General features: G+C 39.9%; 5 protein-coding genes across 7 annotated transcripts in view; 3 read left to right on the forward strand and 2 right to left on the reverse strand.

The window, feature by feature from the left end:
* myt1b (myelin transcription factor 1b) overlaps positions 1 to 18,645 on the forward strand; it is a 25,080-nt gene extending 6,435 nt beyond the window's left edge. Inside the window, exons 5-21 of the mRNA XM_073470379.1 lie at positions 505 to 1,686; positions 3,968 to 4,102; positions 4,576 to 4,666; positions 4,855 to 4,971; positions 7,521 to 7,780; positions 8,880 to 9,052; positions 10,930 to 11,187; positions 12,124 to 12,275; positions 12,888 to 12,950; positions 13,340 to 13,408; positions 13,899 to 13,961; positions 14,255 to 14,335; positions 14,970 to 15,191; positions 16,468 to 16,559; positions 16,940 to 17,043; positions 18,233 to 18,376; positions 18,502 to 18,645. Of these exons, the coding sequence (XP_073326480.1) occupies positions 505 to 1,686; positions 3,968 to 4,102; positions 4,576 to 4,666; positions 4,855 to 4,971; positions 7,521 to 7,780; positions 8,880 to 9,052; positions 10,930 to 11,187; positions 12,124 to 12,275; positions 12,888 to 12,950; positions 13,340 to 13,408; positions 13,899 to 13,961; positions 14,255 to 14,335; positions 14,970 to 15,191; positions 16,468 to 16,559; positions 16,940 to 17,043; positions 18,233 to 18,376; positions 18,502 to 18,645 (3,350 nt within the window). The remainder of the gene's footprint in view (positions 1 to 504; positions 1,687 to 3,967; positions 4,103 to 4,575; positions 4,667 to 4,854; positions 4,972 to 7,520; positions 7,781 to 8,879; positions 9,053 to 10,929; positions 11,188 to 12,123; positions 12,276 to 12,887; positions 12,951 to 13,339; positions 13,409 to 13,898; positions 13,962 to 14,254; positions 14,336 to 14,969; positions 15,192 to 16,467; positions 16,560 to 16,939; positions 17,044 to 18,232; positions 18,377 to 18,501) is intronic.
* A 12,261-nt stretch (positions 18,646 to 30,906) lies between these two features.
* Positions 30,907 to 42,858, forward strand: pcmtd2b (protein-L-isoaspartate (D-aspartate) O-methyltransferase domain containing 2b). Of its 2 annotated transcripts, none has more exons than XM_073470305.1 (7): positions 30,907 to 31,040; positions 32,633 to 32,793; positions 32,944 to 33,094; positions 36,653 to 36,755; positions 36,837 to 37,008; positions 39,367 to 39,490; positions 40,107 to 42,858. In XM_073470305.1, exons 2-7 carry the CDS (start codon positions 32,638 to 32,640, stop codon positions 40,655 to 40,657), a joined length of 1,257 nt encoding a protein of 418 aa, XP_073326406.1. In that variant the 5' UTR covers positions 30,907 to 31,040; positions 32,633 to 32,637; the 3' UTR covers positions 40,658 to 42,858. The 2 variants fall into 2 exon arrangements, with proteins under 2 accessions (XP_073326406.1, XP_073326405.1); XM_073470304.1 differs by lacking the exon at positions 30,907 to 31,040 and adding an exon at positions 31,524 to 31,705.
* A 2,949-nt stretch (positions 42,859 to 45,807) lies between these two features.
* kif3b (kinesin family member 3B) lies at positions 45,808 to 65,038 on the reverse strand. 2 transcript variants are annotated; one of them, XM_073470692.1, is made up of 9 exons: positions 64,984 to 65,038; positions 62,615 to 64,122; positions 62,198 to 62,299; positions 58,380 to 58,502; positions 57,781 to 57,899; positions 56,761 to 56,877; positions 50,452 to 50,557; positions 48,702 to 48,913; positions 45,808 to 48,483 (listed from the first exon to the last, which is right to left on the reverse strand). In XM_073470692.1, exons 2-9 carry the CDS (start codon positions 64,016 to 64,018, stop codon positions 48,378 to 48,380), a joined length of 2,289 nt encoding a protein of 762 aa, XP_073326793.1. In that variant the 5' UTR covers positions 64,019 to 64,122; positions 64,984 to 65,038; the 3' UTR covers positions 45,808 to 48,377. The 2 variants fall into 2 exon arrangements, with proteins under 2 accessions (XP_073326793.1, XP_073326794.1); XM_073470693.1 differs by lacking the exon at positions 64,984 to 65,038 and adding an exon at positions 64,284 to 64,578.
* Positions 65,039 to 66,201: 1,163 nt separating this feature from the next.
* Positions 66,202 to 71,135, reverse strand: pofut1 (protein O-fucosyltransferase 1). The gene is made up of 7 exons (XM_073471122.1): positions 70,922 to 71,135; positions 70,253 to 70,374; positions 69,654 to 69,836; positions 69,190 to 69,302; positions 67,929 to 68,121; positions 66,773 to 67,015; positions 66,202 to 66,494 (listed from the first exon to the last, which is right to left on the reverse strand). The coding sequence occupies exons 1-7, from the start codon at positions 71,055 to 71,057 to the stop codon at positions 66,300 to 66,302; spliced, it is 1,185 nt and encodes a 394-aa protein (XP_073327223.1). The 5' UTR covers positions 71,058 to 71,135; the 3' UTR covers positions 66,202 to 66,299.
* Positions 71,136 to 102,111: 30,976 nt separating this feature from the next.
* plagl2 (pleiomorphic adenoma gene-like 2) overlaps positions 102,112 to 144,179 on the forward strand; it is a 59,352-nt gene continuing 17,284 nt past the window's right edge. The window contains exon 1 of the mRNA XM_073470770.1: positions 102,112 to 102,351. The gene's annotated coding sequence lies outside the window, so the exon portion shown is untranslated. The remainder of the gene's footprint in view (positions 102,352 to 144,179) is intronic.

The following is a 144,179-nucleotide window of genomic DNA, read 5'->3' on the forward strand; positions in this document are numbered from 1 at the left end:
ATTCAATGATTTATTGATGAAAGGGGTACTCCAGTGATTCCATTAATATGAGGAACTCAAGATTTAAAAAACGAATCGTCAAAATGGAAGCAGTGGGGTCCAATATATCCTGATTTTAAGTTTCTTGTATTGTTCAAGCTGCATTCTACATTTCCCATAATGTAACTCAATAGCAATAGCATACCCAAATGGTTGCTAGATGTGATGGAAAACAAGTGGTCTAAATTAATTGATGAGTAGGACACAGAAAAACAAGTTACAAAAAGTCTCTACACTGGTTTCTGATGTTGTCATGCCTCCTTACAACCACAAGGAGCATCAGCACAAGCTGCCTTCCATCTACAGACTGGTGTTTTTATTTCATTGTGAGGTCACAGTGAATGACACAGCAAGCAGGAAAATGATGCCAGTGATGATAAAGATATTGCTGACAACAGCTTTAGCTCAGTGCATGACTCACGTTTTCCTGTCACAGCTCTGACCTCTTCATCTCTGTTTCCACAGAGGAGGAGTGTGTGATCATTGAGCCTGAGCTCGGAGCAGCGCCACCTGCAGATGAGTGCCAGTCTCCCTCTCAGAGCACCGAAGAGGTGGCTAACTCTCTCCTCCACCTCGGCCGAGTCTCCAACAACAGTGCTCCAACTGTGGCCACTCAGCAGCCTGTTGCTATGGAGACTGAGGAGGCTGTCATGCTGGCAGCTGAACAGGGCGAAGAAGTAAAGAGTGAGCAGGAGGGGGATATGAATGAGGGGGAAGAGGAGGAGGTGGCACACAGAGTTCAAGTTTTGGAAGAGTCATCTGTTCTGCAGATGGAGGTAACTGAAGTGGAGTTGGAGGAAGAGCAAGGAGAGTGCCCAGACAGAAGCAACCACATAAGCCAGGAGAACCAGCCAGATCTGACCGAAGATGTCCACCATGAGCAGATCAAAGATGATGAGGAGGAGGAAGAAGAGGAAGAGATGAAAGCGCCAGCACAGCAGGGCAATCCAGCAGCACAAGAGGAGGATGAGGAGAAAGTTGAGGAAGACCACAAGGAGGTGTACCACATTCTGCCCATTTCTGATGTGCCAACTGCCATCCGCACCATCACCAGCACTGCAGCAGCTCAGGGAACACATACTGAGGCTCAAGACAACAGAGCCAGTCCTCTGGAGGACTACAAATCCCACAGAGCCAGTCCCCCTGGAAACTACAACACCAACAGAGCCAGTCCACTTGACAAATATGACTCTCATAAGCATAGCCCGCTTCAAAACTACAAGGCCAGTCCTCCTTTGAGCTATAGCTCCCACAGGGCAAGTCCACTCGAGGACTACTTACCCAACATCAGAGGTGAGAACTATAAAATCCACAAAGCCTCATCTTCAGCCTCACCCGACATTATCGAGGTGCAGTCAGATAAATCAGAGGAGAAAGAATTTGATGACATGGACGGGGACGACGAGCACGATGACGAAGACAGCTTGTCACAGCGTTCCACTGTGACAGACGAGTCAGAGATGTTTGACATAACACGAGGGAACCTGGGCCTGCTGGAGCAAGCCATCGCCTTGAAGGCAGAGCAGGTGAAGCCAGCCGGGCCCAGTGCACTGCTTTGCGCCCCAGATATCCACCACCAGCGATACTTCACAATGGATGACAGGCCCAAACACCTGGACGTTATCCGCAAGAGCTACTTTGGCAAAGGTAGGGCAGAGGGAGGAAACTAAGAGGGGAAGGCAGAGCTCCAACATGTACTTAGACGTGAAAGTTGCTTGAGGTAGACAATACATCAGGAACATTTAGTCCACTTCATTTATTTATTTTGTTAAAGCTTCATTAGCATCACATGGTTGTGCTGCTACAAGCAGGGGTATCATTTTGATGGTGAATTCAAGGATGCGCCACCATCTGAGGGGCTTTTCCATACATGTGTGCTCACTCGGCTTGATTTGGTTTGACTCGAGACGTCAGCCCAGCACAGCAGGGATTTGCATTTCATGAAAACTGGGCTACCTCCTTGAAGGTGTGTCTTTAACTAATAACGTACTTGTCTTTACTGGTGGGGTCAAAGGAGTGGCTGTAAATTCTCTTTCTCCCCACAGCACTATCAAAGAATAGCTCGTCAAAGCTCCACTAATTAGGCTAAAAACATGTTTTATTTTTTTAGATCCCTCACAATAAAAGTCTTCCATAATTAAGTTATTTAAAAGCTTTCATTATGAAGCAGCAAACTACGAACCAGCACACTGAAGAGAAACTAAACACACACAGAGCCTCTCTCGCAACACAGGCTTGTTTGAGGGAGAGAAGGGGGGTGGGTTGGCGGTGGTTTGAGATGTCGCTGCAGCCCACTTGGAGGCAGGGCGGGCATGTTTTGGCCCCACTCCGGAGAAGGTCCATTTTGGGTGCAGTTTGCTTGATGTTTTCACGGTGCAGTAAAACTGGTAATGGAAAAGCAAATGAGCGCAGCACAGTTTACCTCAGCACAGCCAGATGTGTCAGTGGAAGAGTCCCATGATACGTGATATTCACCTGATCATGGAACAGTTCAGTTATTAGCACTAGCTACAATAAAGGTGACAATGTGTTGACTGTGATGGATTACCTATCTCAAGGAAGTTTCACATTTTTGAAAGTTAATTGTTGTACCATAATGACATGAATGAAAAGCAATGACTCGCTCAAAAGTACATAAGAACAGTAAGTGAGAAATCTGTCCAAAGGTGTATTGTAAGTAGTGAGGGGTGGACTCCATTTGTAATCAACCACCTAAATGGTAATTTCCACAGAAATAATTGGGCCGTACATGTGATCACACATAGATTAGTGTACAGAAAGTTATGTTCTAAACCAGCACAAGGTGTCGTGTGCTCAACTTAAGGTAGGAAGCAGAGCGCACAAATAAACACAGTGTACCAATTAAACAGCGATGAGTCACAGAGCACTGTGTAGATCCTCCCTTCTCCACTGTAATGTTGATGAAGTGGTTCCAGCTGAATAGACTTCCTTGAAGAGCTGAGAGGAAGTGCTTGAAGAGAGAGCGACAAAGGACAACAGTGAGGGCGAGAACACAAGAGAGATGACAACATGTCCAAGGGACAGAGGAGAGAAAGAGGAAGAGCGCAGGTTGTTCCACACTCACTGCTGGAGTGTTTACATGCTGCATGTGTTCAGGCCTTGTATTTGACAGTTGGCACGCTGCCCACTTATCATGCTCCTCATAGTATAGCAGTAGTGTGATTACATGCCTGGTAGTGCTGCCCTCTCCTTGGCCTCAGCTTCTTCCTGCAGTGACATCCCTGTTCTGCTAAACATTAATTAGGAGATGCGTGTCTCGTTAACATTCAATTTGCAGGCCAATAGAGCATCACACCATCCTCTTGCTCCTTTTTCCTCTCTCCAGTGCCACCGATAGTGTCTGGCCTACCTCCAATAGCAGTAGGGAGAAGTCATTAATTATGTGTAAATTATAGTGGCATGATTTCTTCCTGATGTGTTTTCAGGTGTTGTTTTGTCCAAGATCTGAAAAAGATCCTTGAAAATGTCAGACAAGTGTAGCAAGGGAGTTGAAAATCGTCAAAGCGTACAGGATAAGTAGGTCGACTTTGTTTGTGTTAACATTGAAAAAAGCGTCAGTATTTTATGTTTGAGTTTGATAGTATTTCATCCTTGAAAGCATTCACAGAAACACACAAATCACATTTAGACTAATGCTTAAAACACATTTAAAGAGATACATAAGACATGAGGAGCAGATACAGATGGTGTTGCTTTTATACAGTTGTCTGAAATATGTCTAGATTTCATGCTCAGCCAAGCAGACTGTCTGATGGCATTAACCACTTGCTTTTGTCCTCCTTATTCATCCCACCTTCTCCTCTCTTTTCTCTCTTCCTTCTCTCCATCCCTCTCATCACTCTGTTTCTCCTCTCCTCATCCTCTTCTCCTACTATCACTATCTACTCTGCTGTTCTTCTCTATCCAGAAAGCAGTAGGCCTGAGAAGAGGGAGATCAAGTGTCCCACCCCCGGGTGTGATGGGACAGGTCACGTGACCGGTCTTTACCCCCATCACCGTAGCCTGTCAGGCTGTCCGCACAAGGACAGGATCCCCCCGGAGAGTGAGTGTTCTTCAGCTGCTTAGAAGATGGAAATACGCACTGTACAAAAATTATAAATTATAAGGAGGGGTTGGGGGAGGGTTTTGTATTTTTATTCATTTATTATTATTATTATTTTTTGCTGATGGTAGGGAAGACAAATATGTTTGGGTGAGCTAATGTTTTAGTTTTGATGGAAAGTCAGACATCCAACCGCAAGCATATATAACACCTGGTGACTGATTTAAATCAGGTTTTTTGTTTGAATCTGGGGATGGACCAAAAATAGACAATCGCTTTGTATAAAAGGAAATATAAGATTCAACCTGCCTTCCTGCCCCATTTAGTTTCATACAACGTGTTTTGAATTGTTGCAATCAGACTGTGGATTTTTCTGACTGAGATTGTGTGTGTGTGTGTGTGTGTGTGTGTGTGTGTGTGTGTGTGTGTGTGTGTGTGCGTGTGTGTGTGCGTATACTCTGTCTTCTCTCCAGTTCTAGCCATGCATGAGAATGTGTTGAAGTGTCCAACTCCTGGCTGCACCGGTCAGGGCCATGTTAACAGTAACCGTAACACCCACCGCAGGTATTCATAAATATATTCTAGCACAGTATCTGTGTACATCTGTATTTGTGTTTGAACACCTGTGTTTCTGCAGGTGACAGTGTTATGCACAGGTTGTGTATTTCTGTTTATGTATTTGCAGATTTACATTGTCAGCAACATGCTCTCCATTTGATATTCATCTTCTTCCTCTTCCTTCATCCCCCCAGTCTTTCTGGATGCCCCATTGCTGCTGCAGAGAAGCTGTCCAAGGGCCATGATAAGCCACTTCTCTCTCAGCCAGGCAGTGAGCTCCTCAAAGGATGTCCCAATGACAGAGTGTTGAGGTTGGTAATTAAAAAGTCTTCAATCATATACTTACAACATTTCAAATTGTTCTTTTACAATTTTACCTTATTACATTTGATAAGTATGGAGCCCCAATCGTGACAAAAGACAGTAAAAGGTTGCCAGACAGGTAAAAAAATATTGGTTTTATATTCATAATAGAGTGTAAAAATAAATATAAAGCCTTATACTTTCCTTTTAACCTCATGTCCAAGAAGAGTAAGACTTATTCAAATTTCATTTACCTCAAACAAACCTCTTTCAGTGGTTACTTGCTGTTTGCATGCACTGTATGTTTATCTCCATAAGATTATCTTCCATCACCTGTGTTAGTTGCTGGAATATTCGGCTGAAGTGAGAAAGTTTAAGGTAATGACCTCTGTGTCAGTTTCAGTCAGCAACACCCAAGGCTAAATCAGACAGTTAGGGAGAAACTTTGATTGGTGCTATCGGTACAGTAGAAGGTCTTTCTTTTTTACGAGCACTTCTTTTCTCTGCAGCAAGATGGGTATTGGAAATAAGTCTTGGACTGACCTGTTGTATCCTAGACATTTTTTGGATGTGTATAATTAATCTTCTTTCTCATAATGTCAAAATTGTGTCAGCCAACTAACAGTGTTAGCATTTCCAGCTGAAAAGCTTTGGCTACTATCACAAGAGTTCATACAGTGATGTACAGCAGTATGCAGTATATGGATGATTAACATTACCCATACTGCTGTAGTTATATGTTAAAGTTAGCTTCAGCTGGCTCATATATACATGTTAGCTATCTAACCACAGAGTCCTTTCATAGTCTGATGTTATATATACATTCTCCTATTCTCCCTGGACATACATTGACACATCCATCTCGTTATAATATAAGCTTGATGAAAATGGCAAATGTTTGGTGGGGTATCAATAAATCATTTTGGATGTTGTATTGAATGCAAAGGACAGTGTTTCTCTTTTTTCACTAGTCGATTGGAGGTTATATGAAAAGTATAAAGCTTTTAAATTTCTTCACTTTTAATTATTTAATAAATTGTGATAATACTCAATATATTCAGTTTTATTTTCACCTTATGTGATAAGACTTTAATACCATTTGTTGGTTTTCGGGCTCCATAGATACGATGGTGAATGACATGGCAGACTGGGCAAAATGAATGTTTAATCCACATGAAAGCTGTCTCCTCCAATCAGAGCCCAACACAGCTCAGTCCTTCTCAAGATTAGCTAGTTTACACCTGGGTCACACAGAAACCACAGAGACAATCCCAACCTTGGTTATTGTGCTTCTGACGAGGGGTAAAGCTAGCCTTTGAATGGCTCAATATAGCAAGAAAGTCTTGAAGCATTCCGTCTAGCTGTTCAATCATTACTGTCCTCTCAAACACTGATATTTCCTTATCTCCATTCATCTCTCCAACTGGTCAGGCACCATGATCATGGCCAGAAGAATGATAATTAACACAAGCCAGACACTGGATGTTATGCTAAGTCCGCGCTCTTCCTCACTGGCATTTTAATTAATAATGCGGCTGATAAGCTAATTATGCAAGTTGTAGGGGCATTGCGAGGGGATAGGAAAAATAATTGCTTTCCATGAAGAAAACCTCATCAGTGGTCGGACAAAGCATCAAGGATTAAAACATGGCTTGCTTTGTTTTGCCTTCTCAGATTGTTATTAAAATGCACTTGGTTGTCTGGTATGTATGGGGCTGAATAATTACTTATGCTATCCATGTTCTAACAGAATCCATGTTGAATAAATAAAAAGGAAGAAATCCCCTGTGATCAGTGGTAGAAAGTTTTTTACTGTCATAAAAATCCTCCTCCAGATGGGAGCTTGTATTTTTGGTGTGCAACTGTGTGAAGGCCACCCTGACAGCAGTGTGACTACAGGCCAGGTCATGTAGCTTATTAATGAGCGTATGGTTAGAGACCAGAGACTGTGACATGGGCTTCAGTGAAAAAGATGAGGGTGACTGCACTCCCCCTGCCTCTCTCCCCTACCCCCACCCTGCTTCCCTCTTTCACCACTCCCCCTTCTTTCTTTGCCACTCTTTTCTCCTCCTCCTCTCGTCTTTCTGTCTTCCCCCGCCCCTCTGCCTCTCCCTGGTCTATCAGTGGATTTACGCCAACAGGTCTAACAAAAGCCCAGGCTCTCCAGGAAAACGAGAGGGCTTAAAGCTCATAAATTCCATGCTGTACAACATGCAAATGTGCCCTCTGCTGATAAGAGAGCTTTTAATCCTGCTGCACTCCTGCTAAGTACACTGTTGCCCCTATCTTTACTCTCTCTATGTCACTCTACCTCCCTCTCTTTTTCTTGTTCTCTTATTCTCTTTTTTCTCTTTTTTCTCTTTTTTCTCTTCTCTCTATTTGTTTTTTTATGTTTATTGTGTGACTCTTTATTGTGTCAATCCTCTTTTATACACCATCTCTCCCTGCCTGTTCTATTCCATTCTACTTCCTGCGTTATTTCTTCTTAATCCCAAAGTGCCCCCCTCTTTACCCCCCCAACCAGCCCCACCCTGACGTCCTCTCATTCTCCTCATAGGCCCATGTGCTTTGTGAAGCAGCTGGAGGTGCCTCAGTATGGCAGCTACAGGCCCAACATGGCACCAACCACGCCTCGCGCCAACCTGGCCAGGGAACTGGAGAAGTACTCCAAGGTGTCCTTCGATTATGCAAGCTTCGATGCTCAAGTGTTCGGGAAGCGCATGCTTGCTCCAAAGATGCCCACCAGCGAAACCTCACCCAAAGCCTTCAAAAGTAAGAGAGGCACACTGGTTTCTTTTGTGTGGATCTGGTTGAGACGTGATGTTTGTTGTTTTATTAAAAAAACAGTTCAACATTTTAGAAAAAATACCAAGTTGGTAACACTTTTTAACAACGATCACTAATAAATGGAATATTAATAGTTAATCAATTATTTATGAACAATGAATGTTTTATAAACCAATTATCATTTTTTTTATTGTTTATTGTAAACTATAAACATTATTTGGATGCCGATTATAAAGTTGCAAGTGATGTTTATCAACCTTTACAACTGCTAAATGGTTTATAAAGAATTTCAGTGTTTGTTAACAGTCAAATAGTAATGGTTAATGAACTTTTCATTTACCATGTATTAATGATGGTTATTATAAAATGTTACCATAAAGTTAGATCAGAGGATTGATACCACTCTGCTATCAGTCCATTAAATATGAAGCTACAGCCAGGAGACAGTTAACATATATTGTTTGTATAATTTGTACAAATAGAGAAATCTGTGCTAAAACCAAAGTGTAAAAAGAACAAGTTGTGGTTTTACGGGCTAGCACTTGGTTGATTTAGCTTAGCATGCCTCTGTCCAAAGGTAACTCAATCTCACTAACATTATCTCTGAAGCTCACTAATTATCTTGTTTGTGTAATTTGTACAAAAACCAGAGTAAAAAAACAATAAGTTGTGGTTTTACAGGGAGTTATGTGCCAGGCTAAGCGACAGTGTCTTCCTGGCCAAAACATAGCACCTTACCTCTCATAAAACCAAGCTAAACTAATTTTGACAGTGTGGTTTTTGAACAGATGAAACAAAGGATAAAACAAGTAAATCTGTGAACTGTAGAGGTGCTGCTAGATTTTCTTAACTTTCGACAGAGCCAGGCTACCTGTTTCAACCTGCTTCCAGTCTTTGTATTAAACCAAACTCATCAGCTCGTGGCTCTTGCTTTATATTGTATGATATATTATTATATTATATTGCTTTGTATAAAAAAGAAAATAAGCATATTTTCTTAAAATTTGCATCTATGTTTTTTGTATTGTATTATATTGTACAATATATCTTTCTCGTCTGTATCCTCCAGTCTGTTGTATCCTATTTTTATAATCACCTGGCCTAAAGTTGACATTTTGTCCTCCTACAGCTAAGTCATCATCACCCAGCCTCAGTCTCCACGCTTATGGGAAGAGCTCCTCCTTGGCCTATGACTACTCCCATGATGCTGAGGCCGCTCACATGGCTGCCACTGCCATCCTGAACCTGTCTACGCGCTGCTGGGAGAAACCTGAAAACCTCAGCACCAAACCCCAAAACAAAGTAAACACACCACAATCATCCATTTCTATGTTTCTTCATGTTAATTAACACGTATCCAGGACTGTAAATAGAGACCGACAATATGGGAATAAATACCCCCTCAAACAGTTCTTAGGTGCTCAAAAATAACTTACAAATATGGAATGAATTGTTTGTGTATGAGTGATGTCATTATTGTATTTATTGTAGCAGTTGGAGAAGGAGATTATTAGCTGATTGTAGTGCAGATTGAAACATTGCAGGCCACAGCAGGTAGGATGAGAGGGGAAGGCAGTGGGTGTGCCTCTCCTCTCCTCTTCTCATTTTTTTGTCCCCCCATAAACTGCATGAATATATCATCAGGAGACATTGGCTTACAGCAACAGGATGCTGTTGAGATGCAGTTGCATCACCTTTCTCATCCTCTTTCATCCTTTCATCCCTCCATCCCACACACTTTTCATGTTGTTATTGAATTTGGCTGACTGCCAGTTCCCTGGATTACTTTTCCACCAGGTAGCCTTTTTTCATTATCTGCCGGACGGATCTCCCACTCTCTTTCTCCACCCCCGCCACACTTTCTTTCATTTTCTTTTCACATCTCTTTTTACCCTCTTTTATCTTCCTCTCTTCCTCCCTATGCAAGTCTAACTGATTCCCATTCTGTCTCTGTCTATACCTCTCTGTCTCTCACTCACTTCCTCTTTCCCCTCTCTGTGCACAGGAGGTGTAATTGGAGCACCACTTTCCCCCATATTGTGATTTTTAAAAGCCTGTTTGCCTCACAGAGGAGAGAAAGTGACTGCTTCATCATTTTTCGATTTCCTGACATGGTTTTAGGAAGATAAAAAGTGAAGATTAATGTCTCTGGCAGCACAGAAGAGCAAGGTGTTGTTCAGCAAGGCACCGATTCAAGAGCAGGCCATAGCTGTGCAGAATTATAGTGCAGATCAACCAGGGACTGATCTGGAATCAGAGTTGGAGGCAGTTGAAATCCAATATTGAAACACTGGAACACTGAGCTCATCAACCAGGTTCTGGGAACTGTTCCCACTTTTTTTCTCCTCTTCTCCTAACCCTTTGATTTTTCTGGCCCTTGACCAGCTGATATGAGCGCCATTTTAGATGAATGCTGAAAACATGGCTCATCTCGCCCTTCTGTTTCTGTTCACCTGCCAGCACTATAATAGAGCATGAGAGATGAACCATGCTGGTCTTGCTGTTGGCAAGTGTTTGCAGAGTACATAAGTTATCATTACTAGCATGCTAAAGCAATGAAGGTGGTGTTCTCCCAAAAGGTGTATGATTGTATAAATGTTTAGTACAAGCTCCAGGGAACATTTACAAGCAGGTAAAGGTTTAAGGGTGGAAACAGGAAGAAATCAAATTCTTCACCACATTAAAGTTGAGTATAGTTTAGTCAAAATTCCTCCCTGAATGTGATTGTGGGTTATATAAAGTTATGATTTGGGAAAATGCAAGTACGTAATGTATTTGTAGCACAGCAACTAAATCTGCTCAAGAAGGTAATTAAGTGAATCACAATCATCATCATAAGGACTGCCTCTCACATGTAAGTACACCAGAGGAGACTGCAGTAGTCATTTATATTATATTGCGTTAGTGAGCTTTGTGTCTCTATTAATTTTCTCCAAGTCACCAACTGTGTGTAGAGCTCCGAAGTATTAGATACAGTAAATCAAGTGATAAATGCTTTCTTATATGAATAAATAGTGAAATATATAAAGAGAACATATACAACAAAACAAAACTGATAAAATATTGGTTCATGTGTATGTTTCACTTTATGTATTTGGGTGATTAATCTATTTCAAGCAACTTTTGAGCAAAGATTGGATTGTATGATAAGCAGATGATATCTGATGTTTTCTCTCCAGGAAATGGACATTGAGGTGGATGAGAACGGCACCCTGGACCTGAGTATGAAGAAGCCCATTAAACGAGAGGGCAGTCTATCCGGCACCAGCCCTGGAGTTCGCTCCCCAGACCCTTCCTCCTCATCTTCTTCCTCGCTTCATCACAGTGGAAGCAGCGGGATGACATCACCAAACTTACACACCTACAAGCAGGAGGAGTGGGAGGGACCTCTGGATTACACCAAACCCAACCGCCAAAGGGAGGAGGAAATGGATGAGGTCAGTACATTCAGACGAACAAGTTTCAAACATGTAGTGCTTCCTGTGATATTAGTCACAGAGGAAGTATTGCAACATAAATAACAACAGAAATAACAAAATTCCCCTTGAGGCTTTAAACAGATACACACACTTGTTTACATCATTTTGTCTTTCTCTAATCGCCTTGCCATATTTCCTGTCCCCTTGTCCTCTTTCTATTATTCATTCATTTCACTGAAATGCGAGAGTTACTGTACAGTTAAAACATTGCACTGTGTAAAAGAGGTGGTGTGTCAGGTGCATTGCACCATCCTGACTTTGGCATATGCTAATTTGTACTCCTTTGAACTTTTTCAAAAGAAATATAAAGGGCTTTGAGTGTAAATTTTTTATGAGGACACTCTGCATCACTTGTCTATAAAAGAATAAAAAGGGATCAGAGTAGAGACTTGTGTGCACATGGTGGTTTGCAAAGTTCCTTTGCTTGTATACAAACACATAAACCATCGCAAGAAATCATGAATGATCTAAAAAAGTCATTATTAGTTAAAGGTCCAGTGTGTAGGATTTAGTGACAGCTAGCGGTGAGGTGGCAGATTACAACCAACTAAACACCCCTTGTCTCCCCTCGTCTATAATGGCTGCTGCAACACGCAAAATGTCCTCTCTAGATCAGTGTTTTACTTGTCCATTCTGGGCTACTGTAGAAACATGGTGGTACAACATGGTGGACTCCTTGAAAGAGGAACCACAACCTCTGTAGATATAAAGGGCTGATTCTCAGGTAAAAAAAAAAAATGCAATGCTTTGCAGTTTCAGTTGTTTGTCCGTTGTTGCGTGTGTGTGTATTTCAGGCCTGTGTTTGTAAAAGGAATAACAACAGAGTGAAAAAAAACTGAATTTCTCTGTAAAAGGAGGTCAATAAAGTACGTCTGCTTCTTCTTGGTTTTACAGATGGAGCACACAGGCCAGTCGTTCATCTCATCTGACCCAGAGGACTGTGACATGCAGGACTGTCTAGAGGAAAGGAAGTACCCAGGGGAGGTTACAACCCCAAGCTTCAAGGTCAAGTTCCAGCCCAAGGATAGCAAGAAAGAGTTGCTTTCGTAAGTAACATGACAAAGACTCTATAGCCACACTCGTGGCTCTGTGAGGCTGTTGTGCTTTGAGCTAAATGCTAACATGCTTACAGTGACCATGCTAACGTGTTGATGTTAAGTAGGTATAATGTTTGCTGACCATCTTAATTTGGTTAATTAGTTTTGTTAGCATGGTAACTGTGTTTTCTAATTAGCACTATAAACAAAAAACAAATATTTTTTTGGCCTAATGATGGTGCTTGATCAAAAATAAAGGGCTCAGCAATGCTACTACAATTGATCCTGAGAACATGAATGTCAGCATCAAACTTAATGCTAGTTGTGTTGGTATTTCCTACAAATGTCAACCTCACCTTGACACTACAGGATAAGTCACAGTATGAAAATCATCAGAATTCATCCTCTGGGGACCATTAAGTCTCTACACAATTCCATGGCAATCCATGAGATATTTCAGTCTGGACCAATCATCCATATGCACACCATTAGCAAGCCTAAAAACAAGGCTTGAAAATAACTTGTAGAAGAATGTTCTGATTCAATCCTCCTGTCTCCTGTCTAACTCTGCATCTGTCTGTCTGTCTGTCTTTTCTCCTCTATGCACCACACCCTCTCTAGCTGCCCTACACCTGGCTGTGATGGCAGTGGTCACATCACTGGAAATTATGCGTCCCATCGCAGGTATGCACCATTGCTTGACATACTTGGGCGATAGAGTATGCTAGAAACTCTTATATGAAATGTTAGCTCTATTTAGACTGAAAGAGTTCAAAGTGGACACCCCACAACTAATTCCAATATTTTATTTGATCCTGACATACCAGAGGCAATAATGTAGCATGAGCCTAGGAAGCAAAGACAGTCATTGACTTTGATATGCATCAGTAATTTACCTCTTGCCGTCTGTCCTCTTCTTCTTAAATGACCTTGGTATGCCTTGCATTCTTGATTTCCCTTCACTCATGTCTTTCTCCTCTCTCCTTTCAATCCCCCTCACACTCGCTTTCCTCGCCCCCTGTTTCTTCCTTCTCTTCTTCTGCCTTTCCTTCACTCTTTCTTCTCTCTCTCAGTCTGTCTGGGTGTCCTCTCGCTGATAAGAGCCTTCGGTCCCTCATGGCGGCCCACACCCCTGAACTCAAGTATGTCTGCTCTGCACCTTCACTGCCTTTTCACTGCCACTTCAGTGCACTGTTACTGACACTGTCCAGCACCACAATGCTTCATTTTGCTGAAGTGAGCTTGTCTTTTGTTGCTGGCTGCTGCCTGTGCTGCTGCTACATCAGTCATGGTGTTTTTTTCTGCATCTGGCTTGGACTATGCTTGCTTTCACTTCAACCAGTTCAATGGAAATGTGAACTGAAAATGTAATTATATTGTAAACATAGTTCTTTACTAGAAATTAAGCTTTTCACGACCCACCGTAGACAAGAATGGCAATTTAAATGGCAAAGAGCTTGAGTGAATTGAAACCAAACAACACTCACAAGAATGAATATGAACATGAGCAATGTCAATGACTGACTTTATTTCATCTGCATAATGGCATTGAAGACACACCTCTACCTCTACAATGTTATGTTTTCTTCTAACCTTGTATTAAATGTTCAACATTATTCTGCACTTTCCCAGATGCCCCACTCCAGGATGTGACGGCTCAGGTCACATCACAGGAAACTACGCCTCCCACAGAAGGTGACAAACAAAAACACAGATTCACTCACCAAAACACATCCACACAGTCAGCCAGAGAGGCCTAGTGACAGTTCATGGTAGAATTAGTCAGGGATCACATACACATTTCCACACCTTTCCATTATCCTATTTACGGCCATACTAGGCGTTTTGAGTTGATTTGGTGTGTAATTTGGTTGAACAACCTCTGTGAAATTATTCTTCCTTATATTGTTCTCTCCCTTTATCAAGCAATCACTTTACCAGACCTTTTTTCAACCCTATGTTATCAACTCCATACTTTCTGTTTTCAGTCTCTCTGGGTGCCCGCGTGCCAAGAAAAGTGGAATTAAAACTCCTACCAAGGACAACCAGGAGGACTCCGAGCTTTTAAAGTTCGTACCGCTCAGAAAGCCATAATGTCTGCTTTTAGTGAGACTGATGGTAAAAGTAAAATGCAATAAAAAAAGCAGAGAGAGAGAGAGAGAGAGAGAGAGAGAGAGAGCGAGAGAGAGGAAAGTCACTGTGAATCATATGCAAAGGTAGTGACCTGCCCCCATAATTGAATCAAACAGTCAGGCCCTTACTGATGGGAAAATACACTGCAGATACTGATTCTGAATGTAGTTCATGGTAGAGTATCATAGAGTAGATTGTCCATACAGAAGAATTACATGGGCTTCATTTGCATTTGCGCACAAAACAGTTACTTTAAGAACATGTTGATAACAGCATGTGTTAAATCTTAATAGCTCTTGCATCAGTAATATTATTCATACATAAATAAAATGTCAACACAGAAAACAAATTTGGCCCAGTAGAGAAAGTATATAACTTAAATCTTTATTCTAATATTCTCAACTTTCTCTACAGTTTATATTTTTGGATCCTCCTCGTCTAACCCTTGTGCCCTCTCTCTTTATTTCTTTCCCTGCTGCCTGCCTTCAACACTACTTCTTCCCCCTCTCCTGCTGCACAACTCTCCTCTTGTCTTTGTCTTGTTTCCCTCTTTTCCTTTGCTCCCTGCAGATGCCCTGTGCCGGGCTGTGACAGCCTGGGTCACATTAGTGGGAAGTACGCTACACACCGTAGTGCCTACGGGTGTCCGCTGGCGGCACGCAGACAGAAAGAGGGTCTTCTTAATGGCACACCCTTCAACTGGAAGGCCTTCAAGACAGAGGGGCCTACTTGTCCCACCCCGGGTTGTGACGGCTCCGGACACGCAAACGGAAGCTTCCTCACACACCGCAGGTAAACTGCATGCAGACAGTATTTTCTTCATTTCAACTAAATAAGAATGAAAAAATGGTTGTGTGAATTTAGACTTGGTTTGACAGAGGAACAGGACTTTGCATGAACACGTTCAATTTTAAGAAATGGTTCAACATTTTCTTATTCCCCTTCTTGATGAGAATATCAATACGACCCTCGTGGTTTATATAATTATGGAGCTAAAGCCAGGCGATGGTTACCACAGCTTTTAGGGCCCAGACAAACTAAACCGACATCAAAGAACTATCAGCGACGAAAGCCGACTTTTGCGTCGCCCCATGTCTCCTGTGTCTCGGCCTAAAAGCTGCACTTAAACTCTCCACAAAGACTACAGCTGATGGCCAACTGTGAGTGGAAAGACCTCTTCATACCAACAGGTGGTGGTTGTCTGTATTCATCATTCAAAAACAGAAACTGGAAGACTGCTATGATCAAGCAGCATTTTTTGACCCCACTCTTACCATTTCTAATCAAGGATGTTTCAGATAAAAAGTTACAAATGTCACTGGCAAAGAGGGGGAGGTAAAGAATAAGGAGAAATGGCACTAAATGGGTGAAATCATGGATACTACAGCAACAGGCTCAAGGGACTTTCCCTTTATTTTTCTGTTTAACTTTTAACAGAAATGTATAAACAAATGTGGTTTTATGCTGCAAGGGTCCAGGCACTGGTCCGTCCGTGAAAATATCTTGAAGTTAATTGTTTAGGGTTTTTTAATGGATTTTTGGTTAAATGCCTGAAATAAGGTTTAAGACATATCCACGGTTTGTTCTACGACATAAAATACATCAGTTAATATCTCGTGTTTTAATTACAAAGCTCTTCCGTGTGTTAAAAACAGTTAGCGGTTGCTAACAAGTGTCTAAATGAGACTACAGAGGTTGTCGGGGACATTAAACGTCCTCACAGCGAACACAGAGACTCATCTACCACTAGTCCGTCTTTACAGGCCACTTTAGTTACACACTATTCTAACTCTGACTCTACAACTTGTACATTGATCAGTTTATAGAAAACCTGGATAGTATTTGTGTAGTAAGACGCTTAGTGGTGGTGACGTTTAAGTCATGTGACCGTGATGTCGTCTGTTTATAGCCTTTTTTAGCTTTTTACTTATGCTTCAAAAATCATAAAAGTGGCCTTCATTTGTGGAGATTAGCAGGGCGATGCTAACTTCCGGATTAGCCTAAAAAAATACTTTAATACTCCTAAGAACAGTACAGTGACTCCCCTCTGTGTCACTTGTGTCTCTAGCCTCTCAGGATGCCCTAGAGCCTTGTACGCCAAGAAGAAGGCAAAGTTCTCCACAGAGGACTACCTGAGCACCAAGTTCAGAGCCAGTGATGGTAAGATAAAAAACAAATCTATAGATCAATTTGTGTTTAGGCATGTGTATACACAGGTGTGTGAGTGTGAATAGTGAGGGCATTTTAAAGTGTTTCGACAAAAAAAAAATCTCAAATGTAAAACATAAATGTGAACTTACATGTGACCAATCAATACAGGAACAAATCGTTTTGCTTTAGTAGTGAATGTTGAGTCAGGTATGGAATCATGTCCAGGTCCTTGAAGGTTTGGGATTCAGAATATGCCCACAACTCAGTACAACATCATTTGAATAAAAATAGTAAATATAGATATAAAATGGAAAATGCGTAAAGGGCCACTGACCCATTGACCTACCAGACACTGTTTTCAATTCTAATGTATCTGGCTTCTCCTTTAGTTTTGGACAACGATGAGGACATCAAGCAGCTCAATAAAGAGATTAACGACCTCAACGATTCCAACAATGAAATGGAGGCTGACATGGTCAACCTGCAGACTCAGGTGTGTGTTTTTTCTATTTTTGTTTTATGTTAACCTATAACCTGTCCACTGTATTTTTCAGCAAATGTTACTCAAACTGGAGCTCAGGCTTTGATACACACACTTATAATAACACTACTAAGTGTGATCAATTCATTTTTGGTTTGGGTCATTTCACAGACGTTCTTGACAATAGGAACTAGAGACACACCTTGCAATGGGATTGCACCAGCCGCAACGCTTGTCAACATGTTGACGTTCCAACTTGTGCAGTCAGTACTACATTATTACATGAGAGGGTACTCGCGTGAGTTTGACCGCAGTTTCAGTTGCCCCAAACAGACGGAATACCCTACCGTACATTAGCCGCAAGATAGATAGCGACAACTGGTCAAATAGGAGAGACGTACAGTACATTATAGTGGATTTCAAACGTCTGCAGCTCCTTAGGCAGACAGGGTGAGAAGCAAGAGTGAAGATAAATCAACATTTTATCCTAAAATATTTAAAAAACAAACTCTATGCTCTGCTTGATTCAGGGTGTTTATTCCTCCAGAATCTCCAGGCTCTGCCCACAGCTGTCCACTCCAGAGCTTGCCGGGCCCAGCAGCTGTCCGCTGGTTAGCGCTAACAGGATCGCTCGTTAATTGACAACACCGGTGTCTGTACCTTTGCTCCGGTCTGTTAGTCCAATTAACTGCACAGCAAGCCATAATATTTTTATGATATTTGCATTAGACAATATCCAAAAGGCATCAACACCACAAACACAGCTGAGAGGTGAAGATCAGTGACTGGAATTAGCTGAGGTGAAGCTGAGCAGACAGCTCGTGGCTAGCCAAGGTTAAGTTGGTTGGACCAGACCCATCTTCAAACTCGTCCTTCATTTGAGCTCATCTGCATACCTGTAAAGTTCTGGGATTTATCTTGCATGGTTGTGACTCTATTGTGCTGACAAAAATCTCTTCACAAGACAGATAGACATTTAAACACCTGGCAAGGTACTCATAACTGCTTCTGTGGTAGTTTGTGCTTCAGTAGGTGTCTCAAACATTACCAGTTGAGGCTGGCGGGTATTAAAAATAGTATCACCAGACTTACTGTAATCTCTTTAAATATTAATTTGTAGATACAGATTAACATTTACAACAGTTACAACATCCGGCCTACAGTGGTACCATTATAGAAATGCTGTTGCTATGTATTGCAGATCTCATCCATGGAAAAGAACCTGAAGAGCATTGAGCACGAGAACAAGATGATCGAGGAGCAAAACGAGGCTCTGTTCATGGAGCTGTCGGGTCTTAGCCGTGCTCTGATCCGCAGCCTGGCTAATATTCGCCTGCCACACATGGTGAGCTGTTGTCTACATACACACACCTGCTCACACACACCTTTTTGATTGATTTCATGCATTTGTTTTGAGGTGAATCTTTCCTTGCTCTTCTCAGCTGAAATTGGTTGTTGTTTGCACCACAGCAGGAGCCAATCACCGAGCAGAACTTCGACAGCTACGTAAGCACCCTGACTGACATGTACACCAACAAGGACTGCTTCCAAACCCCTGAGAACAAGGCTCTGTTGGAGAGCATCAACAAAGCTGTGAAGGGCATCAAAGTCTGAGGCTCAGCACGCACACACAAACACACGGACACACGCACACACACACACACACACACACACATGCACACACGAGTGCACGCAAACTGTCCTGAAGCACAGGAGCGTGAAGGAGGTGGAGATGAAGGAGAGATGTTGAAATACTCTACAATATATTGAAATATGATTCAAAAACAAAAAGGGAATTCAGGTTATTTAAATAAATGGCAACTTAAAAAAAATCAACCCAGGGAGCACTCTGTTAGAAGAAAAGTGACGTGGACCAAAATCTTCCCCATGCTGGGATTAGGAGGAGGAAAAGATCCTTCAGCCAGAATGGATGGAAAAGAAGACTACTGTTCGAAGAAACTGTATCTGGGGGTTTAATATGCTGTATGTTTACCTGTTGTCTCTTTTGTGTCCTGCACTGAAGAGGGTTTCACTGTTGCACGGATGATCAGATTTTTGCACTTCACATAGACTGAAATGTGGAGGGACACGAACACGACTGCTTACAGGGTGTAGGCAACATGAAGAGGACACAGATGAGTTGGACGTGAAGACTCTCAGACTCTGCCGTCCTGTAGCATGCACTGTGGCGAGCGTGTGCGTTCACCGGCTCCAGAAGCTTTCTGATTAATGACAACACACACACCGGCAATATGAAGCATGCACTAAACTGAATTTGTGTTTGCTTTATTACTGCAGCAAAGATGTCAACAGTGCAATGTTGACTCAGTTTAGTGAGAGGAAAAAAAATCTTCAAGCAAGGTCATGAGACAGATCCAGGAACAGTGTAGGGTGTTTATTTTTTGGGACAGCTGATATCATGATTTGAAAGCAGCAGATAAATCCTTTTGTTCCTTTTTTAAAAACTGAATTGATAATAGTGATAGTGTGCACACATTTCAGATTCAGTTAGTCATATCAATAGTATTTATCAACATAGGAACTGCACTTCATTGCCATGAATAGTTTTGTGGTACAATAATTATTGTCATATATGAATTATTTAAACCTGTGAACTTTTAAATTGTAACTTATTGCCATTTATGTTATTGAGGTTTATTTATTTGGAGCAATCTATTTATTAAGTTTGTTTTGTAACACACAAAAAATGCATCTTTAGTGATTTTCATGGTCAAAGCGATGTCTTGTGTCAATATTTTAAGAATTTAAGAGATAACTGACAAGGCATATTTTGTTTTGAGGACTTTTTAAAAATCTTTTTTAAGTGCAGATGTTTTATAACTGACAAAAAACATTTGATAATTTTGCAAAAAAAGTTATTTTTTGGGTTCTTTTTTCTCCTTTTATGTTGATGTTCTTTTTGTTGCCGCTACATTCAGAAACTCACTGCTGAGAAAAAAGAAAGTATGTATTTATTATTTATTTAATATGAAAGAAATTGACTGATATGGCTGTATATTTATTTTGTTATTTATGTGCGTGATGTGACAGTTGAGTCTGAGTAGTCTTAAAGCTAATATTTAAATAAAGAAACAAAATCAATACAAATACTGTTTGATTACTTAGGCTCATAAATAGACATACCAGCAGCTGATTGTAAAGACAAAAAAAAAAACAACCCAACAAAAGCAATCACTGTTCTGTTGCTATCTGGTCTGGTGTGTGTTTGCTTTTGTCAGGTAAAAGAAAACCAAGAAAAGTTGTAAAAAAACAAAAATAACATAGAGTTAAAAAATGTTACCTCTCCCAAGCGCTTTGTAGCGGCCAGCACTGGCTCACCCAAAACCTCTGTAATGTACCATAGATGATTAAGTAATGCTTTTGACCTTTTTTCTTATTTATTATTTTCATCAGTACAATGGTACATATACAGTATAGAGCATGTACAATGGTACATATACAGTATAGAGCTCTATTCCAGCTGTGGGGTTTAGGCTGGATGTATGGGTCTAAACACACACACACACACACACACACACACACACACACACACACACACACACACACACACACACACACACACACACACACAGTGACATATCCAAAACTTGAGGATACTGTAGGATGGCTTCCTTTGACAAACTTCTATCAGATAAACATACACACCCTTGTAGCCTTATTCTAGATTAAAATTTTTTGATGCACAAAGTGCCACTAAAAAAAAATGAACTCACTTTCTTTCCTGATTCTTCGCATTTCTGCAATGTAACAGTGTCTGGTCCTGGGAAGACCACGGCATCAAGAGAGTGGTGATTGTTTCAGATGCCTTTATTTCTCTGCCAAGATGGCCATTAGTACGCTATATATACATTCTGTATAAATAGATTTTAAAGATGCTATATATATGAATATAAACATACATATATTTTTCCAGTGTAATTGTTGACTTGCTCTTCATCTCTTGTATTACCTTATCAAAGGATGACTAGTTGTCTAGAAGAGATGTGAAGGGCGTTATCAATAGAAGGCAGTTACACCTTATTTAATACCACTAAGACCTGTTGAACTGTGGCTTTAAACATACAATTCAGTCAAGCTGAAGGCAAAGTAGGCATTGATGATACAGGACAATATTTTGGAAGAGTTTTCATGGGTTTCCTTTTTTTCCTTTCCTTTATTTGTCTGTCCTTGATCCAGAAATGTCAAAAACATCTACTGTGTGTTGTAATACTGAACCTGAGAAATGACTGTCAATTTGAAACTAGATTGTTGGCTCTTTGTTCCTAAGTGTCATGTGAGTTCATGTATAGAAAAAAAGATGATGCCTCTGAATAATGTTCTGCACATAGTGTTTGGCAACATTGTGCAGTTACTCTATTGTTAATGGTAAGGCCTGCTCGCTGTGGGCCCATTCTCTCTAATGTTGAAGCAAGCAAGTAGGAGACGTTAGAGTAACCTGCCTCTGAGTGATCTGTTTCAGCTACTGTGGTGTATTATACCCTTGTGTAACTCTGATGTCAAAGGCATGTTGTAAATGTGCTTTTAGCCAATGTAGAATGAAACTCCTTTGTGCACTTTCTGAATAATCGTTGAAAATGCCAGCATTGAGTATCGACTTGTAAGAACCCCAATAGATCACAAGCAATAGCAAGAATACACCGCCAATGGAGGGCGCATTACAGTACAAAGCATTGTCACACCTGTTTGTTGCTGTTCACATGGAAAACATGTTGCATGGTTATGTCAGATAGAGACATCTCTTTGATTCAGGGGGTTCAGCCCGTGCTGTTCAAAATGTATAAAAAGGCAGCAGTACTTTCTATTCCAAACAAAAACCAAAAGAGATTGACAGGAAGCAGAGTTTGGTTCTCAGGTGACCGAGGAGAGCTGCTAAAGCAGAACAGAGCAATGCCATAGGTCAGCCAGTCAGCTGAGGCTAGAGGCGATAGCAGCGGCTGGATCAAGGCCTCATGTGAAATGAGATGAGTGTGTGGGAGTGGGAAATTGATTTGCCAGGCTACACAGTCTCCCCCTTGTTTTAGGAGGAGGCGTTTGTTGCATAAATATGTGTCCATCACTCAAAAGAATGTCAAAGCTTTTTATGACTTTTAAACCCCCCCTCACCCCTCTTCTTCATGTCTTGTGTAACCTTTCCTCAGGAAAGACAGTTCTGATGCATTTGGTTAACAAAGTAGCATATTCTTCCTCTCTTGAAATGCACGAGAATACTACCCAAGAGTGTTAAGACTGTGAATATTCTCCCAACTTATTTGATATGGCATGACCCCTTTTAAACTGCTTGATGAAACTGTCTACTGAAGTATGTAAATGAATAACACTGAGGCCATGAAAGCATAGCATTTTCAAAAAATGTCAGCTGAGAAAGAAAATACAGCCTACGGTTGGTTCTGTGCCCACGCACTGTATGTTTTCTAATTTACATGAAAGTACTGAGTGATGGAGTTTTATTATTCTAAATAGCAAAGGAAATTAAAAAATACTGGTCAGGGTCCAGTTTCCTAAGCACCTGGAATGAAAATGAATTTAACAGGATAATACTTTCAGGGAAACCAGCCCAGACCAAAATCCAGCTGTGTGTTTAAGAGGGGGGAGGCACACCTTTGCATCCTGATTTCATTTTAGCTACAAACGTATGCTTGTCAAGAGCAGAATGGTCACACTTGAACGCACACATAGACTAATAAGAAAGAAATGTCTAGTTAAGTGGAACTTTTCATCAAGCTAAGCAGAACCAAAAGCCTCCCCTTCTCCCCCTCCTCCCAACTGTAGTTACAAGCTGTGTGGTCTTATCATGTGTGCCTTTCTCACTCCACTCATTTCAATATATGGTATGTTTACACTTGGCAAACCTGGTTCAAATACTGTTGAAAATATTAGGTCTGGATCTCTTAACCAATACTTTTGGAGATTACTATGTGTAAGAAAAAATTAATAAATGTGTCTTTTACATGCAGGTAGAGGCCATTTTGTGAGAGAGATACAAAACAAGAAGCTTTTGTTAGGCGAAAGAAACTGTGATCTCATTCCGTCGATTCAGGTACCAAACTGCATGGTCAGTTTCTGTGAAGGAATCTGAAGAACAACATCATTCACATCATCTCTAGATAATGCGTCAGTGTGCAGGGCATTATTTTGAAACACGTGGAAGTCTCTGTACATATTTGTATTAAGAAGAAACAGTGTTATTGTTGTTGTATTGAAACAAGTTGAAAATGGTTTTAAAAAAAGTTTGTGACAAAGAAAAAAAAATCCACAGCCAAGGGTTGTCCTGCTAGCACATTTTTACAGAGATAAGCTATTTTTACTGGTGATTTTCTAGGCATTGATATTGATATCCTTTTAAGAAAGTACAAAACTTCCAAAATTACAAGCACTTCCACAACGATAGATTGTATGGTCATTTTTGTTACTTTTGTAGATGTGGTCATTCCTTTGCTACCGCACCATTTTGTAAAGTGGGACAGGCCTTGGCTGTGTGTCCTCGGGGTCTCATGTTTGTTTTTGTTTTTTGTTTGGGAAGTAAAACACTGTAGATGGGCCCCATTTGTGACTGTGTGTTTGTGTACTTGTGTACATGTTCCCCTGTTCCTGTGTCAGTGTTAACCAGAGAAGTGATGTCAGTTATTGTGGGGGTATGAACCATTTTAAATGTTCTCTATGAAAAACACAAATAAAGAATTGTAGACAAGTTTGACTATGAATCTGTGCTCTCTCTCTCTCTCTCTCTGTGTGTGTGTGTGTGTGTGTGTGTGTCTTATTTTATAAAAAAATAGGGTGCCCACTCACAATGCAGAACCCCATAAGCTACATCATTAAATGTTAGGGTGAGGACTTGCTTTAAGGTGAGGGTAAGGGTTAGGCAAGTAGAGGCTATTGTTAGGGTTAGGGTAAGGATGTGGATGATGTAGAAAGGATGTGCGTGCGTATGTGTGTGTGTGTGTGTGTGTGTGTGTGTGTGTGTTAATTTACCTGAGGACCAAATTGAGTTTTATATCTCTAGAGTGAGGATGTTTTTGCAAATTGAGGACACTAGGGCCTGTCCACACTTTGGGATGGGTCTGAGGTATAACACTTGGTTAAGGTCAGAATTGGATTAAGGCAGTGATGGAATGTACTGTAAGTACATGTACTATACTTAAGAACAATTTTAAGGTAATCGTATTTCTACTTTATGATTACTTTAGATACTAGTTACTTTGCAGATAACATGCTGCATCAGAGCCAAAGTAGCACTTTTTCTAAATTAATTTATTTTATCAGCAATCAGAAAAATGCTGATACTTGGTCAACCCATAGTATGCAGTGTATACATACATGTAAATATATGAGTCATTTTACTTTTACTTTTGATACTTAAAGGAGAAAAATAAAAATTCTGTCATTATCTTCTCACCCTCATGCTGTTAGAAAGTCAGGTGAAGTTTCATAGTTTAATTTTTAGGGCTTCACAGCAAAACAGCAGTTCAGCATTCTCCTTCCAGATACTTTACTCAAGTACTATTTGTATGATAGACTTTCACTTTTACCAAAGTTATATTTTAACACCATATTTTTACGTTTACTCAAGTATGATTTTAGGGTACTTTTTAAATTACTGGTTTAGAGGTGGGGTTAGATTAAGGGGCAAGGGAGTACATCATGTCATGAAGGTCTTCACAAATGTAGAAAGACGAATGTGGGTGTAATTGACTGTTGCACTGCAATAGCACCAGTGCTTGTGAATAAGTAAAGTGAATGTTTCATTGATTTCAAGAAAGCTTTCGACTCTATTTGGCATGAAGGGCTCTATTACAGGCTTCTACACTGTGGTATGGGGGCAAAATGTATGATCTGGTTTAATCAATGTATTTGGAAAATATGTGTGCTGTTAAAATTGGAGACAAACAAACTGAATTCTTCACCCAGAGAAGAGGTGTACGCCAGGGTTGCAATTTAAGTCCGACTTTATTTAAAGGTGCAGTTGGTAAGTCTTATAAAAGTAGCTTTTTGTCATATTTGCTAAAACTGTCACTATGTAAAGACAGGATTACATGAAACTAGTAATCTGTAAAAAACAGGCTCATTTAGCCCCACCTACTGCTCCTACTGCAATTTGCCAGAATCCACCGCGACCGAACAAAAAGAACCAATCAGAGCCAGGATGGTGTCTGATGGAGTGTCTGACAGCTGTCAATCACTGCTCACGCACACACTGCGGACAGCCCCCTCCCCCTTCCTCCTCAGCTCATGCTAGCGCTCGGTCAAGCTCATATCTCTGAGAGCGGCTTCAGGAGCTTAGCGAAAGTAACGGCACAGCAACAACCATCAGCGAGGAAAAAACTACCGATACCTCCGTTACCAACGACAGCATACACGGCAAAGACGAGTAAAAAGAGGAAGCCAGAGCCGGAGCCACTACTCCGTAGTGCATGTGATGTTACTGTGATGTTGCAGTCGGGCTAACGTTAGCTTGTTTCCGATGCTAGGGCTAACGTTACTGGTTGGCGTTGTTTTATTAGAAAGTAGCAGGAAATATCTTTATGAAGTGACCTGGCAGTCTTATCGGTTTTGGTTTTGTCCTCATAATTATGTTAACGTTTCTGTGCTCTCACAGATAAATGTTGTCATACGTGGTTTACTGGCCATTTAGCAATATTCACGACAGTTTCAGTTATAAAAAAAACATCGAAGTAACTTACTGAAATCAGTGTGTGCTGGGTTTTTACTGAATACATATTGCTGTAGATTACTTTTCATGTCGACATGATTTATTTCTGCTTGTTTGTTGGCCAGCAATGTTGACTATTCACAACAGTAATGTCTAACGTCGCGGTCAGCCTCCTGGGGAGGGACTTTGGAGGCAGCCAGGGCAGGAGTGCAGTGGAGAGGGAGGGGGAGGTATCTGAAAGTTGTACTTGTTCAAATTTAATGCTAAGTCCTCTCTCTCCTCAATGTTACCGACTGCACCTTTAATGTGTATATAAATGAACTTGCTGGTGAGTTGGATCAATGTGCTGCTCCTGGCCTCTCCCTCCTAGATAGAGAGGTGAAGTCTCTGTTTTATGCTGATGACCTTGTTCTATTGTCTCCTACTGAACAAGGACTACAGCAACAGCTGGACATAGTAGAAAAGTACTGTCAGAACTGGGCCCTGGCAGTAAATATGAAGAAAACTAACGTCATGATTTTTCAAAAACGCCCCAGATGTCAGGAGAACAAACACCAATTTACCATAAATAATCATATCATTGAACATAGCATGAGTTATACCTACCTTGGTAAAACCATTACAGCATCAGGGAGTTTCAACATGGCAGTGAATGCACTAAAAGAAAAAGCTTGAAGAGCCCTACATGCAATTAAGAGAAAATTTTCAAATTCCAGTCAAAATCTGGCTTCAAATATTTGATAGTGTCATCCAGCCCATTGCACTGTACGGTAGTGAAGTCTGGGGTCCACTCAGTCATCAGAGCTATACCCGCTGGGACAAACATCCAACAGAGTCTTTACATGCAGAATTCTGCAGACACATTTTACACGTACACAGAAACACACCAACAAATGCATGTAGAGCAGAATTAGGCAGATACCCACTGATAATTAACATTCAACAGAGAACGCTCAACTTTTTTAACCACCTGAAATCCAGCCAGAGACACCCTCCACTCCAAAGCCCTCCAAACTCAAGAGCTGAGCCCAGAAAAGAGTCCCCTATGTCAGTTGGTACTGAGGCTAACTGCCCCCTCTCAGACACAGTCTGACCAGCCTCACAACAACACTGCTCTCCAAACACCAATCAGAGTAAAGCAAATTATAACACAATGTAAAGAAACCTACCTGGAACATTGGAAAGAAGAAACTAAAAGCCAAAGTAGATCAGAATGTTATCTAGCCCTAAAAAGAGATTATGAATTAGCAGAATATCTCTCTACTGTCAGAGATAGAAAGCAGAGACAGATTCTCACCAAGTACAGGCTCAGTGACCAGAAAATGACAATCCAAACAGGAAGACACAAACAATCATGGCAACCAAAAGACAACAGAACATGTGGTCACTGCTCTACAGGTGAGGTTGAGACAGAGATGCACTTTCTCCTACAATGTAAAGCATTCAATGAAACCAGGAACATTTATTTTAATAAGTTTAATTCGGTAATCTCAGATTTCAAAGAGCTGAACGACGTATCAAAATTAAAAATACTCCTGGGAGAGGGAGACAGGGCATATCTGCTGCCCAATATGTGTCAACATGCCACAACCTGAGGGACGGTGAATGACCGACACACACACACACACACACACACACACACACACACACACACACACTGTATATACTGTATATATAATTAATGTAAATCAATCTTGGTGTTGTGTTTGTGTTGTTATGTGTTGTGTTCTGTCCGAATGTTTGGACAAGTTGTGTTTTGATGCTTTGGCAAAATTGTTGTTAAACTTTCATGCCAATAAAGCCCCTTTGAATTGAATTGAATTGAATGTATATTATGTACATTGACACAGAATGTGCATGGCCAAGCAGTCATATAACACATGCTTCCTTACTTACTGGTGAACAAAATGGGGGACTTACATATAGTTTTTATGCTGAACACCACTGACATCTGGTGGCCTATATGGTGAACCAACATGTTGTGAAGACCCACTAATAATGATTCTTTTCTTTATGTTTATGTTTTTCTCAGTTGCTTTGGCACAATCCTCAAATGATAATCTTTATTCTCAGAACATTGTGTGAAATTCTTAAATCCGAAGTTCATTTTCTCACAAAATTGTGTGCATTTCCTGTTATGTACAAATATCTGCCACTGACCCAGCAATGCATTCATGTATTCTCATTTAATCAAAATGAATTACATTGATTTTCATTGTGTAATTCACATACAAAATATTAAAGCCAACGTATTTGTTGTTTGATTGGTAACATGTTCATCTTTAAATTTCAGTGCAACTTGATTGCATGTTGTCTAATTTAGTTTACAGGGGCAACTCCTCTGCTATTGTTACTCAAACACAAACAGAGTGTCTAGTTTTAAGTAGCTCTCACATTCAAAAAACAGGTAACATCATCAACAGAGTGTGAAGAAACAACAGTTTGACGTTCTGTCAAAGACATTTATGTACTGTGTTACAGAGATGTCTACTGAAATTAGCATGCTAACCCGGGCCCGTCCTTTCTCCTAATACCACTTTGTAGCTCAAGAGGTGATAGTCTGATAGCCCTGTAGTTTCAGCTGGGAGAGATGTAGGCAAGCGGCAAGTTGTGTTACTTAGACTAATAATTAAACTAAATAATCTTACAAATAAAAAAGAAAGGAAATATTTTGACACCTATTTTCCTTACAGAAAAGTACAACCGTATACCATCTGAATTCAAGTTTCTCTCTTTTACTGAACTAAGGAAAGCTTAATCACCTCATCGTAAAACACACTTCATTCAAACTGGACATAAACTAAATTAAACTCACCAGAACAGTGTTGGTTTGCCTATCAACAATCACCTCTGGTTTGGTCCAAATAAATCCTCAGTTCACAGAGTAAATTGTGAAAATAATCCGGCTCTACATGCCATTTTCTCCTGCTGCTGATGCCTGATTCTCTCTCTTCTGCGTCGCTACATGACTGTCTTGTCTTCTCCTCAGTCCTTTTCAGTCTAAGTCTGGTGTCCAACCAGGTGTCACTGGGAGGTTGCTGAGCCTGGTTGAGCTGTGCTCCATTGCCTGTGGTGACTCAGAGCCACTTAGCACCTTGGCTATCTGAGCTACCTGCTAATGGCAGCTAGTTTCTACAGCCAGAAATAGCTACAAAGAATAGTGGGCAGCAGTAAGCACCTACCTTCGAATTCTGGCCATTTCTTACAAATTATCCTTTTAAACTGTTGAGAAAAACTGCAACAAAGGCAGAAGCCCATGCTGTCTACTGTGACCTTTTACCATGGGGCTCCTGCTGAATAAATTCAACCAGCACACAGGCTGGAGTTTCTTTTACAATGCTACAACCAAGGTGCTATCCCAGAGACATTAGACAATAAACCACAAGTCATTATTTTTGAATGTATCCAAGACAATGGTGTGTTCCCAAACACAGTTTTGTATGAAGTTTTGGGTTGAGAGCATTGATCACTGTTGTTGCCAAGCATCCTTACAAATGATCCACTTTAACATATGATTTGTGACTGTTTGTACGGTTTGTCACAGATGGACGTGGTTGGGATATGTCAGTTTTAAAGTTGTTTGGAATCCACAGACAGTACACGGTGTCACAGTGTATGGACAAGCAATTAAGCCACCAGGCCAGGACATTTCAGGAATTGATATCATCAGCTTTACTTGTGCTGTTAGCTGGTGGGCTTCTTAGTTAAGATATCAGCCAACAAAGTTTCTTTAAGTTTTATTAAAAATTTGATTGGGAGTTTGCACCACTAAAGCGCAAACCAACTAACATGATGGAAGCCTTATGCTGGATTCTGCTTTGTCTTGTCATCTTGAGGCCCTGTTTTCAAGAGGGGCCCGAATCAAAATGTTACTCAAAGATCTCCATCATTTCAATTTTGAATTTGCATTTAAAAAAGTAAAGATTTTAGAGACAGTGCAAGCAGCACACAAGGTCAATAGGGGCTAAGGATCTCAGGGTTACCTGGCCCTGACCTTAGTAGTGAGTGTTGATAGACACTATCATCACAATGTTGTGTAGAAATACATGTAAATCTGATGTAAGGAATGCTTGTTAAAGTAAATTACTGATAAAGTGAATGCACATGTATGTACAGTATATACTGTACACTATGGGTCTACAGATTATCAGATCCGATATTCACTGTTTTTTTGATTTTTGCAATCAGTGTTTTTTTTTTATTCGATCACAACTTTTTAAAAGAACTGCTTTTTTAAAAATCTGCTACTTTTGCTCTAATGCAGCATGTAATCTGCAAATTAACTAGGTACTAAAGTGATCAAATAAATGTACTGGAGCAAAAAGTACAATCTTGAGTGAAAGTTTAAAGTAGGCTAGCAGAAAATACAAGTACCTCAAAATTATACTTAAATATTTGAGTTAATGTACTTAGTTACATTCCATCACTGTCTAAATCCACTCTCCTTTACGGATACCTTTATTTAGGCTACATAACACATTTCATGCTGAGGGTAAGTACAGGATAGTCATTGACAAAGAAATGGAGATGGCATCACCTTGTTTAATGCTTACAATGCAAATCATTGACATAGGGTCTATCTAGAAACAATATTTCATTTGTTGTTTTCACTGTGAACATTTGAACTTATCGTGGACAGATATGAGAGACTGTAAATGGACACACTGAATCTATTTGATGTGATGTTCAATTTTGTATTCGGAGGGTTGAATAGTAATATCAACGAGCTATAGGCTATAATTCAGCCCAGGTCATTCCTCCATTTACTGTTGAACTCAGTTTGGTGCTGAGTATGTGAGGAAGAAATAAACTGCAAAGACTTTCAGTATTTTAGAAGAAGAAGGCCCAATTTTGAGCATAAGAGGACTCACAATGAATGAACTCTGGACTCCTCTGACTTGTACAGAGTTGCTCTGTATTTTTTGTGTTTTTGTATTACAGTTGTTATGTCTATGTATGTAAGGTTTTTAGGGGTTTTGTTAAGGTGCTGCTAAACCTATTGTAGCCTACACACCTGCAAAATGTCTATTGGTGGGATGTCTAAATTCGAATCTGATCCGAATCTTACTGCTGTCTAGTATGAGATTAACCTGTAACCCCAGGAGCAGTAATCCGGCGCCCTGCACAGGCCCTAATCCCGGTCTCACTGCTCTGAGTGGAGCACGTACGTTCCACCGCCGTCCTCTGGCACTTGTTTTGCGTACATTACGTGTGACGTCAGAGCGTCAGCTGGCCGAATGTTTACATCCAGCAGTGGTGTGTTTCTGAGTGGCTCCCAACAACAAAGGGCTGAACACACGGAAAACGCCAAGGCAGAGAACAGCAGTGGGCATTTAACAAGGTAGATGAGAGCAGCTCCAGCGGGGCTCAACATGGAGGCGCAGGGCCGCCGCTGCGGGTCGGACAGCAGCAGCCGTTAGCTGTTGTCAGCCTGCTCTCGATCTTTCTTCTCTCCCAGCGAAGACGAGAATGCGGTTATTTGTGTATTGACCTTGCCACCGCATGGCAGTGTGTTACATATGTTACATGTACTTAAGTTGTGTGTGCTGGGTTACTGCTCGACCCAGAGAGTGCGAATTGTAGTTTATCCGAAACTGGATCAGCTCAGTGGCGCAAATAGCAACGCAACAACGTGCAGGCAGTATGCGGTGAAATGAGAGCTACTGCGTGACTTCTGAGTCTGCCCAAAAGCGACGTAAATGAAATGTATAGACGGGATGGCAACGTGATTGAGTCGGAGAATGAATTGCGGGGACCAAATGGCAGTGGAGTGTACTGTAGCCTACTAAACCACTTAGTGTGGTAGTGAGTGGGTCAGAGCGCCCTCTCGTGGTCATCTGCCCGCACACCGTATGGAAGCAGTTCATGATCATATTCAAAGGGGCAACATCTCATTCTGGATTCTCTTTCCCGAAAAGTACATTTTGAAGCAACTACTGCTGTCTGTCCTGCGTCTTTGTTCCAACGTCCTCTTCAGCTCAGCTCAAGTGGCATCAGAGGCAGGAGGTGCAGTCATGTTCAGATCCTCATGCTCCTTTGTTCTTTCATAGCCTCAGGACTATAACCAGCATTTGGCAGCCAGTTACCCTGTGATCTCTGGTCCTTTGGCATTTTCCTCTGGTGTTGTTTTTAACACCAGCCTGAACCACAGCAGCAGCAGCAGCAGCAGCAGCATTCACACCTACAGCTGTATTCTGCTGCCAAGAGCTTCCATTAGGTCTCTACATTTGGCGGGGTTAGCTTATTTTGTCAAAGAGATAAGTGGCAGATCATTTTCAATTAGTAACCACAACTTTTTACTGCTAAATCAGATGCATATTAAACAGGTTGTGTGTGAGACTATATGTTGTCTATATGACATGCGTGTTGTTTTTCCTGGTTTTAAAGGCTGCATTACAGTAAAGTGATGTCATTTTCTGAACTCACTAGACTGTTCTACCTCTAATTCTTGTCTTTAGCCACTTAGTCAGTATAACCACATTACTCGTAGCTGTTGATCAAAAATCTCATTGTGTTAATTTTTGTGAAAGTAACAATGTTGTGATATTGAAATATTTGTCAAAAATATTGTGATATTTAAATATCTCGCCCAGTCCTAGCATTAATGAAGTGCTTTTGAGGAGATTTCAGAATATCAAGATATATATTGTGTATTACAATATAGCCCAAATATATTGCAATATTTAAGGCCATATTGCCCAGCTCTAGTAGGAGTTGATCCAAGTTGTGCACATTTGAAGTTATTACAAAAATACAGACTTTAAAAAATCATAAGTTTATTTCTCTATGAATATAATATATTATTTATGAAATTGGGCAATTGGGCTGTAACTTATGATTGTTTCTACTAATGAATAACCTGCTGATTTCTCAATTAATCAATTTATCGTTTGGCTTCCTGTAGAATTGACTACCTGTTCTTTTCGCCTTCAGTCAGGATGGGTGGAGCTGTGAGTGCCGGTGAGGACAATGATGACTTGATTGACAACCTGAAGGAGGCTTACTACATCCGCTCAGATCTGGTGGAGCGGGCTTTTCGAGCTATAGACCGGGCTGACTATTACCTGGATGAATACCGGGATAATGCTTACAAGGTAAAAACGGGCTCCAAAGAAATTTACGGTTGTCTTGGAGTAAAATGCTGATGGATGAAAAGGTTATTTTTTGTTAATAATCATGTTTGATAGGCTGAAAGATTTTTGGGTGGAAGAAAAGCTGGTTAACAATACTCTTGTTGTTTTTAGGACTTGGCATGGCGGCATGGAAACATCCATCTGTCTGCTCCGTGCATCTACTCGGAGGTGATGGAGGCTTTGGATCTCCACCCTGGCCTCTCCTTCCTAAACCTTGGCAGCGGCACTGGCTACCTCAGCACCATGGTCGGCCTCATATTGGGTACATGGCTCACTTTATCTGTATTGTATCTCAGAGTAAATATATAGCAGCATGAAGGCCCTCAGCAGGCCAGTGTAGTTCTCACAACTGCTCTGCTAGACCATTACAGTGAAAAACACATTTACAAAATATCATGACAATAATCAAGCACAGATGTCAGACCTTTTTGTTTGTTTTTCTGTTCATCTGGTTGCTTTATCATGATTCATCGAGTGCAACTCTTCTTTTAGTGCGTATTCATACAGCTATGGTTACAGACTCTCTCGGCCTCCCTACACCAGTATTATAAGTGTAATTTTCTTGCTCAAATGAGACAAAACACACATTGATCAAAGTCAAAGATGAATTTGACTGAATACATTTTGAATAAACTTTCTATAGATATCTGGATAAATTGGTTCATAAATTCACCATAGTATTATGGAGGGAAAATCTTATATCTTGACAGCCCTAGATGCTTTATGTTTTTATTTTATTAATTTTTCCAAGATACGATTACAAGTATTCCACTGTTTGTCATAGCTTCCACAGACAGAGCAGCAATCAACATAGGCCAGTTGTAATATACCGTATTACCGTTAATTGAGCAAAACTTGCAAACTAGTTCAGGCCGTCAATTCAAGTTCACCACCCACACTGCTGTCCACATAGCATAAGCTCCACCTCCACCCTGGCATCCACCTGTAGACTCTTTGCCCTGTTCAGACCTGGTATCAACATCCGTCCTGACTGATCTGATCACAAGAGGACAAGTACAGGTGTGAACATATCCAAGACACATAGAGGACATGTTGAGGTCTGATCACTCAGAGAACATTTGGATGTGATCAGAGAACGTGACCACATTCTTTTAGCAGTGTGTACACACGATACCTGGGCTACATTGAAGGACTGCCTCCTTAACTAAAAACTTTCTGTGAAAGAAAAAGAACAAGAACAAGAAGACGCAACAACTGTTTGAACTGATCCAACCACTGAATTAGTAACCATTATATCCCCACACTCCCTTAGCAAATTGCATTATTTTGACACCTGCTGTATGAGGAGAAACTTCAAAAACTTTGAAACAGCTATGACAAAATGCAAATCATTGAAACAGTCTTGTAAATTTGGCATTAATACAAAACATGAAGTGGTTTCCTTCCTTGTAAAAAAGTGTCTTTGTATGTATAGCGGCAATTCACAGCAAAAATCATCTCATGACACTTTCCAAATTGAGCAGGTCTAGACCATACTCCTTGATTAACAGACCCAACATTTCCCCCATGAGCAAGTGCCTGGCAACAGTGGTGAGAACAAACTCACAGAAACCTAGCAGAGCAGAACCAGACTCAGTGGTGGGTAGCCATAATAATAATCATAATAATAATGGTGGTAATGATCGTAAGACTCCTGTGTCTAAAGTATGTCTTACCTGCCAACAATTAGCAGCTGTTTGAACACACTGTTTCCACTGAGTTCACCATTTACAAAGAGGACAACACTTTATTGACGCTAAACATGTCAAAATTCACTAGTGCAGTGCTCTTTCAAAATGTACCTGCTCAGAGCAGACTGATTCCTGCTAGCAGCTTTCTCAAGGAGCAAAATCCAAACTACTTAACACTCTGCACTTCCTTGGGTCATCAGCAGCAAACCTGCCAAGTGTGAAATAGATCAGATGAATAGTTGTTGAGATATGCAAAGGACACACAGACAGAGAGATTCCTTGCTTTATAGTTAGACACAGTAAACAGTAACTTCCCAGAGTCCCCATAAAAACATGATGAACGTTGTAAAACCCTGTCTCTGGCAAATTCTTAACTATTTGGGCCTTTTGGTAAATTCGGCAAATGTTAAACATAAAGTTATATCTGTCTTTGTGTAAAAAATATTGTGTCTGTTTGTCCCAGCGATGTATGTAATTATGTGCATATAGAGCAGGTCTGAAGCGAGTAGGCTGTGAGTCTACCTTCCCCCAAGGGAAGTTAATATGCTCTCCTCTCCCTGCTGTCCTGATTGGTGTTTTCTTGGGGGAGTGATAAGGTCAGAAATAATCAAGACACCAAATATCGATGCTGTACATATTCTGCATTCACATCAGCCGTTATACTGTACAATGACATTTCGAGTAATTATGCCCATGATTAATTTTTGTATAGAAATTTCAAAGGCAGAGGAAATAGCTATGAAACAAGAGCAAATTAGGAGTCCTGATCAGAACTGGTCTAACCATCCGTCCTGAGTGATCTGGTCAGTGGATGGCTCTTAGCCCATCAGTTCACACCTGACATCAACACATGTCTCAAAATGCATCTCGAGTGACCACTTGTGATTGGATACGAGTAATCATAGACACAAGTTTTTTTACACAAAGGAAGAAAGAACTTTAAAGAATGTGCAACGTTTGTTGATTTTACAAGAAGGCCCAAATAATTAAGAATTTGTCAGAGACAGCGTTTCACAAACTTTTTATGGTGTCTGGGGACTTTCTCCATTGGTGATAAAGTAGTAGCCTGTACTGGTTTGTGATTATTTGTTCAATTTGACATGTTTAGCATCAGTGTAATGTCTTTCATAAATTTTGTGTAAATGGTGAAATCAGTCTGGGGATGCTGTGGTTACTAGTTCAATGGTTAGTTGAACAGTTGTGTTCACAAACATCTGCTGCTAACGTTGACAAGTCAAAGAGGGTGTCAGTTGAGTAGGCGGTACGTTAGGGTGGCCCAGGACACGTGTGCACACACTGCTAAAAGGATGTGGTCACATACGGCCAGACCACTTCTGAATGTGGTCTGAGTGATCAGATCTCAAATATGTCCTCAATTTATCTAGGCGGCATTTACACACTGCTTCACAATGGAAAGCAATCATTATGAAATATTAAACAGGCAGGATAGCAAGAATAAACAAAGTAGAATTTAAAAAACAACAAAAGCAAGGGAAAATAATTGAGTCCTCACATTTTTAAACAATTTGTTTAAATTAGATGAGCCAACAATGAGAGGCTAACTATGCCAAAGTTTAAGCTCATTAAGCTGCGTTTCCACTGAAGTAAGACGCCAACAGTTCAGATTTCCACCATTTTAGGTGGAGTTTTGGGAACATCCAGTGGACACACATTAATGGCCCCACTGACTTTAAGTTGCTGTATGGACACAACAATTCTCAAATGTACTCAGGTGCCCGATAGGTAATAACTAACATTGGAGTGCTAACTTTTTTTTTTTAGTTGTGACCACAAGAGCAGTTAATTACTCTACACTTTTTAAAGGTAAAATATGTCTGAAATATCAATTTCTTCATTGGGAAAACCTTGGATGCACAGACTCCTAAGTAAAAATGGTGTGTAACGACACAGGTCACATTAAAAGAAAGGTTATTAAGGAGTTTTACTGAATTTCTGATGGGTCTTCATTAATACAGAGTAAGTCACGGTAGTAGACAAGATCATAATAACACACAACACTGTCTGAGTTTGTTGTTGAGCCTAACATCCACATGGCACTACAAACAGCCCTTTGTGATTGAAATCTGGTTCATTTAAACGTGTGAACTGTGGTGTGTGTACTGTTCCAGGACCATTTGGAGTGAATCATGGAATTGAGTTACATGCCGATGTGATTGAATATGCCTACCAGAAGCTTGACTCCTTCATCAAAACCAGCGACAGCTTTGACAAGTAGGTGTCCAAATGTGTCAGTGACGATGTTCTGTTTCACTCTTGTGTACATTGTTCTCCTTTGCTCCTGTCTCTCTTCAGATTTGAGTTCTGTGAGCCATCCTTTGTTGTGGGTAACTGTCTAGAGATTCCCCCAGAGAGCCGTCAGTATGACAGGGTGTACTGTGGGGCCGGGGTGCAGAAGGAACACGAGGATTACATGAAGAACCTGCTTAAGGTGGGGGGCATCCTTGTGATGCCCCTGGAGGAAAAGGTTGGTGTTTTGCCCACAAAACTCAGGATAGTTCAAATCTGCACACACTCCTTCCTTTTTTTCGAGGCAGCTGTCTTTGCCTCTTTCTTTTCTTCAAGCGTTTTTCATCGCTTGGCCTATTTGGTAGTAGGAGCCTCACTGGGGGTGCCTGAATTGGTAGCGTTCCCTGTTCTGCCATTGCCGGTGTAGGTACAAGAACGGGAGGATCCTGCTCTCTGTGTGATCGTCGAGCAGACAGGACCGCCTCTTAATGGATTTCTCTGTCCTGATTGGATAAAGAGGGCAGGGATACCAGAAAATGTCTTTTCTCTTTCACTGCATGAGCAGCAGGAGGAGAGACATGGGTTGGTGACCAAACATCCTGTAACAGGGATGACTGTTGGAATATAGAGCTATTTAACACTTATTTTAATAAAAACGTATCACTTACAGCAGCTGTCATTTCTAGGCAGTTTGTAAACACTGAACTTATGGTTTATAATGCACTGTGATGTAGTAGTATGTAGCTATATGTTTATACATGTATTTGTCCCCAACTATAACTCCACCTGTGGGCAGATAAATCAAAAATATAACCCCAGAACTTTTGTTTTTGCTCCCAAGTAAAAGACCTGAGACTTTTCCTGCTCACACAAATGAATTATTCCTCTCAAATTCTGAGCACCCCTTCCTTTGGGCAGTTAATCCATCCACCTGACTGGTGTGGCATATTGAGATGCTGATTAAACAGCACGATTATTGCACAAGTGTGCCTTGGACTGGTCACAAAAAAAAAGACCACTCTAATATGTGCTGTTTTATCACATAGCACAATGTCACAGATATTGCAAGTTTTGAGGGAGTGTGCAGTTGGCATGCTGAGTGCAGGAATGTCCACCAGAGCTGTTGCCCATGAATTAAATTTTTATTTCACTACCATTAGTTGTTTCTGAGAATTTGGCAGTACATCCAACTGCCTCAAATCTGCAGTCCACGTGTAACCACGTAAGCCAAGGACCTCAACATCCGGCTTCTTCACCTGCATGATCATCTGAGACCAGCCATCAGGACAGTTGATGCAACAGCTGGTTTGCAAAACCAAAGAATTCTGCACAAACTGCCAGCAAGTGTCTTAGGGAAGCTTGTCGTTTTCACCAGGCTCCTGACCTGTATGCAGTTTGTCATTGTCACCACTTTAGAGAAGTGTTCTCTTCATGGATAAATTCCGGTTTTCACTGTACCGAGAAGATGGCGGACAGCATGTAGTACTGTCATGTGGGTGAGTGGTTTGTTAATGTCAGTATTATGAACCGAGTGCCCCATGATGGTGGTGGGGTTATGATATTGGCAGGCACAAGCTACTGACAAAAAAACACAAGTGCATTTTATGGATGGCAGTTGAGTCATGAGAGACCATGACAAGATCCTGAGGCCCATTGTTGTGCTCTTCATCTACCACCATCTACTTTCCATTCCAACACTGGAAACTGAATACATCGCAGTTCTTCATGGCCTGCATACTCACCAGACACGTCAGCCATTTAGCATGTTTGGGATGCTCTGGATTAATGTGTACAACTGGGTGAGAAAAATGCACATTTCAGGCCTAGTCCACAGGTATTTTAAAGCTGGGTTTAAAAACAAAAACTATCTCCGTCCAGACGAGTGTTATAGTACATTTCAGAAATTAATTCCTGTAAATACTAACACACCAGAAAACGCATGTCACATGTCCATCAGGGACACTGGGCATGTGCGTGTCAGTGTAAACAGGAAGCAGATTGTAAACTCTGTGGTTGTTTGGTTGGTTACAGAAAATACTACAACAATTATTACTTTTACTTACTCTTAGTAGAAAAAGCTATGTTTTAAGAAACAGCTGCATATGTGTGCACAGGTTCTTAGAGTGGTCTTTTATTGTGACCAGTCCAAGGCACACCTGTGCACTATAATCAGGCTGTGTAATCAGCATCTTAATATGCCACACCTGTCAGGTGGAAGGATTATCTCCACAAAGAAGTGGTAACAAATTTGTGCTCAAAATTTGGGGGAGGGTTAAAATAAAGTGTGACTGCACATTCTTTTATATACTCTAATCTTATTGTACATATTTATTCATGTGTGACTGTGGTTATTACTGAGTGTCTGAAAATGTTAGTATCTTGTTAGCTCTATGAAGTTTCTATTTTTTGTGCTAAATTGGTATATTATAGCCCATTAACACACATTGTACAAACTTGTTGGACATTTTGGACTATAAATAGACAATAGCTTGTTGAAGTAACTGAATTAAATCAGCTAAGAAAACTATACTATACTACACACACAAAGTACAAGGAAAAAATGACTTGTGATTTCATCCTGCTGTATTTTCTGCAGTTGACCAAGATTACCCGTACAGGGCTGAACAGCTGGGAGACCAAAAAGATCATCTCTGTGTCCTTTGCTCCTCTCATGCTCCCTAAACACAGCACAAATGGCAAACCCAAGACTGTCCCACTACGTGAGTCTCATTTTGACCTTTGTTTCAAGTCTAAAATACAGTCACTGACTGTATAAAATAGTGGACAGAGCCACTGTGATGCCAACCACAGATTTCTGAAGAGCCAGAATGAAGTACAAAATGGGCAGTACTGGCCATTTCCATGTTGGCAGTACCCGACTCTGCCTAACTCCTGACTGATGTGAGCCTAGTTAGTTTGTTACATAAGCCCCCCTAGCTAGAAGTCACCAAGCTAGTTAAGGCTAACAAGCTATCTGTTCGAACATAAAGAAAAGTGAATTTTGCCTCACAGAATTCACATGAGTTTAGCCATATTATTTGTATGATATTTGCATTAAACAATGTCCAAAAGAGACAGCTCGTGGCTAGCTGTCACACAAAGCGGCCACACCCCTAATTATGTATAACTTAAAGCATTAATATAATTTAAAAGTGTGAGTTATATAAACTGGTACTTCGGCATTGGCTTCATTTTTCAGCCCTGGAACTACAACTAAATATGAATATTGATCCATATAGTATGTATTTAAATCTTTACTTTTGTAGTCTTTTCCCTCTTTGTTCTTCTTACTGCCTTTCTTTCTATCCTGTTTTTTAATGGTTCTCAATTTTGCAGCAAAGTATGAGGTACGGACATTACAGGAACTGGCTCGCATCTGCATCCGCCACACCCTCAGAGTGACCACAGATGGAGCAGACAGCCAATCACGCGGCCGAGGTTCCTCATTCAGTGTTGGCAGGGGTCTGGCAGTGGCTGGGCTCCATAAGTACGGCCCTCGCTTTAAACGCCGACGCGTCCACCGGCGCCACTGCAATGCCCTGGTCCTGGCCACTCGTCAGGTGGTGGCCAGCAGCGGTATTGGCCCTGCCCCTCTGGACAGCAATAATAACCAGGGAGGAAGAGCAGAGGACGAGGAGGAGGTAGGAGAGAGGGATATGAGGCGGCATATGAGAGGGAGCAGGAGGCCGGGGAGAGGAGCCGGAGGAGTGGTGGAAGAGGAGGAGACAGTGGAGGAGGAGGACGAAGAGGAGGAGCAGGAGGAGGAGAAGGAGACGGGGGAGCTGCTCCGACCACAGCCGGCGGTGAACGTCCTCAGAGAGAGGATACTGGGCCTGCCACTGCCCGAGCCTCTGAAGATGTACCTGCTGTACTACAGAGAGAAGTGAGCCTGCTGAAGCCACAGCCAGGTCCTGAGTCAGATCCGAGAGCTGACAGCAACAACCCACCCCACCACCAAATGTCCAAGGCGGGACAACATGCCACCTACCTTTGTGACCCCCAGCTCCACCATGGGTCTCTTTCTCTCTCTCATCCTCTCCATCATCCATTCTCTTTCCCAATCCCTCTTTTTGCCCTGCCTGCCAATGTTCTGTACTTGATTCATTTCCTGACAGTGTAAAGAGCCAGTTCAATTTGTCCAGTGGGGTGGGGGAAAGCAAGCAATTCACGTCAATGTTTCAGACAACCAAACAGTCACTGATGTAAACTCTGTGTCTCCTTTTGAGGTGCAAAGAAATGGATGTTGGTACTTAATACATACACAGTCTGTCAAACTAACATGCTAATCAAGCATTGTCTAACAACAGCCTAACAGTCCACAGTGTCCTAAGAATCCACTGCTTGTTGAGGGCAACTTAGTGGTGCTGAGGAAGAGAAGCATCATTGTTTGGTCTACAGTGGCAACAAAGCTTCCCACACTGTAGCATCGAGCAGGGAGCGCAGCTCACCCAGAGACCAGAAGGTATAGGCTTTCACAGCTCTTTTCTGTCCAATAATTACAGTTGTGGCCAAAGTTACAACTTATACATTGATTGTATAAGTCATGTGAAAGCTGGCTTGTCCTCATACAGTAGTATGCACTATCATCTAATGGGATGGTGTAGCTTTAGAGGGAGACATAGAGTTGGGCCAAAGCTCACCTTTTGTGAGTGAAGAAAATGATTTGAGGGTTAGATTTTCTTTTTCACAATATCATATCCATAACCTCATCATGGGTACAGCCAGTGACCAAGATGGATGGCAGTTGTGATTATATCCACTGATTTCCAAATAAAAGAGGAGCTTGAGCCTTGAGGCTCTCTTGAGCCCTTAGTCCATATGATCATTTAACTAAATCATCTGCTTTTCCAAGGTCAACGGTTTACCATTATTTGAAATATTTAAAGAGAATAGTTGATATAATAGGAGGTTGATGTTTCCCTTTTGTCTATGCATATGTTTCACTATATGAGTAAAAGTCTGTCTTTGTCTCCTGACTTTGTCACAGGGACGTGAAATGGACATGAATCCTTACATGTGTATCCAAGGGGCAGTCTTGCTGTTTTTTCTACATACCATAATATTCTCTTCACCAGAAGAGAAAGACCATAAAAGATCACACACTGACTGATATTCCAATTTACATAAATAAGCCAGCATGATAAAAACACATACCCAATGTTTTTGATGATTGACAGTGTGCAGGATTTCTCTAACCGTTTTTTGTTCCTGATTTTTGAATTTGATGAGACTTGAAGTGGTGTGTACATATGAAATTGTATGTTTTGTTTTGTGAATCATAAAAAACATGAAGCTACTTTGATAAGTAGAACAAGAATCTTTGATCACAGGTTTCTGTTTGCAGTTTCTTGTTGGATAGGGCATTATTCCTTTGTACTTTATGCTTTTGTACCAAACTTTCTGCTCCCTTCTGTGCCATACTTAAGTTGCATGGACTCAATTCTCGAGAGGAAACAGCAGATCAGCAGCAAGTCACTCGTCTGAAGAATAAAGCTCACAATTCCTTGAATTATTTTAATTTTTAAAACTACTCTATTAGCACTGACATGAAAAGTGTGTTTGTTTAAATAAATCTGTTTTTATCATGTAAAGCTTTAGATTTCTCCCGTTTGAAGAAGAATGAAGAATAAATGTGATGGATAGCAGTGTTGATTTGATCACTATTAGTTAATTTGATAAATTTTGGATGTGATTACAATAATAGCAGAAATTTCAATATTTGCAGCTTTATACAACACTAAACGGGATGACCCTGTCCTAAAGCAGCTCCTCATCAGGCCAGGAGCCTCATGTCCCTTTTGATTTCTGCTGAGTGTAATGTCATGCTTCACTGTTTGACCATTCTACCATTTCTACTGCTGCATCTGCCTTTAAGTACTGTATGTACACCATTCCTTGATTCAACATGACTATAATTCATGTTTGGTTGTTGTTCAATTGTGATTCTCTGCTGAATGTATATGATCATGATGGGTTTTTTTGGTACTTAACATTAAGTTTTGGTGGGAATGACTTGCTTGTTGTTTCTAAGATTGAGCTGTATTATTGACTGCTGTTAATAAAGTCCATCATACAAAAGAAAATACAATTACATATGAAATAATTTGATTAGTTTGGTATTAGTGCCTGATGGTGGAAGAAGAACTCAGATCAGGGTTTGACCTCCCATAAAGGAGGGGTCTGAGCTCCCATGAAAGCAAGAAAATCGTACATCTGTGGGGCTGGTTTTCCAAAAGACCTACACTGTGAGGCCTGATGCTGCTGAAGGTGGGACCACCACACACTTGGACAGTTCAGAAGAGAAACAGGATGTGGCAGTGGCTGCTACATAATGAAGTTTCCCTCTCACAAAACCCGTTAGGCTATTGTGTATTAATTTATCTCTACCTCTAACATTAGTTATTTCAAAGACCCCCCACAAAGCTCAGAACATAAATTTAACCCAGGTTAAAGCCAAATATGAGGAGGAGAGTGGCTTAGATAGCCTTCACCAGAGCCCAATTGATTGTATTTGAGAGATACAGTAGAGTCCAAAACTCTGTGACCACTGGTCAAGATACTTGTATTTTGCATTTGTATAAAATGTAATACCATTTTTTCATCACAAGTGATAATATCAGGTTAATAGTTTGTGTAAAAAATTGAATCTGAAAAAAAAGTCATGAATTTTCAGAATATCTTGTATTTTGTACGTCTCGTCCCTTTAGCTTTAATGACAGCATGCACTCGAGCAGGCATGGACTCCACAAGTTAGTGTAAAACCTGCTGACTCACCTTATCCCAGCATGATTTGACAGTTTTCCACAAAGCTTCTTGTGATGTCACAGCGTGCTTGGCTTTCTCAGTCTTCAAGTGCCCCCATAAATGGATAATGGGGTTGAGGTCAGGGGACTGTGGAGGACAGTCCATGACACTGAGGACTCCTTGGTCTTCTTTGGTCTTCAGTAGTTGTGTCAAAGCTTTGAGGTGTGTTCAGGCTCATTATCCTGCTGCAGTATGAATCCTTCTCCACAAAGATCAAACCAGAGGGTGGAGCATGTCTCTGAAGAATGGAGTGGTGCTTCTCCTGGGTCAGGGTGGAGTCAGTTCTGAGGTATCATTCTCTCTCCTGTTCGTCTCCTTACATATACCCTTCTGTTACTGACACTAATCTATCACTGTGATTCATCAGTAAATGGACTTTTTCCATCATCCACTGTGAAATTCTGGCATTTCTTAGCCCACCTCAAGTGTTTGTCCTTGTTTCCATCCTGAGAAGTGGTTCAGAAACTGCTGCTCATCCTCTGAGACACTACAAGACAGCCTTCTTCTGACAGGGCTGACTGGAGTCTTTGTTGTTTATTTAGTAAATTCTGTATCTGTGATGAAGTTGCTTCTATATCTCTCAGTGAACTAAGCTTGATGTATTGATGTCCTGAAGGTGTGCTCACTTTGGCTCTGCCTGATCGTGCTTTGGATACATCTGATCCAGTTTCTGTAAAGTGTTTTAAAGTTACATTCACTGCCCCATCAGAAACCTTTAGCCTAGCCATGATTTGACAATGACAAAGCCACTGTTTGCTTAGAATGACAATTTGACTTCTGACACCTTTGCTTAGTTCTGGTGCTATGTTTCTCACTATCACAATGCTACTTGGTAAGTAATGATCTGCTGGAAGCCATTTCGTATAACAGGTGAACCCTGGCTGCAAGTGACTAAGCTTCTGAGTGATCCGAATCCAACTGAGGAAAAAAATCTGACCTTTTGTACAAAGGAGCTTCGTTTGTAAAAGCACAAATCTGTTGCTGCCCGAGAGAGACTGTAAATTTTGAATAAATCTTAAAGTTTTGTGAAGTCTCTGAGATTAAAAAAGATCGTTATGGGGCTGACCTGGAGGAGGAGGATGAGTCTACCCTTCTGCAGCTATGAGCAGAGGGCCATAGACATCAACAAGCTCTCAGAGACAGTTTGGAGGTATGCATTTACATTTTGCTCAGAAAGTCATCAGAAACTGAACTACATCAATAAAACATAATCACAAAGAAAAATTCCACCATCCACATGTCACAGCTGTTTCTGTTAACTTCCTGGAAGTAAACCACCTGAAAATAGTAAACCCTGGGAACCTTTCTGCACACAGCTAAGTACAACTATTTTTTCGACACATCATCAACAACATCATTGAATTGTCTTTAATAATCAAAAGAAACTAAACAAGTAAAAGACATAACCAGCCAGACAAAAGTGCACCACCATGATCGTCATTTGGCTATAAAAAAAATACCAGCACGTAAAAGTTGGTCACAGAAGTCTTCGATATGGAGTTTGGATCCAGTAATGTATGTATGGGATACAGATGCAAAGGTATTAGATTAAATTAAGACATTCACATTTTGCTTACCAAATTCCTATGAATGATGGATATTCACACAACCAAACCAATTATGCAGCAGGTACACAGCATCGCAATGTTAGTAACAGAAATGAGGCTTTTTTCTAAAGATTATATTTATGTTTACGAGGTTAAAAGTACAGTGACTGTGTCAATACTCAACTGTGACTTGAATCAATCTCTGGTTTCTTTCTATAAGCAGTCTAAACACTTCTCCAACTTCTCTCTCATTTTCCAAGTGGAGAATTTGACGACAGAAGAATTTAAAAGTATGAACACAAAAACAATTCTGTGCCTTGCTGAATACAAAAGAAGACACATAGTACACGTATAATGCAAGAAAATAAAATAAAATTTCAACATTAAATTAGAAAGTTCAAAAAAATAAAACAATGGTCTATTTTAAATAAAAAATGGAATAAAAATGTATATCTACATCTGTATATAAAAATGAAAGATTAAAATAAGTTAGATTGGTTTCAGTATATGGAAATCCATTTTTTCATATATCTGCAAAAGTGACCGAGGATTGCCTATCAACAAGTCAATAATCATTGTTACATATCCAAATACATAAGGTATGCAGGCATGGGTCAAACAGCAAGGACTTTCAACTTTTAGCAAATGAGATGGCCTTGACGGTTCTATAATCAACAGCACACAAGTATTTGACAGGATTTAATTAGCCATTTGAGCCAGGTCTGCTGAAATGTCACAGTGGGTTGTAAAATCCTACACAGTAGCAGCAACTGGACAGCACACCCCTCACAGTTTAACACTGTTGTGTGGGGACCAGAGAGCAGCAGAGAAAGGCTGAACCATAGAGGTTAAAACTGCATATTATTCATCTGGATGCATGCAAATGAAATGAGTTGCGTATTAGGATCCATTCAATTCTATGTGTTTTGTGAAACCACCATGGTACTGATACCCTGGGGTTTTATTCAGTATTCTATTAGACCAATCAGTTCTTTCAAAGGACCGCTCAACCCAATACCAAGGTAGATGAGGTCAAATAAAAGAAAGGGGATACATCGCTCTCAGCTTGCCTTGCCTTCCTGTGGGGGTGGTGGGTGTATGCTATGTCCAAATGCTCTGCTCCTCCATATCATGAGTGCACCCCATTCTAATAGGAATGTCTACTTAACACTTATTCCCTGCTGCTGGAATGAATGATTACATAAAGTAATGAAAAAACAGTGTACAAAAGTGTGTATGTGCGCAACATCAAATGAAGGAGCAGAGATAAAGGACGCAGGTTAAGGCACCTTGGAACCCTGATGAACCTCAGGTACCCTGAAGTGATCCAGGGTGTGGTTAGCATTTATCTCCTGTTCGGATGTCTGGTGGCCAACTGCAATATCATGCAACCTAGAATAGTCCATGGCGGGTGTTTGTGTTTATGTGTTAAGCTCTCTCCCATTGTTCCCCACCTTCATCTCCCCATATGCCCCAGAAAGAACAGCGTCTACTGATTACAGCAACTTGTGACAGATGCCAAGACTGTAGTGTGCTTTACTTTCTGGCCTGTGCATTTACAATCATACACAGTTTAAGGAATAGTTCCACATTTTGGGAAAAAATCAGCTGACTGTACACTAAATGTGAAGCCAGAGCCAACAGGTTATTAGTGTAGCTTAGTATGAAGACAGAGGCAGTTATCCCGGTTCAGTACAGTAACACTATTGATCCTGTTTGTTGAACTCGTACACAGAAATCTGAAGCCATGTTGTGGTTTTTTGCGGTGGTTGCATAATGACTTGTAGATGGCTAATGACAAGTTCACACTACAGGATTTCAGCCCTGATCTTGCTGTTGCATGGTTTTGGAGATCGTTGACAAGAAACCCCAGATCAGAGGCAGATCGGCACACGCTTCTGTGAACAATGATCAGTATGTGTGAACAGTCTAAAGACAATCTAGTAGGCTAAATGTCTGGTTGAATCGTAGACGGGTCACAGAGCCAGGAACAAGCTACAGCCAATGAGAGCAGACACTAGTCTCTCTCCGCTGCTGTCATCAGCAGTAGCTTTCTGATGCTCTACTCTCTCTCTGTCATACATCTAGTTGATTGGAGCCAGCACAATGATAGTCCATAATTTCTCAGAATATATACACAAAAGCTGTTCAGTTTTTGTAACCGTGTCATCCTGCTGAACCACAATACAAGCAGGCAGTTTCACATTTTCAGTGCAAAAATAATGCTGCCCGCGCATCATAATCCATCTTCTTACTCATTCTTTTCTTTTGTTCCTTTTTTCTGCTGCAAATCAGTGCACAAATAACTTGGCCTGCCTGGTGTCAGGTCTTGTGTGTGTGATCTTGTGGTGTGTGACCCCATGTCGCTGACCAGTCATGTAGTATAAATACCACAACTGTGAGACACCCATTTACAACACAGAAAGTTGTGTAATTTGGGCATAAGATACACTCAATGCCTCTAGCTTTGTACTAGCAATGCCACATGAGGGAGGTATTGATCTTTTCATCCAACAGCAAATAAGATTATTTCCCAAAATGTTTAAGTATTCATATGAGACATTAAACAACACATGTACAAACGACTTATAGCTCCATTCAAACATCAGAAGTCCAACAATTAAAAAAACATGAACTAAAAAAAGCTCAATATTCTGACAGTGACATACAGACACACAGATATCCAGCTTTACATACAACACACTTACACACACGGTGACAAGTACAGCAGAGCTGCCAAGTCCATGTGTCTTTACATCAACCCATCCCCCACTCCCAAGGTCCACATTTACAGTAAGAGAGGACTATAACACAGAACACAGATTTAGGAAGCTAGGAAGAAGAAGTGCATTGAAGATACTGCAGTCCAACAATGGGGTGTGGGAAGGGGGTTCTAAGCCCGCCTTCATTTTTTTCTGTACATTAAGAACATTGTGACATGTATATAAGACATCAGTGGCATTTAGCCAAGTGTAGGGAAGGATAACAGCAGAACAGAGTGATGTGAGGCTTCATACGTGGCTGCTGTTCTGGTGTTGTATTGACTCACTCTCAGGATGAGTTAATAGTTATGTGGATATAGTTACAACCTGCAAAGCAGCAGTAGTCTTAAAGTTTCTCTATGGTTTGCAGAATGCAAGATTCTGACATCTTGACAAAAACAAATAAGACAAATGAAACCCATTCTCTCAAAGTTGAGTCCCAAAGTGGCAAGGTGCACAGGAGTGGTTGGTGGTGATATTAGTGGTAGAAGCTGTCACTTAGGCACCAGGCCGCGGGACTGTGGGTAAAGTGGGGATCCAGGACTGGAGGGGCTGAATGAGGAGGTTGGGGTACTCGACTTCTTGCCCGTTTTTGGTCGACTGAGAAAGCAATGACACAGGGTTAAACAGATTGTGGCAATCACAGCAAAAAGGTTATGAGCCTACACATTTTGAGGATTTATTGTAATTTTCTATGAATTCCTTTGCTTCCTGACCAACTGCAAATAATACCAATACAAGCCCGACCACAGAGTTTGCCACAAAATGAATACATGTGCCATCTCAATAGCAATAGGAGAGATACAGGTTTGCCTTACCCAGACTTTGGTTTCTTGAGGCTGTCGCTGGTGCTGGCAGGTGGGGTTGGTCCCAAGCTGCTGCGAAAGCCTGAAGCATCTACCTGGATGTCATCCTCATCCCTCAGAGCATCTTCCAGAGCTGCTGCCACCTTTGGGGCGATAACTGGCTCCTGATACTCTTTGGTGGTCCGAGCTGGCAGGTCCATGTCCAGCATCATGATGTTTTCAGCCTGGGGAAACACAACAGAAGCACACTCATTTAAGAGTCAGTCCAGGTACATTTTATGACCCATCAATGAAGGTTATCATATACCGCAAAAAGGCTCAAGACTCACATTTGAAAATATGTATATTGCCTTTAAGAATTTAAAAATCTTGCATGTTGATATTGGCACAATTGGGAAAATGTTTTGTGCTTGATGCATGTGCATCAAGCAGAGCAGTATGAAAGACAACACAGAGAACGATTTAGAGTGACTTGCAAATAATAGTGCTGACACTGAGTCTTTCTGATCTGATTTAAGGGAAAAATCAGCTTTGCCTGCTGTGTGAGAGCCTGATCATATGTGGTATTAAAACATCCATCTGGGGGGAACCAATCACAAGTGGACAGCTGAGCTCGTCAGTTCACATGTGGCATACGCAAGCTGGAATGACCACTTGTGATCAGATCTCACTTCCCTGCTCTATTTGCAAATAAACACATACATCACAATGGACGTGATGTTTTTTTCCACAAAGAAAGAAAGAACTGAATGTTTAACATTTAGCTAATTCACAAGAGGGCCCGAATAGTTGAGAATTTGAGAAAGCATCACACCTTTTAGAACAGCGGGGCCAACAGTTGGCCCCCCAAAAGATTCAATTTGGCCCACCAGATGTTTCTAGCCAATTATATAAATTTTTTTTAAATATAACAATGTCTATGATTTTATATTTTTTTAAGTAATAATGCTCTTCAAATATGCAGTTTCCCTTATTATTAATACATTTTTATAATCTCAGTAAGGGTTTGAGAAGGAAGTCAGTCAATTCAGAGAACTTGGGATCCTAGTTCCATTTTGCATCATTACAATACAATACAATACAATACAACACAACACAACACAACACAACACAACACAACAGGTGCTTGCTTTTGGCCAATGATCCACCATTAAGTTTCAGTTTTGGACCCCCTAAGGGAAAAAATTTGGGCACCACTGGTTTTTGACAAAGTAGTAGCCTATATTAGTTTAGTGTATTTGTAAAATGTGACATGTTTAGCATAAATTAAAGTGTAAATTGAGTGTAAATGGTGAAATCAATGTAAACAGTGTGTTCAAACAGCTGCTAAATGTTGGCAGGTAAGACTTTAGCACTTTAGACACAAGCAGACAGGCTGGTACAGCCATGCTGCCACAAACTGACACTTTTTACAGGGAAACAAACAACTTCATGTTTTAGTGCTGAATTAACAAGAAGGAACCGATGATTTAGAATTTGTCGTCGCTGTTTCTAAAGGTTCATCAAGTTTCTCCTCACTCCACAACTCTTAAAACTTTCTGATTTGTTAAGGGAGTCTGGAGATATTGTGGTTACTAGTTTATTGGTTGGATCAGTTGAAACAGTGTGTTCACAAATATCTGCTGCTAACATTAGCAGGTTAAGAGAGCCCAAACATGTCAGTGAAAGAGGGTGGTGTGTTTTATGTGCAGAGACCGGTCAGCTGGAGGTTTATGTGTGAACACATTTATCAGTGTAGAAGGGGAGGGGGACAAGAGCTTACTTTATATCTCATGTCTGGCCTCATCATCATGGCCACGTGAGCATGGTGACTGAGAGGCCTCCTGTACCCAACCGCTGAGAAAGGCCTGGTCATCATCTGATGGTCACTAGAGCAGACACACAGAGAGTCAGAATTTGACACATTTCTGACAGCGTTATACAATAAAGCAGTGAACTCTTCTGTCATTATAAAGGAAACTAGAATTACAGTATCATGGTTGTATGCCTTGGCACACCAGTCAAGTTGCTGTTCCAGACTTGTGGTGTTAAATAATGACCAGAACATTTTTTGCAGAATATTAAGATGTCATAGTGCATTTAACCTCTGACCTTTTGGATATCAAATGTGATAATTTAATTTCCTATCTCATTAGACATTTGTATGTCAAATCTTATCGGAATTATCGTATTTATTCTTGAGTTATGGCAAAAAATGTGTTTTGTGAGGTTACAGTGAACTTGACCTCAACCAAAAACTAATCAGTTCATCCTTCAGTCATGGTGGACATTTGTACCAAATTTGAAGAAATTCCCTCAATGTATTTCTGAGATATCACGTTCACAAGAATGAGGCGCCATGAGGTCACACTGACCTTGACCTTTGGCCACCAAATTCTAATCAGTTCATCCTTGAGTCACAAGGAACAGAGGCATAAAAACTCTTAACACTGTGTTGAGTATTTCACAAATGCTGCTACAATCTGTAAATGCTGCATTATGTGGAAATGCAACCGCTGCTCCAAAACTGAGCCCATCCATAAAAATAAACAAAGATTTCAAGGTAGTCTGATCTGAGTGAGTAAGGATCCCCTTAGACAGTGAATTATTTGATTTGGGACTGAATACATCAAAAACCATGTATGGGCATGTTCACAAGATCACAAATTAGGGATGCATCAATCTGACTTTTTGTCCCTTGACACAGATTCTGGAACTGACATTCAGGCTATTGGTCTAAACCTTTTGGAGTTTGTACGAAGATGACACAACTATGTCTAATGTAGGGCTGGGCGATATGGCAAAAAATATAATCCCGTTTTTTTCCCCCCATATTGATCAATATCGATATTTGTCACAATATATCGTTAGATCATGCTGCCAGATTGAAGACAATATTGACTGAAGTCTGAAGAAACCAGAGGGTTAATTATTTGAACTTTAGAAAAGTTTATTTACAAAAAAATAGTAATGTAAACATTTAACCGTGCAAGAGGTAGAAATCTGAGTAAAAAGTTACTTAATGTAAACATTTAACTGTGCAAACATCTGCCTTAAGAAAACAACAGAAGTTAGCTTGCCTTGTAACTTTAAGTACCTTAAGCAGGGCGGCAAACATCTTAAATGTTTATACAACCTAGACAAAAAAAGTGGATCACGACAGTCCTGGCATATTTAAGTACGACTGTAAAATAAAGTAATATTGATCATGCAGTGTTTCCCACACATTCATTTATTTGTGGCGGTCCGCCACAATATCTACATTGGCTGCCACTTATTGATTTTCTATTTTTGGAGCTGAGCTTCCCATTCTCATTTACTCAAGACAGCGCACCTGTCAGTGAATAGCATGATGTTATATACTCCGATACAGTGGATGGCGGTGTGGTTTTTAATCCACCGGTAAAACCAACGAAGCAGAGGAGGAGCATTTAACCATGGACCTATTACTACTGTACACAGTCCTCGAGGCAGAGCCCCATTCATTCCTATGAAAGCTGCTCAGTGGCGCATGAAGCCAAAAGCGCTCGACTTCTGGCCGGGGCTCTTCAAATAGCTTCGGCATTGTGCGGCCCATAGAGCGTGCACAGAGACTTCTGCAAAGAAACGGCTGGCCTCATTCACAAGACCAAGCCCCCAGGAAGAGCACCAGGCCTTGAAGCCAGTTTTCGTAGTGGCCAGACTGTGCAATTACATCGTCGCGTGATGCACTCGGGCCCAAAAAGACTTTTTTCCATAAGCTAACCTTGTGAAAGAAGCATCTGTAAAACGGTGGATAATTGTTTTTGAGCCTCACGACCCTCGCGAAATGACTCGTTTTACTGACAGAATTTGAGCCATTCGGTCCAATAAAATTTGGAAAGTCTACAAGAGCCGCTTGATTAAATTATTTTATCCCCATTCAAGTTAGCCGAGTGCTAAACCGGAAGTTAGCAGGTTCGGTCCCTGGCTGCAGTCGCATTTATTTTTGCCAAGTGATAGACTGTTGGATCTTTCCATAGAGTAAAAATGTACAAGGTTGATCACTGAAATCAACATAAATTTGATCGATTCGGGGAGGCTGTAGCTCAGGAGGTAGAACGGGTCGTCCAGTAATCGTAAGGTCACTGGTTCAAATCCCCCGCTCCCCCAGCTGCATGTCAAAGTGTAGCTTGAGCAAGATACTGAACCCCAAATTGCTCCTGATGAGCAGGAATGGGTGAATGTGACAAGTGTTGTGAAGCGCTTTGAGTTGTAAATGCGAGCCCATTTATCGCAAGATCAGTTCGAGATCACCCAGCCCTACTGTAAGGTAACAACTTAACGCACCCAGGTGGTTTATTTCACAAAATGGTTTATAACACAGAACCATCTAGAAAGGTGCCAATAGAACCTGTTAGGAAAGGGGCAGGCACTTTCAAAAGTACTTGAGAGGTGATTGGACGAAACAACTGTCAATCACAGACTAACTTCTACCAATCAGATCAACAGGGGAGAGAACTACCACCAGTGGTGCCAGTTGGTAAATCAGAGTGAATACAGCCTACAATGCTGTTCTTTGCTCTTCTTTCAACATCAGATTCTCTTTTATATCTTTTGTGATATTACTGACGTTAAGGCAGCAGCTACGATAACCTCTTAAGAAGCTGCCATTATTACATAACATAACATAACATAACATAACATAAATAACAGTCGCTTCTTGCACTAGTTGCCACATCTAAACCACGCCCGTAGTTTCTAGTAGTTCCTCTTAGGACTCTGATTGGTTCAACCCCTATGTGTACATGGAGCATGGCAAGATGGATTGATCTCTAAAATCCAGCTGTTGCCCAAGATAAGAAACATGTAGCTGATACCAAATGCCAATTTATAACCATAGATGAGGATGCTCAAATATAAACATCTATATAATTTTCTATTTATCATTACATCAAAATTGTCCTGCTAAATAGGGATGCATGACATATACGTGACCAATAATTTCATTAGCCAGATATGGGGAAATTTCTATTGTCAGCTATTTATTGGAATCAGCAGAACTCAAGCTGATAAATAGAATTGATTATACAAAGCCAAATTGCTTTCACTGACTCAACAATTGCACTATCCACACTTAAATTGCAGAAGCTGGCAGTATGCACCTTAACGTTGGTTTGCAACTGCCAACAAAGATAGATAAGAAGAAGTACAACACGTTGTTGTTGCGCTCATGCTGTGTGACCCCTGGGTATAGCCTCTTAGATGGTTTTTCCCGGCACCAAATTGGGCGGTGGTGGTAGGTGAATCACCGCGTGAATCAGGCAAATTTTAACCGAACACATAGCTGCTATAGCCTATATTAATTTCAATGTCGATCTTACCGCTTCATGTGCTCCTCCAAATCAACACTACTTGCCACATGAGGATCATGATGGCTAAACAGTTGGTTGATTTTTTTGTATTTGGAAACCTGAGCCTCTAATGCCTGCTTCCTTTTCTCTCTAAGCTTTACAGCTACTCCTTTACTTTTTCACATTTTCATGTAATTTAACCTCGCAAAATATAAATGGGTAAAAAATAGGTTGTAACTCAAAGCCAACCGTAATAGTAAAGTACAACCACCGCGTTGGATAACTGCGGTCACTGCATGTTAAAAACTGTGATGAAGACATGGAATAATTATAGTGTTAGTTTTTGCCGACATTGACCATTCGAAATGGTGACAGCCTGGAAATTGGTGCAGGCGGCCGCCTCCAAAATTAATATGCAGGAAAGACCCTGTCTTAGTGTAGACCAGAGAGCCAAATTTGTTTTCTCTGGTGTGGATTTTTTTTACTGTTTCAGAGGAAGACAACATGATTGCAATTTGCAATGCATGTTCTGTTAGGTTTCTCAAAAGAGGGAAAAAGTCTACTGGTTTTAACACAACAAATCTTATTAGACCTGTGGAATAATAAATCATCCATCTTTGATCATTACATCTGTATATTTTGAACCCTCAGGAGTGAATAACTGCAGGTTAGGAATTTCTTTAATAAATACAAAAATGTGAAATTATTGGTTATCTTTGCAGTATCTGCCATGAGAAGCAGGTAATATTGGTTATCGGTATTGGTGGAAAAAAGTTCATATCGGGCATCCCTATCGCTATACAATGTAGTTCCCCCATTGTGTTTATTTGAGTTCTAGTTGCTATGAAGATAATTGTAATGTCAATCCTCATTTTCTGACCATCTCCTTTATCAAGCTTTGTTAAAAGTGTAAAACAATTTTGTTCTGTTATAAGAAAAACTGCATGCAGTGAACCTTTAGTAATGTTAGCTAACGGTGAATGTCAATGTCAACACGTATGGTTTCATCTTAAAACTCATGTTTTGTCCTGTGTTGTTGTTATTTGTGACTCTGACGAAAACAACACAACTACTTGTTATTATAGGGGGAAAAGTTGTCTGTTAGGGGTAGGTGATGTGTTACTTTGCAATTCTAATCACATTAAACTTGTCTGTAACACAGTAGTGTAAGGCTTTATTATTCCTCAATTCAATAATCACACTGCAGTAACTTAATGAATCACAATATGATTAAACAAAGGAAGGGAGCAGAAGTGAAGACTGACCACGGAGCCATGTAAAGTGGACGAGAAATGCTACAAAATCCTGATCCAACACATCAGATCAGGGCATCTCCACAAAATATTGAATGTAATGGCCATGGATTTTTCGCAAGAAAGTCAAAGAGTGGGGAAAGAAGTCGGCAAACGTGTTTAAATATGATTTGAAAATCTTTTATGTGACTTAGGCAGAAATGTTCATAGAAGAGGCAATGTTTTAAAGTTTTATTCATCAGTAATGGTTGTTTAACAATGAACACAGCAAGTTTCAAGATCCCACGTTACTTATGTCTTGTTCCGTTTTGATTGAGAGACCCCTAGCGGCAGATTTAATGTGCTAATTTATAGTCCGACCGATTTAGTGGCCAAATAATATCATCAGATATTGGCCTATTACAAATAGGTATCAGTATATATGTTATACACTGAGGTATGAGGTTTGTTTGAGAATTTAAAATGCAGTAAAGATGCTTGGGGTGAATTTTAGGGATGCACCGATGCATCGGCCGACCATCGGCATCGGCCGATGTTCGGCTAGTTAACTGCCATCGGCCATCGGCAAAAAAAGATTACATTCACCGATGGCAGTGGCCGATGTTTATGTTGATTTAAATGTCGCATGAACGCTGTGCTCGGGAGGAACCTTTCTATTTTCCTTTTTTTGGGGGGGGAACATAACTATGCCCACAAGAGGGCGCCAGCGCCACACTTTTCTTAGTCAGGTAAAAGAAGATGGCGACCGTGTGGGAATATTACACTGTGTCGGAGGACGATCCCCGTCATGCTGTTTGCAATGCGTGTAAAACTAATATTTCAAGAGGTGGGACCGACAGAAAGTCGTTTAACACATCAAATTTAATTGGACATTTGAAAAGCCGGCACGCAGCGGTGTACAACGAGTATCTGCAAGCTGACCACAAACGGAAAAATGAAGCTGCCAAGAAAGCGAAAACAGCCACCGCCGGCAAGACTCAGACTTTAATTGACACGGCCTTTGAGAGAGTAAAAGAACTGGCTCCAGACAGCGCTAGAGCAAAACAAATAACAAAGAAGGAAAGAAAAAACATCGGCATCGGCCATCGGCCATGTCGTTATTTTAAACATCGGCATCGGCATCGGCCCAGAATTTCACAATCGGTGCATCCCTAGTGAATTTATAATCTTTAAATCCTAAGTGAACTTTAACTTAATTGTCTTAAATGACACCATTGCACTGAAACAGTAAAGTTATACTGTAAAATTTTCTGCCTCCGTATCATATATTTGTCATAACTGATTACTGCATTTGAATAAGCATTGCAAATAATGTGTCTTTATCAACTGATATATAGATAGCTCCCTAATATCAGTATCTGCCTCATCCCTGAAAATTGAGTATTGGTCAGGCTCTCATTTAATCAATTATACAAGCTCTTCATTCTCATTTTAAAAACTAACACTAACATGCATGCTCAAGATGGAGCCCTTCTAGCCAGCTGAAGAATCTACCAAAAAGTCTGTTACTAGTATACTGTGACTTACTCTTCTATACGTGTGATGGGCTTCATTTTCCAGTATTCATCCTCCTCATCAAAGTAAGCTCTGTTGACTATTTTGTTCTTCTCCTCTAAGGGAATGAAGTTCTCAATGATAAGGTGCCTGAAAGTCAGAAAGAAAAACAACTCAGACAGAGGCAGTAACAGACATCAATGCAGAGAAAAACATACCAGTTCAGTCTTGTGACTCTCGTCCTGCTGTGTGTTATATTTAAGAGTAATTTGGCTGAACAGAGTCAGCAAGATTCTAACAATTCAACAGTACAAACTGGAAAGCATTTTCTCCTTTTTATGAATTATTTGAGCCTGTATTGGCATCTTTTACTTAATTTCATTGTGTGAGGTTGGGTTGGGCAATATGGCCTTGAAATAATAACCATATATTATAGATATCATAGATACCATAGATATCATTAGGCTATATCAGGATACACAATATTTATCTCAATATTTTAAAATCTGCTCAAAAGCACTTCATAAATGCTAGGACTTGATGACAAAATCAAATACCACAATATATTTTGACCAAATACTGCAATATTGATATTGTGACAATATTGTAGGGATGACTACTGGTACTTTCACAAAATACTAACACAATGGCATTTCTGATCAATGATCATCAGTAATGGAGATATAATGAGTAAGTGGCTAAAGACAAGTATTAGAACAGTCTGGTAAGTTCAGAAAGAATGACATCGCTTTAGTGAAATGCCAGTGAAAAGGAAAAAACAAACAAACAAAACAACAGGAAAAGACAACACTCACGTCATATCACCATGTAACCATATCCATAATCTAACACCATATATAGTCTCATATCTTGATTACAATATAATATATGTTGCTCAGCTCTAGAATTAGGGTTTATGTCTGAAATCAAATGCAGTTAGTTTCTTTACAGCATATGGTCCCTGCTCTGCTAGGGCAGATGGTGGTCATAATAGATACAATATTGATCAATGTCTTCCTGACAGGCCAACAGTATGATATTCAGGCTCCATACTTGAGTTTGAGATCCCTGGTGAGCTCGTTCTGGGTCTGTTCCAGGTCCTGCCGCTCATTGATGTGCGCCTCCTGGATGTCCTGGATTTCTGCCTTCACTGCCTGCAGTTTGGCAAACAGCTAGAGGACAGAGAAGGAGAGAGAAAACCAGGGTTACCATGATGACAGAAAATATTCAACCTTGAATTTGGCTTAGACACCTGCCTGTTATGAGGAATAATGAACTATCCAAGAAGACAAACAAAGCCAGTAGTGTTTTCTTACATGATTTGAAATGGTACCTGACCTACTTGCAAGGCATTTTATTACCAGATACATAGACCTCATAAGTACTGAACATCAGACTTTCAAAAGCAAATCGTTTTGCTGTACCTATGATTTCACAAATGATCAAACATGTACACTAAAAGTGTATTTTTATTTACTCAGAATGTATTCATTGATTACAGCAGCAAGGCCTGGAAAAGCATGCAGAAAACCATGTCTTGTGTCAGTGTAGATGGAGGACAGGAGAACTTTCCCACTGGCATTATTGGACGTGGCAAGTCAAACCAGGAGCAGGGCTACATCACTTAAATCACCCACTGGTGTGGCCACTACCTTTTTCAGTTTCTTGGTTTTAATGTCCACCTCCTGCTGCAGAGAGCTGTAGGTCTCCTTGAGCTCCAGAGTCTCTTCATCGTGGCTTTCCACTTGCTGCTGCATCTCCCGCTCTCGCCGTTTCTTGAAACACAGACACAGAGGCATACATTCATAAATTTAAACAGCAGTCACTAGGACCACACAAAAGTCACTAATTGAAAATGAGATGCACAATTTTTAACATTCACTCAGATAAGGGATAGTGTACAGCACAATGGCCATCCTCAAAAAATAATGCCCTACTAGGAGACAACAAAGACCATAATGTAAGTGGAGGACAGTGGGGAATATGCAATAATATGCTAATGTGTTGATAATGAACATAATGACTCTGGATACACAAGGGATCTAAAATTGCAATTAACAAGAATACAAATGCTTGGATAGTTGCTGGCACTCTCCACTAGCAGTTGATAAAACGATGACTGGGGGTTACTATCGAAGGCTCCACAATACATTGATCAATGTTCATGAAAACAGGGCCAGCTCAGGAAAAGAGGAAAACATGTCTCGAAACTACGCCATCTAGAGCACTCATTGTATAAGGAACAAACAGTTTTTATCTTAGATCTAAGAAATGTGTCTCAAACAGGAAAATTGTGTCTTGTCTTGTAGTCTACACACAAAACCAGCAGTGTCTAAAAAAATTCTACATCTACATTCAAAACTAATCTGTAATATTCTGTTAACCAAATACTTTCTGTAATCGTTAACAAACTTTAGTCAATGATGGAAAAATCTGAAGACTAAGCATAATTTTGACAGATTATAACCCTGAGAATGAGCTACTGTAGGTGTACCACATGCATACCACCTGTAGTAGACCCTCTTGCTATCCTGGTGCTGACGGGCGTTGAGGAGCTATGGACTCTTGGAGCGCATCAATGGACACTGTGATTCACAGATGGGTGCAGCCGCACATCTGGTGCAGACCAAGCGAATGCTGCAAGCTTTCCTCTAGTGATAGACTATTATCAGCAGGAATGATTATTGGATCTAATATTCAGCAATTTTCCAATTATCTTTATTTTTTTGTCTGATAAAATTAATGAATTTCAAGATGAGCTACTTTGGCTCTGATGCAGCTTTGTCACCACTATGCGAGCTCAGAGTCTTGCTCACAACACGTTGTGGATAAAAGCCCATCAACACTGAATAATCTCAATCTGCAAAGTAACTAGTAACTAAAGTTATCAAATAATTGTTGTACAACATTTGCCTGAGAAAATATAGTTGCGTGGAAGTATAAAGTAGCATAAAATTAAATTGTACTTTAGTATTTTACGAAATTAGTTACATTTCATATTCTCAATTTTTTTGCAACAGCAAAATGCTGATGTCCGTGACTAAGTGAGTGACTAAGTGGGTGACGAAGTGAGTGACGAAGGTCAACAGTAATTACATCACCGGGGGGTGTTTCCCTATCAGCTGGTGCCCTCCCTCCCCACACACAGAAGTTCGCTGACAGTGAAAAGAAGAAGAGTGACCAATGTGTTGTTGGAAGAAATGAGAAGGAGGTGGATAATGATGCTTTTTATTATTATTAAACCTTAATTTAGAGGCATGCTATGTAGGATTTGTTGGTTGCTGTTTATTAAAACACTATTAGAAGTTGGCACCAACTCCCCACCTCAACAAGGGAGACAGAAGGCCTTTTCACAGAGATTCCACACTATCGCCACAATGAAGGCTCGCATTCACGCCGCCTTTGTTTGTTCACACTGAACCGAGCAGTGCTCCAGTGTGTCATTTCATACAACATACTGGCATTGCGGAGCCAAAAGAGGTGTGATGGTACACATAATGTCGTTGAGATCTGTGTGTTTTTTTTTGTGTTTCCCCTGGTTTCACCGGTTTAATCTGAACATGTTTCCGACAACTGTTTATAATCATATGGATGCTGTGTTAATGTGCTGTGATTTGCGATCCTGACCCTCCATTCATTGTGGAAAGTGACAAAAGATATGTTTTTCGCTCTAAACGACATCACATAACCACCATCAGTAAATAGCGGACCCTGTCTGGCTCTCACTCATGGGGAAGGATGCTGTTTTTTGGGGGAAAGTTCACTGAAGTCTCGGTCAGGAGGGCTGACTGTCGCAGTGATTTATTTTCTACATAAGTTGCCCAAGACAGTAACTGCAACAGCACAATAGTGGAAGGGGACAAAGACATGTTGAGTTTTTTTGCTCTAAATTGTATCACATAATCACCACCATTCAACTGAGGGAGCCGCCTGGCTCTGCTGCCGGGGACAGACTGTTTTTTGGGAGAGTAGGACAGACAGGGTGACAGACACTTTTCCACGTATAAATGCAATATTCTTTCTCCTCATATTAGTTGCCAAATACACGACCTGCTACCACATTACTGTTGTTTGGTCCTGTAACATTGCTTTGTGGGTTGAAGTGTGGGACATTTCTCTTTTATTTGATGAGGGAAAAAAGAGAAAGATCTGTTTAGCTGTCAATGATAACCGCCATCAGACCGACACACTCCTGTCCGGCACTGCCGACTTTTCCATTCACACAGACGTCGTCTCGTCTCTGTTACCACCTCCACTGGCAGATGAGAGGCTTAACTTTCACACAGACAGCGAGGGGGATTATCAACACTTGTCATAATCAAAATGTAATGTTCAAATAGAAATTAGAGGTTAAATCAATACAATTAAGAAGCTGATTATTTTACTACACAACTAGGAATAATCAGGTCATACATAAACTTGAAAAAGACAAATGTAATATATATATATATATATTATATAAATAAAGTCAAATTTTAAATGCAAAAGCTGAAAAGGAAATGCTCAAACTGAAAACATTTGTAAAGATAAAATTGTAAATGTTAATGGAAATAAGACATGGGAAACATGAAATGTGTAACTCAGAATGGGGAATATTTAAGCTTAAATGGAAATGTGTTAAATAAGGGGAAATAATCAGTAGACCTCAGCATTATACATATTTTTTTAGGCTACAGCTGTCTGAATGAGAAAAATATATAGGCCTAAAAAGAAGAGTTACTGTGAGCTGACAAATGCTTTTTTTCCCCACATATGAGCATGTCACATCCAGGAATTCATATCATAAACTCACTTCACACCTTGACCAGACATGGTCCAGCCATACACTAGGCTTTGACCTAGTCTTGTTTAATTTTTACTACAAATCTTTTTCAGTTCCAAATATTGGGTATTGCTCTCATTTAGAACTAATAATCGGTATTGGTAGAGCATATACCTCCGTCAAAGCCCAACAGTCCCTTTATCGCATTAAATTGTACTCACTTATAGATACCAGCCACCTAATTCTTTCATCAAGATCCATGCATTATTCCCTGAGAAATTGACGAAAATGTTAAAAAAAACCAACCAATAACACATTGTTAAAGAAAGTGAGAAAGAATTCCTGGATCCATTCCTTTATCCACACCAAAAGTTAATGTGGCCCAAGACCTACATCCTAGTTTGGTGGTAATCTGTTCAGTAGTTTTGTGTAATCCTGCTGATAAACCAACCAACCAACACACATAGGTGAAAACACAACCTCCTTGGTGGAGGTAATAATTCAAATGACAGGTTATAATATATCATGGCAGAATGTTTATGACCCTGTCCGTCAAAATGACAGACAATAAGAAAGGCTGACACAACCTCTGGACCAGGGGTTACTGTCATATTCTCCGAAAACACCCATCAATGAAAATAGAGACTGCTCCTGACAAGATGAAAAAACTTATTAAGAGTATGGTTCATTTTTTTATGTTTGGTCTACCTGTTCAGCGATTTCCTGCCTCTTCTGCTCCAGCATTCTCTGTTGTTCATTGGTGTGATCTACAATATTCTTCCCCCCTACTAGGAGTTTACTCTCCATTGCCTGGATGGAGAAGAAAGAAAGGATCAAACCACTTCAAGTCACATGGAGGAGAAAATCAGTTGCATTTGACTCAAAAACATTTTACCAGCTGGGTTGCACGAACATTGAAAGAATTTAACCACAACAATACAGTCTATTGACTGATGACAAAATCTACTGGCTTGTGTGTGCAGTTAAAGGCAGAGAAATCATGTGTTGGATCCAATCAAACAAAATGCGATATTTGAGTCTATACTATACCTTTTCTTCAAATTGGATGAATAAGGTATATACTGGATGTACAGAAGGACACCCAGTCTGGCAAAGTCTGCTTACCTTCACTTTGGCTGCAAGCATCTCTCCGGCCTCCCTCTCCCTCTTCAAATCTTCCATTTTCCTCTCTTTCTCTTTAAGCAGCCGAACTTTCTCCTCCGCCACCAGACTGTGATCCTCCATGATAGCCTTTCTCTCTCTCTCCAACTTCTCCTGCTGCTCCCGCCAGTAATCCCCTTTGTCATCCCCATCTTCATCATCGTCCTCTGTCTCTCCTTCCAGATCTTCACCATCGCTTCCTTCCCCAGCCCTCCTCCTCCTCTGCTGCCTCCTTTTCTTCTTTCCTGAACGCTTCTGCAGCTGTGCCTTCAGCCTGGCAATCTCCTCCTGAAACTCCCTGAGCAGGGCATCCTTGGGGTCCTCGTTGATACGTGGTTTATTCTTGATGTTCTTAGCCCTGTTGGAGTAGCGCAGCGTTGTCAAGGTCTCCTCCACATTGTAGGATGCTGGTCCAATGTTGGCAACCATGACAGTGCGGGCATTGCCTCCCAGAGAGTCCTGCAGCAGACGTGTGAGTTTTGAATCTCTGTAGGGGATGTGGCTGCTCCTCCCATCCACCAGAGCTGATATGACATTCCCCAGAGCAGAAAGCGACAGATTGATCTTTGTAGCTTCTTTAAGCCTCTCCCCCTGAGCACCAGTCTTGGTCTGTCTTTCACTCCCGGCTAAATCTACCAAGTTCAGTTTGCCAACTCTGATATGGTTCTCCCCATCCAAACCCAACTCACTGCACTCCACGGTGATGAGAAAGATGGCGTGGGAACGGGAGCTGTGTTCATTCATGTTAGTAGCACCCACTGAACGATTCTGGTTGCCCACATTCATGACATGTTCGATCTCTCGCACACTCTTGGTTACAAAAGATGAAAGGTCTTTAACATACACACCTGTGTCAGGCCTCTCCCTGAGCTCGAGACGACGCGACTGGTCTTTAGAGAGCAAGTCTTTGATCTCCTCTTGGTAAATTTCTAGATATGATGCTCTCACCAGGTACTGCTGATTCTGGGACCGCGAAATGTGAGTGAAGATATGCTCAAACGAGTTAGGGATCACTCCTCTCCTGTCTGGATCATTTCTCACCCCCTCCATAGTATATGTTTTCCCTGTACCCGTCTGCCCATATGCAAAAATGGTCCCATTGAACCCAAGTAGAACTGAATCCACTAGGGGCCTAAAGGTTTCATCATACAGATCTATTTGTTTGGAGTTCCAGTCATAGACTGAATCAAAAGTGAAGACTTTGGGAAGTTCACTGGCTGAAGCCTCCCTGGGGTTCCTTACAATAATTTGGCCCAATTTGACATCGACAGATACCACCCTTTCAAACTTGGCTGCCCGCTCTTTTTCATTCATAGGGCGACAGCGGACCACCACCTTGACCGACTCAGAGCTCTTGCTCTTGGACATGTTGCAGAGCAGCTGCCAACCCACACAGCCTGGCACTTTGTCTGCTCTGTCTTCCAAGTGCCACTTCAGGAACAGTGCACCAATACAACTGCCCACATCAGAAGCTGTTGGACAAGACACATTCAATGATTAGTACCAACCTGCAATGGCAACTGTCATCCATTCAACGACATCTTTACCAAGTAACTTAGGGCTCATACAAGATAAACGTTAACACAAATCTCATGTCAGACTAGCAATGACATAGTATGTAGTAGTAGCTAACCTGACGCCGAAACCTGTGCAGTTTCCTTATTCTTGATAACTTCTTTGACGTGGTTACACCATTTATGCGTAATAAGATTTTTCCAAATATCACAAAACGGAACTCCTGAGCACGGATGAGGTAAAAAATTAGTTGGTCAAAATGAATAACCTATCCATAATGTTACTTGACAGTGGTGAGAAGCAGAATGTAACGTTACACCCTGCTCTAACTGTTAATACAACGGTGCCAATGATGTTACCCCAGTTCAGCTAACCGATTTAGTCTATTAACCGGCGACTATAAACTTCTTGGTTAAGTAACCTCGTTTGTCAACGCTGGAATTCCAGGGTATGAAGTGACAGCTGTTGAGAGTACTTTGCTAGCAGTGACATGTTAATCAACCTTGTCTTTTACGGCAGATGCTCATTTAATTTGAGCAACGATGTGTTAAAATATTGGCTCGGCTAGCTAACCAACGTTAGCTTCTGCAAAATGCAGCCCATAACGACACCACAAGACCGGCCTAGCAACGACAAACACACTGTAACCTTAGCATCAGGTCTGGTAAGTTAGCATTAGCCCCACCTAGCTAACGCTAGTGGCGATGGCTTAAATTAAATCAACATATCGTCACACACTGATATAAAAACAGCTTCATTCAACCCATGCAGCAGAAACAAAGCTTCCCACCAGAAACAAGGCGTTATTAAAGATTTACCAGTGGTGGACGATAGCTAATACAAAATTCCCAGTCAGCCATTAGCCGCTGCTCGTCCTCTCAACGGTCCGGGTTACTTGTTGCCAGATACAAACACTATATCCCCCGTAAAAGGTAAGTGTGGAAACATACTAATCCATATAAATATTGTGTTTCTGAGTAAGCACATGCAATTCAGTTATGCATACAGTCCAACAAATGTTCTAACATTAAACATAGATGTGAATAACGAGGTTGAAGGTCCACATAAGTGCATTATGAGGAATACAAATTCAAAGTATCCTGGCATATCTGGCAACCAGGTCTCAACGATCTTGTCCAACATAGTTTAACGTCGGTATATCAGCTGATTCACTTTACTCACAGCTTAGCTACCAGCGAGGAAGGTCAACAGAATGAGGCTGTTGGTGCTTTAAAAATGAGTGTGGATCACTTTATTGATGAAAAACATCATAGAAAATACTGTACCTCAAATTCCTTTCATTCACTGCTTTCACATAGAGGACCACAATTAGCTTGCCAGACATTCCCACTTTCATTTATTCAATTCAACCAGTGCAAATCAATGCTTTTGTCTCCCAAAACATCCCTGAAACCTTTGTTCACATTCACTGAATAACAATACTTCCCCCACAACATTCAGCAGGATAACACAGAATTTCATCAGTTTTTGGTCCTGGTAAAATGAGAGGTCCTTCTTCCTCCCTATAATTAGTACTGTATGTACAGGAGGATCAGTTACTGTGCTCTCCTTGGAATGAAGGGCAGAGAGGACAGAAAAGAGCAAGCTGCAAAGACATGGCGGAATGGAAAAGTAGGGAGAGAAAGTGAAGAGGGCAAAGAGAGAGGAAGAACATGACCACTGAGATCACCAGATGTCCCTCTAACATGTCTGGATTGCAAAACATGGTTGAAACTACAGAATATGGCATTAGCTAAAGCAAATGTTAGGGAAACTGTGTGTAAACTTATAGGAAACAAAAACTTCTTTCCTGTATATTGAATAAAAACAGGTAAATCTTGAGATGGACATTATAAATCCTAGATTTTCAAGCAGGGAACATAAAAAAAATGTTTCTCGGTAGCAGCAGTGTCCATGTCATCACATTTCACAGACATTACAGTACTGACCTGCTACATCCTATCTTAATAAACTCTTTCTCACAGATTAAAACCTATTCCAAATAGGGGTGGCCTTCACAGCTGTGAACCATCACGTCACATATAGAAGTTCTTTGCCTTCCACATGCTCTCTCGCCTTGTCTTAACAGTCGTCCAGCATGAGCGTCCAGAGGATGACCATGTGACTCTTGAGCTTAGAGTTCTTCTTTGTGATTTAATCGCCCAGGCTCGTCCATGCCAAAAAAGGAGGATGGAAGGCCATAGATGTCCCTTTCTCGCTTCACAAAGGCGGAAAAGGACGATACACAGTTGCCGATGAAGTGGTCAGCTTGACCTAAGATGTACAGGTCCACTTGGGCTGAGTTTGGCTGAAGACTCACCACTTTGACCTAAAAAGACAGAATGAATTACATTAAAAAACTCCCAGGTGGAAAATACAATATTGGAACAGTAACCAGTAAAGTAAAAGTTTCTCTCAGAAGCATCCCAAACAAAATAAAATAATAAGAGAAGAAGAACAAGAAGGGTCATTTTTGTATGAGTCTATACACTGATGAGGAAAATCCAGCATAATATACATTTATTGTCACACATGACGGAAACAAAAGGGGCCAAAGTTAAAGTAGACATTACTTATGCATGCATAACAGAGGATTTACAAACCCACCTTGCCCTTGAAGAGCTTTTCAATATCTCTACTGTGGGACTCAGAGTCAGTGGCAATGTAGACAGAGCGGGAAGAGGTCTTCTTAACCCACAGCTTGACAGCCCTGCGGATCTCTACCAGGTCAGGAAGGCACATGTTCATGGTGAGAGGCAAGGCTTTCTGCCGGTTGTAGCCAACACACTGAGGAGACGCCATGAAGTGAGGCCCTGTATCACCACTCTTCAGCATTTTGCAAGCATTTTGCTGTTAGGATACATTTACAAAAAAGATTTAGATGTGACTAGAGGATGAAGTGGATTAGATGCAGCCCAGCACCAAACTGTACATCTCACAGACTGTAAAGTTGCATCTACTATGGTTCTGTATTGACTGAATTGACTTAAAAGATAAACCGGTGATATTCTATATTTTTCTGTGCCATAGAGCTCCATTGTTAAAATGTTCCAACATGAACGCACACAATGTAGTTCAATTTGACTCAATCTCCCTCATCATCCTGTTGCTGCCCCAAATGTGGATTAACCTGCCGCTGAAAAAAGTCCTCAAGAAATACACTATTTCCTCCAGTTTGAGTAACATCTACAGTGAGCAGCTGTTTAAGGAAATTACTGAGCCTTTTTTAAAAAGGAAACCATATATTTGTGAGGTGTTTTTAAAGATTTACATCCTCAGTTGGTACCAATGGGCTTGTCAGACAGGCTAGGGCCTAACACATTGTTGGTTCTGATTGTTTTTCATGGGATTTGTTAACATTAAGAAAAGTGTAGAATATCAACAGCCTTTACTTCTAGGTAGGCAGTAAGCACCGAATGCAAGACATTTTCAACCACAAGTTGACATGAGCAACTAAAGGGACATTTTGGTGGATTGGTGTCATTGAAAGACACAGATTTGATAAAGGTACATTTTCACAATAACATAATGAATGCTTCCCATTGTGAAGTAGATATCGCTGAACATCTGGTAGGATTTGTAGGAAACCATGATGATTTTGTTTCCTTGACAAAACAGATGCAATGTACAATTGTCTATTACATCGATGAGTGAACAGGTATGTGATTGTCTGTTTGTGATCATACGTGTGAATTAGAAAGTGTAAAACAATAAGGGAGACAAGCAACCATCATGTGTCCAAATCCTGGCTTAAGCATCTCACCCAGTCAATGCCAATCCTCAGGTGAATGCCAACATAAGGCCTGGTCAGCAGGTTAGCAATGTGCTCTTCTCCCTCCTTTGCCATCTTGTCTGACCACACCACATAGCGCTGCAGGCCCACATGTTCCTCTGTCACTGGGAACTGGGCAGGAGCCCCAGGCATTGCCAGGACCGGGTGCTCAGAGGGAGGGAACCTATTCCAACAGGAGAAGCATGAGGAGAGTCTGCCTGTTAACAGCTTTAGAGTAGGCACTACCTCAGTCATTAAAAATCAATGGAAAATGGACATCTTAGGGACTTCATCAGTCAGTCATTATGTTTACAGCATGGCCGATACTTGATTTTTGGAGCCGGTACCGATATAAGAAGCACAAAATTTCGATATCAATATATCGGCCGATAAACACACATTTTTTGTAATGATCCCTCAAATGTGGTTATCAAACACTTGTGAAAATATATGTAATGGAGACAGGATATTTTATAGTTCAACAATCGTCATTAGTGTCTTAAATGACACCAGTGCACTGAAACAGTAAAGTTCACTGCGAATGTAATAATTCTAAATTATCCCCAGCTCTAAAAAAAAGGTTTTCATTGAAGTGCACATATACGCTGCTACCAATCTATCTGTGATAGGCCAATCCTGGCTGATTATATCATTCAATTTATTTATTGGCCTGGCTCCAATAACATTTAAGGTAGGGCTGGGGAATATACACGATATATATCTTTCTTGTGATATGAGACTATATACTGCGGAGATTTTAGAAATCGTTAATTTGTGATATGATATAAATGCTGTCTTTTCCTCACTTTAAAGGCTGCATCAAAGTAAAGTGATGTTCTGAACTTACCAAACTGTTCTACTTGTTCCAATACTTGCCATTACCTACTCAGTCAGTCATATCCAAATTAAACTGATTATTTATCAAAAATGTCATTGTTACTGTTTTGTGATATTACCAAAAATCATCCCAACAATATTATTGCAGTATCAATATTGAGGTATTTGGTCAGAAATATTGTGATGTTTGCTGTTGCCCAGTCCCAGTCATAGTATAAATTAAGTGCTTTTAAGGACATTTCAAAATATTGAGATATATATCATGTATCGCGATACAGCCAAAAAAAAAATTGCAATATTATTTTCAGGCCATACTATTGCTAGCCGTAAATTATAGCTGGGCTGAGTTTAAGGCTAGCTATGTTCCTTTTAAATGTTTCTATGGTACAGTGAGACAGCTCCAGCAACTACTCACTTCTTCATCCATTGAGGTTGGTGGTAGGCACTGAAAGAAATGCCACCAAACAAGACAGACTTGTCAAATTCCACGCCAACATAGTCCCAGAATGGACCAAATGGGTTCCCATCCTGAAAATAAGTCAGAACAATCCCTTCATGTCAGAGCAGTCTAGTAGCAGTAGCATCATAAATATGAGGTTATGGTTCATACTTGGTGATCTGTGTGCCAACAGGGGGCAGCATTTCATTATCAACCTTTTCATTTGCAATCTCAAGAAGGTGACAAAAAGAGGCTGAGTAATAAATAAAGTACTTTGAGTCTCTGCTGCTTTCAAATAAAAATAATTTTATGCTTCTTTACTTAGTAGTTCAGGAAAATGAAATGTACATTAGTTGACTGAAAATAGCAACCAACATTATCAGATAATCGTGCTTTGTTGTAGCCAGTTAGTCAAATAATCCACCCCACTGGACTCTCACCTTCATAGGGCAGGACTTCTTGTCTGCACTCCGCTGTGCAGCAGTCTCAAAGCAGTAGGCTCTTCTCTGTCCTAAGGGCCAGTATTTGGGAGCCAGCTTCTCCATGAAGTCCTCCAAGCTGACCACACGGTGGTAGGCAGACAAAGCCTCCAGCTGGAAGAATTCACTGTAGGGAACATGGACCTGAGTAGAATAAATAAAGAACTGAGTGAAACAGCACTATCCATTTCAGGATTAAAGAATAAAGCTGGTTATATACTCATTTTTTAGTTATTGTCAAAAGATCCCACAAGAAGACCAGAACCAACAATGTGTTTTAAGTGCCCTTTAGTTCAACAACAATGGAGCTTTCATAAGCTAACATAAAACAGAATTGAATACCACACGTGTAAATCCCAGGGGGGGACAGTTGGGATTTATGTGACCTGGCTACTGTAACACCCCAATGTCCCTTTGGGTTTCAGAAAGTAATATCTATCCTGTGATCTCCATTTTAAATGATCACATTTGTGTGAATGCTATCAACCTGTCACTGATAGCATTCAGTGACAGGTTGTCAGTGAAAGTTTCTCATACCCTACATCACTGACTGTACTCACATTGGTGTAAGGGGGTGTATGGTGGCGGTACACTATCCAAGGAGGGACTGCCAGGGTTCGGTTCAACATCTTTGCAAAAGCCAGAGATCCAAGGAAGTGGTCTGCCTGGTTTCCAAAGCGACCTGTAAAATAACACGGAGCACTTTAGACTGTAAGTTACACTCGAGACTCCTTAGACCCTCACAACTCTGATTTTCAACTGTTAACTTTATACTCCTCGTGAAAAGTAAATTTAAACTTGAATGACTGGTGAACAATTTTTGTGTACCTCCGTATGACATGTTCTACGCTTAATGAGTGATTTGTAAACCCAGTGTAGCAACAGCTGTAGTTATTAAACTGAACGTTACTCACGCCCCAATTTTGTTCTTTGCAAGTTAGCTAGGTGTTACCTAGCGCTAGCTACTGCTTCATCGCGGTAAGCCAAGTATTAAAATGTTCTCGAAGTTCAAATTTTATCGATACATCCTCCCTGCTGAATTGCGGGTTACAAAGGTATGTCGAGCTGTACCATGGCTTCATACTTGAACGATGCGAGCGATGTGCATCTTTGTCGATATTAAACGCCACTCTCAATTATGAATGTATGAAGTTTTGGATTCGCGAGCTCTGTTCTTTTCATACAACAGAATGCTATAGTCCAAGTATCAGTTACGAAGAAGAAATTACCCATGCACGGGCAGTACAAAACGTAGCCATTCTCATCCCACTTCAATTCTTCTGCAAAGGTCCGACAAGTTTGGAGAAGAAGTGATGAAAGTAAACATTTAACTATCAGAGTATATGGTTGTTGTTTAACCGCCATTGTTATTCATTTTATATCCCAGAATGCACTGGCTTTTCGATTTCTTCTTCTTGGGTTTATGAAGTTTTCCAAGCGCACATCAAAAACGTCTACCTCCACCTACTGTACCGGAGACGGTAATTTATGGTTCTGCGTCAGGTCGACGGCGTACCTACGCCGTAGCTACGCCGTCGACGCAGACCCCTACGCCGAACATCTGCGTCGCTTGACGCGCGCCTCCCAAAAATCCTAACTACGCGTCGAAACGGCGCAGACAGCAGGGACATGCGACGCGAACCTCGAGGGCTGTGATTGGTCCGCGTTACATCATTTCCGGGTCGCAGCGTTCAAAGGACGTACAGACCACCTCCTCACACGTCTTCTCCTTCGTTTGGTATTTAACATTTGCACTAGAAGCATTTGTTCTTCAATATCGATCAGCTCCAGCTCCAAAAGTATTCTCTCTCGCTCAGTCGCCATTGTTCAATGTACTGTTTACCAGAGACCAGGCGTGTTCACTCCCCGCTTCTGGCGTAACCGGAAAGTAAACACTCCAGGTACGAATTCATGCGGTTTCGTTACTCAGCGCCCCCTAGCGTTGTGGCGGTGAATTACCACGCGATGCATAGACACCGCCGCACTACTATAAATGAAAAATCACGGCGATCATGTTCGCCGACGCCTAGGCGCACAATCGACGCAGAACCATAAGCAGACCTTCGCATGAGTGCGGAATCTGTCGGTCGGTAGGCTCCATTGTATCCCTGGTTACAACATTAAATGCTGTATCAATGGACCCTCAGCGCTGAATAGTACATAAAATACATTAATAGTTATTTACCTTTTTTCAGCTTTTCTGCTCCTCCCAGCAAAACTGCACGCTCCCTCTTACTGTAATGTAGGCTAAGTTAGTCACACAAGTCACACTTTGTTATTCAGTGCAACCACAGAAGAGGGCTCATTTCATGTAGTCCTGGTGATATGTCCACTTTTTAATGAAAGTACAAAGCTTGTTTGATTTTTTACAGCTTTACTGAAGACATGACCAAGCTGGCCATGTCATGTCACATATAGACTCCAATTGAGACAGAATGTTCTTTAAAAGCACAGTATGTCTTTTCTGGCACATATCGGGCCCTTAAACAACCACAGTAGAGTGGTGTAGTTTGTCAGTAGTGTGTTTGCACATTCGGCGGTGGTTAAATGAGACTACAGAAGTTAGAGGTTAATGTCATCATGCCGAGCACTGAGACTCAACTACTCACTAGTCCATCTTTTTCAGCCGTACTATGGCACTAGGTACAAAGTACAAGGTAAGGTACAAGATAATTTATTCGTCATTATACAACACAGGGTTGCATAATGAAATGAAAGTTTGTAAACACCTTTATGCTACAAAAATTACAAAACATATACATAGTTATTGATATACAAATATGCATAAACACATAGTGCATCTTTTGAATTAGTGTCAGGGTGTATGTAAGCAGCAGCAACGAGATGGTGATGATAACGTGGTCGGCATCTTCATATTAAAAGTTCGACATCTGGGAAATACTGTCCTTCCACTTTGACTGTGTGTGTGACAATGTTTACATTTGTATAGGGGTAAAACACATTGTTAACATGAGCACCAAGCATCATGTTAGTCCACCTCTCCTGGTCCCTCTGTAGTCCTGCTCTCTGTCAGCTCAGAACCAACACTGTAGCCCGTTGAGTGCAACAGATTGATCCGAGATGTTAGGAAGCCAAATGAAATGCACCGTTACCTCGAGCAGTGGTGTCGACTTGGGTTAAACAGTGTGTGCACAAACAAATATAGGCCTTCCTCCTTTTGTGAGGAAACTGTGTGCTGCAACCATGGACATAGGAAGCATTTACATTTATTGGAGGTTTTGGGGTTCTCTCCTAGAATTTTTGTGTATTTGTAATATCATGTAACCCGGTGCATTTTAGCAGGTGGTTTGATACGTTATCTGGCTATAGTAGCATGAGAAAATGTATCGGTAGGCCTACATTTTACGATATTATCCAGAGGAAGTGCGCCAGATCACATATTTGAATATATTAAAAAGTTAAAAGTATGTAAACTGTTTCAATGACTAATTTATAATAGCTTAAATAGCTTCTTAAATAAAAATGGCGGTGAGCTGAACTGCAAGGGAATTTAAAGCTCTTCCTAATTGAAATGTCAACAATGAATGTCCCAATGAAGTTATGATTGCAATATATCAACTTAAATGATGCAATGATACTTTATTTTTAAATTAAATACATTCAATGAATGAATAATAGTTTTGTATTAAAAGTTACATTGCAGGACTTCCGGTTATAGCGTGGTGCTGGTGAGACGCATCTTTGTGAGGCTCTGAGGCAAATTTATTGAATCTATTATTTAGAAAACTACAAATAGTTTAAGCTCCACATATACTTGAACAGTAGACTACAAGGCTGGGGGGGGGATCTAAAAAAACAGCTCAGCAAAACCTAGCAACATCAAAAATGCTAGTGCCTACTTCGCAAATTAATGCTAGCTCAACTGCTGCTAGCAAGGATTGCCAATACGGAGGCAACAGCAGAGGATGGGCTGAGTGTTGAAGTCCTCAACACCATACGCTTGATGTAAAGCAATTTTGAGGATGTGCTGGTGAGAATAAGTGAACTTAAGTGATGTGAGCAGCATGGAGACAGGCAACAGTGCAGTTTGAAAACCACAATGTTTGATTCTACCCAGACCATTCAGGGGAGACTTACCGACAGCAGAAGTTTTTTGAATCAGTGAAAAAGCAGCCACAATCCATGGGGCTCCGCTATGGAATGTTTTACCTGGCTATCTTGGTAATCACGCACAACGGACAGCAACATTCATTCAAGCTTGTCCAAGATGCAGAGAAGTTTGTTCGGAGCATACAGGAAGATAGCAGGCCCACATCAAAGTTTCTGCATCGTGGCTATGCCGACATGTGCTGTTTCACGTGGATCCTTTGCTGTAATGAGGTAAAGCTTTGTCATAATGACGGACAGTCTAAACACCATGCACACTAATGTTAACAGCTGAGAGACAATGCTGTTTTGTTATTTGAAATGGTTCGTTTCTGAAAGGGTGTTTAAAGACGATTTATGTTATTCTAACGTAGGCTACAAATAAGAACTCATTCGGTTCATTATAATGATAGCAGGATCTTAGTTCGTTTTAATTTGGATCCTTTTTTTCCCACTATAGTTAGGCTATTCTATTTTCTATGTTTTTTGTTTTTTTTTCAATTTTGTATTATTGCCTTCCTAAAGATATACATAAGTTAAGAATTGTTCATATGGTCTGAATATTTCATATTTTAGTGGAGCCCACAGGAGAATGGGACTCCTCAAGCTCTCACGCTATGCTGCTCCTCACTATGAGAATCAGGCATGTAGAATATAATATAATATTTGTGACATTCATGTATTTCATTTGGGGAAATACATGGGGGATTTCAGGGTCTTTGTTGTATATATGGGATTACTGTCACTTTGTTTTTCTTGTTTTTTTCCTTGATAAAAATAACAGTAGTGTTGACTTTCTTATGGTGATCTGCTATATAATTGACTTTATGCTAAATGGTAGGTGAATCAGAGATTAAGATCACATCCTGGAATGTCAGAAGATTGAATAAGTTTATGAAGCTAAAACAGGTACGAGGCAGAATTAGACTACTTAAATCCCAAATTATTTTCTTGCAGGAATCACAGTTGACTGATATTATCAACTTTACAAAAAGATGGCCTGGGCAAGTTTTTGCAGCTGCATTTAACTCCCAAGCCAGGAGTTATTATTTTGATTCACAAATCATTATTAGCAGCCCAAATTAATCTTGTCAATGTTTATGGACCTAATGAGGACAGTCACACATTTTTAGTAATTTTTTTCTTACTATATCATCTTTTCCTGGACAATATATAATAGGTGACTATAACTGTGTGCTGGACCTACTGTATGACCACTCCTAAGGCAGAGACGCTTTTCATCCACAGGCTAGAAAGGTTTTGCTGCGGTCTATAAATTATCTCAATTTAATTGAAATCTGGAGGAAGCTTCCTCCTAACAAAAGGGAGTTTTCATGCTACTCAAGTACTTGAAACATCGTCACGTGTTGATTACTTTCTAATCTCCATGAGTTTATTGTCCCAAGTGAATGAATGTGGTTTTGACAGTATAGTGCTTATCTGATCATGCTCCCATTTCATTAACCCTTTATATTCCAAGACATGTCGGCGCCTCCAAACAAAATGGCTTCAAGACCCAAAATTCATCGAATTTCTTGGTGGTAATATTTAACTACTTTCGTGTGAATACAGATCAGACTAGTGCAAGTGTAAGATGGGAAGCATTTAGAGCTTACAACAGGGGTGTGATGATAAGCTAAACAAGCTTTAAGTCAAAGACTTAGAGTTAAAGAGCGTCTCAATCTCTAGGTTCAAATGAAAGATTTGGAGCTAGACCTATACCAAAATGATAGCCCAGAGATACATAAGAAGTTCATTTTCCTGAGAGCTAGGTATAATAAACTCTCCACTACTAAAATTGCCACAAATCTCTTTTAGTTTAAACAGTCTTATTATGACCAAGGTGACAAACCTGGCAAGCTTCTCACATGGAGTTAAAAAAAATGCAATCAGACAGAGCTATAAATTCAATCAAATTAGAAAATGGAAAAGATACAGTGGATCCAGTTGAATAAACTCCTTCATTAGAACATTCTATGAGTCTCTTTATCTTCAGAATATCCTAATAACACACAGTTACTGTATGATTTCCTAGACCAGTTAGACGTGAGAAATATCTCAAATGGTTGAAGCTCCTGTACTCAGATCCAACAGCTGAGATATTAAAAAATAACCTGATATCCCAACGTTTTAGTCTTCACAGAGTCATGCAGCAAGGCTGCCCCCTATCCCCTCTCTTATTTTTGTTTGCTATTGAACCACTGGCTTTGGCTATCCGGCAGCATGTAGAAGAATCAGAGCATATTATCCTGCTTTTTGCGAATGATATTATTATTTTTCTGTCCAATTTGACAACATCCATCACAACACTTGTTAGTCTAATCAAAGGTTTTGGGGAATTCTCTGGATACTAGGTTAATAATTCCAAATCCACCATACTATTTTTGAATAGAAACGAGAGACAAAACTCAGAGATACTCACTCCCTTTCAGCTACTCAGGAGGGTTTTATGTACTTAGGAGTCAAAATTGTCCTGTAAATTGAGAATATCGTCTCCCTCAATTATGAACCCATAGTACAATCCGTAACTGAATCTCTGAATAGATGGATGCCAATGCCCATCTCCATGTTAGGCCGTATTAAAATTATTAAAATGTCAATTCTGCCTAAATTCCTCTATCTATTTAAATCTATTCCTCTCCCACTTTAACAAACATTTTTTTGCAAACTTAGAAAGTTGTTCTCAGATTTCATTACGGGGGGCTTCAAGTACCTAATCTACAATGGTACTACTGGGCAGCGCAGCTGCACACAGCCGTGTTTTACTTTTCCCCCTCTGACCCTCCAGCATGGCTAGCTATTGAATGCATTACAACATCGGGTCTACCTCTCCAGTCATATCTTTACTCTGCTTGTATTAAAAAACTTATGAAACAGACAAAAAACCCATTTGTCAAGAATACCCTTTCTGTTTGACATGAAGCACATGCTTAGGAGATGTACCTGAACTTTCCCATTTTTCCCCAATATGGGGTAATGATAACTTTGCCCCTGGTCCTTTGATCAGCTGGTTCGTAGATATGCCATCCCTAGAAACCAGCTTCATAACGTCACAGACCTACTCCTTAGAGGAGCCATCCATGTCAGCTATAGAGAGAACCACTCTAAATTTTATGGATAATCGAGGCCAGTTGTCAGTAATTTATGTTATGCTACAGTCAAAATCAAAGGACAACTGACACTTGAGACTCAATGTTTGGAGTGATGATCTAAAAGTAGATATTACAGAGAATGAATGGGAAAATGCTTGTTTAAAAGCACAAACACAGACTATCAGCACAGCCAGGGCCGGCCCTGGGCATAGGCAGTATAGGCGAATGCTAAGGGCGCCGTCATCCACGGGGGGCGCCGCGAACGGGGGGAAAAAAAAACAAAAAAACAAAAAAACCTATTTTTTACCAGGGCTATTACTTATATTATTTCGAAATATTATATAAGCCCACAGCAACATAACTTCATAGCAAAGCCTATTAAATAATGGAGAGGCCTTTCTTCTGGGTTCCTGGCTCGTTGCACTGTACCTGCCCTCTGTGAGGGTGGGGGGTGGGGTCGAGAGGCGAGCTGCCTGAATCTGACCGGACCGTGACCCCAAGACCAAGAGAGAGATTTATCAGTACTGTAGCGGAACCATAATGTCCAAAAGACTGAAACCATCCGGCACCCAGGGAAGGAAAAGAAGGAAAGAAGAGGAAGAAACACGTGAAAAGGAAAGAGGTACAGTAACGTCAATGTGATGAAGTGAATGAAACTAATAGTTTAATGCATCATAGTTACTGTTGTTGGAGCAGAGTGTTAACTTGCTAGCTTACTTCGGACGATAGTAGCATTGTTTAATAATCAGTAAATAGCTGAGTCGATGTAAGTTAATGTTACTCCACCTTAAACTCATCAGGGACATTTGGAAAGTTAACGTCAGGCCTGTTCAGGTGTTATTTTAACCTGCTGGCTGTGTTTTCCTGCTTGTATGTCAGTTAAAATGCTCTGAGTTTTCCATCCACTTTATAAGTAATAGGGCAGTTGTAAGCCTTTGGTTTATTGTGTCACAGTTTATGTTTGTTAAAGTTTACATCAGTGTTAAAGTGCAGTTAAAGTGTATTACTGTTAATACTCCATACCTTAGCTTTCCCATATCATTCATAGGCTACATATATATATAGCTATATATAAGTTTCACTGCACTTTACTTTAGTCTATATTATTCTTATGTATAGCACACACCAAGCATTTGTTTTTTATTAAAATGTAACATCCAGTGGTCACATATATCTTCTCTCTTCAGATGCACTTTTAAAATATTTCACCACCACCGCCAGTGACACAGCATCAGGACTAAAGGCTGCACCAGTAGACCTGCTGACTGACGATCTCTTCTAACTGACAAAGTAAGAAAGGAGTTAGTTCACAGAGTCTTAGTCAGTGGGGAAGAAATCAAAAGAAACTGGCTTATGTACTTAAACAAGAATGACAGCTTGCACTGCTTCTGCTGCAAAAGGTTTCCTCCCAGAGAATACAGACTGTTTTTATTTTGTATGTAAATAGAATATTCTTTAATATGTTTGTGCAATACCTTATTTATATTGTATTTTTAATTTATCAATTGTTTCTTTCTTCAGTTTTTATTTGGTGTGATATTTTTGACTTAAAAGAAATAAAATCTTGAATACATACATGTAGTTTCTGTGTGAGTGTATGAAAACTGATTGTGGAATTGACTGCGATGCGAGGGGCCACCAGCCAAAATCTTGCCTAGGGCACCAAATTGGTCAGGGCCGGCACTGAGCACAGAACTGAAACTGATACAATATAAATGGCTATTCAGAACCTATGTGACTCCTGTAAAACTTCATAAGTATAATCCTAATATTCCTGACAACTGTACCAAATGTAATAATAATGTGGGTTCTCTGCTGCACTGTGTGTGGGAATGCCAAAAATCCAGTTCTGGAAAGACATAGTCAACCTGGTCTCACATATAACTGCTATAGAGATCCCTCTTGAGGCGAAGCTCTGGTTATCTATCCTGATCACTTTGCACCAGGTCATAAGGCAGTGCCCTTGATTAATATGTGTCATGTAATGCTTCAGGCTAGGAGAGTGATTGCGTTGAGGTGGAGAAGTATGGACGGCCCTACACCAGCAATGTGGTTACAGGAAATGGCATCCTGCGTGTGGCCAGAGGGAAATCAAGTAAATTCAGGGAAATTTGGGACATTTTTATGCACTTTCTGGAAAGTGATCAGGCTGAACTGTTGACCTCCCACCCTAGACCCCCAGCAGTTCGCGTATCGAGCTAACCGCTCCACCGACGACGCCATCACCACCACCCTCCACCTAGCACTCACCCATCTGGATAAAAAGGACACTTACGTCAAAATGCTGCTCATAGACTTCAGTTCAGCATTCAACACAATCATCCCCCAGCACCTGACTAGGAAGCTGAGCTTGCTGGGCCTGAGCTCATCCCTCTGCAACTGGATCCTGGACTTTCTGACGGGGAGACCTCAGACAGTCCAGATCGGGAATAACACCTCCAGCACCACCACACTGAGCACAGGGGCACCTCAAGGCTGTGTGCTCAGTCCACTGCTGTTCACACTCCTGACCCACGACTGCACAGCACTACACGACTTGAACCACATCATCAAGTTCGCAGACGATACGACCGTGGTGGGTCTCATCGACAAGAATGACGAGTCATCATACAGAGAAGTGGTGGAACAACTGATAACTTGGTGCAAAGTCAACAACCTGTCCCTGAACATAGACAAAACCAAATAGATGGTTGTTGACTTCCGGAGAACACAGAGGGTACGCGAGCCACTGGACATCCACGGCTTCCCGGTGGAGATCGTGAAGAACACCAAATTCCTCGGTGTCCACCTGGCGGAGAACATAACCTGGTCCCTAAACACCAGCTCCACCGTGAAGAAAGCCCAGCAGCATCTCCACTTCCTGAGAAGGCTGAGGAGAGCCCACCTCCCATCCCCCACTCTCACCACTTTCTACACAGGGACTATAGAGAGCCTCCTGGGTAGCTGCATCACCGCCTGGTTCGGAAACTGCACCCAACTAGACCGCAAGAACCTGCAGCGAGTGGTGAGGACGGCTGAAAAGATTATCGGAGTCACTCTCCCCTCCATCTCAGACATTTACACCACACGCTGCATCCATAAGGCAACCAGCATTGTGGAAGACCCCACCCACCCCTCACATAGACTTTTCTCCCCCCTTCCATCTGGCAGAAGGTACCGTAGCATACGGTCAGTCACTACCAGACTACAAAACAGCTTCTTCCCCCAGGCCATACGACTCCTCAACGCTCAGGGACTGATCTGATCACCTCTGTTACCCTGTTGTATGCTGTCCTGCGTCGCTGTTTTGTATTAGTCTGATGCACTATTGCACCTCATGTAAATAACAATAATAATAATAAACACACAGTCACTTTACAAGTATTTTTGCTCTACACTAGCAGTTACATGTAGCATATGGTATTGTTGTTGTTGTTCTATGTTGTTGTTGTTTGTTTGCACTGAAGCTTCTTGGGAAACGTTATTTCATTGTACTGTGTATATGGCTGGAATGACGATAAACCCTCTTGAATCTTGAATCTTGAAAATTATAAATAAAAAAACATCACCTATAAAAAATGTTATATTATATATTTTTTTCCTTTTCTTTTCCCCTGAATATTCAATGTTGAGGGTGGGGGTGGGGAGTGTTTATAAATGTGAATGTATATATGACTACATTCTCATGAAACCAAAACATTTTTAAGTAATGAGTAACGGTTTTATAATAATAATTTGAATTGTATTTGATTCCCATCAAATTATATTTTAATTAAAAAGTAAATGTATTTAATCGCTATTAGTTTTAAACAGGGGTGAAGTAGGGCAGGTCTTGCAAGAAGATGAGTGGGATTCATAATAATCACACGAAAATATGGCGTGGAGTTTCATTAATTTTGGGATAAGCAAGCGGAATGGATTTAATAGCTAATGAAGCACAGATGCAGCAGTCTGAAAAGAGCACGGAGTGGATAGATGGATGCATTTTCAACGTGGTAAAAGTGGGGGGAATGAAACTAGTCATTTTAAAAAGTGAGTGGGACTTGTTTACTTCAGCCTGAGTCGTAGCTGCTGACAAACTTTTCACAGTCCAGACAGCTCTACTGTGAAGAATACAGGAAGATGCTATAATAATTTTACATATCCGGGGACTTTATTTCTCTTCTTTGGCAGCAAACAAAACACAGAGACTTTCAGTAACTTTTTTGCTGCAAAATAAGTGAATATACAAACTTTATGGCTGACTACTGTAATAATAGCATGCTCTTTACTGTGACTGTGGCAACATGCCTGTACCTCTCTCCCACAGAGAGACGTACTTTCCACAACAAATCAACTAGACTCTGTCACACTCAAAGGCTACCAGACCTTTGTGCAAGTAGGTGCATGTTTCACACCATATACTGAGTCAATTTTGCTGATGTACTATGGCCATTAAACCTGGCTTAAGCCAAATTCATCCCCATAGGGTTTTCGCCTTGATTTTCCTCTTGGCTTTGGTTTTTAGAGATCTGACAAAAAAAACTCAGAGGCAAATCAGCATGTGCTTCCGTGAACGACAATTGCTATGCGTGAACTGTTCAAAGACTAAAGAAGAAGAAGACTAGAGACTTCCTCACAAGCAGACCCCAGAGAGTCCGGATTGGTAGTCACTTCCTCTACGTTAGTGCTCAACACTAGAGCCCCCCAAGGCTCTGTGCTCAGCCCCCTCCTGTTCACACTGTACACCCATGGCTGCAATCCCAGACATCAGGAGAACTCTATTGTGTCCATATTTTTGTCCTGTAATATGTATCTGGTAAAAGTGCAATAACATGCTGCTGAGTCGTATTCTTACCAAGACTAGTGCAATACATATGTATTATATTTTTGTCATTATTCTACTTTTACCTATTTACTTGATTTTATACTTTGTGTGTTTGAGTCGTCTGTCAGTTTGCTGTGTACTGGTGTTATATCCGTATGACCACTGAGGAATTGCACTGAAATTTCGTTGTACACTGTGCAATGACAATAAAGGCATTCTATTCTATTCTATTCTATTGTGAAGTATGAGGATGACACCATCATCATCAGCTGTATAATAAACAACGACGAGAGTTCATATCGGGAGGAATTCAACAATCTTGCAGGGTGGTGCAGAGAGAACAATTTACTGCTCAACGTCAGCAAAACCAAGGAGCTGATTGTTGATTTTAGAAAGAAGGAGGCAAAGACACACACCCCTGTCTACATCAGTGGAGCTGAGGTGGAGCAGGTGAACAGTTTTAGGTTCCTTGGAATTACCATCACTGAGAACCTATGTTGGTCATCACACATCACCACCCTGGTTAAAAAAGCACAGAAAAAGCCTCTACTTCCTATGGAAACTTAGGAAGGCTAAACTCTGGAGCCAGATTCTGGTCAACTTTTACAGAGGAGCAATAGAAAGCATCTTGACTGGAAACATCACAAACTGTCATTGTTCATCACGGCCCAGGACAGGAAGGCTCTACAGCAGGTGATTAAAACCACCAGAACATCACTGGTACCATCTACAGAGAATCAGTGACATCAGTGTAGTGAGATGTCTGCACAGAGCCCAAAGATACTAAAAGACAACACCCACCCAGCCACAGTCTGTTCAACCAAAGATACAGAAGTATCTGCTGCCATACCACCAGACTACGGAGCAGCTTCATTTGCCAGGCTGTGAGACCTCAATTCATCATCAACACTACTTTTTCTAAAATATATGTTGCACAAAGGACTCAATCATAGTTTTGTTTTTTAAACCCTTGTGATTTTAAAAAAATTGACGATAAATTTAACATGTAACCTTGTAATTATCAGTATTAGCTAAAAAATAATCCATATCGTGCATCCGTAGTTTTCAGTGCAAATATAATCCTTGCTGCCCACACATGACCTGGGTGACTGAGAACCTTTATCAACAATAAAAGTTAAAGTTTGAAGGACAAAAACATTCTTCTGTATTGTTTAATAGGATATAAACACCAATGGCCAACCCAAAGAATCGGTATTTGACGATTTGGGAATGAGACTCAATAAACAAATATCTTTCTGTAGAATTGTCTACTTAAGCTGTAAAACCTGACCTTGTGGGTGTGGTTTGATATGATTTAGTTGACATTGGCCTGGAATTACAAACGTAACCTGATAACCAGACTGAATTACCATCACGTTTCACTGAATTCATATAGGTTGTGTTCATGTTATTAACTTGTCCATCTGATTCACTCTTGTCACCCTTTTTCATTAGCGTAGCTAGGTTACGAGCTAAAAGCCCATATGCCAAGCTTTGATTGGGCAATTGTATCTCAAACTGGAGGACAACCAGCATCAGTGTGCACAACACACGGACCTATTTAAATCACTGAACAAATTTGAAATGTTGTTCCGAAGTCTGCAACCAGGCTAATATAAGCAAACAAGTACAATTTTGATTGAAATTTTGCTAAATTCTGATTTGTGTACAGTAATGTGTGACATCACCTCACTGAGTCAGGACCACTTTAAACCAGTATGAGCATAGACAAACAAACACACAACAAACACAAATTATGTTCATGTGGGAGTCAATTCCTAATTGCAATTGTGAGAATCTTAAAAAGCTGATTTAGAAAACAGATTAGCTCATTTAGTATTTGTACTCTGGACTTACTGAAAAAAATGATTTAAAGAATCTTGAAGCTTTTACTTCCTCTGCTGTAAATAACCAAAAATAAAATAACTGTAATAATCATACAATACAGGCCAGGGTAAGTCTGGACATTCAGACAACACCTATTGTATTGTATTTGGATGTATTTGGAAGTTCCTTTAATTTACTCACTTCTTGTGCAAAGTGTCACCCTGCACACCTTGCTTAGATAATGTAAAATAATCAGAGACAGACTGATATATTGGTTGGGCAATTTTATCGACCGATATTGGCCTCTTACAAGGTACTGATTGGCGTATATGTTATCCAATATGCAGTGATTAGATTTTTTTTTTTTTAATGATAATACAGAAAAAGTGAAACTTACTGTGAGTGCACTGATATAATTTCAGACTAACTTTAGGTTAAGCTGTAAAATATCCTGCCTCCTTCACATACCTTTGTCACAAGTGTTTGATAACCACTTTTGAGGGATAAATACAAAGCATGTGTGAATATCGGCCAATATATTAATATCCACATTTTTTACTCAGTACTATTAGTATCAGCCCCAAAACCGAATATTAATCAGGCTCTAAAAATAAATAATTAGTTATCCTACATAACTAGTGCATTTATACCCAAAAAATGTATTAAACACCCCCACACTTTATGCCCCTGGTTCACCTTCATTTTAATACAGCCATTAAAACTTCACAGGTGTGTAGCTGAGATAAAAATGAAGGCCAAGTTTGAAGATGGGTCTGGACCAACTTATGATTACTTAGTACCTATGTAATGATATAGTAATGACTGCTGAGCACTTATGGGTCAGAATGTGAATATGCTGACAGGTGTCGCAGCTGCTGTGATTCCATTGCAAGATGGTCTCAAGAGTGATTTTGTGGATGAAGTGTGCAAGTTTCAATCTTAACTGAGACATGAACTATTGAAAACTTGACACAGCTCATGCAGAATGACGATGTGAGAACACTCTAAAAATTTGCAAATGTTACCCACACATTAGTTGAAAGGAATATTGGAATCTGATGTTTACAGGAATAACATTCTCTTAAGCCAATCAGTACTATGTCTAATGATAAAGACTCAGGTGAAACAAGAAGCAGTGTCCCAAGAGCTCTGTCATTAGAGGTTCTTCAACATGCCCAAAACCAGAATGGCAACATGTGGACATATGGTTGCGGCCTCACACCTTTGTAACTTTCTGTCATCTCTCTGCAAACCTGCAGCTAACCTGATAGCTACATGAACCGCTAATTGCTTAAATATGCCACATTTAAGCTGGGGTTGGTAATTCTGTTCAGAAATGTTTTTTATTGTATTTGTACACAATCTCTTAACATCCAGACAGTAATCAAAATGTCAAATAATTTAGAAAAGAAAGAAAAACAATCCATCCTCTCTGGCAGCGACAGGGCTGTAAAAACTTCATCCAATCAATTTTAGCGCCCAAAGATTTTGTATGGACAGTCTACCTGTCCATCAATCTGTCCTTACCTGCCCACCCTGCGCTGACTCCGCCCATCACTCACTGCACATGACTGGAGTCAATTCCCCGCCCTGCTGGAGCTGTGGCAGGGTGAGCTCATTGTTTATGGACAAGAATGGCAGAGAAAGTACAGCCACACTTTTCATTATCAGCTGTACCTACAGCCAGTAGGCGATTTGAGGGGGGACGGCAAAATTACCAAAAAGCATCCCCCTTGTTAACCTGCCATCACTCTCCATCCCCTAGTAGCAGAAAAGTGTGTTACAAAGTACAAGCGGCCGCGATCGACGGTGCACAGTGGAGTCAAGCTGTGCACGGCTGCTTTGCGTTCCGGCTGCCTGGTCGATTTATGACAGAAGCCGCAACAAGCTGCTCAGAGCAGATCGCGTAGGCAGGAAGTCAGAGACACAGGAACACCATAGAGCATCCAGTCAATTTTCAAAATAAATCACCCTGTGCAGACTCCCGATTGTATAAAAACGAAAAATGACCAGATCAACAAAATCTGAGCAAGTCAACAAAATCGGGCAGACAACAGGCTCGGCTTCTGAAACGTTCCCGCTGAGTTCTCTTTATACATTCATGGTATGATGCCATGCGGAGGGCAGAACAAAACCTGTAGCAGACGCGACGTCATAGAGCAGCTTCCGGTGGATTCCCAACGCGTCTCTCGTGTAGAGGAGGAGCACAACAAGTTTGCTTGTTCTAAAACTAAAATGTGACTTTTTGAAAGTGTTTTTAGTGTGTCTGTTCAGAACATGGTGGCTTATGTTATGTTGGTAATTGTCATTTTTGTGCTGGTTTATAGTTCAACCATTAGTGAGGTAGTACATTTCCTGACACCAGCTGTTTTATCCCCATTTGAAGCGCACTCTGCTGGACAAACTATGTCATTACACCAATTATAAATTAGCCCAAGCATGTTTTTCTGCATTATAGTTTTTAAATATAAAGTTTTCATATCGGTGCATATCGGACAATACATACACCGATACTGATATATCTGTGAGAGGCTAATATCAGCCGATAAAATCGGCCTACTGATAAATCGGTCGGGCTCTACTATTTTGCACAATGCTCATTTTGTGTCCTTCAAGGAATTTAGATGGCAAAAAATTCCAAGGGGTCATGTAACTTAAAATGACCCTGCTTGTAGTGTATTGTGAAAAACATGAGAAAACCCTGCCTGAATAAACTCAGTCCACTGCATACAATTTAAAGGTGTATTTACTCATTACTTTAATACAGTTATAAAAAGACAATTGTAGTAGGGAGAGAAGGAAGATAACTGGATAAAATGGAATTGTAGAATTAGAAATGTCACAGTTATGGTTAAGGTGTCAGTAATGTTCTTTGGGAGGTGTACATAGGTGTGTCGGGGCAGGGTGGTGCTCCCATTGAGCCATCCCCCCTGTTAAAAATTAACAAATCACCTACTGCCTACAGCAGCTTGTACTGCCAAACTGAGCAAGAAAAGAAAGACCGACCTGGAGAAGGCTACAAACAAAAAGAAGTTGGAGAGCTCAAGAGGTAAAACGAGAGACAACATTGAAGTGGCTGTTCAACGATGGAGACAACTGATGGAGTCGAAGGCCTGAAAACGGACGCCATGGTAGCCGTGTCTCTGTTGGACAGGTAATGAGCTGGTTTGTTTTGGTCGACTCGGGGGACATGTATTATTACTCTGTTTTATGTAGTCAACGTAGCTAACGTTAGCTCCTTATGTTGCTGTCGTATGTATTAGCCCAACACTAGTAACGTTAGCATCGTCAGCTTGTAGCTAACGTTAGCTAGCTAGCTATGACAGACTACTGCAGTATGAAACATATTTACATGTAACGTCACCGTTTACACGCAGCCCAACGTTTACACGTACTGTGGATCTAATCCATACAGCAGTGCTCACACATGCCCTGCTACCCTGGGCTGTTTGGACATTAGCCAGACGAGCTGTATGTGAGGGGCGGACTCATTCTTGTGTGCTACACGTGTGAAAGGCCAAGTCCACTGTTCGGAGGTCCTGGGAAGATTACATATATCTCTGAATATAGTTTGCATTGTATTTGTAAGCAGATGTCGTTAGATAGTATTTATATGAAGTTCATTCATATTGACTTTGAACTAGACGTTTTACAAATGTGCTGATGTATCCTGTTTCTGTGTCCTATAGTTATGAGAGGGACGCATCAACATCCACCCTCAGTTCACAGCAGAACCATGCCCTGATGTTTCCACTATTTCTGCAGTCTCTCTGACAGGTGAGTGTAACTTGATGCTGGTAGCAACATGGATCAGACCACTGTTATTCATGTAATATTTATCTTTGATGGATTCATTTCATATATACATGTGTCCTTCCTTTATATCAAGTTGGTTTGCTTTATGTGCATGAATGTGCTCCTTAGCAGGGATACATGTCCAGGAAAATGCACTGGTCCTAGCAGTCACATGTTAGCCTACTGCTTGAGACTATTTCATATTTGTAAGACATTTTTTAAGAAAATAGATACACAATGCACCTAACAATCCCTATAAATAATCGCTTGCCACCCATCACATAAGCATCACCCACCTAACTAGTGGAGCGGCTAAGAGCTGATTTTAGGCAGAATCGTGCATTTGGTGATACAAGCATGAAAATTGGCATGAGCAGTCTCCATGGGTCACTTGACAAGAAAATTGTCCCAGCCACTTGAAATTTCAAGATGGCGGCCATTTTTCAAGATGGCCGCCACCTTGGTGGAACAATTAAGTGATGTTATTGTTTGGTTGGTGATATAGGCATGAAAATTGGCATGGGCAGTCTCCATGGGTCACTTGACAAGGAAATTGTCCCAGCCACTTGAAATTTCAAGATGGCGGCCATTTTCAAGATGGCTGCCACCTTAGTAGAGCAGTTAAGTGATGTAATCATTCAGTTGGTGATACACACATGAAAATTGGCATGCGCAGTGTACATTGGTCACTTGACCAGAAACTGCTCACAGCCAGATTTCAAGATGGCAGCTATTCTTTCAGATTGCCACCAGGATCTTTAAATAATATATTTTCTCATGTTAATTTGAGTTCCTAAAAAGGCAGAGAGTGGTTTTTTGACTGTGTTTTGTCTAACTCCTCACCCTTGACCTGTCCGATGTGGTAAAACCTGCCAGGAGTTGCCTCCTAACGGCATAGCTCTCAGGGTTCAGTAAAGTACACAAGCTCCCTTACCACGACAAGGTAACAGTCACAAGGGAGGTTTTTTTTTTTATTTATTTATTTTTTTAAACAAACAGACAGTTACGTTGTCAAATACATACTAAAAGATTGGAAAACAAAAAAGGAAGATTAGTAAAATAGCACAGCTGTGGTGCTGAATGGACAGCGCTCCAAAAAATAATTGAGCAATTAGAACTGAATGGCAATATAGGCAGATCCAGAGGCAACAGCAGCTCTGACTGACACAGCCATAGAACCGTAACAAACTGAAAATATCTCTCACAAATAAAAGGTAGAGGTGCTGACATTACAAAGTAACTCCTCAACTAAAAATATCTCTCACTGGTAATTAGCCATGTGGAAAACAATACTAAAGAACTAAACTAAAAATGTGATTCACTGTTAGAACTGAAGACACACTGATATGGCGATGGGGAGCCGAGCCATAGGTCTACACCAGAAAACACAGGTGGCCAAGGGGGAGTAACCCTGGCAAAAAGAATACGCACATAGGGTCTAGCAGGGGCAACTACACAGACATGTGCCATCATCACCACCATCACCACCATCATCATCACATGCCATCACCCTCATCTAGTCGGGCTGGATTGAGTCCAATGGGCAGAGCATTGATCTCAGCAAACAATGGAACATTTCTTGCAATGTTAACATAACCAATCCGATCAAGTTCTCTGTTGAATAAAGTCGGCTGAACAAGTTTTTCCTTTGTGTCCTGCTGGCAAATACAACATCTGTCCCAGTTGGTTTTCTGAACTGTTATGATAATCTCTGCCATGTCTGCAGCAAATGTATAGGCAAAGGCCGAGGGTTCATCCTTTTACCACCTTTTACCAAGCACATTCTTGTATGGGATACAACTAGGTTCATGCTTTCGCCCTACACCTAGTCCGATCGTTCATCCAATGCCGTTTAAATCCCGTGCGATCTGTACACCATCCGGTTAACTAAAACCCTGTTAACCTTGGCTCGGCTCTCCGCGCTGGCACAACCTGTCAATTCAGGTGCGGCTATCTAACTGATTTGGGGTAAATTAGATAACATTTGGGATACTAACTTTCAATTAGCGGACACTGAACCCCACTCTGAGTTTAACAGCAGTGATATATCACCAGTGTGCCCTGGTAGTGCAGATATTCACTCTAGTCTAAATTACCTGTAATCACCAAATCAACACAAGTGTATTTTGCATCAGTGCTAGAGGTCATAAAATGACTCTAAATCCTCTTTACTAAAAAAACAATATTTATATGAGAAAATGGACCTTTTGAAGATCCATTAGGCGGTTCACGCCAGTTTCCCTGCTTGTATTAGCCTAAATGCTCCAATAAGGTGGCAGCCATCTTGAAAAATGTCCGCCATTTCGAAATCTCAATTGGCTGTGAGCATTTTCTGGTCAAGTGACCCATGTACACTGCGCATGCAAATTTTCATGTGTGTTATCACCAACTGAATGATTACATCACTTAACTGCTCTACTAAGGTGGCGGCCATCTTGAAAAATGGCCGCCATCTTGAAATTTCAAGTGGCTGGGACAATTTTCTTGTCAAGTGACCCATGGAGACTGCTCATGCCAATTTTCATGCTTGTATCACCAAAGAGTAGATAGCTAGAGTAGTAAGTAGAGCTTGTACACACTACTGCCAAGATGCATAGTAAAAATAATAAAAACGTGAAACCATGTAAATAACTCTGACATGTAAAGTGTAGGAACTGTAATGGGATGGTTGTTTATGCTGGAAGTGTAAAGAAAAGGCACTTATCATATTTAAAGACTTTATTCAAACGTTAGAGATAATGCAAAACAAGGAGTAAATACAGAGTGACAAATAAACAGGTGTCAGGTAAAGTTCAGCACTTGATGAGATTGCTCCAAATGTAGTCCTTGAATTCTGGTCTGTAAAGCAACAGATGAGCAACATGATTAGATATTTTCATGGAACAGAGCTTGACTGTCCTCAGCAAACTGTGAACATATACACTTTCAATGGTGAATACTTAAATTTTTTTGAAGTACCAGCCCTTTATCTTTCTTTACATGTTTCTTCTTACTGTGTTTATTGTTATGCACCAAAACACAAATTCAAATGGTGAAAAACTGCTTGGCAAAAAATGTGATTCTGATTAGGGCACTTGTGTGTCCAAGTCACATGCCTGGTCAATATACTGTACAAACACAAATACAGTCATGGAAAAAATTATTAGACCACCCTTGTTTTCTTCAATTTCTTGTTCATTTTAATACCTGGTACCACTAAAGGTATAATACAATGAACACGACAAAAAATGCAGCTGATCACATAATACTTTATGTCCTATTTGACATTCTTAAGCTTAATTGTATTCCCAGGGTATATAAGAGGCCATTTCATGTCATAAGCAGCACTGCACATGCAAAGGCTTAGAGTGGTTTCCTGCTTACATTCAAGCCATAGCACAACTCAGAAGTTGTCAGCTCTCACATAATGCCTAAAACAAAAGAATTATGTGAAGCCACAAAGGCAGCCATCTTGGCACTGCTGGAAATTGGCATGAGTGAGAGACAGGTAGCAAAAAAACTAAAGATCTCCAAGACAGCTGTTCATTACAACAAGAAAAAACAAGCCGAACACGGCACTACCAAATTGCTACCTGGCCGCGGCAGGAAACGTCTCTCTACCCCACGAGATGACCGTGCACTCGTCCGTTCCTGTGTCAGGAATCGTCGTCAGACCTCCAGGGACCTTAAAAATGAGTGGGCACTGTCGAGAAATGTGACTTGTTCGGCAAGGACAGTTCGAAACCGACTTGTTGAAGCTGGTCTGAAGTCACACAGAGCAAGGAAGAAGCCCTTCATCAACGAAAGGCACAGGAAGGCCCGGTTACTCTTTGCTAGGGATCACAAGGATTGGACTGTTGATGATTGGGCTAAGGTTCTCTTCAGTGATGAATCCAATTTTGAGTTGATGCCCACTCCAGCTAACTTACTGGTTAGGAGGAGGCCTGGAGAAGCCTACAAACCAGACTGTCTTGCCCCTACAGTAAAACATGGGGGTGGATCAGTGATGATCTGGGGTTGTTTCAGTATGAGTGGAACAGGGCAAATGCAATTGTGTGAAGGGCGAATGAACCAGGTCATGTACAGGGCTACTCTTGAAAACAGTCTTCTTCCATCAGCTGGAAAACTCTTTCCTGCCTCGAATGACTGGATTTTCCAACAAGACAATGCCCCTTGCCACACAGCAAGGTCAGTTAAAGCCTGGATGGAGAACCACAACATTCGCACCATGCCTTGGCCTGCTCAATCACCAGATCTGAATCCAGTTGAAAACCTATGGAAAATCATCAAACTCAAAATGGAGAACCACAAGCCCAAAAACAAAGCAAATTTGTTTGAATTTGTGCAACAGGAATGGGCTGCTGTGACAGCAGAACAATGTCAGAAGCTGGTGGAGAGCATGCCAAGACGCATGGCTTCAGTCATCAAAAACAATGGTTACGCAATCAAGTACTAACTCCTGTGTGTATCATGTGTTTAAAGCAAACAGAAAAGAAAACATGGAATGCTTAAATGCAGTGTTTTTGGCAGTACAGTGCCATAGCTATTGATGTGAGAACTTAAGTGATTTTGGTTACTATCAAGAAAACCATGGAAAATGGCTAGATATCAGCTCTTAAATTAAACTCTTACGAGCTATTTTTGTTGTTATCATTATATTTGTCCAAACAAATGTACCTTTAGTTGAACCAGACATTAAAATGAACAAGAAATTGAAGAAAACAAGGGTGGTCTAATAATTTTTTCCATGACTGTAGTTAAGTTGTAGGTGGTGTTTATCAGGAAAAAGCACCAGTAATGTTCTACTTAAGACGCTGACCTGCTCATGTGCAGTCCTTTGAGCCTGAAGATCTTCTACTCAACGTATGAACATCTGCTCCTTGACCTGTCGCCCTCCCACGTCCACGGCCTCTCCCTCCACTTCCTCGGACACTGCTGGTTGTCCTCCTGTCGTCCTCTCTGACGTGATGATGTGCTTCACTCTGGCGTGTACTCGTCATCAGAGTCAACGAGGCTCTCAACGTGGAAGCTCTAACATGCAAAACATTGTATCATCATGAGTCCAATACAATATTCACGTTTGTCTGTGAATCACTGAGGGAAACAGAAAAATAAACATGTAGCAGGCCCACCACTCATCTTGATGTTTTAGCTTTGCCATATCTAACAATAGCCAGCTGTTGCTAGCTAACCAGCAATGAGTTTCAACATCAAAATACACTCAAAACAATTTCTGAATGCTAACAAAGCTAGCTTGACAGCTTTCAGTACTAACACTGACTATGTTGGTTGTTTACAGAGGAGGATTAAGGTAGTCATGGGCCCCTAGGCTATTTTTTATGTGGGCCCCCAGCAACAGGTGATGCACTCACGGAGGGATTAGCGGAGGCTAGCATATTGTGGCTAACTCCCGGGATACTGGAGGTCAAAGCCGATGTGTCCGCTGGCTCTGTAGTGGATGTGCCCGCTGTTTCACCCTCCTCACTAGCTTGAGAAGATGATGAGCCACGGTGGTCGTGGTCAACGTCCTCCACCTCCGCATCTTCTTGACCCCGACAACCAGCAGCTTTAAAATATCCCGTTAATTTGGGAATCTTCGCTAATAGTTCTCTGTCCCTTTTTTCTTTCTCCCGCTGCACCTTTCGCTTCTGTGCCCCGCTGGGTTTTTTGTCAGACATTTTGCTGCTGCAAAATTTTGGTTGACAGGTAACGGCCGGTGATGTAGGTAGGTCAAATCGAATCGATGACCTCGATTGGATGAGGTGACCCATGTCTGCCCAATCAGTGCTGTTTTGTTTGTTTATTACCCCACGGACCAATAGAGGTCAATGAATTTTTCCATTAAAGTGTATTTAATTTTCTAAAAAATAATCTGACCAATTCAAGGACCCCTCCACACGTGGGGCCCCTAGGCTGCAGCCTAGGGAAGCCTGTGCATTAATCCGCATGTGGTTGTTTACATTCAATATGATCATATGAGGTGTTTACTTTCAAGTGAATGAGACATGAGGAGTTACTTGTAGTTAGATGTTGTGATGAAAACGGTGTAACATTACACTCTTCTTCCTACCGCTGGTGAGGACTCGGACTCCGTCAGTGGTATTCGGCAGTTTTCGGAAAGTGCTCATTCATGGTTTGGGGGGAGTGGCTTTGGAGAGAGGCAGGGGGCGGGGTTTACTGGCTGGATACGATTTTTCCATCTTACCGACCCCAGCTTTAAGACCATTATCTACTGTTGAGATGCTGAGTGACACAGCTGATATAATCTGCTTACAAATTGTTCTTCATTATAACACAAAGTACAGCTGAATGTATGCACTTCAGTTATTTTAAAAAAGATTATTACGATCTAACAAATATCATGCAGCCAAAACACCAAAAAATTAAAAGGGGCCTTAATGAGGTCATGGTCCATTCGAAGGTTGTTAAAATGTGAAAGTTAGATTTTTTTTCTTATTTTCCTTCGTCTACATACATAGATAACGCTGTTATTAGTTTATTGTTTTTTCACACCAGCATTTTTAATAAATGCTAAAATAATTATATATCCCTATATCCCATTCATTTCTATGTAGGCAGATTAAAAAAATTATATTAAACACTCTTATCAAATTGTCATCAGCAAACAAACAAAGAAAAATTGGTTTAGGGTTATCGCTAATTGGACCCCTGGCCTTGAATAAAAATCCGATGCGCGATGAGAACCCCTTGACTAGACCTTTATATTCTGTTGAGTTGTCTACTTAAATTATCCCAAATGTTTCCAACAATATTCAAACCAGAAATATATGTTTACATAAGGTAACGGTGCATTTAATTTGGTTGTTTGTCATTATAACTCCTGCTTCTATAATTTCTTAGTCATGTAGTTACATTTTCATCAGCGATGGTGGTTGTTTAACAATGAAGACATAAACTCCCATGATCCTATGCTACTTATGTCTTTTGTTTTGTATGAGAGACCCCTAGTGGCAGAAATTACATACTGTGCATTTAAACCAAAATCAATGTGTGTTTTTGTCAGTCCTTCACAATGAACGCTCTGAGATGTTTTTTACTCAGGCCTTTGCTTTGAAGATACTTAATCCCTCCACATCCTCCAGCTCAGCCAACCCAGGCTAACATATTCTTTCTTTGTATTCAGTCACTCTCGTTTTTCTTTTCTCTGATGCTCGACAGCTGGCTGTTCTTTCCCTCTTTTCCTGTGTCGTTCTTGGTCTGCTCCTCCCCCATCCCTTGAACACACACTGTTTTTCATTGTTAGAGATGACAGCGATGATAACAATGCAAAGAACCACAACTCACAGTCTGAATATGAGAAAAAGACAGCGAAAGAGAGACTTCCTTCAGGTGAACGAATGGCATTGATCACAACAACCAAATGAAACATAAAAATGTATTGGATATGGATATGGATATTGCCATGGCTTTTATCATATTAGGCAATCAATGGTACAGTTGTTAATATACATGACATGCACATTTTTTTTTATGTATGTCTGACTCACTGTCCTGTGCTCTAACAATTTCATTTCCCTTTTTGAATCTAAAAGTTCCTCCAACACATAAGACTTTACTTTGAGAAGCTTCAGAAGAAGAAGGTGACATTTACATTTCATAAAAACATCTGCTTATGTACAGTATATATGTCACTCAAGTCTCCCCCTTGCTTCCTCTCTGTTTTAACCTCTGCTTCTATCTTACTTGCTGTTGCTCCAGAATAACAGGTCTAGCACTCTGCCAGTTTCCTTTCACAAGAGGCAAATAAGGTAGTCAACCTCAAAAAAACTGTTGACCTCTCTGCGTTGTTATTGACAGCCTGGCTTTCAGTTCAGCTGAATGCTATATGGCGAGCATGCGTGATGTTATTTCCCAGATCCAGCATACAGAGACAATAAATATAGAAGCAACTAAAGTCTTCCAAAGCAAAGTTTTTCCACTAAGAGCTCTTTTAAACATAATAATAAAGAAACTTTTTTTTTTTCTGAAAATATAATTAAAACTTAATCCAACATGAAACTAGGTAAAAAGTTACCAATCTCAGCTCGAGACTTTGTCTCTCAAACTGCAGTTTAGATTTTGAGAAAACAACCCCAGAATTCTGTTGAAAAGATTTTAATTTTTTCCTGTAAAGTTTTACTAAGATTTAGAGGTGTTAGTTTAGGAAGTGAAGTGCCTTATGTGAAAAAAAAAAATCAATCCAAGTTGAAAGCAGTTAAAATGTAACTAAACACAGTTTGGCTCCAAAGAATTATTTTGATATAGAGGTGTAAAAAAACTATCCCAAACTAACAAAAATATTGACAAAATACTTAATAGTTTTAGCTAGGATCCCACTGTGACAGCAGTGCCCCTTAGTGATGTGTACTGAAAAAAAAGTAATTTTCCTTTTTTAAGCTTTCATTTTACATGTGATCTTGTGTACCTTTTGGCTTTCTAATATTAAATTTACACATATAAAACAATGAAATTAGCTGTAAATATGGTTAACATACTGTTAAACTGTTAAAAAAAATTCTGTCAGAAAGGGTGCCAAAAAATACTGTAAAAGAACATGGCATGTGGTATGTATAAAAACCCAATCTCACATAAAATGAACAAATAAAGGAACAAACGTGATTTTGGCTCAAAATATTTATTTAGAGGTGTTCCAAAAATAGCCAAACTAAAAAAAAACCTATTGACATAATGCCTATATATATTTTTTTTTCCTATGGCAGTGATGTGCCTTAATGAAGTAGATATAAACTGGATATGACATAAAATTAATAGCTAAACTATTAGGGTTATAAGAGTTAGGGTTATTTAAAAAAGTACTTCACCACTGGAAAGATTGTCCTTGCATAAAATTGGGCTGTCAGTAGAAAGACAGTTCATTTGGAAATGCCTCCTACACGAGCAGAGAAAACAGAGAAAAATGTCTGTGGTATTCCTCTCTGCTCATAAGGTAGAAAACCTACAACAACCAGAATGCACTGCGCTGCACCACACCAATAAACACTCCTGGTGATGGGTGACATACTGTGTGACGGGCGGTGTTTGGTTTTGGCTCCAAACAAAGTCCGTATTGACACAGGAAAGAGTAGGGTGGCTAGCTTTTAGGTCACAAATAGACAATGAACAGGATCGTGGTTCATATTTGATCAGCACTGCCTTGCTTGGGGGGGCAAAAATCAAAAAAACCTGTGGCAGCCTTAGTGACGTAGATAAAAACAAAAAGTGTCTAACATGAAAGTAACAAAAAAGGAACGTTTTTTTGTTTCTAGTATACTAACACTAACAAAACTGTCGACGAAATGCCTTTTTTTTTTTACTTCATCTCATCTCAGCCAGGATCCCCTTTGGCAGCAGAAGGCCTTTGTGAGGTAGATGTGTAGCTGGTCAGGACACTCCATGTTCCACCCATCTACCTTATCAACCTGCTGCAGACCACGGGAGCTGGCTGTCTGCGACCTGATAATCCACCTCATCATAGAACCGTCAATATCAGTTGAGATAGACGTCACATACCATTTACTCTGTGCTACCGAGAAATGACAGATGCTCAGTCGTTACATCATATGTGATCATGAGCTATCTTTCAGTGCAGAACCTCTATGGCATGTTGTGGAACATCTGTTTTGGTGTAAACACTTGATGAAACAAGTGTTCTGAGCAATAATCACATTGATTTTTAGCTGTATTTAATCAACCTTCAAATACAATATAAAAAGTCACACCGGAATTTAGTGGAATCAACTAATCTTTTCTTATTAATATAAATTGAGAAGTTTTATTTTTTTGAGGTTAATTCAACTTTAAATTTCTGTATTTTATTTTCAGACCATTTCTTGACGTGTAAACACAGTTATTCTAACCTGAAGTCTTTTGACATGAAATAATGAGTTTATACTGTACATTGTTCAACCAACTTATTAAAAAAAACACAGTTAGCATATTAGCAGACTTGCCAACATGCATTGTTTGTCAGTTAAAACTCTCCTGAGACCCTTTTTTAAAGAAAACATACATGATGGAACTTGCTTTGTGTCTTTAATACATTTTGAGATCAGTCATGGTTGTTGTTGTATTCACAACAATGAATACATTGTTAACCATGTTAAGAGTATTGCATTAAGTCTTTACCCCCTCACACCATTAACTGAGAGATTAGTGTCTTATGTTGTCTATAAGCCAATGCTGGAATAAAGAAGTTCCAGTAGGAGCAACCTCAGCTGAACTTTGACTTTCTTCAAACTGAGAAAATGTCAAATGAAAACAAATTTGTTTGTAACATTCGTTAATATGACTGAATAGTTGTTGATTCTTAATATCTTAAAGTTTCACAAAACAAGGACTTTAACTGACTTTGAACTAATTATACAACCTAAGTTACCTCAAATATTTAAGGCAGCAGTTGAACTTACATTTTTAAGTTGAAAAGTATTTACAGAGCACTTTGATGTTGGTTGTGCTACTGGATGGTTGAATTATGGCCATTTATTAAACAAAAAACTCCCTAAAGAAGTGTTTGGAAAATAAATATACCCCCAAATCCTATCTAAATCTACAATTCTTCAGTCTTTTCTGTCCATGAACCAAACTAATATGATGAATGTAGGTTCACTCTGAGACAGAGGAACATTAAAGCATACTAGAATAACACAACCTGCTTTTATACAGCTATAATTTAAAAAATGCTGGACAGAACAAAACTGAGCAGGAAAATCATGCATGTCCACAACAGGCGTCAGTGCCATGTCTGTGCAACTGGAAGAGAAGGCGATGTCCCTGTCTCTGTGTTTTGGTGGTTTCCCCCATCCTTTCGAAGCTGTTTATCATCATCTCTGCTAATGTAAACCGCCCATCTGTTTTAAACAAAACACATAAAACACACACAGTCATTTCCCACCACCCCACACCCTGAAAATAGGGATTGCTTGGTACTCTGGTGGTGGCAAGGAAATACACGCCAGATGTGAACAATTGTCCCCCTTACTAATTGCTATTGTGTTCATTGATGCTAATTTTAGGTTTGTGTAGATGCGGCCAGAACTTGATTAGTGCACTTCTGTGTATTTGTTTGAAACTTTGAGTGTGCAAGATTTTAAAGCTGATGTAATATAATGGTATTAAAATAAAAGCTGTGAGGTACGGAGTGTTAAAGCAATGAGAGAGAGCAGTTGGAGATCTGACTACTGTTATACAGTGCCATAAACAGACAGACATGTTTCTACTCAGTGCCTGATGAAAGCTTTATTCAAGGGAGCCCATCGCTTGCCCTGGTTGTCTCATCAAAGATTCTGAAAGGCTGGCTTCCTCATCCCTTACAGTGCATCTAATCAGGACTGATTAGGTGTGTGGTAGCCAGAGACACTCAGGGGGGTGGGGCTCTGGAGGTGGCTCCTGTTGTTGTGATTACTTACTGTACTTTCTGCATGTGAGGGGTGTCCTAGACAAAACGATATCAGAGAAAGTCAATACCACAACATGATGTGGGGTGTCATAAGATAGGTAAAAATCATTCCACAACTCTTAACACACCACCATGCAGCTGCAATCAACCTGACTATGGCCATACCAGCTACACTATATTGCCAGTGAGATAACAATGACATAATGAAAAAAGTCTAACCTCTTTATCCTGTGAAACTGCTTCACATCATCTATCCTCAACCTCCGGTTTCTCTATCATCAGTAACACTTTATGCAACATTATAATGGCCATCCAAATAATGTTTATAGTTGAACTACACAGTATTTATTAACCATTTACAAAGTCTTAGAAACATCAGCTTACAGTAAACAAACACTTAATAAATGGTTTATAAAGCATTTAATTGTTCTTTAATAGTGAAATGCTTCCATTGCAAATGCATCTATTCTTGTGCAGTTTTTGTTGTTTTCCAGTAGGGTTGTCCAAAGTGTCATAGCACAGGGTCAGAGTGACACTGCAGTTTATACTCAGTAACTTTATCTTTCGATTTATATAAAATATTAATAATTATACCCCCCTCATCTATCTATTTTGATGTTCTCATCTTCATTTATCACAGGCTAAATGACCCATTGTCTTTGGTTTGATAAGATTCAGACACTTCAAAATGGTTCATGAACTTGCATTTACAGCTAATTTTGAATGCCATAAGAGTTTGAAGAGTTTGTTTTAGAGTCATGTAATGTAAGAAGTCTCATATTTGGATATTTTATTTAAATGTAAAATGATGGATTATTTTTTAACAATGGCCTCACACTGAAATCTTTTTTACATTTGAACTGAACTGAACTGAAGCCTACAATGTAATCTGATCGTTTGATTCAAACATGTCAGTCTTAATTGTCTAATTCTTAAAGGCCAATTCTGAAAGTTATGCATAATATGTCATTCAGTTATTATTATACATAAATGTACAAATATATATATACTTCTATATATATATATATATATATATATATATATATATATATATATATATATATATATATACTTCTATATATATATATATATATATATATATATAAATATATATATATATATATATATATATATATATATATATATATATATATATATATATATATATATAGAAGTATATATATTCTAATATATATATTTTAATTAACTTTGCCTAGATAACCTTATTTGCCTCTTAGTTCAGTGTTCAATAATTTCCTCTCGGGCTGCTTTCAAAAATAAATGTTTGCTTGAAAACAAAAACCTATTTGACTTTTTTAAAATCAAATCGAATACCAAACACTGGCCTATTCTGTTTTACTTGAAATGCCTCCACATCTCCAGCTCTCCACCAGGCGAGAAAGAGTTTCTAATATGTTTTAGATCCTGTTTTCCTCCTACTTATTGTGCATTTAAACAGGACTTCGACTTAACACTACTCAAAGAACAAAATTCCACTGGACCAGTGGAGTATCAAAACCTTTTCATGTTAGGTCCAAAATGATGCCTGTTCTCAAACGTGTATCTGTCTTTTCGCTCCTAACTCATCGAAAATATGTCTCCATCTCTCACTACCGCAAACTATTCTCTCCACACTGCAGCAACAGGTAAGCCTATTGTGCTTTAGGAGGCATTTCACCCTCAACAGCTGGTATTTTCGAACCCGCTCCCCGTATTGAACACGCCGAAAGGCTTTTGATGCTTTCATGTTCGGTCGGACATGTCGAAATTATGACAGACCGATAGATTACCAAGAATAATCAGAATATTAATAAACACAACTAGAGTTAATTATTATTATTATTGTTGTTATTGTTGTTGTTATTATTATTATTTAGTGGTCTGATTGAATTAAGTAGCCTATTAAAGTAGCCTAGTATTTTTTAAACAAGGTTTATTTGATAATTTATCTAAAGCATCAAGATCTGGCACTGCAACATAAAGTATTCTATCGACTATAGGCTGTCATGTTTCAAGTCATTTGTAAAATAAACCAACAGGCATAAAAATAACCCTGCGTATCTATTGGTAATGTTCAATAAACTATTATCCGCAAGAGCACTGAAACAGACAGACAAACGCACTTTTTCTATGAGTATAAAATATGAGCAGCACTTGAAGGCAGCATTATTGAAGACTCTTGCTCCCCACCCCCCTACCCTCTCTGCACAAGCATATTCACCCTGCAGGCTTGGTGGGGCTGGGAAGAGGTGGTGGGGGTTAGGGTGATGAGGAAACGAGTTGATGTGCCCTGGAAGTAATCCCCCCACCCCCCACCACCACAACCAAAAAAAGAAAAAAAGAAGAAGAAAAAAGGAAAAAAAGCGCAAGGTGGGAGAAACGGGACTCCCACCAGCACCACCGGTAGCCTTGAACACGTGGGGATCCGGGGCGCCCTTCCACATTCCTGCTGATGGGCTGCTGTTTGCTTCCTCATGCTGACACTTGTTGACAAACAGAAGAAAAAATCTGAAATTGCAGAAATGAGTCGGGTAGCGTACGTTATTTAGACAGATTCTTCTTCCTCTTGTTCTTCTTTTAAACAATTTAACAATCGATTTTTAAAAAAATAAAAAAAACAACAACTTTGTTTGCAAGTGTTGACTTTAATAAATGATGGAAATTTCAGTATTGAATAGAGATTCAAGATAATTATTTTAATATGTCTACATACTTTCTCACACTTTTCCGTTGTTAAAAAGTGTGAAATTGAGGTGACACCGCGGTCATTATTAATATGCACTGATTCCTGTTATGACACTTTATGACAGTTTATAATTTCCTTCAAAAGGATCAGTTCAACAAATAAACAAAAAACCTACATTTAATAAGGAGGAAATTCATTGTTTATGTAGTAGCCTAGTTCATTTGCCATTAGAGAAAGCACATTATTTATCTCATTTCTATTCGGTTTCAGAGACAACACAAAGGTTGATAACACAAAGCCTACTCAACACAACAAATAAAGATAGCGCCATTTCATCAGCACGAATCCTGGGATTTTTAAAACAATGTGTAATATTTAATAACTGCAAAAAAGCCTAGAAAGTTATCAGCGACATAATATATTGCCAAACAATAGATGATGTTGTCTATTAAACTTTGACTATAGGCAACAATATACAATTCTTTCAGATATAAGACGTTAATATGTCATATTTCAAAATTGCCTCCGCAATATTATTCGATTAAAAATTAATTTCTGTTTTTATTATATTTTAAAATTGTAATGTTTTTTCAGTGGCCGAATCTGTAGGCCGACAGACTGCACGTGTATAACTGAATGTATGGCTTGTGACTGGGAGGACTGGCTAGAGGCTGCTGAAAACCAGTAAGCTGTCCCTGGTTGAAAAAAAAAAAAAAAAAGTTTGTGAAAGTGGCCTGACGTCACACTCCCACAATGCTTACCGCCCCATAACTCCGCTGCAGCCTGAGGGGAGCCAGACACACTCTCAGGCCCCGAATATAAAAAAATATTGAAAAAAATCGGAAAAAAATATTAAAACACGCAATCGAGGGGAGAAAAGAGCGGAGAGCGGTGGCGTGGGCTCTCCCACGGCGGGTTTGTGGTCCGGTCCGGGATGGAAGGTTGCCGGGGCTCCATGTGAGGTTGACTAATGCGGTGCTGGAAACTTTTTGGTGGGTAAACTACTCTTTTTTCACTAAGACCTCATAATGTGGCTGCACGTCCTGGCGTGTGCATGTGTGCCTTTTAAACTACTTTACGAGCTTTATATCAACTCTCAACTCGTGCATTGTGACATATCGACGTGAGCGACACTTCAAGTACTGTGAATGTGTTGTTACTATCGCTATCGGACTTTGCGTAATTTTGCTCATTTTTGCGGCAGCGTGGAAGGATCTGGGTATTTAACTTTTAATTACGATTACGATCGCCTCCGTGCACCGCGAGGCTTTTTTGGTCGACAAATATGTTGCAAATGCGAATGAGTGAAGTTGTAAAACACGGCGCACTTTGTCCAGCGGCCCTCGCTGTTTACGTCTGATGTTCTTTGTAAGTTTTCGGCGATCTGGTGAGTTTTTAAGAAATTTCCGAGTATTTATAAATTGTGGCATGCCACTGCAGAAGAGGGGAGGGGGGGGGGGGGGGCGTCCCGTGGTGTTAGTTTGCGAGAGGAGAAAAACTCTGATAAAGGGCGCTGTAAAGTGGAAGCAGTTTGGTGTGTGATCATCTCACGGTTACATCAAGTAAACTAAGAGTTGTGTGTCTGATATTCAGGCGTACACTGAAACCTTGAAGCCATTGTTGCTGACTGAATGTATATTTAGCCCCTCCACTAGGTTATCTATGGCTTCTGTCATGTTTGTCGCTGATCGGAAGTTTTGTGTCTCTGCCTGCATGTGTGAGTCTCTGTAAGAGAGAGTGTGCGCTTTTCCTTGGAAGCGGGTAAATAACAACCAAGACCCCACAAAAGGGGGGTTGGGGTTCAAATCTGGGGGTTCAGTTTATTCACTTGTTATTGATAGCTGTCTTGGCTGTAGGCTTCTACTTTTTACACAGTTGTTGTCGATCGTGAGTGTGGAATTAAGACAAATGTACTGCTGGTGTAACTAAAAGTAGGCAAGCCAATATTCATTAAGATAACAAAATAATGAGAATCAAAAGTACTTTATTGATCCCTGAGGGGAAAATCGGGTATATTACAGTTACTCATTCTACAATATAACTATCATACTATAGAGAGATATAAATAGAGAACAAAAAAAAACAAGAAACAAGTAAGGATAAAATGTATACAGTAATTAAATATAAACTACCTGTGAAGAATTTGTGTGTTAAAACTATAATATGTGACTACTATATACATATATTTACATATAGAGATAGAAATTCCATTAGAAATAGAGATGTAAAATATGTGCCTCCTACCTCACTATAACTACAGTGTAGATAATATTGAGTAATATTGTTATTGGTAATAATCGGCAAATGTTAAGAGTATAAATAATTCATAAAAACAACGGTAGAATATTGCACATGAAAATGCATGTGAAAGTACTGCTCCAATAGGAACTAACAATAAGCTTGCAGTGAGAATATTGCTTGCTTTCACCATAGTGTTTCTTATTTAGGTGTTACAGTTACTGCACTATCATTATATCATTTATTACTGATGTTTATTCACTTGTTGAACATGGGGCTTGCACACAGAATGCACTTGATGACATTTACATGTTTTCATGACATCAGCTAGGCCTACAGTCTATAAGCAGACATCTTGTGGTTGTACAGGAGTTACTCATGTTTAAAGACCTCCTTAACCAAAGGGGAGATTTTCTCAAGTAATTGATTTGTTTGTAAAATGTCACACAAGTGAAAAATACCTGTTTTGGTTTCCTTAAACCCAAATTGAGATCTTCAGATTATTGTTTTGTGCCCAAAGACCAAAAACCCAACATTATTAACTGACTATCACACAAGACAAAGAAAAACAAAGTCCTCAAAACTGACCAGCCAGGACTGGGGACTGATATTTCTGTTTGAAATAAGACTCATTAATTGATTTCTAAAATAGTTGCAGATTAATTTTTTTTCAATTGACCAATCGACTATTTGTCTCAGCTCTAGATTCCACCTGCACTGGCGGGTTTCTCATGACACAGATACCCTCCTTCTATAGGACGTTCAACATCAACCTTGCTTGTCGTTTGATTGACAGTAATTATGAGATAATTGTGTGAGATATTAAGTACAGCATGCAAACAAATTTAAGCTCTCTGACTAATTTGAATAAAGCTCTAAACTGACTTAATGCTTTACTGTATGATTTGTGTAGAAAAAGGAGACAATCAGTTATTTAGGGGTAAATAAAAAAATAAATATTCTGAACTCAAAGCAGACATTTTTGTATGGCTGCGACACTAATCAAATAGATGAATATATACAGTGCTACATGCCTTAAAAGTTCCTCAAGAGTTCCCAAAGATTAATGTCAAAGTGACTTTAGGTGGGTTTTTTTCCTCCACCCCTGCAGCAGCGCTAAGTCAAGCAATGTTCCATCAAGGCCTCCAGCTACATAATAAGGAAATGGAAGTGAGTTTGTCACGAGACAATGCCTTTGCTGCTGCCAGTTGTAGTGCAAGTTGAGACCCATGTGTTGATATTTGCTGATCTCTCACTATAACAACCCTGTTTGCGATGAACCCACTCCATGGGCTTTTATAGATTTAATTTGCTCCAGAGATATCTGCAACATGGAACATTAAGTGAGCTTGTTTGTGTCCTGGTGCACCTGTTTTTATGTGCATTGACAGATATACGTACATATACAGTATCTTGTGTGATTAGCTTTAATGGTTCTATCAAACTTTAAAGGATCAGAGGTGAATTTGTGAAAATAAATTCATTCCTATGTGTTTCCCTAAGTGGTGAAAAGTAACATCATAGAGCTTTGTAAATTGAACAGTTATTTCAAAGACATTTGACAAAAAAGTTGTAAGCGAGTTTAAGAGCTAGATTTTCTCTTTATCTGTCACTTGTAATACTTTTTTCACGTCACAATATCCTGATGATTCATGTTATTCTGCTGCTCAAACATTCTTAGCTGTTCTGCTCTCCAAGTATTCTCTGCCGGCTCCATTGAGCCAGCTTCTTCTCATTAACTGCCATGCATTGCCTTACATTACTTCCATGCCCCTGTGGTTGGAGGCAGCACGTTTCATGTTTGCCTTTGTGATTGAGTGAATGTGTTTGCCTGTGAGAGCTCACACACATGCTTTTGGTGAGATGGTAGATGTGTGCGTGCATGTGTGTGTGTGTCTGCACTAATGGTGTGAGCTTGTGTGTTTGTGAGAGAGAGGGAGCTGTTTTTGAGCCCAAAGAGAGGTCTTCTCCTCTGAAAATCCCCCACAATTCCTTGCACCTCTGCAGGCAGCGGTGGTAATGGCAGCAGAGACAGTGGTGGCGGCAGCAACAGCAGGCTGATTTCCATGAGAAAAGAGCATCAGTTGGGTTAATGGGAGGGACAGCCCTCTGAGGGGACAAATGGTAGTTAATAACCAGGGAAGAATCGGAAAAGCTCTGATCCCTTTCTTTGTACTTCTTCACCTTCTAGAGGCAGGGATGGGATGGGGTGGGTGGGGTGCAGAGTAGATGGGTGAGGGAACAAGGGACACTGGGTTCATGCTAGAATGGATGTTTTTTGCTGAAGGGCTGCAATAAGATTGTACTATTTGTTATTTTCTCAGGACAGCTGGGGGGAAAAATCTCAGAGCCTGAGAACTGGAACACAATATGGCATTGCAGAAGAAGAAGTGTGTGTGTGTTTGTGTGTGTGTGTGTGTGTGTGTGTGTGTGTGCAAAGGCAAGGGGTGCAGTTTGTGTATTTACACTTTCTGTGTACGCACCTGTACATGTGTTTACATGCATGTGTGTCCAGTGTCATTGGATGAGCAGGGAAAAATTTATTTATTTTTGAAATGTGAGTTTCACACAATAGCCGCTGGTCATTTAGGTCACGTTGAAAGAGGGATGGCTGGAGAAAAGAGAGATACTGGATAGATATATGTTGGTTATGGAAACAGAAGTAAGTCAGATTTACAGAGATAGTCAGGAAGAAAGACAGGATAAGGAATTGAGAGAGTCATTGCTCCTTTTATATCTCCAGCTCTTTTGAGTGTTGATGATGTTTCAGAATCTCCACAGTCATTACCTGAGTGCAAAAATGTACATTACCTAATAAATTATTTGTCTTTCCATATAGGCCATCAAACGAAAACACTAAATGTGTTTGTACTAAGTACCAAAAACTGTCAAGTAGTAAATGTTCTAGTACAGCTGCTTAACATTTTGAGAAATACTGTTTTTATGCCTCAAATAAGAAGTATTTAAAAACGTATTGTTTTTGTACCAGTACTGGAACTCAGGAATACCAAAAAAATTGTACCAAGCCCTTCTTACCAAGTCCTTTTCCCTCATAGCTGATTGTGTTAAATTGTGTTTTCCTCCCATAGTGGGGTTTGCTTTTCCCTGCAGCTTTGATTTTTATTGCAAGCTATCAGTTTAAAATAGATTCTTCTGTATCTGTGTAACTTTAAAAAAACAGAATATTACATTTGTCCTCTCATAAATCCTCAATTAAATACACTTCATGGTTTTGCAGCTATAGACTTACTTGGTATAGTACAACCAGCATCTCAAAGTGCTCAGTTTAGCTAATGTTAGCAAACTTTTGTTATATTGTTGTGTAACTGACACTGCTGTAAGTTCGCTTTAACATAATCCCAATATTGCCAAATTAAAAGTTCATAGAGTGCAGCAGGAATGAGTCCTTAAACCTGAAAATAAGTTAGCATATTTGCACTTACTGTTTCCTCATACAGTCAGTGGGTTTTTTGAATGAGTTTTTGGTAAGATTCTTGAAATCAGTTCTGTGGGTAACACAAGCTTAAAATATTTTCATGTTTTGTTCTACCACATGAAATTTACGGTAAATACACCACATGTGAATTTTAAAGTTTTAATGTGTCTTAAAAAGCCGGTTGCCAACAAGTGTCCAACTGAGACTACAGAGCTTGCTGGTGACATTAAACGTCATCATATGGAGACTCGTCTACTCACTAGTCCGTCTATTCTAACTATAACTTTTCAACTTGGATTGGATCAATTTATAATAACATGTGTATAGTATAGTGTAGTAAGAAGCATATTGGTGGTGATGTTGAAGTCATGTGACCATGGTGTGGTTCATTTATAACCTAAAGTTAGCTTTTTACTCCTGGCAATTGCAATTACACTTCAAAAATCACAAAAGTGTTCATTTTTGAAGATTATCTTGCTGAACAAAATGTGTAAGTATCATAAACTTGTGTTTGCCACAGAGCTTATTTTCTACAATAATCCAATTGAAAATTCCCATAGGCTTTTTGTCGAGGGAAACAGGGCATTGCTAACGTCAGGGTTAGCCTACAAAAACATGTAATCCCTGCAGCACTCTATTAGCTATTAACCAGCCTACTGCTAATGCTTTATTGGATGTGATGATAAGCTTATGATGGTGAATGTCAGGTAATTTTAGCAAACTTTAATTCAATATTGCTGAGTAACTAACATTACTGTGTCAGATGCTGATTTCATGGCTGTTCTTGAACTGGTGTTACACTGTGTTGTAGTATCTACCATTATCCCAATATTGCCAGCTGATTGGTGTTAAATCAGCAGTAGATTATGTTGGCTAATGTTAGCAAAAGTTACAAAATGGTAATAGATATTACTGTCTAAATGACAGTATGAGGGTGTTGAGTTCAAATTTTTCTTTGTAAGTTAATGAATCCCATACATATTGCCAAAGTGTTAAGCAAATTTACATCTACTTATTTAAAGGTATAAAATTGTACAGAGAAATAAGAGAGTAACACCTATTTATTATTATTATTATTTTACAGGAAAAATGACTGATTCATACCATACATGTATAAACATTATCGCTATTTCACATTCAATTAAAATGTTTTTTTTAATTTGGGATAATGTCTAATGGGTGCAAAAACATGCACAAAACATCACCATTTACCTTCCTTATAGTAAATACAGCACTATATTCATTAATCACATTGAGTTGGCAGCCGTGACAGAGAGAAGAATGATACTTTGCTGTGAAATAGACTGATTGAAAACAGACATGTGAATGTGCAGTGCAGCACACACACACACACACACACACACACATACAAACACACACACACACACACACACACACACACACACACACACACACACTGTGTTGCATACACAGATATTTACAAGGCTAATTAAAGTACAAAAAGAACCTTTACATCTTCATTTTTGTTATGCATAGGCACAAAGTTAATAACACAGGCTCACATGCTCTCATTTACTCACACTCTCCCAGAGGCTTTTTGGATCGGCGTACATTCTGATGGGCCCTGCAGTATGCTGGTCAGAAATAGTAAGAGGATGCTAGATGCTTGAACCACATACTGCCACTTTTCCTTGTGGATATTTTTCTAGGAAGAGCGAGGCAGCTGTGGCTTTTCAGAACCTAGATCCATCCATCAAACAGCACCCATGGTTTACAGCATGCAACACACACACTCTTTCCTCTCCCTCCGCTCCCCCTCCTTTCCCTATTTCCATGTGTCTTAATTTCTTTCCCTTCTCTTTTTCTTCTTTCTTTCTTCATCGTCTCTGTCTGTCTCTCTGTCCATCCATCCCTCTCTGTTTTGCCCCTCATCCCTCTCTTCAAGACTGAGTTTACAGCCCCCAGGGCACTTCCGCCAGGCTGTCTGCAACAGATTTATTAATAGGCTTTTCTCTCTCTGCAGTAAACACAGTGTTTGTTTAGGGGGTCGTCGCTCAGACACTGATAGACTTGTACTTAACCTTAGGCACTGACTGACTTAGTAATAGAGGAAAGTCTGTCGGTTGCAAAGATGATCTACTGCAGATTAAGTCATACAGGAACTGCTGGAAATAAACACAAGACAGAATCACAAATGACTTGCAGTTAAAGAGCCAGCAGGGTTTGCATATTTGGTGATATTTTGAAGCCTCTTTTATTTTTCCAGATTTATCAGAGTTTGGTGATGTGAGAGGACAGGGTGGCAGAGGGGTTGACAAAATAGTCTCATTGCGAAGTCCATTCATCCTTTTTGTTTAGTAGCTCTTCATCACTTAATACAACCAATCAACAGGTGGAGTTTGCCCAGCGGTCATGGAATTGTAGATGTTGACTTTCTTTTTTAGCAAGACTTCTAATCCATGTTGCTTTAAAAGTTATACAGCAGGTGACAAACTTTCTCAACTGACCATTCACTAAACCCTGACAGCATTTAGATACTGTTGCTATTATGAGCCTGGTTGCACCTGGAGTTAAAGTGTAACTCTCGCCAAAATGCAACCTAGGCATTTTTTGTGAATGTACCCCAGTCAAACCTTTGTGTAAAAGCATAATTACGACAAAAAAGCCACTTTTAAGATTTTCCGTACTTTCGTTTTCGGGTCAAAATCATTTTCATTTGCGTGCTAGGGGCAACTGTATGGTAGCATCAAAATCGCTATTTTTAAAACACTAAGAAGACTCGACACAACATGAAACTTTGCTCGTAGTATCACCAGGGTCTCTACACATGAACACGAGCATTGAGAACATTGTTTGTGTACACAGAGTTTGCTAAAAAGGTTTTTGAACAACTCACGCTAGCAGTCGCTTGCTCCGCTCGCCGCCGTCCTGCCAGTCGACAAGAGTCGATCCCCGAGTGCGGCGTAACATGGAGGAACAAAAGTACGGTTAATCTTAAAAGTGGCTTTTTCGTCGTAATTATGCTTTTACACGAAAGTTTGACTTGGGTTCCTTCACAAAAAAAGCCTAGATTGCATTTTGGTGAGAGTTTCACTTTAACATCCATCCTTAGTGATCACAGGCTGTGAGTACAGGTGTGAACAACCCACAAGCTGCATTGAGGACACATTAGAGATCTGATCACTCAGACCACATTCAGAGGTGGTCTGGCCGCATGTGACCACATTCCTTTAGCAGTGTGTACACACATGTGTCCTGCGCCAAACTGAAGGACCGCCTACTCAACTGACGTCATCTGTAAAAGAAGAAGAAGAAGCTAGAACCACAGGCAGAATGGATTACACACTGTCTGTTTTTGATTTGATTAACTGTAATGCAAATGCAAATCACATTATCCTGGCAATGTTAGCCGCAGATGTTTGTGAACACACTGTTTGTTTCAACTGATCCAACCACTGAACTAGTAACCACAATATCACCAGACTCTCTTAACAAATCGCACAATTTTGAGTTTTTGAGTGAGGAGAAACGTAAACTTTGTGTAACAGTGACGATAATTTCTAGTTCATTGGTTCCTTCTTGTTAATTCAGCACTAAAACATGAAGTTGTGTGTTTCCTTGTAAAAAGTGTAAACGTTTGTGGAGAAAGTCCCCAGATTCCCTGACAAAATTGCTCAATTTGTTGAATAAGGAGAAACTTTATAAACACGTTTATTTGGAAGTGATATCGGATCACAAGTGGTCACTTGAGACATGTGGAGGTACATGTAAATGCCAGGTATGAAATTACGGACTTAGAGTTGTCCACTTGTGATTGGATCATTAAGGATGGAAGTTACAGTAATACCAGGTTTCAACAGCTTCTCAAAGGCTGTTCACATTTGTTATCAACAAAAATGGTCTCTAGAGGCCTGGAGCACTTCTGTTATGTTGATTGGATATGCAGCGATTTTCTGTTGCATTTGTTCTTGGGGTTTGTGTGTTTTTAACTTTGCCTCATTTGTGTATTTGAACGTTTCTCTTAATTGAAATGTTTTTAGCTGTCACAGCACATGCATACATTTAGTTGTGTTGTGTGTATTAATAGTATGTTTCCTATTACATATAGGAAATTGATAAAGATGTTCTCTTAATTTCACTGGTATTTGGTCTGTTTGCATGTGTTTTCTTAAGTTTGCGCTTGACAGCCACAAAAATTTCTTTGTCGCCTGTGAAGGAAAGTCCACAGACTCCCCTAAAAAATTGCACAGTTTTGTGAGTTGTTGTGTTAGGAGAAACTTTATAAACTTTGTGAAATGCTGTCTTTAACAAATTCTTAATTATTTGGGCCTTCCTGTAAAATACATACATTATGTTTTTTCTTCTTTATGTAAAAAACTTGTCCTTTGTCCAAGCATGCTGCCTACTACTGTTGGTCGGCCTGTAAAACTGTAACACTGTATCAACAATGCATCGTCTCTGCTAACAGAAAGATGTCCGTGCTTATTTGCATATAGAGTAGAGAAGTGAGATCAGATCACAAATGGTCACTCAAGACGCGGCATTGTAATGAACCGACATACTTTGAGCTGACAGCCTGGACGGATAATATCAGGTATAAACAGGCTCTTTGACTGTCAAGTGCTCCATTCTGGCATGGCACAGCAGACTATGATAACAGTGTCAGATTTGGCCACAGCTCAAGTTTATTGTAATTTCAATCCTTTGCACTGCCAACAGCTGTGGCTATAGGCATTATGTTTTCTTGTTATCAGTTCAGGATGAACTGATCAGATTTTGGTGGTCAAAGGTAAAGGTCACTGTGACTTCAGAAAACATGTGTTCGGCCATTAAGAATTAATATGCTTATTTTGACAAAATCTCACACTAATGTGTAATAGGATCAAATTAAGTGAAGTGATTTTATTTATCAAAGGTCAACTTCACCGTTACTAGGGCTGACTCAAATGGTTCAAAACTTCAACCGTAGTAATCGACACCCAAATATATATATTTTTTTAATGCATTACATCAAAATCCCAAAAAACCCAGCAGCAGCAGTGCAACATTATTCATTATGCATCACATTACTAAGGGTTCAAGCCCGAAGTGCAGCACTCTATATTTGGGGGTGGCTGTAACTCGGGAGGTGGAGCGGGTTGTCTAGTAATCGGAAGGTGGCTGGTTCGAATCCCGGCTCCCCCCAGCTGCATGTCGAAGTGTCCTTGAGCAAGATACTGAACCCCAAATTGCTCCTGATGAGCAGTTGGCAGCATCAGTATATGAATGTGTATGTGAATGGGTGAATATGACAAGTGTCGTAAAGCACTTTGAACGGTTAGTAGACTGGAAAAGCACTCAGCGAAATGCAAGTCCATTTGCATTGTTTTAGTGCTGGTTTATTATTATTTGTCTTAAGCCACAGCTCAAATTGCTGTGAGCTGGAACTAACGAGAAAAATTAAACTTGGCCAAATAACTGGAAATGGCGTGCAAATGCTTTTCAACATATTATGAGCCAAATCTGGCCACATTTGCCAAATAGACACATTGGGCTCTATCTTACGCTCAGCACAAAGCGGCGCACAGCGTCATTGCAATTGTCATTGCTAGTTTCAGACGCAGTTGTCATTTTCATGCCCAGCGCCCACGTTGTGTAAATAGCAAATGTACCTGTGCCCACCTGTGCTCCCCTGGGTGTGTTGGTCTATAGGCCTTTTCAGACATTATCGGCGCGGCGAAGGTTCGCCATTTCTCCGCCTTTGTTTGTTCACACAGAACCAAGCAGCTCTGGTGTAAAGCCGCTCCAGTGTGTCAATTCATACAGCATGCCAGCGCTGCAGATCCAAAAAAGGCGTGACAGTACACATCATGACGTTGAGATCTGTGTGGTTTTTTCAATGTGTTTCCTCCAGTGTCCACCTGTTAATCTAAACATGTACCTGCTGACTGTTTATAATCATATGGATGCTGTTATAATGTGTTGTGATTGAGATCCTGACCCACCATACATTCTGGAAAGTGACAAAGTTACGTTTTTCGCTCTAAATTACATAATTACATAATCACCATCAGTAAACAGGACGCTGTCTGACTTTCTAACTCGCGGGGAGGGATGCTGTTTTCTGGGGGAAAGTTCACTGAAGTCTTGGTCGGGAGGGCTGGCGTCACTGTGATTTTTTTCAGTACAAGTTGCCAGAGACAGTAACTACAACAACACAATAGTGGAAGATGACGGCCTGGCTCTGCTGCCGGGGACAGGTGCTGTTTTTAGGGCAGAAATGTGACGAAGAGTCGGTAGGACAGACAGGAGGACAGACAGGATGACAGAGGCTTCGCCACATATAACTGCGGTATTTTTTTCTTCATATAAGTTGCCAAAGACACTAACAGTTGCCACATTACTGTTGTTTGGTCCTGTAACGTTGCTTTGTGGGTCATTTCTCTTTTATTTGATGAGTGAGGGATCTGTTTAGTTGTCAGACTGTGAACACCATCAGACCAACACACTCCTGATCCGCTCTGGCTTTTCTATGCACACAGACGACGTCTCGCCTCTGCTGTGGCTCTAATACTACCTCCTGAGGCGGATCAGAGCCACAGCGGAACTGTCCCCCCTCTCCGTAACTTTCACACAGACAACGGTGTGGATAATCGGCGCATGATTCCTGCACTGAAAGGGCAGCGTGAATGGGGCTTTTAAGTGAGGTGTGGTCAGGCGCACTGATGGCGGATTGCTATCCTGAGGCAGCAGAAAGCGACGGCATCATAGACCAACAAAAAGCTGGTCTAAGGTCAAAGGCGCAGTGTGTTTCCTGCTATTTAAAGAGTGCATTATTGAGACAGTAAGACGCGCCTACACAGGCGGGTTCACACCATTCATGTACTCATTTTATGATTTGAGAGGCTGCTTTCAGTTATTTGAAACATTTCCATGAACACACTCATGTCACTGTAACAAATATCGTGGCCCATTTAATCAGCAAAACTTAAAGCTGTAGTTATAAACTCTCCAGAGGAAACGAGTCAGGAGTTTTAAATAATCAATGAAGTTTATCAGCTGTTCCTTGTGCACAAATGCACATGTTAATGTAGAGATACACATATGGTTTCTGCTGCTGGAGGATCGCTGCAGATAATGTCATTAATATTTTCCTCATTAAGGACATATTTCACCCTCTCATCCCACCTGTCAGTGATCAGGATGATACCTTTTATGACCCGTACGCCTGATCCACGGACTGAGATCTGCACACACAGAGGGACTCCTCCTCAGTTAAATATCAGTTTATATTTTCTTATGCAGTCAAACAGAGTTGTTGATGGGACAGATGATTGTGAAATGGTGAGGCAGAGGGTCCAGCAGCCGAGGACCACATCCCTGTCCCTCAGTGAAAACGAGTGTTACTCTTTAATGTGTGTCAGGCCCTGGTGCACCTGGCTCTTAAAGGGAATGAGAGATGACACTCGGATTGGTTTGATTTATGTTCCGCCCAAAACACACCCATGACTGATTCACAGTTTAAACACCACCACTTTGCGCCATGCGCCACACTTTGCGCCCAGACCGTTTAACTAGCAAAATGGACTTGGACATGCCCTAAATGCACTAGCGCGCTGCGCTTTAGACTTTCTTAATAGGGCCCAGTAAGTTAAATTGACTTGAATTTGACACACAAGTCCAGGTGATAGTACTCCAAAAAATAGTACAAAAAATCCACTTGGAGCATATAGGTCTATCAAGTCTACTTTTTCTAACTTTACTCAATCAACACAAAATTTGCTATATAGCACTGTGGGACAGATATACACATTTCTATCATAAATGAGCAAGATAAGTCAAAAAAACACTATCAATCAAAATATTTTCTCAAAAGGCGAGGCTTAGAATAAATTGCTCATAACTCAATAACCATTGGTCCAATCATCATAACACTTAGATATCTTGAGGCTGAAGTTGGGAATGGGTCTATTAAAGCATTTCTAGGAAAACCACAAATACCAAAATCGCGTATCTCAAAAACCGCGCCTCACCAGTTTTGGTTTGCATACTCTGGGGGCGATTATTAACCAAAATCTGCAATACCATATTGATTGCTGGATGTGGGTGTGGCCTATCACTGAATACGTTAAAAATTGGCCAAGAGTGGTTACACCATCACAAAAATTGAAACATACCTTCCAGCCGAGGTTGGGAATAGGTCTACCAAAACACCACAAATACCACATTTTTGCACCTCTGAACCTGGTGGATATAATTTGACAAATTATGCCAAATCTCGCTCATTGCTGCAAGCGGCTTATTTTCGGCTGTTTGAGTTTCTTAAGCTAAGTAGGCTTGAACCCAGCAAATAGCCACTAGCGGCTATATTTATCATTAGTTATTTTTAGACAAGGAGATTTAAGCTTGATAGTTTTGTGCATCACAGCTCTCAAATAAAGTCACTAGCACCTCACTGAACTTGGGACAGTGACATACATTTTTTTTAGCTATGACATAAAAATCAGAAGGCTGTACATTATTTTGACCAATTAGAAAACTGAAGGCGATCTACAACAACATTAGTAATTTACATGTAACACTGTAAATAAAGTAAACCACTCGTAGTTGACCTGCTTCGCTATTAGGGAGGCCCTGGAGTGCGTCGTGACCAGTATGGGTCACACAGGGGAGCAGCCACAAGTTCCTGGAGCAGAAGGAGCTGCGGGATTGACTTCAAACTCTGCAGCGAGGGTTGTTTGCTTTGTGTGGTGTTGACATTAAAGTGACCACACTGGCAGTGTCTCAGTTAATTTTCTCTAAATGTCCTGATAAATTCATAAGATTAAATGTCATTGTAATCAGGTTGCTTTAAAAAAAAAAAGAAAAAAGAAGCCATTAAACAGGCTGTCTCCATCATAGAAAAACAAAAATAATTAAGTTTTAAATATTTGCAAGTAATTCTCACTAAAGCTTTGAAGCACCAAAAATGATATTCGGGACAGCCCTAACTGTGACATCATAATGTTCTGCAAAAACACTTTTCAGGCCTTCATTTAACACCATTACTCAGGAACAGAAGGGAGATTGTGATGAGACATGCTTCACATTTGGTCGGAAAATGAATTGGTTACACTAATCTTGGTGCCCACATTGAAACTGTGGTGATTGTAGAGATCTTCTGTGCTGCTTGGTTAAATGTGTGTGAAGCATCCACAATTCACAATTTGTTGTTTCTATGCATTAACATCCATATTTGAAGCATTGCGGTCCGCAACAAGCTCATTGATTTTACTTCAGGACAGATATGAATGTAAATTGTAACTTCACTCGTGCATGGAGGTATACAACCATGCCGGTTTATAATTATTCATGCTGCAGCTCAAATTGCCATGAGTTAGAATGAGATAGAAACATTAAACTTGGCCCAATAACTGTAAATGGTGTGGAAATGCTTCCCAAGAAATATGAGCCAAAATCGGCCCCATGGTGCTGCTATTACAAATGCAATTTTCGGCCACAGCCCAAATGCAGTAAGCTGGACTGACTTGAAACTGGACACACAAGTCCAGCTCAAAGTGCTCTACAAACAAGTGTCTGGGTGATTGTCGGGCCGCCATGATGGATATGGTGCTAATTGGCTTAATCTGAAAAACAGTAAGTGACATTTACTTTTTTAAAGTTTGATTCAATCAACACCAAATTGACTATACAGTGTTGTGGGACCAGCATATACATTTCTATTAAAAACACGGCCAAATTTCACCTAAACCCACTCAGTGCTGCTTGCAGTTTATAGCCGCATGTGGCTATATTTCTAGTTGATTTTAGACAGATGTTAACACTGGGTTCTTGTTTCTAGCTGCCCCCCGTTGACTTGCTGGCTGATATGACTGTTACTTGCAGAATTAATTAGCCCTAGATCGCTAGCTTTTTAAGCTAACGTAGCTCCATGAGTTGGTTGAAAACTTTGACTCTATAATATTTTTGAATTTAGCTTGTTTCAAAACGAGAACCCTGTAATAGCATCTTAAATAGCTAACTAGAAAAATTGCATTTCCTGCGAAAATACAGTGTGAATGCTGACGGCTGAAGTGATTTTGGAAATCTGCTGAATGTACTGCCGGAAATGCATAAAACTATGAGAATGAATGGTCAAGAATTTGTAGAAAAAGCAGAATTTTTCAAAAGCTGAAAAGGCAGAAAGGCTGAAAAGTAATAGGCTGAATGGGCTGAAAAAGCTGAAGATTTTAATAGCTAAATGGTTTCTCTAGCTGAACATGAAGCTGAATATTTTGATAGTTGAACAGTTTCTCTAGCTGAACATGAAGCTGAATATTTTGATAGTTGAACAGTTTCTCTAGCTGAACATGAAGCTGAATATTTTGAAAGTTGAACAGTTTCTCTAGCTGAACATGAAGCTGAATATTTTGATAGTTGAACAGTTTCTCTAGTTGAACATGAAGCTGAATATTTTGATAGTTGAACAGTTTCTCTAGCTGAACATGAAGCTGAATATTTTAATAGTTGAACAGTTTCTTTAGCTGAACATGAAGCTGAATATTTTGATAGTTGAACAGTTTCTCTAGCTGAACATGAAGCTGAATATTTTGATAGTTGAACAGTTTCTCTAGTTGAACATGAAGCTGAATATTTTGATAGTTGAACAGTTTCTCTAGCTGAACATGAAGCTGAATATTTTGATAGTTGAACAGTTTCTCTAGCTGAACATGAAGCTGAATATTTGAAAAAGCTGAAACGTAATAAACTGAAAGAGCTTAAAAAGCTGAACATTTTGATAGCTGAACAGTTTCTCTAGCTGAACATGAAGCTGAATATTTGAAAAAGCTGAAAACGCAGAAAGGCTGAAAAGTAATAGGCTGAATGGGCTGAAAAAGCTGAAGACTTTAATAGCTAAACGGTTTCTCTAGCTGAACATGAAGCTGAATATTTTGATAGTTGAACAGTTTCTCTAGTTGAACATGAAGCTGAATATTTTGATAGTTGAACAGTTTCTCTAGCTGAACATGAAGCTGAATATTTTGATAGTTGAACAGTTTCTCTAGTTGAACATGAAGCTGAATATTTTGATAGTTGAACAGTTTCTCTAGCTGAACATGAAGCTGAATATTTTGATAGTTGAACAGTTTCTCTAGCTGAACATGAAGCTGAATATTTGAAAAAGCTGAAAACGCAGAAAGGCTGAAAAGTAATAGGCTGAATGGGCTGAAAAAGCTGAAGACTTTAATAGCTAAACGGTTTCTCTAGCTGAACATGAAGCTGAATATTTTGATAGTTGAACAGTTTCTTTAGCTGAACATGAAGCTGAATATTTTGATAGTTGAACAGTTTCTCTAGCTGAACATGAAGCTGAATATTTTGATAGTTGAACAGTTTCTCTAGCTGAACATGAAGCTGAATATTTTGATAGTTGAACAGTTTCTCTAGCTGAACATGAAGCTGAATATTTTGATAGTTGAACAGTTTCTCTAGTTGAACATGAAGCTGAATATTTTGATAGTTGAACAGTTTCTCTAGCTGAACATGAAGCTGAATATTTTGATAGTTGAACAGTTTCTCTAGCTGAACATGAAGCTGAATATTTTGATAGTTGAACAGTTTCTCTAGCTGAACATGAAGCTGAATATTTTGATAGTTGAACAACTTCTCTAGTTGAACATGAAGCTGAATATTTTGATAGTTGAACAGTTTCTCTAGCTGAACATGAAGCTGAATATTTGAAAAAGCTGAAAAGGTTGAAAAGCTGAAAAGTAATAGGCTGAAAGAGCTTAAAAACCTGAACAGTTTGATAGTTGAATGGTTTCTATAGCTGAACGTATGCTGAAGAAGTAGCAGAAGCAAAGTTCAAAATGTCCCCATAAGAATGAATAGGAAAACACCTCCCAAACTCCTGCAGGTCTAGAAAAAAGTGTAATAGTTAAAATATGTATACAGTGAGTAACAGGAGACATTGCTGAACCCTGTGATGTGTTTTTTATTTCTGTAGAGTGAAAAATGAGGGAGCCAGAGCGAGAGACAAAACCGGTACTGTCTGCTCCACTCCAGAAATTTAGGCTCAAAGTTAACACTGCGGCTTATGGGGGAGTTGCTGGAGTGCTTGTCTCTCGAGGGCCTCTACAGCCAAAAGTTTAAGTCCTACATTTCTATGTATATATTGTCTATGTGAAGTAAAAGATGTGGGACCCAAATTGGGAGAATTTTTGCAACTGTTCTCCACTCTAGCGATGATGTCACTCACTCTAGCTCACGCAATACACACCCATTATAAAACGAGAAGACGAGCTAAAAATCCTTAAAACTAAAACTGTGATAATTTCAAAACCGTAAAAGATTTTAAAAAGCTGAATACATGCCCAATAGTTTAAGGTCTTCTGACTCTTTTAAAGTTGGAATGGTGTCTCTAGCTCAAACTATGAGGGACAAGAAGAAGTTGAAAGTCGATGAGTTTTGAGGAGGATTCGAAGATTTTCTCATTTACTTCCATATTTTTTTTTTTTTGAAAAAGCTGATTATTTGAAAAAGTTGAAAAGCTAAAAAGCTGAAAAGTACAAGGCTGAAAGAGCCTTAAAAGCTGAATATTTTGATGGTTGAACGGTTTCTATAACTGAACGTATGCTGAAGAAGTAGCAGAATGAAATTTGAAAAATTCCCCATAAGGATGAATGGGAAAAAATTTGCAGAAAAAGCTGAATATTTCCAAAAGTATGAAAGATAGAAATACCAAAAATACAAGCAGTAATGTCCTTAATGAGCTGAACATTTTGATAGTTGAATGGTTTCTGTAGCTCAAAATTTGTAGGAGGAGAAGCGAGCCGAAAAACATACGGAAGCAGGAATAGTCAGCACTAATGTTAGCAGGGCTAGCTTGCTGTATAGCTAGGACAGAGACATTGTTGATCGCGCTTCGAGAAGTCTCCTGGATTTGAAAACTGGTGGTGGTTCTGAGGTCGAAGAACTGTCTAAAGTGATCTAAAATGTAGATCCTGTAGTAGATTCTGGTAGTGTGGATGCGGTTTAGAGCCATTTTCTTTTGTCCATTTTGCTAAACTTCAAGCTAGCTTCATTTAAATACGCATCATGATCAACAGTCAGAGATGATGACTGTTACAGGCTGGCGACATTGGATGCATTAGCAGTGCATGCGTCACAGACAGAGAATACACACAACAGGTATAAGGCAGTTTTTTTTCTTGTGCACTCTCTTTTCTCTGTTTCCCTCCCCCCCTCTCTTTCTCCCTCCCGCTTCGTTGCTCTTCAGCGGGGGTAAAGGAAAATCACATCATCATATTTACAGATAATTATCTGTTTTCAAAGGTTAACTCCATGAAAACAGATAGGGCAGGCAAGCAAGAACACTGCCTATGTGGACACAAACACACGCGTGTGCAGAAGCAGCTCAGCTATTTATTGTTTATTATAATATAATGTATTTTAAGGATTTTGTGGGGCACAAAGTTGATTCAAAAAGGCATTGCCCCCCACTGCCCTCCAGTGGTGCTGGCACAGGACAAAGATTGTGTGATTAAAATGAAATCTCTAGAACAACTTTTAAACAGTTGTGTCTCTGTTTGGCAATTGCAGTGCCAAAGTCAAGAGTGAATGTTACATTTCTGCCTCAGTAAGAGTTATCAGTTGAACAGGTTGACCAATTGATTAACTGACTGATGTACTTACTTCATCATTAACTGCATAGAATTCCTACGAGAGAATTTTGAAGTGTACTTAGAACAAACTGGCAGCCAATGAGAAACCTTTGTCACACAGAGGCTGACTTTGACTGATACAAATAGCTCATGGTCAGAGTTGGTGGCTAATGTAGCAACTAACGATTGATATCGTTATTGATTATTTATCATGATGAATTCATTAATGGAAAAAAAAGAAAAACTGCTTAATGTAGACACTACCTGAGAAGTAAAAATGAATTCATGATTATCATCTGTTCATATGGAAGCTGCGATTGGAGCTGAAGTGGAAGTATTGTGGTCACTGGTATCATGCACTGTAACTAAGGAATTCAACAGTTCTAGACAGTCTAGTATGCACATGCAGAGAAAGGGCTGATGCATGGCACGTTTGTTGAGATTCAACAAATGAGTTAAGTGTGTGTGTATGGGTTAGTGACAGAGTCATATCTGGAATATGGCCCAGTCTAGTGATGCCATATAGTGAGTCAGTGGACGGGATGAAATCTGATCCGTGTGGAGAGAGAGAGAGGGAGTGAGAGAGTAACTCCAGACTCACACACACATACAGCTACAGTAGCAGTGACAGATGATTGCGCTGCTCATGATTTATACTTAGGAGCGAGTATAAAAGGAGCAGGGAAAAATCGGGAGAAAGTAAAAAGGTAGCCGTAGCGTCTGATGAAACATCCCATCATCCTTCCTCTGAAATTAGTTTTAACAACGCCTTCACCGCCCCGCCCTGCTCAGCAATCCCCTACTCACTAAATAATGCCAAGCATAACCACCAACTCTCTTGGTAGGCAAAAGAAATTTCTCTACAGCTCATGTTAGTGTTAACCTATAGAGATGCAGCTGGGTAGATGGGGAGTGAAAATTAGAATTACTCGTAATATATGAGAATAAACTAAAGTAAATTAGTTGATTGATATACCAATTGGTTGCCAGCTGAGATTTGTCGTTAAGAATGTCTAGAAGTAATGTGAGAATAGAGAAAATGTAGAGAATAATATAGTTCACATGCTGGAAGCTATTGAAACAATTCAGCTGAGCTGTGTAGTTTAAACCAATTGATTCTCTTCAGTGAATGCAGTGATGAAAGGCGTATTCAGGGCCAAGTCAGCTAATAGGACCACTAACGTTAGCTGCATGGCTAACCTAGCAGGCGCAGTAACTGTCTAACAGCAGCTAAACTCTGTTAAACCACTTCAGTACTGGATTCCCTGTCATCAAGTTGGCCGCAGTTGGTCTCAGAGTTTGTGTTTGGACCTGGCACTGGCCGTCTTCACTTGGAGCCCAGTACAGTTAGCTGCTGTTACTTTAACAACAAATTAAGCCATCTGTACATCAGAAAACTTTTTTTATCACGGAGCAGAGCAGCCGGAGGACATTAGAAGGTAAACTGGAAAACACTGTCTCCATAAAATATGATTCAGTTTCACCCAAATAAGTGAATAAAGATATAAATTTGTATTTTTGTGCAGTTATCAGTGAAACACTCTGCATCTTTCTGACATGAAATCTTAGCTCTGTGCCCCTCACTCACTACTTAAAGTTAAAGATTGATTGATGGTTGGATGGCGTGATGTTATTGGTTGACATGACCAATTTTGATATAAAAATACAAAGACATTTATTTTTTGTAAATTTTTTGGCATATATTGTTAGGTCTACAATGTGACCGTGGATGTGATTTAAAATAGTTAAAAAGACATTTTTCATTTCAGCTCGACTTTAATATTACTGGCAAAGGATGATCTCATTTTAAGTACTTATTTGGTGGGTTAATAATAATGCAACACATTTTGTCACCTGATCTACAGTGACCCTGAGGCTCAAAACACAACAACCTTTCAGAAAACACAAAGACATTTAACAAAACACAACATTTCAGAAACATAACACTTTAGAAAACACGACATTTCACTAAACACCACACATTTTCAGAAAACTCAACATTCCCACAAAAACAAAACAAATTCAGAAAACACATTTCACAGAACATATTTTGCAAAAGGCAGCAGCATTTCAGAAAACAAAACATTTCAGAATCACAACACTTCACAAAATACAACAGATTGTTTTAAATCACGTTATGAATAGTAAAAGAAAAAACATATTGTTTATAAAAAAGATATTTGTAGTAGTAGTAGTAAGTAGTTCTAGTGCTATTTAGGTACATTGAAGTTTCATTCTGACAATTTGCGGTTGCAGTTGTTCTTACATATCAGAGTTATATAAGAAGAATATTAAGTTTTGCATTAGTTTCTAATTGTAATTTTGCAATTATTGAATATGTGTGTTGAGTAGATTTTTATATTACTGTCGATGTTTTAAAAGTTTTTGACTGTTCAGCAGGTGTGCTGTCATTACGACTAATCGAAATTCATAGATATTTAAATGTAATTATGGATAGTCAAGCCACTTTCTTTTTTTTTAACCTCAAAACAGTTTGCCTTTGTGTGACAATACTCAAATGGGTATATGTTGTATGCTGTTGATAAATGTTTCTGTTTACTTCAACCCCTGTAGTCAACATTAATAAACAGTATATAAACAGTTAATAAATGGTTTGTAACACATTATAATGTAATTGTAAGCAGATGTAAGGACATTTCAAGCCTTTATTATTCATGCATATGTCAACAACTAAAGCTTCTGGTGTGTTTATGTTGTATGACTGGTAGCAAGGCATAACAGCTGTTCGCATAAATGAACAAATCCTCACATTGTGTTATAAAACATTTATCAACAGAGTATACACATGAAAAAATCATGCGCAGGCGAGTTTCAAACTGTATTTTTAGCCTAGTGGTTAAGTCCTGTACAACATCAATGTCCATGGTCAGAGCTGGTCCAGCTGAGGACCTTCGTTGCATGTCATGCCCCTCTCTCTCTCCCTATATTTCCTTTCTGGGCCTCTGTAACTTAAGGACCCCTTACAATGTTTTTTTTGTGTTATTTTTGAGTTTTCAGCCTATCCTGTTGCCTTTATCTGAAAGGCCACAAGGTGCAGTTTGATAAGTTGCGATCAGAGTACCCTGTAAAAAAAATGAATTGGAAATTGGTTTTAAAGTTAAAGATACGACTACACTGATACGCAGACCTCTGGATCAATCAGTCATTTTAAAGTTATGAATCATTTGAGTGAAGCTGCTATGCAGCTATTTCCTCACAGCGTCTTCAAACTCTTGTAGAAGTTCAAAGGTCAATGCAAGACTCTCGCTAGATGTGGAAACAGAAATGTTAGCGTAGTGTGACCAGGGAAACAAAAGCAACATGTCCGGCAACGCCGACAACATTTTAAATGCATCGTCAAATCCCACATATAAAGTTTGGAAGAGATTTTAATTTTATAAGAAGGACGGAATAATGGAAAAAAGGCAGGCCGGTTGTAAGCTCTGTAGAACAGCATTTAAGCACAGTGGTAGAGATGGTACAACTCAGCGAGGTCTAAGGTAATCACAACATCTATAGCTTGTTTTATCGCTAAGGACTTACAACCTGTCTGCTTTTGAACGTGTTGCTATCATAGCTGTATTCTGTGACTGCTGATAGTACTGCACACTGTTTACAGTCTACTGACAAGTCAGTTAAACTTTTGAGTTTGGTATCAGTAGTAAACATTTGTCTGATTGTTAATCATAGGTGTGATTTTATACACTGACTACTAGGAAGCAGAGGATACAGACAGTCAGGGACATCCAGTTCAGAGAGGTCCAATGCAGACAGATCCAGCTCAGAGAGACCTTGCTCATGGAGAACCAGACAACAGGATAGTTGTTCCTCAGATCCAGGATGAGACAACAGATGTGTTTTTTATACACTGCAGATTAAAGCTTAGTTTATGCTTCTGCGTCATGTCGACGCTGTCGACATGACGCCGTCGTTGAGCATTCGAAGTTCTGCGTCGAGGGTCCGCGTTGCTCTGCAATTCACCGCCATGCCACCAGGGGGGTGTGGCTGTGTGGCTGTGTGGTTTCAGGGGTTATAGCCGAATCCTTGCTTTTTCTTCCGGTCACAGTAAACAACAGTAAACAATGGCGACCGAGGTGGAGCAGCTGTATTTGGAGTTGGATCAATATTGAAGAGCAAATGCTTATATTGTAAATGTTAAAGCGCAGGCGACAGAGAAGACGTTTGCGGAGGTGGTCTGTACGACCGGAAAAAGCAACTGCCGGAAATTACGTTCTGAGCGGACCAATCACAGCGCTTGCGGTCCACGTCAACGCGACGCGTAGTTAGGATTTTTTGGAGGTGCACGTCAGGCTACGGCGTAGGGGTCTGCGTCGACGGTGTAGCTACGGCGTAGGTACGCCGTCGACCTGACGCAGAACCATAAATTAAGCTTAAGATAACGATATACATAATAGTAAAAAAATATAGTTCATATATAAGATTCCGTGGTCTTCTGAAATATCTATTTGAATGTAGGCAATGCCACTTTTAAAGAATTGGCTTGTTCTAATTTATAATAGAAAATGAATGTCTACATGAAAAAAATAATTGTATCATATTGTATCTTATCGTACCCAACCGGATCGAATCACATAGTACCAAATCGGAATCAGAATTGAATTGTCCCATAATCGTATCGTAGCCCATGTATCTAGATACATATCAAATAGTCTTATAAGGGAGAGATGCACACCCCTACTTGCTACAGTATGCAGCTCCTTGTATATTGTGTGTACACTACAAGACTTCCAAAATCTTCTCACATTTAACAACCTCTTTCCTGCTCATATCATAAGAATAGTGAGGAGATGTAGTTTACACAAGGCTTAAATAAGCTGATGGAAAATATCTGGTTGGGTGGGTTACCAATGCTATGGCGGTCACCGATGCAGTGGCAGCAGCCGCTTCTAAGATTGCTTTGCTTTGGCTATTTTATGGGCTTTAACGTGCTCAAAAACTCATAGAACTTGACACAAAATTCGATCGTAGTGGAAATGTATTTTTATGGGTTTCAAAATGGCCTACAAAAGAGGCTCTTGGTGCCATGACCTACCTAAACCCAACAAGAAGTTGGCCATTTTGAATTTTGGACTCATTTTGGGCGTTTTGCATATGTTGTACTCAACATGTCAACAATGTCAACATGTGTGCAATGAAAAGTTCTTTAAAGCTTGATTTATCATTGAAGAGCTTGGCCGTGGCCGGGCGGCAAGTATTGATGATTCGCCATGAAGTAAGTTGCTCTAACTCAGCTGTCCATGGTTGAAAATGTCATTTTTTAAAGAGTGAGGTCCTCCCTCTAGCCGGGTGACCACATCAAACTCAAACATGCCGCGAAAACACTTAAGACCTTGATGATTCTGTATTGCGAAAATTGTGAGTAGCGGCAAGGCGAAGGTCTATGTGTCGTCATGAAACACAAATTGCTGTAACTCCACTGTACATGTTCAAATTCAAATATATGTTATAATTGTGTAAATGATCCAATCTTTTCCAAATTTCAGGTGTGATCAGAGTCCCACCCATAACACTTCCACATGCCAAACAGAAGCTGTAGTCATTGCACCATCTTCTGTCAACAGGAAGTAAACCCTTTGTGACAATCGTTCTTTGATATACAGAACATTTTCATGGAGTGCTCCAGTCTTAACTTTATACTATGATCTATACTCTTCTCTATACTTTGGCTTAACCTGTTATCAGTGAATGTTTTCTGGCGCCACATAGTGGACACAGGATGTCACATTGACCCCTTTCGCACAGTGTCCAAAACACATGACATTTCAGAGGCGTGTCGAAAAGTCACAGTCTGGGTGCTGGGCCGTGCCTGCAGCACACCTGTTAATCACTCCTCGCAGTTTTAATTAATAATTAGATTTACTTTTGAAAATATAAAACAATTAAAAATAGTTGAAAATATCTTATTTATAACATGATAAATAAATACCAATGTTTCACTTTCATATAAAATTTGAAGACATGTTGTTTAATCATTCATTATCTGTTTACTAGTTACAGATGTTGACCATTACATTAATAAACTCATAAAAATGTCTGTATAATTACTTAGAACTACATTACAGTGTATTATAAACTGGTTATTAAATGTTTATATACTGATCATGAATACTTAATAGGAGGATTACACTTTTTACCCCAAAGCTCTTTTTCTCATCTGATAGCAGGGAGGGTTTTGCATGCATTGGGCCTACATCAGTGATCACTGACCTGATTGCCAGCAGGATGCTGACACACCTGCTTCTCTGATTGTAGTCACTCTCTAACTTGTTTATCGAAATGCTTTCTCCATTCCTCTCCCCTCCTGCTTCTCACTCTTAATGCTGTGTTTTGATCAGTAGCTGAGTTCCCTCTCTTCTCCCCTTCACAGTGCATTTCTCCGTCTCCCCTCTTTTCTCAAGTGTACTTCTCCTTCTCATTATTTCCTCAAGTATACTCCTCTGTGCCATTCTCTTCTCAGAGCTTTGAATTTTCCCCCCTTTCCTCACTCCCTCTGTTTTTCTTTCCTCCATGACCACTTACCAAATTAAACCCCTCACCCACTCAAATGCATTCCATCAGCTTCATAAACACACACGTGGTACCAAACATGCAATGGTACCAGCCCCCCCCCCCCAATCACTTTGCGCTCAAAGTCTCGGCTAACAACAACAAGTTGGAAAAATGAAAGTGGGGTGACAACTGCGAGTCCCCTTTCTGTGTCCCCTCCAGGGCCAGTGTGAAGTTTTCAGTTTGATTGAAGGCCTCTTTTCTGTGGTGTGCGGTGTGAAAGCTGTCCTAATTGAATGATAAAGTGCCCCGAGATGGAGTCCAGTGAATAGCCAACAATGGCCAGCCTGTGTGTGGTAGAGGGATTTTGGTTCACATCCAGCCTCTGCCTCTCTACTCCGAGAGGGGGCCTATTATAACACTCTCTGCTGGACTTGGTCACATGATGTTGCCTCGCTCCCTGCTACTCATCCCCAACCCCCCCGCCCCAGTGTAGCCTGGCCAATCGGGTCACATCATCGGCCTCCTCTTCAGTCTGTGTGTGTGTGTGTGTGTGTGTGTGTGTACACATTGCATCTATTAGGTCAAAGTTCCGTCAGCTCTCTAAGTCCGTCCACTGCTCCGAGGCTACAAGGGTAACATACGAAGTCATAGAAAAACTGTAAGAAAATTAAGAAAATGAACAAATACCCACAGCACCCAATTTAGCATGGACAGACCACTGCAACAAAGAAAATTGTCAGGAAAAAGCAGATTTAAAAGCATCTGCAATGTTTTTTCAGACACACACTGAAAGAGAGAGACTTAGCAGAGACGGAGAGAAAGAGAAGTGCAAATTCAAAAATGTATTAAAGATACTGTACACTTGATCTTAGACAACTTTACTGTTTCAATCTGAACCTGCTGGCCTACTGTTTTTCTCCATTGTATAAACATTAAAACTGGAACTATGTTCACACAAAACTATTAACACATATCACAACATTTAGCACACTGTTCACCTGGAAAACACTGGCCACACCCTAATTACTAATAGGTCCTGCTCACTTCTCACCTGTTTAAGTGATGTCACAGTGATGTCACTGTTCTACAGAAGAACTACAGGCCACTTCAGTTTGGATTTGTAGTCTCCACCTCTGGGTATCTGATACATTCAGATCATGCTAAAAAACAAAACTTCTTTCATGTCTCACTTGTTTCCTGAGAAATATAATCACAAAAACAAAAACGCATTTGTAATTATAACATATTAAAAATATAGTTTGAAAATATGTAGGCGTACGGTTTCCCTTCTCAAAACATATGCAACAGCTGTTTGTGTGTGTGCAAGTGGAAAACAAACACTGAAGCTGAACCGAACCTTTTCCCAGGGGGAGAGGAGAGAAACCGACCTGATGAAAACTGTAACCAAAGAATTTCAGAGGGCTCACAGCCGTGGTAACAGAATAATCCGCCTCAGCTTCATAGAGTGACTTTGAAAACGCCAAAATGACTTGCTTCAACGAGTTTCATTTGTTTATACAATTAATTATTTTTAAATATAATTTCCATGAGGCTCTTCTTCTCAGCAGACAGACCACAGCCAATAAACTTGGCATATAATATTGCTCTTACTTGCAGCTGTAGCGACGTTCAAGATGAAAGTTTATTAAGTGCTGTTCTTTCGATCAATACTTTTAATCATTATTAATACCATGAAATGACATGGTAAAGTGGTCAGGTTGGGAACCCATAGGTCAATGCATCTTTCCTCTTGTTGCATTTAGTGTTGCTTGAAATGACTAGTAATTTGTCTGTAGCTGCAATGCGGGTTATCAGTAAATGATTATTAGTTCATCGGTCCACTCAGTCATCTTTTATATCATTGTTTCTGTTGTATTTATTCAAAGTTCTACAATGTATCTGGATGGTTTTTATTGTGAAACAATGTTATAAATTCATATTTTTTTCTCATACTTTTTATTTACTAAATAACCTACATGAGTCTACGGATATTCTGCTTGTAGGACTAGACTAAGATAAAAAATGTTCTAGTCACATAATTTCTTCTTCTTCTTCTTCTTCTCCTTCTTCCCAGTGACATAGTTAACTTCATTTCAGATGCCTTATTGTACACAGCCCTACCTCCACGTGCTGGGTAGGTTTGGAAGTATTAGGAAGTGGACCGTCAGGAGGTTGCGTGCAAAGCATCCCGGTACATGTAGGCAGACTGTGTACCATATACTCCAACTTTCTCTGTCAAGACACAACACTCTGAAGATTTTATTGCCTGAATTCACTACATTTACCATCAACACTGATTGGGATATCCACATAAAACATGGCGAATTTCACCTTCAAACCCCCTTGAGGGGACCCCACACTCAATGCCTTTATTGATTTATCAGTGGTTAATTTCATATTAAGTACTCCTTCAGTTTGCAGGGGAATACTCACAGAATGTGGATTAGTTGATTTGTCCGGACAAGGAGTGGTATTAGTAGGCACAGAGGGGCCATGGTGTACATGAGGAGCTGTGGTACGGATGCTGGGCAATCTGTTAACTATTTTAACTGAAACCTAAACCTTTCTCAGAGAAAGACAGAGCTGCTTACAGAGCCTCTTTCTTTCTTTCTTTCTTTCTTTCTTTCTTTCTTTCTTTCTTTCTTTCTTTCTTTCTTTCTTTCTTTTCTGTCCCTCAGTATGTTTTACACCTGTCAAGGTTTCACAGCTTGCATTGTGCATTGCATATTGAACTGAAGGATAGTGAAGGTCAGATTGATAATATTGGACAGTTTACTTTCAGGGTTTTCCTGAGAATTTGTGAGTATGATGGGATGTTTTACCAAATTTTATGAATATGGATTTGATATTCCAGTTTGAAAGTGGTTTGGTGGTTCTGCAAAAAGATTCTTTAAAGGTGCAATATGTAATAATTTTGGTTTAAAATACACTACTCAAAATTTGTTAGGGATATTGGGATATTTTAGCGTTTCACTCGGTTGTTTATTCTGTGACACATCTGATTTTTTATTCTGTGATTTGTGAATATTTTTGGTCCCCAAAAATAAGGTGACATCTTTCATTTGACTTTTACAGCACATCCATGCACATGCATATATGCACCCATATCCCAATATCCCTAACTATTTTTGAGTAGTGTATTCAAAAATTGACAAAAACGTTTTACAGAATCTGAAGAAATAACAGTTTTGACCACATGTCAAAGACATCTATGTTTTGTGTCGCAGAGATATATATCAACATGCTAACTAAGTATCCCTGAGCCACCTTGTTCCTCTAGAGGTGATAATCTGATATTAAACAACACTAGCATTCCTCTGGTCCTCCATGCTCCCAGTCCAGTCACAGTCAGCTAATAGGAACGCGAGGCTCTATGTCACTGCAGAGCAAGAACAGGTTAAGGTGATATGGGTGAAGCATTGCTTGGTTGAAGTAATCTGATTCAATCAGCCCTGTGAATGTAAGGCTTTGTCATTTTTTCGTAGTATACTGAAGTCATTAAGCCTTTTTGTTATTTTCCAAAGTAGCAAAAATGAGTTGATTTTCCCTCTAATGCACAAACTGTCATATTGCAGTGTTGAACTGAAATACCCCTGCATGTACATGTTTTGGATGTGTTATCTGAGCTTCTCAGTCTTTTTCTCCTCACTCCATTCCTGTCAGCTGGTTGCTTTCTCTTGTCTTTTCATCTCATTCTTGTTATGTTGTTATGTTCTCTCTTTCTCTTGCTCTCTCTCTCCCTTCCTGCTTGTGTGTCGTATTGCTGTCATTTGCCTTAAGGTGCCTGCAACCCACGATTCTCAGAGTGTGATCAAATTTCGAAAAATCCAAGGAATGCAAGCTGCTCACTGCCCATTTTTCAAGGCCCTGTTTATGCAAGAATGTTATTTTTACAAGTCTACCTTTAACTCCCCCTCCCGTCAACCTACACACACATACACACACACACACACACACACACACTTTTTCCTCCTTTTCCCCTCCACTATGAACGTGAAAAATACACATGTAGAACTGATAAGTTGGTGAAAACATAACAGTGGGAAATTAAAGGTAGAATCAGAGTGGTAATGAAAGACACAGTGGTAAAGGCTGTGGGATCTATTGAAACCTGTAGATTTCTGTAAACAAAAGCCCTTTTAACAATGCCTGTTGTTTTAAGCAGAGCTGACGTTGCCAAACTTAGAGATTGTTTGTTGCTGACCCCATCTGAATCAGAGAGAGCTAGTAGCAGCCCAGGGAAACAAAAGTGTCAGAGTACCATCGGCTGGATGGACTGGCTCAGACCACAGGCTGCATGTGTTTCAATCAGAACAACTAAATGATCACTGTGTGCCTGTGTTTATGTTTGTGTGTGTGTGTGTGTGTGTTGTGCATCAGTCTTACATAGATATATTGTTTTATAGCCTTATAACTCACTGAAAAGCACATACTAGACGTTAGTAATGAGGCCATTTTGCATTCTGTGGTCTACTGGCTTGTAAATACTATCTATATACGAGTTAATTCTATTTCTTATCTCTTATCTCTTATTATATTGTTTATTTTTTACTTTTTATTATTGTTTAAGTGTGATACTGTCCTTTGGCTGCTGTGACTAAGGAATTTCCCCATTTGCGGGACAAATAAAGGAATTCTGATTCTGATTCTGATTCTGAAAATAAGACAATTGCTGTGCAATCTACAGACCCTGTCAGGCACCTCATTATGGAAATGTGATAGCAATTTAATGTCTGTTAATATAAAAGCCCCTGCAGCAATCTGAAAGGGTGCTCCAATCAGGATTTTTGGGGCCAATCACTGATTGCTAGAAGCCGTATTGACCAACACTGATCAATGATCAAAAGGATTCTTAAGGTTTCTTTACTTTTTCATCCATAAATGTTAGTTTTTAGTGGCATAGTTAAATCACCATTAAAATGTTGAGGAAATAAATAATTATATTATATAGGGAATTATATTATAGGAATGTAACATCTGCAACTTTAATCAATCAAAACAAGTACTTTTTAACTGTACTCAGCTGAAGTGCTTCAGCACATTTATTTACTGTAAACTTATTGTGTTGTGTCAGTTCACTATTTAACACTTCATGTTCCTCTGAACAGAAACTCTCAGTCCTGCTGAGTGTTTAACTCTGCTGTAAGCTATTAGCTCCATTAGCTGTAATCCATTAGCTCATTTAGCCCTGTGGCACACTGACGTTATGGGGCGCATAAAGAAACTGTCTCATGTGTTGAGCTGGAGGCATTTGCCGACATAAAAAAAAACACCACGCCTCTGAGTCTCTGTAATCAGGGCAAAGATGACATAGAGTGACAGAGAGCTTGCCTGTCATTGTAGGTGTCATTCTCTTCTGCAAATTCTGACTTGAACAGGCCTTCATTTTTGCTATGTCTTGTGAAACTTTTTTGGTTGTCTTACCTGTATTTCTTTTGTCATTCTAAGCATGACAAAACATAGTGTATGCATTGTAGTAGTGCATTCATGAAAATACATAACAGTTGCATCCCGTAATGATTCAATAAGGGACAGTGCATTTTATTTTTCAATACAGGAACATTTTGTATTATACGGGATGGTTGGCAACCCTAACCTGGAACTAGTCAGAGTTGAACACTGTCAGACAACACAACAGCCATAGACATACAAGGTAAATCACACACACATAGAAATTTAGAAGAAAATAAAAAAAAAATTAATAAAGCACAAAACTAAATTAGTCAGTTTTACATTGCTGATGAGATTCTTCTCATCTCAGATTTGAACCACAGTAAAACCATAGTAATAATCAAATGAGTACTTTGTATTTTCGACCAACCTCTCTTTAGGTATAATGAAGTGTGAAAAACTGATTACCACCGCCAAGGAGGTTATGTTTTCACATGTCCATCTGTCCTTGGCCCAGAATAGACCCCATTAACTTTTGGTGTGGATCCAGATAAAAGGACGGATCCAATAATTTTTTTATTTTACATTTTACATTGTCAGAATGGACTTTTTCCACATTTTTGTTAATTTCTCAGGGAAAAATTCATGGATCTTGATGAAAAAAAATCAGGTGTATTAAGGTGACTGGTATCTATGAGTACAATTTGATAATCCTAGATCTGGTGAGCTTAAATTATGGTTAAGCAGTTATGGGTGGTTTAAAATTTAGAGTGATACAGGGCTATAGAGTTTGATATTTAATTAGGTTTGATTGAATGAAAGAAGACTGTTGGGCCTTGGTGGAGGTATGTGTTCTACTGAGTGCTGCTATTCTAGTTTTTGAAAATAAATAGACCCTTAACAGAGACATAATATGGACTGACTAAGTTATATCTATTCTCCGCTAGAAGGAAATGTTCTTAGGTTGGCAATGGAAAAAATTAGGTAGGTTACCCTGATAATACTGATTAATAGTAAAATTGTCCTTAAACTAGATGAAAAACTGCTAGTGCATTGAGTTCATTTCACTTGACAACACTGCAGTTTGACCTGCTGAGAATTTTAAATGGGAGATAACTCCATTGTAGTTAGTATGAAAGGGACTTTGTGGCTTTGGGTCTGTTTAATCTGAAGGCACCATCATGCACATGAATTCTGAGGAAATTATGAATATTCAAGATGCTCTTAAAATTTTATATGAACAATGGATTTGATGACTATATGAAATGTGTAGCTCATAATGGTCACAGAGATTTATCTGGGCTCATTGTTGCATTTCAGGTGATTGTGTTGGTTACATGGCCCACAACTTTACTGACTTTACTTATGTCTCTGGACTCGATATTGCATTTTTAATACCGTAAATATCCTGTGATTATGTACGTATTTAAGTAAGGGAGGCCAGCTGTTGTGCCTGTTTGTTGTTTCCGCAAAGGCTGAGCTCTTTAAACATGTTGGAGTGAGAAAGAGAGAGAGAGTTAGAGGAAGGAGGGGTTACGCCCACTGGCACTGTGCCCACATCTCTGGCTGCTGTGGAGCTCCGTGTCACGGCCAGGACTCCCTGCCAGAAGGGCTTTCCCCAGAATCACCTCGGCAAACACACACACATATGCACACACATGCACACACACACACACACACACACACACACACACACACACACACACACAGTCATGCTGTTCATGTGTTTAGTGTCAATATTTTGATAAAGCTCTGCCAGGCAAACAGTATATCCTGTGTTAATGGTCTGACTTGGCAGTTTTTTACTGCTTACCAAAAAAGTGTGCTTTAACTGGTGTAAATATAAATGTCATGAAAATGCCACAGACCTACAGGTATTCTTAAGTACATTTACTTTACTACTCTACCATTAGTACTTCTGATGTATGCTACTTTATGCTTCAACTACACAACATCTCAGTGAGCAATAGTGTGCTTTTTACTATTTTGATGGTTATGTTTATTTATTTACACATTACAAAAACAGTCATACATATGACCAGTTCATAAAATATGCTGTGTTGTTGATGAACCCTCAAAGACATAGACAGTCACCGGCGGCTGAAAATAACTATTATTCTAAACATTTAAACCGCTTAATCGTATCCATAAGCTTTAAAACTCATGTTAAGTGGAGTTTCTCAGCTTTCATGTTCTGCAGCATTGGTTCATCAACAAAACCCACATAGTTTCTTTCTGTCCATCACATACAACATATACTGATTCTTCTACACAAATCTTATTCAGTAATGGCTTGCAGGCATTGGACAATTTCACATGTGGAAAATAAACATGTTTGGTGAATGTGGACACATTCCTACATGAAAAAAGTGCTTTGTATAAGAACCTACAGGTTATCAAGTGATTTGGGACTTTTTTAATTTTACACATGAAGTGATAGTTGCAGCTTTGGTTATTTGTATGTTTGTTATCCTGTATTTGTTTTTACATAATTGTCTTGGCAGTAGTAAGTAAATTATTGACATTAGGGCCATGTTATTTCAGGAGTTATTACCAAGTCATATATAAACCTGGGGACATGCTTATTTATCTTGTCACATATGAATTATAAGTATCATATGTGATTTACTTAAGTGTCCTTCCTATGTGTTCATATAATTCTTTTCACATTCACAAAGAGCTGAAAACCTTTATGTAAATTGAGGATTTATTCCAATTAAACTAGACGTGATTGTGGAAAAACAAACCAAGACTCTGTTGTGATGTTTTACAATGAGTTAACAATGCAATTAAGGTCGTTTTAGTTTGGTAAAAGAGAGAAACTTGAATTCAAATGGTGTCCGGTTTTATTTTTCTGTTTAGCAAGGAAAATAGAGGTCTGTGCATTTCCGTCCATGACATTTTGTAAGTTTATTTTGTTAATTTATCATACTAATAGTAAGGAGAGCTTAGCCCCATTTCCACCAAGCTGCACGGTTCAGTTGAGTTCAGAAACGACCAGTTTCATTGGAGACGAATCAGCTAGATCTGATCACACCTGATGCAGGTGAGCTCCACTCCACTCTTTGAGCAACATAAAGCAGTTGAGACCGGGGAGTGCCAGTGTGTATGTGTGTGTGTGTGTGTGTGTGTGTGTGTGTGAGGGGGATATTGGTGTATACACCTGTGTTGACTTTTTAGAGATGTACAGAAGCCACAACAATAATAACAGCTATAACAATAATTTGTTATAGCTAAACCCTAACCCTGCAAACTTAAATACTTAATGTGTCACTTCTGCTCTCTGTTTTATTGACTCTCACGCTCATGAACGTACACATGATCACTGTGTGCATACACTGATACATGCATTAAAACTATTGCATTTTGATCAAAGTGGATCAGGCTTACCAACCAACAAACGCAGGGAAGGAAAACCTCCATAACATATACCCAGAGGTATTGCCTTTGACCATAGTCAGAGGAGTGGGAGGAGGCAGGCCCAGGTGGACACTGCAGCGGTGTGTGTGACAACTCGCTATCAGAAAAAGAGAGAGCGAGAAAGCACAGCTGGTATTAGTATCAATACTGTGGAAAATGAGAATTGAAACATGTTGATGAAAGTTCTCAGTCATCCAGGTCATGGTAATTCTAAGTGCTATATCGTAGGTAACTGGACTTGTTTCAGTTTCTTGAAAACGTTTCATGTCTCATTTCCTGAAAAAGCCTCTTGGACGAGAGGTGAAATGTGTTCAAGAAACTGACAATATAGCACTTACAAAGAGTCCTGAAACAGTTTCAAATATTCAGTATTGATATTTATCGATATTCCACTACTGGAATGTATGAGAAATTGAACTGCTCAATAACAAGTGCAAACATAATCTCCATGGTGGAGGTAAAAAATTATACATTTAAAAAACATGTTGATGTTATTTTTGACTGGAAAGCAGGATGACTATTCATGGAAGACAGGGCTCCAGACTGTGAACATTTAGTTTTATTTTGCAACCATACCTAGGAGAACCTGTGCGACTTGCAAATATGCCCCAGTGATTTGTTTTTTTTAAGATCATCATTGCGTGAAACACCAGGTTGAGCATTTCTGCTAGAAATGTTTTGCTGTGGCTGCCACACCAATAACAAAAAAATCACAAACCAAGCAAAACATTCCACGATCAATCAGCTGATGCACTTCCTCAATACATACACGGTTTTAATTAAACACATTTGTTACTTTTAACATGCTGCTTCCCTATCCCCTACAGAGAAAGGGAGGGAGTGAGACAGTGCCTCGACAAGGCAGATGGGTGACCCATGGACAGATTATCATAATTTATGAAAACGCTGCATTGTGAGGATACAGCCATTTCATACACAAGATGTCGCCTATAAGATCCATCTGCCGATGTATATTCAACCTACGGTGGACTCGTTCTTATGAGTCAGCTGTGACTCTGTTTGTCTGTTATAGGAGTCCAGTCTATGATGTGAAAACATCAGATTTCCACACAGTCAGAGAAAGTAAATGTGTGTGTCCTGCTCATAGTTCAGTTATACAATCCCAGCGCAACCTGAAGCCTTTCTCCTGTCGGGCTGCTGACACTACTGTCAAAGCGGGGCCAGCTCTACTCATTTTGGTGCCCTGGGCCAGATTAAGATTTGGTGCCCCCAAATTGCAGCTTCTCTCCTCAGTTAACTACTGCTGAATGGTGTCATTTGGATTAATTTTTTTGTGTTCCAGCTAATATAAATTGTATTGTATTTATAGTTCCCCTTATTTTTGATTCCTAATTGAAATACTATCAATGTGCATTTTTGTAAACTTCTGTGTTTTATCCTGTTATTGTAATGCACTCTGACTGACACAAAAAAACAACACAAAAGCAAATGTATTGCACTTTTTGATGATTTAAGTAGTGCTCCTAAATTTTGGGCTGGTGCTCCAAAAATTTTACAGAAGAAGCACCAGTGCTACTGATGTTTCTCCTTTCATATATATATATATATATATTTGCCTATAAGTGAAACATACAGTCTGAGGTATATGTTTACGGCCAGCTCAAAGGCATTTTTCTAATTTTGACAATCTAACCTGTGACAACACATTAGTTAAGGTTGTAAAGACTATGGATGTTGTTGATTTTGTTCAAATATGCCAAATTGTAATTTTATGGGTTATTGTTCTTTAGATGATGGGGCTAATCTAGCTAATATGTGCTAATGGCAACTGCCACTTGTTGCCATAGCAGTGAAAACATCATGTAACGTTATGGGCTGATGAAATGTGAATACTGTAGAGTGCAGAATCAGGCTACACCATAAATACAGGTAAGATCCCTTATATTCAGTACAGTATGCATGATTTTAGAAGTTAGTAAACCTATAGAAAAGAATACCGTTTGATATATTAGAATGAATAATTATTTGGGATAATTTGGGATACCAAGATTTTGATACAATACTGTGATTGTTGCTATATATTATTGTCAATTTCTTTATTTATTATTTCTGTCGCTATTATAGTAACTACTTACTGATGAATAAAACTACTAAGAGGTTTAAGGTCATCAATATCCATGTTATCCATCAATATTCATTTTGACACAATTGCGCAGTGCACATTTGTAGTGTTACAAAGGCTCTTGTTCTCAGTGCGACAATGCACCTTGTGGGGGCTGGAAGACCTGTCGGACGATGGTCCATTAAGTGAACAAAAAGGTCCACTGTAATGGTAATTAGGTGTTGTTAAGTGTTGACGAGAAACACAAGCTCCAACTTTCCCCTGGATCCATCCCAGTTTGTTGTGACACACCACATTCACACATACAAAGGTCCAAGACAGAGTGATAATGTTTCATGTAAATGTTTCTCGTGTACACAATTGCATGTGATACCTGTGTTTATTTCAATTGTATTTTGACGCATGTGAGCTTGTTCTTCAATAGCGGATGTTATTAGGCTACATTATAAGTGCTTATTCTTTATTAGTGAGGATAATTTTAGATGTTGCTTACTGTTTATAGTGTATACTATTTATAACACAAAGATCTTGAAGGTTAACAAAATATAGGTTTGTCCAGCAGCAGCTTGGCATGGAGCCAATGCATGATTACACATTATGTGCAATAAACTAACCCTAACTTTAGATAGTCCCGAGTAACAAACTAATACTCAACCAGGATTTTGATTCTGACACACAGTAAACCGCTAATTAATGCGCTTCCACACACACTTTGATATGGACTAAGTAAATGAGAAAATAAAATTGCGTGTCTGGTTCCAGAGGGAGGAGAGAGAGGCCCTGATCTGTTCACAACCTGGTGGTTGTTGGTGCACACTGCAGCTAATACAAAATCAGCAGGATAAAATAAAAGTCCCCCCTCCTTTTCTGCCATGTCGTGGCACCTTTAACGCTGCAGCAATGGCGTCCTCTGAAATGAGAAACATCTGTACTATTTGAGTTCTGACTTTTTTTTCACAGAATACTAAAAAAAAAAATAGGCATTTCTTGTGGTGATATTTGCAGAAGCTTGCTAACATTGACAGTTCCCACTTCTACTTCTATTTTTAATTCTTCATTTTTAAATATCTGCCGAGCCATCATTAGCTTTTACACACTAAATTTGATTTTATAGCTGAATTGCAAAAATAATATAATATAATATAACATAACATAACATAACATAATATCATATAATATAATACAATGTAATATGATATAATATAATATAATATAATATAATATAATATTCTATAATATAATATAATAATGTACGATTCAGTTCTAAAAATTTATATTCAATTGTCAGTAAAAAGCATCACTAACACAGCAATGCATAGAATGCACTGTATGACTGAATGGAGTCAAAAAACTTAACTAACATTGATTGAAAATGGGGTGTAGATCAATCTAAAACTGAGAATGATTTGCATTCTGAGCATTCTCAAAAGCCCCGGTTGAAAATACTTCAGAAAATTATGGAATCTTGAGCTTAAGTTTTGTGCGAACTGTGTAGGCTACAGTTAGCCTACCAATGTCAAAACCAATAATTTACACCCTTCTGGACCAAAAAAACAGGGTTATTTCAATTTTGATAAAATAATTACACAAGTCAAAGACAATCATCAATGATATATGTATTGACTTGAATTTCACTTGGACTAAGTGTCCTATTTGAGTTGAGACTCGTGGGCTAGGGCATTCAGGTGGGAAGAATAGGCAATGACTTGTTCATGCATCTATGTGTGTAGGTGTTTGCATGTCTTAGAGTGTGTAGCCTTCAGTCTCACCAACAGACACATTCCCTATGTCACATAGACAGCGTGGAGTGTAACCTCCAACAACCTGGCTGACCCATGCATCCTCCTCAACAGTAAGCACAGCACAGGCATAGCACACACACACACACACACACACACACACACACACACACACACACACACACACACACATTATTAACACACAGTATAAGTAGAGTATAACAAGTTATGCTAATTAATGTCTCTAATAAACCTAATATTTTCTAATATACTTGTCGTGTTACTGTTACTAATACTGTGTTATTGTCTTCTGTGCATATTTTTGTATTGTTCAGTAAAAACATTTGTACAAACCCGGGAAGTGACATGCATGTGTTTTAAAAAACAACAACAATTTACTTGTATCCCGCGAGCGCAATTTTGTATGTCTCACATGCGTTTTAACAAAACAGGTGCGTGAAATACAAATAGATTTGTCAATACTTTTACCTTGCTGTTCCAAGGACTGCACTCTTCTGGACAAAGATCTCAGATGATGTTATTGGACAATCGAGCCAGTTTAACTCTCCTCTTTTCTCCACTCATAACTGAGGTAGGCTGGTAGTGTGAAGGACCTTACCTAAGGGCCCATCTGGACAGCAACACCCTGACACCCTGCATTCGAACCCCCAATCTCCTGTACCTAACAGCAGTCTAACCCACTGAGCTATCCAGTTCAATACCTTGAATATTGTAGCTGAGGGTTATAAGTTTTGCCTATACTTATGAAGATTAATTGAAATAATAACACAAGACTGTAGTCTGAGCCAAGATGAGAAAACCTTTATTCCACTCACATATCATCTGCAGGGCATACAGACTCCTTTGGCTTTCGTATCCTTTACAATAACATGCATAGACATACCAATACACTGCATAACGGCATATCATGGGGAAACATAAGTTCATTTAGACCATTTTACTAACAGGGCATATATTTTAGGCAGTTAGACTAACACGATTCATAGTTTATCCTTATTATTTCTGCTTAATAGAAGCCACCTTTAGTTTGCATTATTTGAGGTTAAAGTAAACTATTATTAGACAAGGATATGGTTATTTCTTTTTTTCTCATAATTGCCAAAATTGCCATTGTTAATAACATTTTCAAGTTGTTTTTGATCTATTATAGTCTATCGTCTTTCTTAGCCAACATTACAACATGTAGAATTGGGTATGTTTTCAAGGAGGCTTAGTTTGGACTCTGCAGCTGCTATACTTGCTTTGCTAATAACAAATAATGGCAATGGGTTTGTATGGGGCATACTGTGGACTGACACACACAGAGATAATTTGTTTTTTCTTAAATTAGCTTAGATTCATTGGTCATTGAGTTGTTGTTTTGTTAAAATGTAAATGTTATTTAGCTAACATTACATTAGACAAGCAGACGTATTTGGCAAATTTGTTTGAGTCGTCAGTTGACGGTAAACATAAAGTGGTTAAACTTATGTGTAATTATTGCATTGGTGTTAACTGTGAAACATGCTATAAGTGTCCTGTTTCTTAATTCATACAGAAAATTTTGGAAGTCATGTTACAGTTGTGTCTGATGTTTGGTGGTTACCATTGTATATCACCACTGGTGTAAATTACCAGTCAAAAGCTTGCACCATGGCAAAATGTAGTCCTGGAGACACATATTGTAGCGGGAACTAACACTGAAGCAGTTTTGAGTATGAGGTGTTTATATGTCTTGTCTATGGAGGAGTCCAGGCTGTCCCCATGGCTGTGTCCTCTAGAGCTTGCCAGCTCCAGCAGCTGTCTGCCAGTTAACGCTAACAGGGTCACTTGTTAATTCAGAACACACTACATGTCCCTCACCCAGGTCTTTTAGTCCACCACACAGAAAGACATATTATGTGCCCATTTTCTGCATTAAAAGTTCTCCAAAAGGCATCCCCTTTTGACTACTGAGTACTCATGTTACACTGTAGTAATGACTACTGAGTACTCATGTAACACTGTAGTAATGACTACTGAGTACACATGTAATACTGTAGTAATGACTACTGAGTACTCATGTTACACTGTAGTAATGACTACTGAGTACTCATGTTACACTGTAGTAATGACTACTGAGTACTCATGTAACACTGTAGTAATGACTACTGAGTACTCATGTTACACTGTAGTAATGACTACTGAGTACTCATGTAACACTGTAGTAATGACTACTGAGTACACATGTAATACTGTAGTAATGACCATGGGCGTAGGATTGGGCAGGGACGCTAGGGACATGTCCCCACTTATATCCAGTGAGTAATAAAATGTCCCTGGCAAAAATTTGGTGCACAAACGGTTAACAAATCTTGTTGTCTACTAGTCCTGCCTCCCTAAACAAACATCGCTAATAGGATCGGCTCTGCCTGTTCTTGCTAACGTATGAGAGGCTGGCTCATGAATGTGGGCTGGCTGTAGTACATCGTGGTTGAATTTACTCACGCCAAAGCTGTTCTGTGCACTCGGGGATGAATAATATTGATTCAGTCAGTCACAGTAGCTTACATTTGTGACAGATGTCGCAACAGCACAATTCTAGATAAACGTGGATTTATGTCAACATCTTGATTTTTGCTCATTTGGGGGTTTTATTTAATTTTGAATAAGTCTTGGCTTTCAGAATATTAAACTCTTATCACCAGATTCAGACAATTAATACATTTCTGAAGCTCATCAAGGCATGATGACAAAATTAGTTTTGAGCTTGGTTAATTTAGGCTTGTGACAGTGGTAATGTACTTAGGTGTAGTGCTGCCGCAGCACTGCTCCACCACTTTTTTTTTTTCTCCAAGTGAGGAAATAAAATGTTCACAGTTTGCATGATCTGGTTGAACTTTAAAATATTAAAGTTATAAATTGCTAAAACTACTGAGTTGTCTGGCATGCTTTCAACAAAGGTTGGCATCTTCTCATTAGCAAAGCTGAAACAGCTCTGCATGCGCAACTCATGACATTATGTGACATAAGTAACGTCATTCACTCTGGGTGTGAAGGCCAAAGGGCTACCTACACACTCAAACAAGTAACTAAGAGTACAGCACCAACAGCTGCATTTAGGACCAGAGCCAGACTATTAACCTTTATTCGTTTAAAAAGTTACCTGCCCAGGTTTTGCGCAGTCAAAACAGCAGGAGTTTCTGCTCTGACATTATCAGTGGCAAAAATATTCAGTGGGACAAAAATTACAGTGCACAGCAGCAGCTTTGAATAAACAATCCCCCTAACAGCTTCAACCCCAGTTCCTCCTAATGGGCAGGCCTGCACCTTGCTTGTGTGCAAACGGGTTAAAAGGTTACATTATTAGTTATTACAAAATACTGTTTCTGTTTCTAGACATGTCAGAAGTCCCCGACTTCATGTGCATTGGGTGTTTAGATCAGTACAACTTTTGTTAGTTGGCTGTAGGTTGAATCACTATTTTGTCATCAGCAAGAAAACATCAGATAATGTCAGATAATTATATAAATGAGGTCTTTAAATGAGTGCAAATAATGGCCATTAAGGAAATATGTGCCTTGTTTCACTTGCTTATAACAGCAGGGTGAGGTCAGGAGAAGTAGGCAGTGGAGAAGTGAAGGTGTTCTTTGGTGACAGTTAGATGAGCCCTGCCTTCTTCCCCCCCAGCCAGACCACAACCAGGGCTATCTTTAGCCAGGGCACCAGGGCAGCAGTGCTGGTTTTATGGCCACATCCCGGCCCAATGTGGCTGGGACTAACTGTCGGAATGGGTGAGGGTTTAGCATGGCAGAGCTGAGCTATGGTTGGCGACTGCAACTCTTCCTCTAGCCCTTCACCCCTCTACCCCCCTCCATGCATAGAACTTCACTCTGGGGCAGAAAACACAAGCAGGAGAGGAACTGAAACTTGGGGGAGGAGATAGAGGAGGATGGGAGAAGGGAGGACGGATGGAGTAAGAGAGTAAAACAGAGAGGGAATACCGTTGAAATAGATGAGGGCTTTGAGCTGTTTTGTACAGACCTCTCATTTTGCCTTCCTGTCTGCTGCATTTCAACGACAGCAGACATGAAGGCATGAACACATGATAATAGTTCCCTGCCAAGTCATTTTAAAATGTTAATCTTAATTTAAAATAACTTTTGGACATCACAGTGACGTTGGATGTCACAGTGCTTGAGGATATTGTTACCAGAATTTTCTTTTTAATGATTTCTGATGTGAACGACTAATCAATTAATCAAGACATTAATTGGAAGATTCATTGTCAGTGATTGATAGTTGCAGCTCTACAATGCACACTTAATTTAATAGATGTTTTTGATTCATATTTCATGCTGTGTTTTGGCATTGTTGTGTTATATATATATGTGTGTATATATATATATATATATATATACACACACATATATGTATCCGG

The sequence above is a fragment of the Pagrus major genome, chromosome 7, assembly GCF_040436345.1.
Source record: "Pagrus major chromosome 7, Pma_NU_1.0".
In the NCBI taxonomy this organism is placed as follows: Eukaryota; Metazoa; Chordata; class Actinopteri; order Spariformes; family Sparidae; genus Pagrus; species Pagrus major.

Bases quoted from the DNA above. Each gene is read 5' to 3' on its own strand.
- pcmtd2b (XM_073470304.1), top strand. From the start codon at position 31,552: ATGGAAGCAGTTCATGATCATATTCAAAGGGGCAACATCTCATTCTGG. The intron at 32,794-32,943 runs GTAAAAACGGGC...TGTTGTTTTTAG, and splicing joins ACCGGGATAATGCTTACAAG to GACTTGGCATGGCGGCATGG. The intron at 39,491-40,106 runs GTGAGTCTCATT...TCAATTTTGCAG, and splicing joins ACCCAAGACTGTCCCACTAC to CAAAGTATGAGGTACGGACA.
- kif3b (XM_073470692.1), bottom strand. From the start codon at position 64,018: ATGTCCAAGAGCAAGAGCTCTGAGTCGGTCAAGGTGGTGGTCCGCTGT. The intron at 56,878-57,780 runs GTATGGAGCCTG...TCTGACTTTCAG, and splicing joins ACCAGGGATCTCAAACTCAA to GCACCTTATCATTGAGAACT. The intron at 50,558-56,760 runs GTAAGTCACAGT...TGTCTGCTCTAG, and splicing joins CCCATCACACGTATAGAAGA to TGACCATCAGATGATGACCA.
- pofut1 (XM_073471122.1), bottom strand. From the start codon at position 71,057: ATGGCGGTTAAACAACAACCATATACTCTGATAGTTAAATGTTTACTT. The intron at 69,837-70,252 runs GTGAGTACAGTC...TATTCTACTCAG, and splicing joins ATACACCCCCTTACACCAAT to GTCCATGTTCCCTACAGTGA. The intron at 68,122-69,189 runs GTGAGTAGTTGC...CTGTTGGAATAG, and splicing joins CAACCTCAATGGATGAAGAA to GTTCCCTCCCTCTGAGCACC.